At 36.5% G+C, this 141,547-nt stretch overlaps 4 protein-coding genes across 5 annotated transcripts; 2 read left to right on the top strand and 2 right to left on the bottom strand.

The window, feature by feature from the left end:
• Positions 1-27,910: 27,910 nt before the first annotated feature.
• LOC123544900 (beta-1,3-galactosyltransferase 5-like) lies at positions 27,911-36,713 on the bottom strand. Of its 2 annotated transcripts, none has more exons than XM_045331040.2 (2): positions 36,303-36,713; positions 27,911-34,581 (listed from the first exon to the last, which is right to left on the bottom strand). In XM_045331040.2, exon 2 carries the CDS (start codon positions 34,536-34,538, stop codon positions 33,495-33,497), a length of 1,044 nt encoding a protein of 347 aa, XP_045186975.1. In that variant the 5' UTR covers positions 34,539-34,581; positions 36,303-36,713; the 3' UTR covers positions 27,911-33,494. The 2 variants fall into 2 exon arrangements, with proteins under 2 accessions (XP_045186975.1, XP_045186972.1); XM_045331037.2 differs by having other exon boundaries at positions 27,911-34,616.
• A 6,838-nt stretch (positions 36,714-43,551) lies between these two features.
• Positions 43,552-44,739, top strand: LOC128557384 (uncharacterized). The gene has a single exon (XM_053544903.1). It carries the CDS (start codon positions 43,552-43,554, stop codon positions 44,737-44,739), a length of 1,188 nt encoding a protein of 395 aa, XP_053400878.1.
• A 3,190-nt stretch (positions 44,740-47,929) lies between these two features.
• Positions 47,930-49,174, bottom strand: LOC128557635 (uncharacterized). The gene has a single exon (XM_053545536.1). It carries the CDS (start codon positions 49,172-49,174, stop codon positions 47,930-47,932), a length of 1,245 nt encoding a protein of 414 aa, XP_053401511.1.
• A 24,570-nt stretch (positions 49,175-73,744) lies between these two features.
• On the top strand, positions 73,745-127,370 carry LOC123545775 (uncharacterized). The gene is made up of 10 exons (XM_045332083.2): positions 73,745-73,897; positions 74,020-74,129; positions 89,069-89,239; positions 89,529-89,683; positions 98,212-98,366; positions 104,065-104,189; positions 107,466-107,556; positions 115,111-115,264; positions 121,161-121,296; positions 126,980-127,370. Exons 2-10 carry the CDS (start codon positions 74,060-74,062, stop codon positions 127,042-127,044), a joined length of 1,122 nt encoding a protein of 373 aa, XP_045188018.2. The 5' UTR covers positions 73,745-73,897; positions 74,020-74,059; the 3' UTR covers positions 127,045-127,370.
• The last annotated feature ends 14,177 nt before the right edge of the window (positions 127,371-141,547 follow it).

Raw genomic sequence — 141,547 nt, forward strand, 5'->3', positions numbered from 1 at the left:
CTTTTTTCACTTGTTTATTGACATCGATTGGTAGGTATGTCAAACCCCGACACTCTCTTCGTCTTCAATAGAGTAGTAAGCAAAATAAGAGCTGTATGGCTTTTTGTATATTGTTTTATGCCGGGCGTAGACAGGTGTTAGCACCAGCAAACGTAGTCCATTCTCATCCATCAGTGGTACGTCAAAATCTTGAGACAAACGGTAGACCTCTACAAAACATTTTCAGTCTCAGCTGAGTTTGTTAATGAAACCTTATTTGTCATTTATATCTAAATAGAATGTTTAAAACTAAATTCTAAGTTAATAACTTTTTTCAAATGCCTATTCAGTATTGATGGTCAGTCTCAGTTGGAATTTAATCTTGGAGTATTAGTAAAATTTATATTAAAATTTCAAACTCATACTTAGCTGAGACCGAAAAATGTTTTGTGAACACGGGGCCTGGTAAGCGGGAATGAGGTAGTCCAGCTGGTGACGTAGAATCTAATTGTCCTTTAATTTCATCAGTTTGATATAACGTCCAACACAGTCACGTCTGAAAACTGTCGCGATCATTGGTGATTCACAGCCGACTCAAGAAAATAAGAAACTATCAAAAGTTTTTACCTTGCAGCCAGTAATACATTTACATATGAGTAAATAAGTGTTCTCACCTGATTCTGCATGTCAAATGAAAATTACGAGATATTAGAGTCAGCTCTCTCCGCAAAAATAATGATTTGTGTATGAAGATGTTGTCAGTAATACTAGTTCCTTATTAAGTACAAATTAAATTAATAAAATCGAATAGCGGTTGCTCTATCCGTAAGGAGCGGTAACTAGAAAGACGGATTAGCACTACCGTAGGCTCTGCTATTGTTATATAATGGTACAAATAATTTGAAAGTAATTATAAAAGTAAAGATTTATAACAATTATAACACCTTTTACAAGTTTGCTGAAAGTCAGAAGAATGATTATAGACTACCGTACAAATTGTAAAAGCAAAAAATGAAATAATTTGGATGTTAAAAGTAATGTAAATGAGCCGCGCCATGAGAAAACCAACATAGTGACTTTGCGACCAGCATGGATCCGTGTTGTATACTTTTACAACGTTGAATATCGGGGCCAGAGAAAAGTTAAACCTTCATGTGAATTTACAGCACCAGACTAGAAAAAAATGCCACTATACATGTTATATCCTACCCCTAGATTTACTATAAGAACCGCGAGTTTAAACGGGAAAATGTACTAACCCATTTCTCACCTAAAACGCAGTTTATGCATATTGAACAATATCGAAACGATGAATGACAGCAATCTAAGAAATTATTTTGAATTTGAAATAATACAGTTGTACACATTTTTATTGTACATGTACCAAAATATTTTTATCTAGACCAAAATTACATTAGGAAAGTCCACATTTTTGGGCAATATCAATAAGGGTCATCCGCTGGTCACAGTCAACCAGCCTACTATGTCTGGAGTTCTTGTGTTCTTTGAAGTGATCTATTGAAAACGTTCGATTACTATATGCCATCCCTTTCCGCGGGTGGGGGTTGGGGCATAAAATGTTTTAAGGGTAAATTTCTACGATGCAATTTAAGGCAATGGTTAGATTGTATATATACGTAACATAGTGGTAGGACGCCGCACTGAATGCATTAACTGGCTATTATTGTTTGATGAATACTAAGCTTATACTTTACAATGAACGCGTTTTTGTAAAAATCTGTTAGAATGCAAATTTTAAACTTTAGATATCTACTTGTTTAAAGTGAAGAGTTGAAAAACTTGCCATACTTCAATTACTTGAACAAACCAAAATATCGCAAAACTTCCAAATTCATTTATTTTCGGTCTAACTAAGATAGGCAAAGGTGGGGGGGGGGGGTCAAAATAACTTTGCAATATATATATTATTGCTAATGCATTTTTTTCACAAAAGATTTAATATAGTTGTTATATTCATATCATTCATTATATTGATTTTATTTTTATGCCAAAATAACCCTTTCTTGCTTGGGAAATCAGGATTTTAAAAATACTTTTGTTATGTGGAGAATTAACCATGTTTTACAAGTAGGAGTAAATCACCTGGCGAAGTTTCGAACAAATACATTGATTGACCAAAATCTGATTATGCGCATTTGAAAGAATTGACAGGACTGAAAAACTAAAGAAGTCCGTTTAGTTCCAACTTACATTATTTCTTTCTTAAAACTTCATTGTTTCCAACTTCCAGATTCTTTTCTGCTGAATTCTAATTTTATTTGAGCCGCGCCATGAGAAAACCAACATAGTGCATCCGCGCAGTCTGGTCAGGATCCATCCTGTTCGCTTTCAAAGCCTATTGGAATTAGAGAAACTGTTAGCGAACAGCATGGATCCTGACCAGACTGCGCGGTTGCGCAGGCTGGTCTGGATCCATGCTGGTCGCATACGCATTATGTTGATTTTCTCATGGCGCATTTCATTTGTAATTTCGACCTCGATAGCAAGCTAATAAGAACTTACTTAATATGGTATCTGACCAGTTGGAAAGGAAAATTTAAATATAGAAGGTGATCGTATGTTAATATTATGCAAAAATGTAAATGGATATCTGATGTACTGTTTGAGCCATTTTCTCTTTGATCGAATGGCAAACGTGATCCCGAACACGCATTAAATGAGACGTATAATAAGTATCAGTAGACATGAATGTACTTTCCTGAAATACAGACAAAACATAACACAATATATGATTTCCTAAACAAAAGTACGTACCACGTGTTGAAAATATGTGAACGGTTTTAAACAATACATTTGTATCAATTGAAGCTTAAATGCATACAAGTTTTCTTAATAACATTGATATACAACAGATGGACTGACAATTAATTTTCGTACCAGTTACATGACGCTTACATAAATGTATTTGAAGATAAAATCTTTTGTTACAGCAAACATATCTGTGCTCACTGAGGTGAGGGGAATGCTTTGAAGCTGACACAGCAATGCGTGTGGCGATTGTAACTGAAGTTCTGTGCATTCTTTATCTCGTCACCACGAGAAAGATGTGCACAATTGTAGTGTCGGAGCCTCCGTAGACAGACATTTCAAATAACAATCGTGTAGCCTTTTATATTGATAAAGCGGTCTCTGTTGTGTAAGGATCGTACAAACGTTGTTTTATATCTGTCTGGAAACACATTCCTTTGCATGGAGGTATAACTGTACTTCTGGCACTTATCCTGTGATGGATCACACTTGAAGGTATATTCTTATTGACTGAAGAGAAAGGGGCACGGGTAACGTACTTATTTATGAACCCGTAAGTACACATGTATTATCTGAAAGGTGGACCTTTTTTCTACAATAAAAAATGATACTAATGGTGTGCCCCTCTTTAATTTTTATAACTAAATATGCATTAGTAGTGTAAAGGACCAATCGAAAGTCAAAAGCTACTATATGTGGATTATTTCTCTTTAATCAGTAGCAACAAGAGCTACAGGTGATTTGCTTTTTTATTTATTAAATAGAAGCACACATAATGGTAATAGTTTCTCATACATATTTATTCTGTTTCCTGTCCTTTTGATTAATCTGTCGCATTCCTCATGATTTTTTCATTCACAGTGGAGGTAACTCCAGCAGGTTAATTCTGTATTGACATTACTAATTGCCATTTGCTTCGAAAAATAAGATCATCCATCACATGACATTGTATTATTAAAAAGGCTTGAATTTTCACATTATCTACACGGAATAAATAATCATATTTTGCTCAATATATATTCCAGACAGCTTTAATTAAATGAGGCCGGCAATGAGGATACTATTGCTTCTGTTTTAGATTTACATCTCCAGTACGATAGTTTTATATACACGAACATATGTGACAAGGGTGATGACTTAGATTTTGTTGAAACTTTAAAGAGGTGTACCCCATACCTCATATGGGTTTATATTTCACAGCTAATAAATATTAGAAGAGCCTTTAGTTAAGCTAAAAACTAACGTTAGTAATGGAATACTTCTCCAGCAGCGCTACCGCTAGCATCAATATTTTATCACCATGCTTCGGGATAAGTGATTAGATTCTTAACCAACAAGGTGTTCACAACCTGATGTTCAGACCCTAAGGGTTTGGAAAACCCTCCCACTCACATTCTATGCCTCTGCCAATTGTTAACCAATCGACGTGTCAGAAATTAATGGTGGTAAGTGAAACAGACAACTTTTGAGAAAATTAAAAAGAAATGTATATCTCTCACCAAAATTGTTTGTATTCATATTACAACATCGTAGCGAATGCTTTCAAAACCTGACGGAACTGATCGTCATGACAACCAGAGCTGTTATATTTCGACTTCTTCAGATCATTCAGAATGACATTCATGTTGTGTTAGTCTACTCTTTTAATTTTCAGCTTGAACATTTCGGCTACTCCCGCTTTAATATCTTTGGATTTTATCTAATCGCCCCTTGGATATGGTGCCTGCGTTTTAATTTTGTCACATGTGAATAAATTCAACAGAATACAATGTGGAAAGTCCACATGTCGCTCAACACGACAAAATGAAAATGTTGCAAGCTCGGTTTGAGCCTATTCATGGATGGTAGTGGAAATGCATGCTACCGTCCACGCCCTCTAGTTTAGTCTGTTTCCAGCACATTAAAAGAGGCTATACTAAAATTTCTTTTAGTAAATTCAAAATTTAAGACTACTCAAGAACCGAAAACTCAGTAAAAATCATGAGTGAAAGATTTCCAGGAACCAAAGAGCACCCAAAACACAGTCATAGAGCCATGCATCGCAAAGTAGACCAAAAACAAAAAGGCAGATGTAACAGAAAAATACTGCAGTTGTTTCAAAAATCCAACAAGTACATTTTAATTGTATGCAAACTACAGCAAACCACTAGCTCATTATCTCGCCACGCATACAATAACTTTGGCAACTGCTGCATCTAAATCGTCCTTACTGGGTTGTCTAGGCATTTCATCCGGAAGACGAAATATATGCAAGTTATAAAACGCCTGAAAGCCAGATGTACTGAAAACATGTTTTACACCTAAAGGCAGAAAAGGCAAAAGAAGTGAAATAAAATAAAACTTTAGAGCTTTTGAATCACTAGTGACCCAGACAATTCTTATTACTCGATGAAGTTCTCAGTTTTAATAAAATTTCAAGTTGAAGTCAGTTGAACATTTGCAGGTTGGGAGAACTTCAGTAACTATTGAAATCTTTTTTATTTTGGCAAAGTAATAGATATATATTTACATTTATGATGGAATAGTGATTTTTCAATTCAATTAGCACATTATTGTTGTTTGCATAGTCATTATTTGCATGAAATTTTAGATTTTTCAGCTGACAAACTGCCCTCCATTTGGTGTTGTTATGGTTTTCGTCTGAACTTACCAGAGAGAGGCTCCTGTGGGGAACGACCCCTGTTGTCAAATTATGAAAGAAAAAAACTCAGTTTCGTGAATTTTTGAATTTTCTGTTTTATTTTCAATAAAAACATAATTTTGCAGAATGTGTGAAACCGCGTACAGTACGGAACAGGGTACACTGGCTCTACAGTAACAACCAGCAACGCATTCATCTGTAAGCGAGGTACGCAACGTGGGAGATGGAATTTATTTTCGATTGCTCTTGAGATGATAAATAACTAAAGAATTTAAAGTTCTAATAAATCATTTGAGTTTTGGGTAACAAAACTACTAAATATGTGCTTCCTGTAAGGCTATGTAATAAATTATTTATCTTTTCAGCGCGCACCTGTTCCGTAAGAGAACAGAACAGAATGTATCGTTTTTATCTAAATTATTTAAGAGGACAAGAGTTTTTTGTAGACTTATCGTGAACGTGAACGTAATCATTTAATATCCACTATACTAATAATATGATAAGGCATATTATACACCAATATAAGTATTGTTTTATGATTTCCAGGGAATCGACATTTTAAAATATATCTACATTCATCAGTTAAATCTATTTTTTGTGTTAACATTCTTAGATATGTCTTATTTAAAAATTCATATTTTCCTCTCAAGAAGATATTCTGTTTTCTCATTAAGAAACATTTCGCGGAATATTAATTTAATTGCAAAAATAATGATATGGAAAGTTACAGTTGATAAGTATGTCATTATTAAAGCCGTAAGAATGCTTTCCTTAAAACAAATATTCTAACACGACCAGCGAATGACCTACATACATGTAGAGCAAAATCTATCTCAGGTTATTCTGCATTAAACCACTCGCGTGCAATGACGTCATCCGATCCAGCTGCGTAGAACGGTCATAAAAAGTCGTTACCATTTGATAGTAGTATGTCGTGTTAGAATCGAAATAACAAGTTCCCAAGTGTGATTTATCGTAGAATAACCCTAGTTTTTCGTTCTTATGCGAAACAATATATCACTCAGGCTTACGGCCTTCGTGATATATTCTTAGGCTTAAGAACTCAAATCACGGGTTATTCTACGAAAAACCACACTTGGGAACTTATTATTTCTTAAATAAAAAATGAAACATTATGCCTAGTAGCAATCTCAGATTTAGTTAAATAACAGTTCCATTGCTTTTCAAAACGATAAAACAGTTTAAATTATGGCAGAAGTCTTTTAAGCAGTCATTGTATGTATACTGGACTCTTTTTTTCTTCAAATTTCTGTTGAGTAATATATTTATTAATCTTATGTTTGTTACAATCATCTGTTTTGAATAAAACTTTGACACGCGTGATGTTGGAAATTAACTGAACAACAGATTGCATATGCAAAATCGATTATTGTGCACGAGGTCTCATAGAATATCACAATGCTGCTTCAAAGGCAAGAATGCTATACATAATTATCTATTGCGTAACATCCTATTACATCTTAGTTTGTTTTTTTAAATCCCAGACACTTTTTGTCAGGAAAAGTGAATTGAAACAGTTCCTGTTTTTGCACGAATGTCTGGCCACCACGTAACTACTAGTAGTATAGGGGTCTCTTTGGCATCAAGAGTGCGCATGCGTGAATGACGTCATGCGCAGCGGCCATTTTGAATTTTATTTTTAGAATGACATCATCTTCCTATTTTAAGAATGACCTCACTCTGTTATTTATATCTCCCAGAAGTATATAGAGCTGACTTATATACCTATCTAGGGCGTGTTCGCGCACATTGAGGGTCAGGTGCTCAGCCCTAGACGGGGAGATATTATGAAAACAAAAACTATATATTAATAATGTTTAATTAATAAACATATAGATTTATCTATAACGTAATATACATTGTATGGTAAACAAATAACTTATTAATGATAATTTAAAGCAAAATATTCATTATATTTTTAATTAAAAACATTAAGCTTTATTTAAGATAGCTACGTTAGTAATAACGTTAACTGAAAATAAAGTATTACATTTTTGCTTACGATGTTTCCTCCTTGGCGTCCACTGATAAATGACTCCAATCATAAGCGTAAAAGTACTAAATGCGCATGCTCGGACCTATTTTTCATAATGACTTTCATAAGCTATTTTAGATAAGGTCATGAGTGCATCAAACGTGATCATGGTCAGAATGTCTAGCGTGTGTTGATTTAAGGCCGGATAGACGGACAATAAAAAGTAAACATGTCAAAGTTAATCCCTTTAAAGTCGCCACAATGTCTGGCGTGTATTTATTTAAGAGCGGATGCGTTAACAATAGCCTATTCAACTGTCAAAGTTAATCCCTTTAAAGTCGCCACAATGTCTGGCTTATGTTGATTTATGGACGGATGCATTAACAAAGGCCTATTGATCTGTCCAAGTTAATCCGTGTATTGAGTACGGGAAGGGAGGTGACATCAGGTCTGGGTCGCATATGGACCGAAGTGCCTCTTTCATACCATCAATGATATGATGTTAAAGAACATTTTTCTTAAACAATTGCCAACATTTTTAATGACCATCCAGAGTTTTAGAACCGGTAAAGGGCTTTTTTAAGAAGGTTGCTAAAATCATCAAAATAAGACGTTTTAGGGTCCATTTTTACATTTTGGGTATCTGACATTTTTGAAAAGCCCAAAGGGTGTACTTTACTATAAACTAGGTGCCAACCGGAAATGAAGTCATTAAAATTTCAAAGTCATCGTACAGACTCGGGACCGGTACCGTTAGAAAGATCTTTTCGAGTAGGTTCAGAAAATATGTACAATTACGGGTCTATCTCTATCCGTTTTCTAGATATTGAGGTTTAAACCAGAATCATTCATCCGGAAACACCCGGCTTCATGCCTTTATTATTAAAGATAACCTAGGCATGTTGGGTATCTAACCGAAGGTCTCGACTAGTATTATAAGCTGGTACACTCAAACCGGAAGTGAAATCAATCACGCGTAAAATTCACATTTTCTGCGCGTCCCTAGACTCGAACCTGGTCAAGTAAGGTACCATTGGAAAGGTCTTTACAAAACGATTCGACACACAAGTACACACACACACACGCACGCACACGTACACGTACACGCACACACACACACACGCACGCACGCACGCACGCACGCACACACGCACACACGCACACACAAGCACACCGCCCACAAGTAAAACACACACACACAACACGCGCACAACACACACACACACACACACACAACACAACACCACACACACTCACATGCACGCACGCACACGTACGCGCCATTAAACAATATATGTAACATCATCAAAATATTCAAAATTATCAAAATCATTCGGGCCTATTCCCTAGTACACAGATTGTGTCTGCAACTTCATTAAAGGTGTCACAATAATATCTTCCTTTGTAACTTACATTTGTCATCTATAGTTATTACAACAACATCATAGTCTCCGAAATTGAACATGCCAAAGTTCACTACGTGTAGATACTCCAACACATCACACAATATTTCATATATATAATTTAGAACATCCAGAATTTTGAATTAACAGAGTATACACTTCAATGTAATCGTACAAGTTATGCATGAATTCAACCTTCAGCGGATTTTATGTATTAATATTTTTTGACTTGAGATCGCTTAAGATAATGTATGAAAGAGAACTGGCCAATGTTGACACTAATACTTTGAAAACTGTAAAAGCGGATTAAATTTCGGTCAATTTTATGACTTTTAGGAGAAACTTATAGAAACGAGTATTTTGTGTTATAAAACTTTTATAGTCCTTTAGGATACTGTCTTAAGTACAGATAGGTTCTAGAAAGCCTATTTCGACCATTCTAGGAAATCGTCAAGAGTTTCAATGAACAGAAATACATTGAACAATCAGTTTTCCCCATTTCGTGACACACTTTCTATTCATCAATTCTGAGATGTTAATTTCATGTGATAGAATTCATAAAAATCTTTCATTTACATCCCCCATTCTCGATTCGATTTTCAACCGTTATCGAGTTATGACGTAACAGCGATTTTTAAACCTTCTTTCTTAAACTTTGCAATAAACTCTTGAAACAGGTAGCATTGGAAAGATCTCGTCGCATAGGTTCAGAAAATGTATACATATTTACCTCTATCTTGATCCGTTCTCAAGATATTGGCGTTTAAAGATTGAAGTGACGTCACCTTTTGGCGGTAAATTCAAATTTCGCAACCAAAATTTTCAAAATGTAATTTCTCCTCTATTTGTGGACCGATTTTGATGATCTTGGTGTCAAACCAAAACGCTTGGCGAGACCTAAGTGTTGGTAGAATACAACCGGAAATGAAATCACTCGTGCGTAAAATATCGATTTTCGCCTTTATTACTCAACCGACTATACCCGTGTTTGGTATCCTACGAAAGGTTTTGACTAGTACTATTCCATTGTTTGCACTAAAAGAATATGGGGTCACTCACGCGTAAAATGCGTCAAAGTAAGCTTACCTGATCCTTACACTTTGAGATCAAAAATGACAATGAATGAATTCACAGGGTAAAGTAAACTAAATGGAGTCTGAGCAGCGTTCTGATTAGTCAGTAAAGGTTATAGCAATGCTCTGATTGGCTAGTGATATGACGCATTCTGATTGGTTTATTTCTCAAAGGAAGGCTAGCTTACATGTTTAAACTTTTCATATATGCGATAGCTTGGTTCAAAGCTGTTCCTAACTAGAATTTCTATTTTTAACCAGCCAATGAAATCACTCCCTTTTCTACATAAGCCTTGCTTTGAAAATGAGTCCCTTCGAAATGTGTATATTAGAGCACGCTTTTAGTTAGTCAAATCAGTCTGACTTTAGACGTCAACGCTTACAGTATGGAAAACTCTCGCCATTCAAATGTCATCATCAAACGACAAAAAAGCAATCATCTTATGCACGATTAAAACTTATTGTTATATTTACCTTGCCTTTCGCTTTAGCGTTTGCGACTAAGAATTCAACTACACACGTAGATTATAAAATTAAAGTAAATGAAAACCAGACTGCCTGCCACTATATGAAACAGTTCGATATACAGCAAAACGTATATATTACTGTCTGCAACAGAGATAGTGAAATCCTAGTGGATTTGAGACATTTCATAAATCACACCGCAAGTATCATTGGAATACAACTTTACCTAAGCAGTGGAAATCAATCATACAACTTTTCCTAAATCGACGCAGCCATCATTGAAGCACAAAGCATTCAGAATATTACATATCGACACAAAGGCTAGAAATACTATAACAACAATCATTGCACCACCACCACACCACCACCATTACCTCCTCCACCGCCACACCACCACTAACTCCTCTACATCCACACTACCACTAACTCCTCTACATCCACATACACCACCACCACCACCACCTCCACCACCACCACCTCCTCCACCATCACCACCACCACCACCACCTCCACCACCCCCCCCACCCTCCACCACCACCACCTCCACCACCACCACCTCCTCCACCCCCACCCCCACCACCACCACCACCTCCACCACCTCCACCACCACCACCACCACCACCACCACCACCTCCACCACCACCACCACAACCACCACCACCTCCACCACCACCACCACCACCTCCTCCACCACCACCACCACCACCACCTCCACCACCACCACCTCGTCCACCACCACCACAACCTCCACCACCACCTCCACCACCACCTCCACCACCACTTCCACCACCTCCACCACCTCCACCTCCACCTCCACCCCCCTCCACCACTACCACCACCACCCACCACCAACCACCACCACCATTACTGACAATAATTCTGACAGCAAAATATGTCTTAAAAGCGTAAGATGGCATTTATATTTGTAAGAACACAAAGCAGTGTCTTGTTGTATGAAAATAATTTTACATCTACTTCACAAATGAATAAGTGCCCTCTATGTCACCAGTCATTCTCTAGGCGCGGACGCCATGCTGAGACATCAACGAATAAGCATTGGAGTGACGACCACACTGGGAACTATTCACCATCATTACAAATATTGAACACTCAAGAGAGACGACGTTTCAACATCCATTTTCTATGGTCGTTTCTGGACCAAGTGGTAGTGGAAAAACTGAATGGACAAGGAAACTGCTGTCATCAAATCTTGTAAGACCTCAGCCTCAGCGTATCATATGGTGTTTTGGACAATGGCAACCATTGTATGATGAACTTCAGCGTGAAATTCCCGGTGGTCGAATTTGTACACGGTATTCCAGACTACTTGAATGATTCCCAGTATATAAATGTTAGTCAAAGGACCTGCTGGTCTTTGACGACTTGATGACTGAAGCTAAATGCGACCAAGAATTGCTGATCTCTTCACCAAGGGCAGTCACCACAGGAACATATCTGTCGTATATCTCACCCAAAATTTGTTTCCTCAAGGTAAAGCCTGCAGAGATATCGCTTTGAATACGCAGTATCTGGTGCTATTTAATAATCCTATTGATAGACAGCAAGTGGCTACATTGGCAAGAAGAATATATCCTTCGTCTAGTAACATCTTTATGAAACGGTTTGAACGAGCGACATCAAGACCTCACGGTTATTTGGTAAAAGACTTAAAATCAAGCACCCCAGAACAACACCGTTTACGTGAAAACATTTTCGAGGCAAACACTCCAGAAAAGAGAAAACGAACAGATGATGAATATAAACAAGAAGACTATTTCAATGGTGAAGGATCTGATAAAAATGATGACAAAGTTGAAGATGAGGAGGAAGATTCTGATGACCATGATGATGATGATAGTGATGATGATAGTGATGATGAAACAGTAAACAGAAATAGTGACACAAGCTTTGTAAAGAAACGATCTTTGATCAAGGGACCTCCAGGTAAACGTAGAAAAGTTGAGATTATAGAACAGCGATCAAGCCGTGAGATATGGATAAGCGTTTCAGGATCCTCTCAGACAATCTATTAAAGAACAAATTTAAAGCTAAAGTTAACAACTATACAGAACAAGGGCTCTCTTTTAAAGAAGCGTACCGTCGCACTGCTAATGATGAATTGCCTCAATTAAGAAAGAGACTGAGACAAAATTATGCCCGATTTCTAATTGACTTTTATGAGCTACAAAACGACCCTACTCAGCAGCAGATTCTACAGTCGGCTAAGAAACTAAGAAGTCAGCACGGCATGACTGTCAAAGAATCTGTTCGGCAAGCCATTGCCCTTAGAAAAGACCTATTTGATGAGTTGTGGGCCCGATCAAAAAGCAAAGAAGAATATTAAATGGATGATAATAAAGAAAGTGATGACGATGAAGAATCGGATGATGATGAATGAACGTTGTAAGAAGGTTGGCGTGCTTTAACTTTTCATCATGCAAAATGGGTACCATAGAGGTATACGATTATAAACAAGAAAAATGGGTACCGGATAAAACGGACCCGGAAAAATGGATACAACACTTCAAAGACTTGAGGGAACGGATATGTGTATCCTGATCAAAATGGGCCGTTACATCGTGGGTAGCGGTGCTCATCTTAGAAAAATGGCTGAACTAAAAGAGAAACAAGAAAGAGAAGCACAAGAAAAAAAAGGGGAAGATCTCCCCGTAGTAAAACTTGTGACACCCGTAGCCCAAGCGGTTGATATTGCTAGGTCGGAAATAAGACGGTCACGAAAGCATAGTGATCTAAAGCGACATAGGAATACACTGGACACACCTATGAGTCGTGATTTAGACAGCCCACGACGTAAGAAATATCGCCAAAATATGACCCAAGATACTATGGATTGGAACACCTATACATTTTTAAATGATTAACTATGAACTCGAGGAAATGTTAAAAGAGTACCTGTGACAATATGTGCGGCGGACCCAACTTCAGATACGTAGGGACAATACGTCATTTCAAATACAGACACGAGCCAGGATCAGGAAAAAATTGGTGGCCTTTTATTTTCCAAAAAGGGGACCCGACGAATTTTTCGATTCACTAGGTATAAGACCAGAGCACTACAAAGTTCATTTTGAGCAAGTGTTAAAGAAGCGTTACTGGATGAACTTCAGTCAAATACAGGATACAGATTCAAACATATGCGGGCTGTATTGCGTATATTACATTATGAACCGATGTTCTGGACGAAAATGAAGGACATTGTAAAACCGTTTGATGTGTATTGCAAGAAGTTGAATGATGACTTTATTTTGTCTTATTTTAGTTGATACATGTAACCTGTATTAGTGATACAAGCTTTGGTAATAAAGATTAAAGAACAAAAATGTCTTTGTTATTTATAACCCAAACGTTGAATTTGATTTGAAAGAAAAAAAGAAGCGTCAGTAGGTGTTGTGGTGTACACAAATAAAACAACATATTCGTTTATTGTATTTTATTTCTCCAACATCGCTTCACAAATTGATATTTATGCTTCGCAATAAGCGTTTCTTAGCAGTTCTAAATGACCTGTGAATTCGTTCATTGTCATTTTTGATCTCAAAGTGTAAGGATCAGGTAAGCTTACTTTGACGCATTTTACGCGTGAGTGACCCCATATTCTTTTGTGCAAACAATGGAAATAGTACTAGTCAAAACCTTTCGTAGGATACCAAACACGGGTATAGCCGGGTTGAGTAATAAAGGCGAAAATCGATATTTTAAAGCACGAGTGATTTCATTTCCGGTTGTATTCTACCAACACTTAGGTCTCGCCAAGCGTTTTGGTTTGACACCAGATCATCAAAATCGGTCCACAAATAGAGGAGAAATTACATTTTGAAAATTTTGGTTGCGAAATTTGAATTTACCGCAAAAGGTGACGTCACTTCAATCTTTAAACGCCAATATCTTGAGAACGGATCAAGATAGAGGTAAATATGTATACATTTTCTGAACCTATGCGACGAGATCTTTCCAATGCTACTGTTTCAAGAGTTTATTGCAAAGTTTAAGAAAGAAAGGGTTTTTAAAAAACGCTGTTACGTCATAACTCGATAACGGTTGAAAATCGAATCGAGAATGGGGATGTAAATGAAAGATTTTTATGAATTTATCACATGAAATTAACATCTCAGAATTGATGAATAGAAAGTGTGTCACGAAATGGGGAAAACTGATTGTTCAATGTATTTCTGTTCATTGAAACTCTTGACGATTTCCTAGAATGGTCGAAATAGGCTTTCTAGAACCTATCTGTACTTAAGACAGTATCCTAAAGGACTATAAAAGTTTTATAACACAAAATACTCGTTTCTATAATTTCTCCTAAAAGTCATAAAATTGACCGAAATTTAATCCGCTTTTACAGTTTTCAAAGTATTAGTGTCAACATTGGCCAGTTCTCTTTCATACATTATCTTAAGCCGATCTCAAGTCAAAAAATATTAATACTTAAAATCCGCTGAAGGTTGAATTTCATGCATAGACTTGTACGATTACATTGAAGTGTATACTCTGTTAATTCAAAATTCTGGATGTTCTAAATTATATATATGAAATATTGTGTGATGTGTTGGAGTATCTACACCGTAGTGGAACTGGCATGTTCAATTTCGGAGACTATGATGTTGTTGTAATAACTATAGATGACAAATGTAAAGTTACAAAGGAAGATATTATTGTGACACCTGTTAATGAAGTTGCAGACACAATCTGTGTACTAGGGTAATAGGCCCGAATGATTTTGATAATTTTGAATATTTTGATGATGTTACATATATTGTTTAATGGCGCGTACGTGTGCGTGCGTGCATGTATGTGTGTGTGTGTGTGTGTGTGTGTGTGTGTGTGTGTGTGTGTGTGTGTGTGTGTGTGTGTGTGTGTGTGTGTGTGTGTGTGTGTACTTGTGTGTGCGCGTGTGTTGTGTGTGTGTGTGTGCGTGCGTGCGTGCGTGCGTGCGTGTGTGTGTGTGTGCGTGTACGTGTACGTGTGCGTGCGTGTGTGTGTGTGTACTTGTGTGTCGAATCGTTTTGTAAAGACCTTTCCAATGGTACCTTACTTGACCAGGTTCGAGTCTAGGGACGCGCAGAAAATGTGAATTTTACGCGTGATTGATTTCACTTCCGGTTTGAGTGTACCAGCTTATAATACTAGTCGAGACCTTCGGTTAGATACCCAACATGCCTAGGTTATCTTTAATAATAAAGGCATGAAGCCGGGTGTTTCCGGATGAATGATTCTGGTTTAAACCTCAATATCTGGAAAACGGATAGAGATAGACCCGTAATTGTACATATTTTCTGAACCTACTCGAAAAGATTTTTCTAACGGTACCGGTCCCGAGTCTGTACGATGACTTTGAAATTTTAATGACTTCATTTCCGGTTGGCACCTAGTTTATAGTAAAGTACACCCTTTGGGCTTTTCAAAAATGTCAGATACCCAAAATGTAAAAATGGACCCTAAAACGTCTTATTTTGATGATTTTAGCAACCTTCTTAAAAAAGCCCTTTACCGGTTCTAAAACTCTGGATGGTCATTAAAAATGTTGGCAATTGTTTAAGAAAAATGTTCTTTAACATCATATCATTGATGGTATGAAAGAGGCACTTCGGTCCATATGCGACCCAGACCTGATGTCACCTCCCTTCCCGTACTCAATACACGGATTAACTTGGACAGATCAATAGGCCTTTGTTAATGCATCCGTCCATAAATCAACATAAGCCAGACATTGTGGCGACTTTAAAGGGATTAACTTTGACAGTTGAATAGGCTATTGTTAACGCATCCGCTCTTAAATAAATACACGCCAGACATTGTGGCGACTTTAAAGGGATTAACTTTGACATGTTTACTTTTTATTGTCCGTCTATCCGGCCTTAAATCAACACACGCTAGACATTCTGACCATGATCACGTTTGATGCACTCATGACCTTATCTAAATATAGCTTATGAAGTCATTATGAAAAATAGGTCCGAGCATGCGCATTTAGTACTATTACGCTTATGATTGGAGTCATTTTATCAGTGGACGCCAAGGAGGAAACATCGTAAGCAAAAATGTAATACTTTATTTTCAGTTAACGTTATTTCTAACGTAGCTATCTTAAATAAAGCTTAATGTTTTTAATTAAAAATATAATGAATATTTTGCTTTAAATTATCATTAATAAGTTATTTGTTTACCATACAATGTATATTACGTTATAGATAAATCTATATGTTTATTAATTAAACATTATTAATATATAGTTTTTGTTTTCATAATATCTCCCCGTCTAGGGCTGAGCACCTGACCCTCAATGTGCGCGAACACGCCCTAGATAGGTATATAAGTCAGCTCTATATACTTCTGGGAGATATAAATAACAGAGTGAGGTCATTCTTAAAATAGGAAGATGATGTCATTCTAAAAATAAAATTCAAAATGGCCGCTGCGCATGACGTCATTCACGCATGCGCACTCTTGATGCCAAAGAGACCCCTATACTACTACTACTATTTCTGTATAGGGCTGTAAGACTGTGTCCTTAGAATGAAACGAAATTTACATAACAGAGATTCACCAGGTGTTACATTAGATTTAATGGTACAAAGATTGATTCATGTGATTAAACGTAACTAGAAGTTATACACCACTAATCTATGTTTTTGATAAAACGAAGAATTTGTAAATAGTACTGTGCTCATTTTTCCTGCAGGGGTCTTTTATACGGACCTTCGATTATACCATTGTTTAATTTGTGAAGGTGAAATGTTTTTAACACAATGTGAGTAAACAGTTTTATCTAATCAGAATTCTGTGTGCCATATGGTTTGCTTCATTCAGAAAAAATGTCCACATGTGTATAGAGATAAAAAAGAAATCGACTTGTTCTGTAATTAAACAGTGTAAGATGTGTAGGCTGCTATTGTAAGTTAGAAAAAAACACTAAACAATGCACTTAGAGCAACAAGCAGATCTGCTACATATTTCACATACACGCAGATCTAGTAAAATAATATATTTTGTATAAAATATATACAAGAAGGAATAGATAATTTCAGTTACTTCTTTTGCTTCAAAAAAATACAAAATGCATGATTTGCCGTCATCACTTAAAAAAACTTCCGTGGGAGGATACCCCGTGTCCCCATGCGTACTTCGAAAAAGGCCTAGCTACGCGCACGGCCACCATATATCTTTAACATTTTTATTACAAAAACTGGGTCACATAAATAATTTTATGTTCAGATTATGTCCTTTCAATGCAGTTTCCGAAAATGTATTGGTCATAAAAGATCGTAAGTAACGGTTAACTGTTCTAAACTACACTTGTAACCATCATTGCTTTTGATGTAACAAGATGGGAAAAATTTTAATTGACACTGAGAACAAACACTTGCGCTGGATACCCGCTCGGGTACCACAATTAATACTGTGTGAACACATGTAAACGATGGAACATTATTAAGGCACAATATGCATCTCTCTTTGTTACATATTGATGTAACAAGACAATGTCATAATGTTGATAATCAATATACTACATTCAACTTCATATACATATAAACTTTGAGTAAACTTTTCATCCGGTACTACTAATTACAATCTGCTGCAATATTACAGGCTGCATTCGTTATATTTTAATATTGAATGTAACATGTCACAAGGTTGAACGTTTGGTGCTTCATTTGTTTGTATCTGAGTCACCTTGGCTTATCTGCTTTATCAGATTTGTCTGATTGTCTTTCTCAGTATTTCTGAGGATTGATCCCCCTTTAAGTGTTGTGATAGAGACACTATCATGTTCATTCATACTAAACCAAGTCTGTAAAATACACACACAATTTCTCATATCAAAGCAGTACGCAGTATGGCAGTATGTGTACATGTGTTACATTATCACATCAACTATTTTGGTCAGGTCTACGTCGTCAGCCTTTTGTTATTTTGTTCGGTAAGCGGATACCTCGCATAGGCTATCCTAGACTAGCCCTTTAGACTATGGTTTATATTTTGGTTTTACTTTTTGTTTTTAAAACTGTGAATGTAGCCGCTATATCCTATGGTCAATAATATTATAATAGTTCTCTGAGAAAATCTCTAAAACAGACTGGAATTTTCACTATTACATAGAAAAAAAGAAACATGCTTCGTTTTTAGATTTACATCTCTCTATTTATGACAATATATTACATACCAAAATTTATGACAAGAGGGATGATTTTAACTTTAGTATTGTAAATTTTCCCCACTTGGATGGGGATGTACCTCAGGCTTCATCTTATGGGGTATATATTTCTCAATTAATTCGATTTGCCAGAGCGTGTAGTCTTGTCAAGCATTTCAATGAACGTAATCTATATATTACAAGTAAACTTCTTTAGCAAGGCTACCGTTATTACAAATTGTGTAAATATTTTGCTAAATCTTACTATCGTAATTCTGATTTAGTTTTTACGAGAAGGTATTTCTAAACCCGTTTTTTATGGGGATGTGGTTTACAAACTTCGTAAGATCTTGGGTCATGGTAATTTTCCAAATGTATTTGGTAAAATTATAAAACGTTTTATTAAAAGAGGTTACGACCGAACTGTTTTGAGACATACCACATGTTTAGTGTTCAACCCGTTTACAGTTGGACACTACGCTTCCCTCTTTGATTGTGTCTGACGGAAGAGGGGGAGGACTCTATAAGCAGTTTTTAAATCCCACCAGGACTGAACTGTTTTGATATCTGTCTTCTGGCCTGTTTCGTCGGGCCCTTAAGGGTGTTTCTCTTGTTGCTCTGTCTTCTGAAAAGGCATTGAGTGCATGCGTTTTTGGTTCTAAAGGTTTGCTTTTTATATTTTTATACACGAGCATTTTTGTGTTTTACTTCACATGCCTTTTTGTTTCCATTACGTATGTTAGAGATTCACCTGGAGGGGATTACTTTTATTTACACTGTCCCGTGTCTTTGGAACATGGTGGGGGTAAGAGTGAGGTTGGGTGCGCACCATAAATCGGTTTAAGCTCCCCAGTGGTGTTTTTGCCACTGACCGTTCCAAGGCGGTGCCCCACTGTGTTCCTTTGTTTGTTCGTTTTGTCCTCTTGTGTAGGCTTTGTGTGTGCGCGCGTGTATGTGTGTGTGTGTTCCTTTGTTTGTTCGTTTTTTCCTCATGTGTTGGCTTTGTGTGTGTGCACGTGTATGTGTGTTTGTGGTGTGCACGTCTGCGTGCTGTAGGTTTCGTTTTGGGGAGGCTGCGATTTTGGTACGTGGCATTCCCTGTTTGATATTTGTCTTTGTTTTTACAAAAGTTCAGATTTTGTGACAAATTCTGTATTATCAGTCTAGTGGCTATTCTAAGCCTATCCTTATCTAAGCGTCCGGCAATCCGATTAACAAAGGCTGGTGTATTATTGATGTTTATATATGTTATTTTATTGTATAATGCTTGGCATTAACATACAAATGCACCATACATCAAAACATGTCATCTTTTGTATAATCGAATGTCATATTAGACATTCATAGGGCGAAATCGTGTCTGAATATGTAGTTAGGTATATAGGTACATTCATATTTCTTTGTTAAATTTCTACTCAGATTATTCCTAAAGGCCATGTCCCTGTATGAGATTGAGGCAGGACTATTAAATAGATAGCATCCATAGCGACGTGTTAGAATGTTAACCCCTTATGTTATGTCCTGAGTTCGAGTTCCCATATACTTGTAGTCTGTTATAGTCATTTGAAATATATAAAGCAACACTGATATTAGTTTTTAATGTCAACTCTATGATAGATATTACATGTAAACCGAAACTACCTGGATGCAAAGACAACAAGACAACACGTTTCATTTTCAGTGTATTCTGGCCTATAGATAAAAACTGCAAATAAAGACCATTTCAGATTTTTACTTTGACAGCATTGTTACAAGTATTTCTCTTCGAATAAATGTTCATACTTTATACAGAGAGAGAGAAAGAGACAGAGACAGAGACAGAGAGAGATGTAATGCTGCCTTATACCCGACAAATGCCTGCCATCATTGCATTTACCCGATGAAGGTCTCGGCGATATTATATTTATAGCTATATAGTCTACAAAATCAAACCCTCAAATTCCTATATAATAAACTTCTACAATTCATCGGCGACCATTAACATATAATCGATCAATATATAGTCCTGCAAAATAGCATATTACGGTTGACTGCCTTTACATCAAAACAATATTTTGCCAGTATACAAATACAAATACATGGCATTTATATAGCGCAAAAATTATAAAATATTCTATTGCGCTTTACAATTACATAACACACATTTAAAATATATATATACAAAATATGAACAGGATTCTAGAACTTAGATTTAGAGATTTGGATATGTATAAATACTATTTTACACTACTTCTGATATTTTGTATTTTAACAAGACTACACTCATTGTTCATGAAACTGCCTAAATAAATGTGTTTTCAGTTTTGATCTAAAGCTGGCGGGCTTCAGGCTGAATGTGTTTCAGACAGCCAGGCAGATCGTTCCACCATTTAGATCTGTCTGCTAATTCTGTCCGCCGTCTAGGGATGTTAAAGTTAGTGTCACTTTGTGAGCGAAGTCTGTATCGTTGTCGAGTCGGTACAAACATTTCCCTCAGATATACTGGAGCTGTACCATTGATGACATTGAAGACTATTACTAAAACTTTGAACATGACTCTAGCCTTAACTGGAAGCCAGTGTAATTCTTTCAGAAGTTCGGCACTTTGTTGTTCATAGGAAGCATTCTTGACTACTCTAGCGGCATGATTTTGGACTCGCTGTAGTTTATTGATTTGGTAGGCTGGAATTTCTGTAAATAAACTGTTGCAGAAGTCAATGTGAGAATGAACCAATCCATGCACTAATGATTCAGTTGACTTTTGTGTGAGATGTTTCCGTTTAGCCCTAAGGTTTCGTAACTTCACATGAGCTATCTGACACTTTTTCTGAATGTGATGGTCAAAGTGGAGTGTGTTGGTCATAGTTACACCCAGGTCTCTGACATGATCGACGCATTTTACGTCACACCCACCAACGTTTACACTTGTAATGCTCAATTTCGCTAACTGTTGTCTGGTTCCATACATAATTATTTCAGTTTTAGACTGATTCATTTTCAGTTTGAAGGTTGTCATCCATTTTATGATTTCATTGACTGTCGAGTTGTTGAAAAACAGTTGTCTCATTTTGAGTATTTCCCGCTTGAATTTTTAACGCAATCTTGTGGTCGTCCGCGTATCCATAGAGATCAGCTGGATAGTTCTGCACGACTCGGTTCAGAGCCGATATATACAGGGTAAAGATCACAAGTCGGGCACAAGAACCCTGCGGGACAACAAACCTCAGTGGCTCCGTGTCAGATGCTGACTGGTCGTCTAAAGTTTTCATTGTTCTGTTCGTGAGATAAGATTCTATCCATTTCAAGGGAGTGCTGTGTATACCAAATTCATCTTGAAGGATTTGAATCAGTATCGCTGCACTCAAGTCGATCATGGCCACGATTGTTATTTGATTTTCATCTATGGTTTCCAAAAGATCATTATACATTTTGACCATTGCTGTTTTAACCCCATGATATTTTCTATAGGCACTTTAGTAAGCTGGGAGAAGATTGTTAGCTTCAATATGCTTATTGATTTGGTTTAGTGCAGCTTTTTCAAGAATTTTGGAGAGGAATGTTAAATTTGACACTGGGCGATAGTTATGCAGTTCAATTGGGATACCTTTCTTCTTCAACAAAGGTTTTATCACAACACTTTTCCATTCCTCCGGGAACACACCAGATAGCAGAGATCGATTTACAATTTCTGTCACTACGGGAGCAAGTTATGAAAAATGCTCCTTTATTTTCTTAGTTGGTATCACATCAAGTTCACAAGTTGTAGATTTTAATGCATATACAAGTTTCAAAATATCGTTTTCGGAAAGTGGTTTGAACGCAGTAAATGTATTCATAATCGCAGGTGGATTTGAGTAGGAAGAATTAACATTGCTGGGTGTTTCAGTTGATATGTTGTCAATATCATTTCTCAACTTGATTATTTTATCAGGAAATTATCGTAGAAAGTCATTTACCAAAGATACTGCGCTTGTGTATAATGGGAGCGGATTGTCCGACCTTCCCAGTAAATTGGATGTTACAGCATATAGCTTTTTCATGTTTCCTTCTGCTTTTCCAATCTTGTTCTGGTAGTACTCATCCTTGGCCCTAGAAAGTTCAGCACTATATATATGTCTTACACCACTATATACTTTCCTTGACAGGTCAGATTTGTCATTCATAAAGATTTTCTCTATTGATCGTTTGTATTGTTTCAGCTGTTTTAGGTATCCTGAGTACCAAGGAACTGTCGGTCTACAGAGAATAGTTCTTTCCTTTAGAGGACCATGTTTCTGAACAATGTCTGACGTGATTCTAGTGAACTCAGACACAAGATCATTGACATTGGACGAGTTCACTACAATGTTATTTAATTGACCGAATTCTGCTTCTAATATGTCACTGGATATAGATTTCCAATTGCGAGATTTTATTTCTTTCCTGATCAAGGGAGGTCGACACTGTTCAATGTTACAACTAACAAAGCAGTGGTCAGAGATGTAATAGTCTGGTAAAGGTTTTTAGACATTCACACGTTTGTCTTCTACCTTTGTGATCATCAGGTCAAGAATATGACCACCAGAATGAGTAGGAGCATTGACATGTTGAACCAGTCCAAAAGTTCTCAAACATTGCTGAAATTGTTTTGTGTAGCAGTCTGACTTATTATCCATGTGGATGGTAAATTCACCTAACAGCACCAGAGACTCAGATCTTGTCGTTATTTGTTCAAGAAACTCAGTGAATTCTGTCATAAACATAGCCTGAGTTACTGGGTGTCTCTCCGAATATGACGGTCTGTATATACCAAAGATGTAGAGGATGAATGATTGACTACATACTTTCCATTCAGCACATTCAAAGGACTGAAAGGTTTTTGCTGGGCTTCTTGACACTTTGAGATTGTTTCTGTATAATAGGGCAAGTCCTCCATCTTTACGGTCGGGTCTCGGGACATCATCAAAGCAGTATCCATCCTGTGACATCCCCCCCCCCCCCCTGACAACGTCATCACCATCCGGCTGTAGCCAAGTTTCAGTGATCACACAGAGGTCTATACCCTCCTCTAATATTTGCTGGAGAAGGTCAGCAGACTTTCCTCGCACAGACCTTATGTTCACAGTTGAAAGTTTCAGTTGTTTCTTTCTTTGGGCATTCAATAAAAATTAATGATCTAGTTTAATTTGGATCAAATTTGAACGTTCCTTTGTTTCTTTCTGTGTGCATTTGATATAAATGTATGATCTAGTATAATTTGGGTCGAATTTGTCAAGTGAATATCAGCTTTAGATTTTATCCTCGGGCGACCAGCTCGTTTACCTCTGTATTTCAAAAGATTATACTTTATCAGCATAGCTAATGTTTCTTTATTCGGTATTGTATACCTCCTAGACACATCTCTATAATCCAGTAATTGGTCTCTACTGTATTGTCTACCTGTACACGGATTAGCCATAATTTTGAGTGATATGTTGTTCACCAAAACTGAATGAAATTATTGAAACGTTACTCCAATATTTGTCCAATTAAAATTGTTTTACATCAAAGTTATTCGTAAATCCAATGATAATTCTACAAAATAAATTCTGCAGTATGTTGGTCACCAGTTTATTAAAAACTGAGCCAAAAATCCAATCTCTTGAATCACTGGTTTTTGCAAAATAATCCAATTTTTGCAGAGCAGAAAAAATTGCAGCCTACACCTGGCGCAAGACTACAATGTCCGACAAAATGATCATGAAGAAACAAGTAAATTGCCACGCAATACAAAGTCCCCTACTGGAAGGCAACTAATTTTCTCTACTACAGTATAACATAATGATCAGATATCTGTCAATGAAGTTTGTAAACAACATTGTACTATAAACACAATATGTTATAACACAATGTTAGGATTTAAATTTGCATATATAAAAATCTCCAGTTGTTGATTGCTTATAACATCTATAAATATAAAAAAGTATTTAATTTCAATTTTGATTACATTTAGTTTTTTAGAAATTCATAGGGTAATATGATAAAAAATGTAAGAAACTATCATATTAAAGGGAAGTAATTCTGAAGAAAACACACCAACGATTTGTTTTTAATTGGGTCCATATATTAAATGACCTTATATCAAAATATTTTACAGACTGTACAGGACAAGATCGATTTTAATATTTGACTTTCAAATGTGACCTTGACCTTTGAGCTAGTGGTGTGGGTATCGTGCGTAACAAATCTCTCATTATGGGAAACATTAGTGTCATGTTTTTTTTCAAAATCCCTTAATAGATGAGTTATGAACCAAACAGAAAAAAACACGATAACCTTCGACTGTGATCTTGACCTTTGAGTTAGGGATATGGGTGTTGCACAAGACAGGTTGTTTCATTATGGGGAACATTAGTGTCATGTTATATCCCTTAATGGATGACAAGAGTTATGGACCGGACTGGAGAATTCACAATTGACCTTTGACCGCAAAGTGTGACACTTACGTTTGAGATAGGGGTCAGGGTGTTGCGCATGACACATTATGTTATAATGGGGAAAATTGTAGCCAAGTAGTATTAAAATCCCTTTATGAATTGTTGAGTTTTAGACCGGACGGAAAAAAACCTCTTGACCTTTGACGTACAAAAAAAAACAAGGATGGGTATCCAACAAGGAAAGCCATGCTCTAAAAACGCAGCCTCCCCCAAAGTAAACCCAGCACGCGGACGCACACACGACCAACACACACAATCACACAAAACAAACACAAGGACAAAACAAACATGTAAATGAACACAGTGGGGCACCGCCTTTGAACGGTCAGTGGCAAAACCACCACTGGGGAGCTTAAACCGGTTTATGGTGCACATAACCTCAGTCTTACCCCCACCATTTTCCAAAGTCACATGACAGTGTAAATAAAAGTTATCCCTGCCAGGAGAAACCCTAACATACGCAAAGGCAACAGAAGCCATGTAATGTAAAACAAAACAAAAGCTCTTGTATATAAATGCAATCCTTAAGAACCTAAAACGCATGTACTCAATGCCTTTGCAAAAGACAGAGCAACGATGGTAACACCCTTAAGGGCCCGACGAAACAGGCCAAAAGACAGAAATCAAAATAACTTAGTCCCGGTGGGATTTAAGAACTACCTGTCATAGAGTCCTCCACCTGTTCCTGTAAACGGGCTTAACACCAACATTCGGTGTGTCTCAAAACAGTTGGATCGTAATCTCTTTTAATAAAACGATTAATAACTTTATTAAATACAATTGAAAAATTGCCATGACCCAAAATCTTACGAAGTTTGTAAACTGCATCCCAATAAAAACGGGTTTTGATATACCTTCTTGCAGAAGTGTCTTTAAATTGCTATTGTATTTTAAAACCAAATCTGAATTACGATAGTAAAATTAAGTAAAGTATTTACGTAATCTATAATAACGGTAGCCCTGTTGAAGAGGCTTATTTTTGATATATTGATTACGTTCATTGAAATCCTCAACATGACTACACGCTCTTGCAAACAGAATAAACAGAGAAATATATATCCCATAAGATGTTGCCTGGGGTACGTCCCCATCCAAATGGGGAAAATTTACAATACTAAAATTAAATTCATCCCTTTTGTTATAAATGTTGGTATGTATAAAATAGTCATAAATGGAGAGATGTAAATCTAGAAATGAAGCAGTAGTGTCCGAGTTGTTAGTTTTATTTTACTGGAGCTCCCGGGGATAAATAGTATCCACCAACTGGGCAAAAAACGGATTATACTTTTTAATCATATCATCTAGATAGAGTATTGTGTTATTAAATGCAATAATAACGTCTGCCTGTGTATCTGGAGAAAGCTCTTTCATAACAATATGAAAACACATCTGCGAGAAGGGGTGCTCAGTTTGTTTTCATGGGAATACCAATTACTTGTCTGAAAACTGCATTCCCAAACCTGAATATTGATATTGTTCAATAAAAAGGAAAAGACTTTACAAACTTTGTCACAGGTCCACATAGTATAATATTTTTTTAGTATAATATTTTATAATACTAGTAAAAATGCCTTATCGAAATTGCAAGCGAGAAAAGTAGCATTTTCCCTGGCAAAAGTCTTTTGAATTTGGGCAGTTAGCTTTTCATTTATTAAGTTATGTGGTAAAGTGGTACACAAAGTAGAAAAATCTATGTACTGACTGAAGACACCTTGTAATTATTAATTCTAAATTTATCCAGTATGACCTTGACCTTTGAGCTAGGAATCAGGGTTTTACCCATGACATGTCGTCTCATCTAGGGGAATATTTGTTCCAACTAATATTTAAACTGAAACTGAATTAACGACTATTCTATACAATGACATATTCAATGGCGTTCACATTTAGTTTAACAAACCTTAAAATATTGACGATGAAATGTAAAAACTGCTGTTATCACATATAAAACAGTTATCAAAACCTTATTCATGCCATGTTAACATTTGACTGCCAAGTGTGACATTGACCTGTAAACTATGGGTCTGAAAGTTGTGCATGCTACATCATCTTATCAGTTGGTAGTATTAAAACCCCTTCACGGATTATTTAGTTACATACTGGACAGGAAAAACGCCCTGTTGGCATTTGATCTCTAAGTGTGACCTTGACCTTTGATCTAGGGGTCCGGATTTAGCGCATGACACGTCATCTGATTAAGGGGAATATTTTTCCTAAGTAATATTGTAATCCCTTTATGGATAACAGAGTTCTATACCGGACACGAAACAGATCCTATTCATGCCATATTAACATTTGACTGCCAAGCGTGACATTGACCTTTAAGCTAGGGGTCTGAAAAGTGTGCATCATCATCATATTATGCGGTACATTTGTGCTAAGTGATATTCAAATCCCTTCATGGACGATTGAGTTACAGACCGGACAGGAAAAAACCTATTGACCTTTAACCTCCAAATGTGTCCTTGACCTTTGAGCTAAGGGCTTTGGTTTTGCGCATTACATCGCATGCTATATGATATCTAAATTGAGACGCCGACACCGGGAAATGGGCGAGTGCAAATAGCTCTACCTATTCTTTGAAAGTTAAACATTGATCGATGTAGGAAAATTATCGATTTCTCGTCCAGACCCGAATGTCAGCTGTTAAGACAGAATGTTTCCATACAGGTGTTAATTCAAAAGTTGACTCCACTATTGTTCAAACTTTCCGATCTCGTAATATAAAGAGTATTAAAAGTAAACTGTGCATTTTTGCGACGCGCTGAAATTGTGATAAAACCCATTTTGTGATCGCCACCTATCCTCATTTCGTGTAAATTGCTTCATAATATTGGCGTCACTTAGAAGAGGCGATGGAGATGGGATCCTGACTCCAAGTGTCTGTGTCTGTGGATCACATCATACGACACTTCGTGCGTATCAAATGAGTCTTAAAGTGGTAGTGGCTAGAAATAAAATAGGTTTTGTCTGAATAATCATTTAATTTCGAAAGCGTTGACAGAAACATATGTTATAATTACCGGAATATGCTTTACAAGGTATTTACACACAAATCACAGATAATAAAATGAAACAATGTAAACTAATTAAAATAAAAGCAATTCAATATATCTGCAAAGTACCCTCAATAGGTTTAGAAATTTGAAAGAAAATTATGAACATAAGCTTATAAAATGTCACGTAACTGATAGTTTACAGTAACATTTCATGCCGATAGTTCACATTACTAGAATTCAGCAAAATATGTGAAATCTTGATAATATAGTCAGTTGATATAAATTCTCAGATTGAAAATTTCAGTGATATTCTCATCTGTTTTGAACCTTTATTTTTTGTTTTTGTACTTAAGCGGATGTAAACTAGAAAATGCTTTTGTAAAAAAGCGCATGTCTCCCCCAAATGCAAAGTCCTATAGGCAAGCAGTCAATAGGGGTCAGGAGCGAAAGTCAAAGAGACACTGATGGTTGGCTGCAATAGGGATCATCTACTTGGCATGTCCAGTCATCCCGCTAAATTTCAACACTCGTGGCCTAGTGGTTCTCAAGTCACTGTTCAGGCCCCTGTGACCCTGACCTTTGATCAAGTGACCTCAAAATAAATAGGGGTCATGTACATGTCCAATCATCCTATTAAGTTTCAACATTGTAGGTCAAGTGGTTCTCAACTTATTTCCAAAAAATGATTTAACATGAACAGGCCCCTGTGACCTTGACCTTTAATAGACTGACCCCAAAATCAATAGGGGTCATCTACTCTGCATGTTCAATCATCCTATGAAGTTTCAACATTCTAGGTCAAGTGGTTCTCAAGTTATTGATCAGAACTGGTTATCAATGTTCAGGCCCCTGTGACCTTGACCTTTAACGGAGTGGCCCCAAAAACAATAAGGGTCATTTACTCTGCATGAACAATCATCCTATGAAGTTTCAACATTCTGGGTCGAGAGGTTCTCAAGTTACTGATTGGAAATGGTTTTCCATGTTCAGGCTCCTGTGGCTTTGACCTTTAACAGAGTGACCCTAAAATCGTTAGGGTTCATCTACTCTGCATGACCAATCATCCTACGAAGTTTCATCATTCTGGGTCAAGTGGTTCTCAAGTTACTGACCGGAAATGGTTTTCAATGTGCGGGCCCCTGTGACCTTGACCTTTCACAGAGTGACCCCAAAATCGTTAGGGGTCATCTACTCTTTATGACCAATCATCCTATTAAGTTTCAACATTCTGGGTCAAGTGGTTCTCAAGTTACTGACCGGAAATGGTTTTCAATGTTCAGGCCCCTGTGACCTTGACCTTTAATGGAGTGACCCCAAAATTGATAGGGGTCATCTACTTTGCATGTATAATCATCCTATGAAGTTTCAACATTCTGGGTCAAGTGGTTCTCTAGTTATTGATCAGAAATGGTTTTCAATGTTCAGGCCCCTGTGACCTTGACCTTTGAAGAAGTGATCCCATAATCAATAAGGGAAAATCGTTAGGGGTCATCTACTCTTTATGACCAATCATCCTATTAAGTTTCAACATTCTGGGTCAAGTGGTTCTCAAGTTACTGACCGGAAATGGTTTTCAATGTTCAGGCCCCTGTGACCTTGACCTTTAATGGAGTGACCCCAAAATCGATTGGGGTCATCTACTTTGCATGTACAATCATCCTATGAAGTTTCAACATTCTGGGTCAAGTGGTTCTCTAGATATTGATCAGAAATGGTTTTCAATGTTCAGGCCCCTGTGACCTTGACCTTTGACGGAGTGATCCCATAATCAATAAGGGTCAACTACTCTTTATGACCAATCATCCTATCAAGTTTCAACATTCTGGGTCAAGTGGTTCTCTAGTTATTGATTGGAAATGGTTTTCAATGTTCAGGCCCCTGTGACCTTGACCTTTGACGGAGTGACCCCAAAATCAATAGGGGTCATCTACTCTTCATGACCAATCATCCTATGAAGTTTCAACATTCTGGGTCAAGTGGTTCTCTAGTTACTGATCGGAAATGGTTTTTAATGTTCAGGCCCCTGTGACCTTGACCTTTGACGGAGTGACCCCAAAATCAATAGGGTCAACTACTCTTCATGACCAACCATCCTATGCAGTTTCAATATTCTGGGTCAAGTGGTTCTCTAGTTATTGATTGGAAATGGTTTTCAATGTTCAGGCCCCTGTGACCTTGACCTTTGACGGAGTGACCTCAAAAACAATAGGGGTCGTCTACTCCAGCAGCCCTACAACCCTATGAAGTTTGAAGGTTCTAGGTCAAATGGTTCTCCAGTTATTGCTCGGAAATGAAGTGTGACGTACGGACGGACGGACGGAAGGACGGACGGACAGACGGACGGACGGACAGGGCAAAAACAATATGTCTCCTGGGGGAGACATAATTAACTATTGTTTAAATTAATTCAATTGGCTTAAAACAATACCAACAGGTAAAACGATGTATTTATTTAACAAACATGTTTACTATGAAAGAAATAGGAAGAACAAATGATAACTCTTTTTATAATGTATGTGTTGACTTACAGTCTTTTTAAGATAGTATTGTGTGTCTTTCATGCTATTTACCTGTATATTGGTCGACTTACAGTCATAAATAAGATAGAAATAATGTAAAATAAATCCACATATCACTCCCTTGGACGTAAAAACGCAACTAAGCAAAGTAACTTACTTGAACTGATGCAGTCTGTTCATTAGAGATTATGCAACACTATAAAGCACCTTCATAATGAGATTTATTATTCCTTTGTAACTTGAGAAAATGATGCTTGTAATTTTGAACAAGAGATGCTTCATAAAATGAACGTGTATGTATAACAATAACGTCAGCTTCATGATCAATAATCTTTAACGAAGAAACATAGAAGGGGAATCTACCTGTCCCCTGGCAGCCATACTTTTGGCCAAATTGAAATGACCTGAATAAACTTCAAGTCACTAGAGGAACATTTCTGAAATACTACATCTCTTTGAAGGATAACTGTGTTCGTCTGTTTTGTATTTATGTTTTCTTATAATCTTGAAACAAAATTGTAAAACATAACATACGTGAATTAATCTAAAATTGAACTGTCTCCAATCAGTAGTATAAACCTCGATAAAGACTCATTTAGATTTGAAGATTGAATACTGCTTAAGCCGGTGCTAGGGGGCGTGGGCAGTGTTGCATTTTCCATTACTGCTCATGAACAGACTCAATCAAACCGAGTCTGCAATTTTCACTGTTTGCATTGTTTTCGGTGCTTCCGAGGGACCTACTTTCCAGATTTTATTCTTACATGAACACTTTGTAAACAAAATGAGATATTATTGCGTACATAAATTGTAAATATTAGCTTGGATGCGTTCTGTTCTTCCAAAATATCTTCTTATACATTATATCAAGAATATAAAAGTGATAATGTTACTCGCGTATTAATAATTTATCATCGATAATAGGTAACTTAGATAAGGAAGGACCTCGGACATTTTCCTATTCAGATTGCCTATCCGATTAAGGAAAACTTGACATAGGGATAGACTTCTGAAATTGCATAGTTATGATAGTTGAAGACCATTTCTTGATAAATGCGACTTCATTTTACAAGTTTATGAACAAAAAAGAAGACTTTGTAGACATTTCTCATTCTCTTTTCTATTAAAATATGAACATAAATCATTTTTACGTTTTAAACATCTTTCCCACCAGTGACGCAACAAAATAGTTCACATGCCTTTGTAAATAATTATTATATACGTATGCTGCAAAAATGACACTTGGTCACGGGTGGGAAAGTGTTTAGAATTGAAAACAACTACGTACAGGGTGTCAGCAAATAAATTTTAACATAAATATTTGACACTTATTGCATGTTTTTCCTAAACCTTACATATATACACAGTTTATTCATTTTTGTAAATATTTCAAGCACAGAAAACACTAAACTAAATAAATAGGGGACATAGAAAGTGAAGCTAGAAAGCAGACAGATCTTTATAAGTATATCTTATGACTTTTGCAATCAGATCTGTTACCTCTTGACAGTCTAAGTCCATCGATTGAGTGTTATCAGGATTGAGACAACTGCATCTGTCATAAGTCAAGAACCAAGCAAGTGGCTTCGACATATTACATATGTGTCTTCAACGTAAAGTAGACAAAGATATACAGACGAACTTTTATGGGAATAGTGCCACTTAAGTGCAATTTTTTTACCTTTTGTAGGACACAGTTGAAGCGAACATAGAATGCATTTTAAGAGCAACATTTGTTTTTATTTGATCCAGCATCCTATACCCTAACAAAAACTACACCAGACACCATCACATTAACTAACCTAATTGCTTCCAGAACTTACACCGACACCCATAGAACTAATACGGACTCGCCCATAACTAACACGGACACCCCCAGAATTAACATCAATTCGCTCACACATCTGAAACTTATTTCGAAGCCAACCGAAATACTAGTAAGGACCTCAAAGAACTAACACAGACACCCCAAGAATATCTATATAAATAAGGTTGATACTAGCTAGTAAAGTTCCACTGATATAAAATGCTAAAAGTAAGGCATCCCTGAACCCGTAGTGGAATAGGCAGTCTCCTGCACCCCTCCGTTTCAACTGAAAAAGGCCAACTACGCCAATGTATGGCCAGCTACACCACTGCATGTATTCAATAATAATCCTCTACATAATGACCGGTCTGTTTTGAACATGTGTATAAATACAGTCTAGCAATTGATGTATAGAAAACAAACAATAGGATATGATCAATGCATCAGTGTTATCATGGGCACTCGGGTGGAAATAACTTGAAGTACAGTTAGGGACCAAATGTTTTGTTCCACTCTTATTTTTTCCGTTTCGTTTATTTTGAAAAATGTCAATAAAACTGATAATCTCTATGGTATCAGTTTATTTATTGTGTCAAAATATTTCATAGTAGACATACCTTAAATACCAATGCTTATTTTAACTAAAAATACACATTTAAAATTTTTCAAAAATATGACCCTTAGTTACAAACTGTTCGAATTTCAAGAAAACGAATATAAAATAAAACTATTTTTTGTGACAGTTTGATAAGAATATAACTTATTTATCAGTATTTGAAGCTGTTATATAAAACTATCAGCTACTGAAGTCAAGAAATAGCATTGAACTTAGGGCAAAATCCCTAGCATAATGTCCGATATCCTTTACTGTTACATGCAAAAGTAAGTGATATTTCATTTTGTGTAGTATGCAATAATCTTAATATTATTTTCTCATAAATATATTTCACAAAAGTTATGGTTAGCATAAACCAGTCGCAAAATAATTTATGTATTGCAGTCTCATATAGATCTATATAAAATATGAAGTCACAATAACACAATGCTGATTTAGCATCGGTACAAGAAACTCGTTTACGTACTTTCCCGAACGTTAATTTCTGGTAAATATAAGCTGAGCTGATACCATTTATTGATATCTTCAAAGGTTACTGTAATATTTTGCCGACTGGTTGCTATAAATCTTTATGCATACTGTATACCACAAATATAAGTATCATACACTAAATGCGCATAAATGACAAAAGGTGAGTTTCAATTGTAGTACAACAGTAAAATGTTTTCCCAAAGTGTCACGATCTGTAGCGCGCCTTTCGTCATGAATATAAAGGGTGAACAGTTTGTCTTTTGTTCCTTTAAGCAAATTATTGATGCGGTAGTGTTGTCTAAGTTGCGGTCTATTCCTCTAACTCTTTTGTATTTAAGACCAGGTATATTGTCTAGGACAATACCATATAATAAAACGTCTTCGATCCAAAAGAATGGTGTTCTAAATATCGATGCGTATATAAATGGAACCACTTCATTCAAAATCATTACAAAAGATCCTCCGCAGTAGGTTGAATATCTAGTCCACCCTTTAAAGTGGTCTTGTCCGACATACCATTTACTTGTATTTTCTCTAACGACAATATTTTGTTGGCGGTGGCAATAAACATGAAAATCACATTCGGACTCTCTAAGAATAGTGTTTTGAAACAACTTAAACATATTAATCACTATATCGTCATCTGTTTTAATAACATATTTTGCATTTCTGCATCGATCAGTTGCCCATTCAAATCCCATTGTTGACTTGAGTGTCAAATTATTGTAAGTGTCTATAAAACCTCCTTGAACAATATCTCCATAGAGCTGAGATTCTTTATTAATTTTGTTCTGGACATCGGCATCGTCGCCGATTCCTAGAAGGAACAAAGCTTTCAGTGTCCCATACGGTCTATAGAATGTTCCGTTTGTCCAGGTTTGTCTTAATGCTTGCCTTTTGTTTAAGTTTCCAGTTGATGATAACACAAGAACTAATATGGTCAGATTTGTAACTGAAGAACAAAACGTTTTATTTTCATGAATATAAAGTCCATTAAAATGATATGTTGGTATTGATGTATTTATAAGTTTCAGCAAACCTGGCTGTGTTATCACCTGATATGGTTTACTAAAGTTATATGAAGTTGCACCCGGATATTGCTTTCTAACTGTGTGGTAAAATATAATTTGGATACAGCAAAAAGCAATACATAGTGTTAAGAGAATCAACCGTATCCTTTCTCTATTATTTCCCACTCCATCATTTCCCATTAGTCAATAACAACTTCTGTTTAGATATACACGTTAACTAACACTAAAACATGTCTTAATATAGATCTGAATACACTGCTAACTTGAGGTAAATTCCGTTAAAACACTTTGACAATTTTTAATTCTACACCTATTTCTTTCATCCAATGATGTGTGCATCATTATATAAGTTGACATATTTTATCATTTAAACCGAGATTGTACAAATATTCCTTACATTACCCAACCAGACATTATAGCGATTGTAGTTTCATATTGCATTATTAAAAGGCCTCAGACACAGACTTCTAATCACTTGCCACTCACCGGTGCAGGTTAGAAACCTCCTTTTGAATGTAGAATTCATTCATATCAGGAAGCTATCTAGCTGGGAAAAAGACGAGCGGGGTTTCTTCCATATGGAGCCTATTCCTTGTCAAAAATCCAAGCATGTAATTCTATCGCCTTCAGTTTTTTGATTGGCAAAAATGTGCTTCATGTGATGAAATAACGCCTAGAATCATGCAAATTAACTAAACGTGTAAAGTGTCTGTTTTTTGTGTAGATTAAACTCAGTTTTATTATTACATCACTCTCCACTTGTGACGTTAAACTGTTGAAGATCTAAATATAACCTACGTTGGAATTTGAGCAGCAAACAATTTTTTGTCACATTATACGTTTAGAATTTATCGGGATTATTTAAAGACGAACTTTTGTATGAAGAATTCAACATTAGTTTTTCCGCGCCAGACAAGATACTAGTACAACGTGTTCATGAAATGAGTTATGTGATGTGAGTAAAACTTTTAGGGTTAACTTACGTTGTTTTTTTTTTTCGTTCAATAACACCTGCATAATTGATGTAAACTGAGTTGGGCTCCCCTAATTAAAGTAACGTTTTGCTACAAAATGATATTAATAACTGCAGATGAAAACATTTCGGCTTCGGCCAGAACTGATTTGGGCTCCATTATTTGTCCACGCTGGACCCGAAACAGCATATCAGAAACGTTCACCAACGAAAATCACGAGAATTTCCTTAGTGTTTTTTTCTGTTTGTTCAAGCCTAACATTGGCCAAAACTAAGGTAAATGGATACTATTGATAATTTATCTACCATCGTGCACCGGTACTTTGTGTCAATATTTCTTATCGCTTTTTCATATCAACATTACAGAAAGATCTTGTAGACGAATTATTGCATTTGAAAGGGTTACTTTGCAGGTTATTATATGCGGGAAATATACTTCAAAGTGTCTTCAGATGTCGAATTCATTTCATATAGCGATATTTATACCATCTACATATAGTACCCGGAAAACTAAAAAACAATTCATGATGGTCAGAATGCAGGAAACCGAACTAAATATATGCAAGTGCAACGTGTTTTTGACCAAAAAGAATACTACAGAATAACATGCTTGGATTTTAGGCATCGGATAGGCTCCATACTTCCCAGCTTGCGTCTGTAATACAGCTTCGAGGAGATCCTGGGGTCTTAATCCATCATTTTAAGCTTTAGAAATTACATGGGGCCTATATACATCACATTGTCGGCGTAACTTAAAACCCACCAAAAATTAAAACAACTTTGGTTAACATTCCAGTGAAAAATACACCATAAAACTTGTCGACCAATAAAAGAACCCGAATTAGATCGAATGATTATAAACGTTGTCCGTACTTTCTGTACACTGTCTGTGATATTTTGTATGTTTGATAAAAAGTCCAAAAAAAAACCCCGAGAAATAGGTATAGAATCAAAGTCATTTAACAAATTACCTCTATTCATCAAACTCTTGATAATATTTCTTAGTGTCACTGACTTGACTATTCACTAAGAGTCTGAAATGGATCATTTCATTTCAAAATGTTTGACACATTATGACACGCATTCCTGTCATATAATAAACTAAATTGGAGTGTTATCCGATCTTGAACAAAACTCAGATTACCCTATATAATCCTTCAATTCCACTGCCACATGCAGATATCAACACAATTGTGGTATAAGGATTAGCATTTGTTTTACTTTTGCTAAAACATTTTTGCAAGACATTAAAGGTTAGGCAACTATAATCAACAGCTCTACATCACTTTCATAAATTGATATCGACTGTTGCAATGTATAATACCATATGGCAATATCTAATTGAATTATTTTTTAATCATTTATATACAGTTTTCTGACAACTGTTAACGATTAGATATTTTTCAAAATGTTTGTTAGATACATATGATATACTAAAACGTGTTTCTTTGTCAATGTCAACGATAGTTTTGTCACATGATATACATTTTGTAAGTAAAATAAAGTCATGTCATATTTTGAAGTTACACAAGCTTTTATTAACTAGTCACATATGGATCGTAAGCAACACGTTGATAGAATCGATTTTTGTCTACGATAGATAAATGCAAAATTGTAATGTTTCAGCAGAAATAGCTAGAAAAGTGATAAAATAATGTGACATTTGTGCTTTTCCGTATTGTAGTTCTTTAAAAGTCTTCATACAACTACAAATAAATTCAATATGAAAAGATACTCATGTAAGATCCTTTATGTAATAGATCTCAAATATTCAAACATGTGAGAAAATCCTAAACATTATCAGCATTTTAATTATTTTCAATGAATTAAATAAATGAAATAATAAGTGAGGTATATTTATTTTTCATTGAAAATGTTTTGCATGACATGGATTTTAACAGAAGTACAAAAGCTTTTATTTTTTCTTCGCAAAAAATATTGTATTTGTGCATTATTTCATCTCTACGTATGAAGATAATATCTAATATGAAATGTAATTCATGTCCACATAAATTCCTTTGATTGAAAGTGATTGGTAAATCAACATTTTGTTTCGTGACAACAGGTTTGTCCTTAACATTTCTGTCCCACACTGCAGTGAGTTATAATGTTCATTCTATAATACGTGAAAAGTGATCGTTAAAAATATTTGCATCTTTTTCTATCTATATATTTTTTTTCAACAGTGTCTTACTCATCTGTACTTAGTGGTTTCCCCTTTCTATCTATTAATTTGTAAAGAATTAATTTTTTAGTTCTGCAAAAACACTTTTGTGTTTGTTTTTCTTCAAATAACTGTTTTAACACTAAATAACGTCGTCTTTGTGATGTTGTATTTGCTTTGTTTTATGTTTTTGTTTTCGTCAATCCATTTCTGTTTGTACATGTGTTTCATGCTACTGTTATTACAGTTTTGTTTCTTGATAATGTAACCTTTAACTTTCTACTAAACTTGTCACATTGTTGATATTTTGTTTATTTATTTCATAGGGTGTACAGTCACACAGACACAATAGATCATGTGGCGACATTTCCTGCTGATACTGATAGAGGAAAACCCCAAGTGCCACTTAAGGCATTGTTTCGGGCATGGGTGGGCAACTGGGTGAAACTACCAACCTTCTGTAACCAAGCTTGATGGCGTAATTACAAAGTCATGAAGAGTTTGACATCTCAGGGGAAGTTTTGAACACTCAGCTATGATAAACAAATTGTTCGTAGTCAGCGACCTTAGCTTAACCCCATGGCCACGGACTCCCTATGTTGATACATTAGAAAAAATGTATCAACAAACTAATTCGTATTAGCATGAACATATCGTGTAAACAGTATGTAGAAATACTAAAGGTATGTGAGAAAAGTAAAAGAAAACGTCGTATTACTTTTAGAAAGCGGAAAGAATTGTTACTATGTCAGCATGAAATCATTTTATATTTGTAAAGAAAGAGAAACATAGGTCACAGACATAGCAACAATTTATTGCAAACATAGCAATACGACATAAAGAGGATAATTGTGTAGACGTGTTAGGTAAGTAAAGAAGAAAACAATGTAATGACAGAATAAAGATAAAAATCATATAATATTACAAAGAAAACGGCATTAAGTACAAATTCGTAAAAGTCAACTGAAAAGGAAATATGAACATAATATGTAATGCAAAAACGTTTTCTGAAAAATGTTAATGACACATCAGACAGTTTCCTTTATGTATATAGGCAAACATTTTCCTACGCACAGAATTTCTTTAATCTTTGTGTACTGACTGAGAATCAAGTTTAAAACGGAAATATATATTAAAAGTCATAGGTACCTGTGCTTAATCTTGAATTATCTGCGTTGAAAATCAGAAAATACTAAAAAAATGCGATTTTCAAGGGCAGATAATTCAAGATTAAGGCAAGGGAACTGTGCATTTTAATTTATATTTCTGTTTTAGTCATCGTTTGCATTCAGTTTACAAAGTTTAAAGAAATTTGATCCATCGGAAAGACCAGGACTTTGAGGTATCATTTTGTCATGTTTATAGTAATGGACATTTGTCACAGTGTTTATATTGTCATGGGGCAAAATTTTCTTACGGACAGAATTTCTTCTTGAAACTGTGTTTACAGACAGAGAATCAAATAAAAAACAATATAGAATAAAGCAGATCATAGGTACCCAGCCTTGGTCATGAATTGTCTGCCCTTTAAAGTCGGAAAATACTGAAAAAATCTATTTTCAAGGGCAGATTATTCAAGATCAAAAACCGGTACACACAAGTAGTATAGGCGTCGGTTTGCAGGCAAACAAACGGGCGCCATCTTGGATGACTAGTTACTATAAATAGTAACTCATTTGCATATAGGAATTGAATTCACTGCACATGCGTGGCGGCCATTTTGAATTCTATTTTTTAGAATGACATCATCTTCCTATTTAGGAATGACTTCACTCTGCTATTTATATCTCCCAGAAGTATATAGAGCTGACTTATATACCTATCTAGGGCGTATTCGCGCACATTGAGGGTCAGGTGCTCAGCCCTAGACGGACAGATACCATGAAAAAATATATAGATATATCCATAACCTTAATGAATAAATTTGATTTTATTTGATAATAAAACGAACAGTATTAGTAAATAAAGAACGAATAAATAATAGTTTAACAATATTAGTGACAATGAAAAAATAATACTTTAAAACAAAATAATTGTAACATGTCTAATTAAATAACAGAGAAATTAAAAAGAACTATATATGAATTATATTTAAATATCATATAGATTTATCCATCAACTAATTGATTTTTTACATTTTATATAAAAAAGAACTATATTGATGCACAAATAACAAATAAATAATTATTTAAAACGAAATATTTATTCCATTTAAACTAAAACATAAAACATTCTTTAAAATAAATACATTATAATTGAAAATAAAATATTACATTTTATGTTGACGATGTTTCCTGCTTGGCGTCCACTGAGAAAATGACCCTAATCATAAGCGTAATTGTACTAAATGCGCATGCTCGGACCTATTTTAACAATGACTTTATAAGCTATATTTAGATAAGATCATGAGTTAATCAAACGTGATCATGGTCAGAACAGGATAGGCGGACAATAAAGAGTAAACATGTCAAAGTTAATCCCTTTAAAGTCGCCACAATGTCTGGCGTTTATTTATTTAAGAGTGGATGCGTGAACAAAGTCCTACTGTCAAAGTTAATCCCTTTAAAGTCGTCGTAGTGTCTGGCGTGTATTTATTTAAGAGCGGACGCAGTATAATGGATATTGATTTTATCAATAGAAGTATTGACATAGAGATTTAATCCTCTAACAAAGATATTCTTTTTAACTTGTCCATTATTCGGCGGTTCAAGTTTGACTTGTTTAAACCAGTATTACTATTTTTAATTGACCAATCGCAATTAAGATAAATGACGTTCTTACTAAAAATACAAGCCTCGTTTTGAAATGCTTTGTGGTGAGTATATAAGAACACGCTCGAGTCAGTTAAATCATTCTAACTTTAGAATTCATACCGGCAACATGGAAAACATCGATACTATCGTGAATACTTTCACCGACGCAGATGAGCTGATGAATTTTGCGGCGACGTGGGGGATACAGGATTCCCCGTGGGTGCGGTTCCGTTTGTTTCAATTGAGGAACTCACAATATGGGAATGACTTTGTCGAGGAAGAGTTGAATAACATACTTCAACATTTTGGAGAGCCGACTGACCAGAACACAAACGATTTTGAGTTGGCCCTGGAATACGTAAGAGAGCAGAGAGAAGTTGAAGAGTGTATTAAAGCGTTATTATTTGATGACGAGATGGAAGAAACGGCGGCTGCTTGTATTTAAGATGGGGAGTGGCACCCTTCATCACCAGGGTTACAGATAGGTGGCGGAGAAGACCCCCAGCCAGGTCCGTCTCATAGACCCGACCCTAAGGGCCTTGAATATACAATCAGAAAAAAACAAACGTATGCAAAAAATGCGGCAGTGGAAAGGACGTATCAAGTAAAAGTGGACGAACAATATAAAGGACAAAATTTAATAGATGTGAGACAAGGTCTTCACCAGATGTTTGATGACGTGTTGGAGGAAGCCCGGGGCGATTTGGCGGGGAACGATTTAGGCCGTTTTGTTATACATCATCAAGGACTGCATGACCCCATTGTTGTTCCTCTCCAGCCCTGGGACGAACTGAATGCCGATAAAGTGATGGGAACTATTGAGAAAGTACTCAACAGTAATAAAGACCTCTGTATTGATGAGAGTTTTGATATTTCAGTAGGATCCATTGATTTACCTAAAGGAAGCGGTGGACCGAGACGAAGAATTACTAAACTCAAAGGAAAAAACAATTCGCTACAGTTGAAAAAAAAACTATAGTCACCATAGAAAATGACGACCAGATGTGTATGGCAAGAGCGATTGGAGTCAGCTGGGCAAAACTCAACCGTTGTACTCCAGAAGAATGGAAAGAAATAACCAAAAACAGACAAAAGAAAAGTAATTTACAACTCATTCTAGAAAATCAGAAAGTACCTTTAACTTATTACAATGATCTCGTCAAAAGGAATCGAAAAGAACAATAACAATTAGCAATAGCCATTAGTCATATGGCCGGAGTATCCCTAGATCGTCCTGCCAGTTTAGAAGATATCACGGCGTCTGAAGAAGTCTTGGGAGTACGTGTGATTGTAGTTAGCGCCATGTTGGGTAACAAATTCATCACCAGTCACAGTTCCGACGAGCGTCCATGCATCTACATATACTTAGTGGACGACAATCACTTCCATGCCATTACTAGTGTAACGGGCTTTTTCAGCGCCATGTACTTTTGCGAAAAATGCCTCAAACATTACGACCATAAAGAAAGACACCAGTGCGAAACACATTGTATCATATGCAAACGTGACACATGCTCTAAAACAGAGACGCCAGTGAAATGTAAGGAATGCAACATGGACTGTAGGTCAGAAGAATGCTATCAAAAACATAAACAAATACCAGTACATAAAAAAGGAAAAAATAAAGGAAAACCCAGCGGAACCTCACAGTGCGACAAATGGTGGAAGTGCCCCTTATGCTATAAAGTGTTAAGATTAGATCAACGCAAGAAAAAAAGAACACCAGTGCGGAGAGTATATGTGCAGTTCATCTAACGAATATGTATTGGAAGGACATTTGTGTTATTTAAGAGCAACCCCAGCAAAAGAAGATCACATACCAAAGTTTATATTTTTTTATTTCGAGTGTAGTCAGGAAGAAACATCAGTGTGTGAAAATGGATATGTACCAAATAGGAAAATTGATTGTAAAGACTGCCAATCGCAACAGGTATGTAAATCTTGCTCCAAATGTCAAAATTGTAAAACGTCATGGTGCGGTAAGAACACGCATCGTCCCAATTTTGTAGTTGCCCATACGTTGTGTCCAGAATGCATTAATAAAGAATTAACTCCCGAGTCTATATGTAAAAAATTGTGGTACCCGTTGCGACGAATGTGACAACTCAGAGTTGCCTGCTAACGAAGATGAAGGGCCATGCCCCGGAACTTGTGGCTTTAGAGAAGTCACGTTTGAAGGAATGGATACCGCGGAAAAATTTGGCAAATGGTTATTTTCTGATCAACATAAATACTTTAAAGTTGCCCACAATATGAAAGGCTACGACAGTTATTTCCTTTTAGAATACCTTATAGACCAATCCCTTAGACCCGACAAAATCATTTATAGCGGATCCAAAATTATGTATATGACGTTGGAGCAAGATTTGCATATTAAAGTGATTGACAGTCTCAATTTTTTACCCATGAAATTATCTGCGTTACCGAAAGCTTTTGGATTAGATGAATTGAAAAAGGGGTGGTTCCCTCATTATTTTAATACAAAAGAAAACCAAAATTATAACGGACCCTACCCTGAGGTTACGGACATGATTTCATGAGTGAGAAAGAGAGATCTGATTTGTTAGCATGGTTGAGTGAGAAAAAGAATGATGTGTTTGATTTTAGAAAAGAAATGTTAGAATATTGTAGAAGTGATGTTGATATTTTGAGACAAGCGTGTTTAAAATTTAGAGAATTATTGATGAATGCTACGGGTGAAAAAGAGTTTAAAATAAATGAGAAAGGGCAGGAAGAAGTAAAGTTACTACGGGCCGTAGATCCATTCGATTCCGTGACTATAGCTTCCGTCTGCATGAATGTATTTAGAACCAAATTTTTAGAAGAAGAATGGAAAGTAAAATTAGAGGACGAAACTGATTGGGTACCCGCAAAATTAGTAGATGGAAAGCTGTATGTATTACACGAAAATGAACGGATCCACGAAACCGAACTGACCGGAAAGGAAGTGAGGGAGAAAAAATTTGTACGTACAATGATAGCAAAAATTCCTCCCGGTGGTTACAATGATCAATATAGTAAGGTCTCTATAGAATGGTTAGAATGTGTGGCACATACTAAAAATATCAAAATTCAACATGCGTTAAATATTGGCGAAAAATCTGTACCAGGTACACGATATGAATTAGATGGGTATTGTGAAGAAACAAACACAGCGTATGAGTTCAACGGATGCTACTGGCATGGATGCCGAGATTGTTTCACTGATAATCGCGAAAATATGTGTCATCCACTCACAAATCAATCTTTAGACGAACTATTAGCATTGACATAAAAAAGAAAGCTTACATAGAACAATTAGGAATGAAATATGTTTGTATTTGGGACCACGAATTCAGAAAACAAAAGAATCAAAATTCTGAGATGAAGCGTTTCATTGATAATTTAGATTCAACAGACATATTAGACCCTAGGGAAAGTTTCTTTGGGGGACGCACCAATGCCAGTAAACTCTACGACCAAGTTGATGAAAGCGAGCCAGTCAAATATGTGGATTTCACTAGTTTGTATCCTTGGGTCAACAAGTATTGCCAGTATCCTGTAGGTCACCCCGTCATAATAACGAAAGATTTTAATGACTTAAAGGAGTACTTTGGTATTTTCAAAGTAAAAATAGTACCACCAAGAGGTTTATACCATCCCGTCCTTCCTTATAGGTCAAATGGCAAGCTGAAATTCCCTTTATGTAGGACCTGCGCAGATAATGAAAACCAAACCCCCTGTGATTGCCCGGATGATGATAGAGCGTTAACTGGCACGTGGTGTACTCCAGAGATCCAGACCGCTTTAAGATTAAGTTATACCATTATGAAAATATATGAAGTATACCACTGGGAGGAAACCACTCAATATGACCCTAAAACCAGTGAAGGGGGACTGTTTGCCAATTACATAAACACATTTTTAAAGTTTAAGCAAGAGGCAAGCGGCTCCCCTGACTGGATACAAAATGAACAAGACATGAAGAATTACATAACTCAATATAAGGAGAAAGAGGGTGTTTCATTGGATCAGTCAATCATTAGGAAGAATCCGGGTTTGAGAGCGCTGGCTAAACTATGTCTCAATAGCTTTTGGGGTAAATTTGGTCAACGTCTCAATATGCGTCAGACAGAGTTCTTTCACGAAACGCAGGCAAACCTTTTCTTCCAACTGTTTTCTGATCCAACGAAACAACCACTAAATTTTCATATCCTTTCCAATGACATGTTACAAGTAGAATGGCAATTCAAACAAGACTGTCAACCCGAAGATAATAAAACGAATATCTACTTAGCTACTTTTACAACTTGTTGGGCCAGACTTAAACTTTACAGTGTACTGGAAAAGCTCAGTAGGAGGCTTCTGTATTATGATACAGACAGTGTCATATATGTGAGTCGCCCGGGACAGTATGATCCTCCATCATGTGATTACTTGGGGGAGCTTACGGATGAGCTTGACGGTGGGGAGTACATTGTAGAGTTTGTGTCCGAACATTACAGTGACTAATCCGCATAAAATTTGTAGAGATAAGAGGAAAAGAAAAATAGTCAATCGAGAAGAAAACAAAAAATATCGAGAGGTGTATACAAAACATAGAAAAATTGCAGATTTTGACACTGAACCGTACGGATATTAAGTTAGATACAATGTATTGATGTTAATATGTGTTAAAATTTAATTTTTGTCATCTGCTTTACACTTTTTTGTCATCTGTGTTACAGTATTTGTAATCCGCGTTACAGTTTTTGTCATCTGTGTTATAGTTTTTGTCATCTACATTTCAGTTTCTGTTACCTACGTTTCAGGTTTTGCACTTTAACATGTAATTTTCCATAGGGTCTATTTCAGTTTTTGTCATCTGTGTTACCGTTTCTGTCATCTTTGTTACAGTTTTTGTCTTCTGTGTTATTGTTTTTGTCATCTTTGTTACAGTTTTTGTCTTCTGTGTTAATGTTTTTGTCATCTAAATTTTAAGTTTTGTCTACACTGTTTCAATTTTTGTCTATGATGATTGAAAGAATTGTATAACTTTGTTATTGTCTTATATCATGAATAAAAATTTGTAAGAACAACCTATCTTCTCGATTTTATTATTCCAATTTGTACGTAAGAATATGAATGCTCCCGAGTCTCACGAGCCTGAAAGGGAAACCTTTATACGTTTCCCTGATTCTAATGAAGATGAAAACAGGTCCGATGGTGATCGTTGGCATTTATTAGGAACTCGTGTTCCACAAGCAGAAATCGTCTACTTTTGCCAAATGATCATTGTGTATGTAATAATCATCAACTCAATTGTCAACCTATCCCTCCAAAACGGCACTAGTGAATTGTGGATAAATTTACTAAGCAGTTGTATCGGGTACGCATTGCCAAGTCCTAAACTAAAGAAATAATGAAATCGTCTCTACCTTTTGAACCTTGTTCCAGTATATGTATTAGTGGTCAAACTGGAAGCGGTAAAACGCAATGGGTGTATAACTTTTTGAAACATTTAAAAACAAAGAAAAATATCAAACAGGGAGTGCCACGCACCAAAAGCGCAGCTTCCTCAAAACGAACCCCCCAGCACGCAAACGCGTGCACCACACACACACTCAAAGCTTACACATCAGGACAAAACGAACAACACACACACACACACACACACACACACTCAAAGCCAACACATAAGGACAAGACGAGCAATAAGCATATGCACATGCGCGCACACAAAGTCAACACACAAGGACAAAACGAACAAACAAAGGAACACCGTGGGGCACCGCCTTGGAACGGTCAGTGGCAAAAACACCACTGGAGAGCTTAAACCGGTTTAAAAGACATCTATACGAGAGATCCACCTTCACACGTATTATACTGTTACGGTATACATCAAGACTTGTTTGACGACATGGAAAGGTCTATTCCAAACTTTTATAGTAAACAAGGGCTGCCAACAGGTGAAGAAGTGGATGACTTGACCCGTGACAAAAGGCACAAGTTGATTATTATTGATGCTCTCATGCACGAAGTAATGCAAAACAAAGACATGGAGTTGCTTTTCACGCTAGGTTGTCACCATAGGAGAGTATCTGTCATACTGATTACCCAGAACCTATACCCCGGAGGCAATCACGCCAGAACGATTGCTTTGAATACATGGTATATGCTGCTTATGAAAAATTTGAGAGACATATCACAGGTGGGCATTCTAGGTCGTCAACTCTACCCTGGTAAAACAAAGGGATTCATGAAAGCCTATATTGTCTGTACGCATGGCACTCCCTGTTTGATATTTTTCTTTGTTTTTAAATGTTTCAAAAAGTTATACACCCATTGCGTTTTACCGCTTCCAGTTTGACCACTAATACATATACTGGAACAAGGTTCAAAAGGTAGAGACGATTTCATTATTTCTTTAGTTTAGGACTTGGCAATGCGTACCCGATACAACTGCTTAGTAAATTTATCCACAATTCACTAGTGCCGTTTTGGAGGGATAGGTTGACAATTGAGTTGATGATTATTAAATACACAATGATCATTTGGCAAAAGTAGACGATTTCTGCTTGTGGAACAAGAGTTCCTAATAAATGCCAACGATCACCATCGGACCTGTTTTCATCTTCATTAGAATCAGGGAAACGTATAAAGGTTTCCCTTTCAGGCTCGTGAGACTCGGGAGCATTCATATTCTTACGTACAAATTGGAATAATAAAATCGAGGAGATAGGTTGTTCTTACAAATTTTTATTCATGATATAAGACAATAACAAAGTTATACAATTCTTTCAATCATCATAGACAAAAATTGAAACAGTGTAGACAAAACTTAAAATTTAGATGACAAAAACATTAACACAGAAGACAAAAACTGTAACAAAGATGACAAAAACAATAACACAGAAGACAAAAACTAAAACAAGGATGACAGAAACGGTAACACAGATGACAAAAACTGAAACAGACCCTATGGAAAATTACATTTTAAAGTGCAAAACCTGAAACGTAGGTAACAGAAACTGAAATGTAGATGACAAAAAATATAACACAGATGACAAAAACTGTAACGCGGATTACAAATACTGTAACGCAGATGACAAAAACGTGTAAAGCAGATAACAAAAATTAAATTTTAACACATATTAACATCAATACATTGTATCTAACTTAATATCCGTACGGTTCAGTGTCAAAATCTGCTATTTTTCTACGTTTTGTATAGACCTCTTGATATTTTTTGTTTTCTTCTCGATTGACTATTTTTCTTTTTCTCTTATCTCTACAGATTTTATGCGGATTAGTCACTGTAATGTTCGGACAACCTTTCGGATCGGTAACAATGTGTTTTACACTTTCAAAATTGATCAACTGACTATTCTTATAATTCAAAGTAAAACCCCTAACCTTACACGTCTCTTTATTTTCACTGGTTTTGTAAGCGTAATTTTAGGACCACCAGACACAAACTCTACAATGTACTCCCCACCGTCAAGCTCATCCGTAAGCTCCCCCAAGTAATCACCTGATGGAGGATCATACTATCCTGGGCGACTTACATATATCACACTGTCTGTATCATAATACAGAACCATCCTATTGCGCTTTTCCAGTACACTGTAAAGTTTAAGTCTGGCCCAACAAGTTGTAAAAGTAGCTAAATAGATATTCGTTTTATTATCTTCGGGTTGACAGTCTTGTTTGAATTGCCATTCTACTTGTAACATGTCATTGGAAAGGATATGAAAATTGAGTGGTTGTTTTTAGGATCAGAAAACAGTTGGAAGAAAAGGTTTGCCTGCGTTTCGTGGAAGAACTCTGTCTGACGCATACTGAGACGTTGACCAAACTTACCCCAAAAGCTATTGAGACATAGTTTAGCCAGCGCTCTCAAACCCTGATTCTTCCTAATGTTTGACCGATCCAATGAAACACCCTCTTTCTCCATATATTGAGTTATGTAATTCTTCATGTCTTGTTCATTTTGCATCCAGTCAGGGGAGCCGCTTGCCTCTTGCTTAAACTTTAAAAATGTGTTTATGTAATTGGCAAACAGTCCCCCTTCACTGGTTTTAGGGTCATATTGAGTGGTTTCCTCCCAGTGGTATGCTTCATATATTTTCATAATGGTATAACCCAATCTTAAAGCGGTCTGGATCTCTGGAGTACACCACGTGCCAGTTAACGCTCTATCATCATCCGGGCAATCACAGGGGGTTTGGTTTTCATTATCTGCACAGGTCCTACATAAAGGGAATTTCAGCTTGCCATTTGACCTATAAGGAAGGACGGGATGGTATAGACCTCTTGGTGGTACTATTTTTACTTTGGAAATACCAAAGTACTCCTTTAAGTCATTAAAATCTTTCGTTATTATGACGGGGTGACCTACAGGATACTGGCAATACTTGTTGACCCAAGGATACAAACTAGTGAAATCCACATATTTGACTTGCTCGCTTTCATCAACTTGGTAGTAGAGTTTACTGGCATTGGTGCGTCCCCCAAAGAAACTTTCCCTAGGGTCTAATCTGTCTGTTAAATCTAAATTATCAATGAAACGCTTCATCTCAGAATTTTGATTCTTTTGTTTTCTGAATTCGTGGTCCCAAATACAAACATATTTCATTCCTAATTGTTTTATGTAAGCTTTCTTTTTTAATGTCAATGCTAATTGTTCGTCTAAAGATTGATTGGTGAGTGGATGACACATATTTTCGCGATTATCAGTGAAACAATCTCGGCATCCATGCCAGTAGCATCCGTTGAACTCATACGCTGTGTTTGTTTCTTCACAATACCCATCTAATTTATATCGTGTACCTGGTACAGATTTTTCGCCAATATTTAATGCATGTTGAATTTTGATATGTTTAGTATGTGCCACCCATTCTAACCATTCTATAGAGACCTTACTATATTGATCATTGTAACCACCGGGAGGAATTTTTGCTATCATTGTACGTACATTTTTTTTCTCTCTCACTTCCTTTCCGGTCAGTTCGGTTTCGTGGATCCATTTATTTTCGTGTAATACATACAGCTTTCCATCTACTAATTTTGCGGGTGCCCTTGTGGTAATACCCCAAACCCTACTTGTAGGAGGGGGTATCCTCCCACTCCCTTCCATCATATTGCCACTTTACAGTTTGATACATTTGCCCTTTTACCACCTGCCGCAATGCCCATTTCAAGATCTGACTGCAATTTAAAGCGGAAAGAAACTTCCCTCCCCACACCCACCCTGCTACCGATCGCGTAAAATTGGCTCAAACATTTTTTCTGCCCAATCTGGGCCTGTCTGTCTACATGAATCAAAATGGATAACTGAAAATGGATGGACTTCGGGATAACAGACATGATTTTTAAGGGGTTAACAAGTCTGAAATAGAATAAATGATAGTTTTAACTAAAAAAGAACTGCATTTATTAATATCGGTTACACTATATATTGACACTCAGCAACATTTACATACATGTATCTCTCAACGCAAAAGTAAGTATACTTTAAATTGACATCACTTATAATATGATTGAACAATACCTAACATATGACAAGGCTATCGCCAGGCCCATTATAATATCTGTAAAATATCAGTTCTTTCGTCCATCCGTTACAAATTGTATGTGGCAATCCGCGCTGTAAAATTTTAATATTATAAATTGTCATATTCAAATTTTATCTTGTGCGAATATATACCAGCCGATAATTGCCTCTTTTGGCAATGCCGGAGGCAAATGTTTACTGGTAAATATATAAAGTCATTGGCAGTATCTTAGTGTCAGCTGTCAAATTGTAGTTTGTACTCTCAACATTTTTATTTCTGCGAACCACTCTTCAATTTTAGAGAAATATATTGGGTTTAAAATATTAAATACTTGTATAATGTAAATCAAAGTTTTACTAGGCATCGACCGAATGTTCATTTCATTTATTGTAACAAAATCTCTCTTTAGTTGGGGGAAAAAAACTAAAAACAAACTGAAACTGGTAGACTATACTGTCAGTACATCAATCATTAGCCGACTCAGACCCTTCAGGCCTTTGATTTTTATTATTTCAACTGTAACGAATTGTTTTTCCTTTGAGTTTAGTAATTCTTCGTCTCGGTCCACCGCTTCCTTGAGGTTAATCAATGGATCCTACTGAAATATCAAAACTCTCATCTATACAGAGGTCTTTAGTACTGTTGAGTACTTTCTCAATAGTTTCCATTACTGTGTCTGCGTTTAAAGGCAAAGAAAATCTCCTATATAAGTGACCCCCCCCCCCCCCCCCAAATACCAGACTTTTTAATCCCCAATATACAAGATCCTGTCTGGTCCAGTCTGATAAGGGTCCATAAAACCCCTGTAGACTTGACATGTAGCCTAATTATTGTCAGAGAATCATAAATTTTATTGCCTACAGGTAAATTGGTTATTTCCTGTGTTTTGCATTTTATAAATTGAAATGCTGTTGTTTTTTTTTTAGTCTTTTTTCAGCATGTACACAAAATTATTTTAATTGATAAGATACTAATTTTGATTGCTCAGTCATGTTGAGTAATGTCCTGGCCAATTAAATTATAACTCTTATAGCAAAGCATTTCTCACTATAAAATAATTATTCAAAACTTAATAAGAGAAATTACAAGTTTGTTTATTCAATGATTATGATCTTTTTATCAAAAGTAACAAAATAAAAACGAAAAAAAAAAGATAATTGCTGGATTTTATTAGAAATTAAAGAAGCGTTCAGCTGCTTTTTTGATAGATAAAGAAGGTATATAGACAGAAGGATGTTATATATTAAAAATACTTAATTCCTCTTGTGTTGTCTAAATAATGTTAACTTTCTTTTATGTATAATAAAATCCAGCAATAAAGATATATCGTTGTTCAAAATACAAAATAATTTATTACTTCTAAAAGCTATGTGCCTGAATGTATTTTTTATATTTTTGATAATAAAAAACAGCAATAATGAGATGTAATTGTTAAAAAACTTACTTTATTAAAAATATGATAAAACACTGTTGTATCTTATCACTTTGTTTATTTAGCCCTAATTCAATCAAACTTTCTAAACTCGTTATAAAGGTGAGAACTGATTTGCTATAAAGATGAGAAATATCAACTGCAATTTATTTACTGCACAGTAGCTATACAGTAGCTTATTATGATAAACAGAAGCAAGTCTACCAATGGTCCTGACTTGTGTATTGGCCCTTATCGCCAATACGCAGACCTTATCATCTCCATAGGCCACATACCAGGCATACCAGAATCAGTGTCTTTAACTGGTCCCAGGGCTGGAGAGGAACAACAATGGGGTCATGCAGTCCTTGATGATGTATAACAACACGCCCTAAATCGTTCCCCGCCAAATCGCCCCGGGCTTCCTCCAACACGTGGTCAAACATCTGGTGAAGACCTTGTCTCACATCTATTAAATTTTGTCCTTTATATTGTTCGTCAACTTTAACTTGATACGTCCTGTCCACTGCCGCATTTTTTGCATACGTTTTTTGTGATTTTTTTCTGATTGTATATTCAAGGCCCTTAGGCTCGGGTCTATGAAATGGACCTGGCTGGGGCTCTTCTCCGCCACCTATCTGTAACCCTGGTGATGTAGGGTGCCACTCCCCATCTTGAATACAAGCAGCGGCCGTTTCTTCCATTTCGTCATCAAATAGTAACGCTTTAATACACTCTTCAACTTCTCCCTGCTCTCTTACGTATTCCAGGGCCAACTCCAAATCGTTTGTGTTCTGGTCAGTTGGCTCTCCAAAATGTTGAAATATGTTATTCAGCTCTTCCTCGACAAAGTCATTACCATATTGTGGGTTCCTTAATTGAAACAAACGGAACCGCACCCACGGGGAATCCTGTATCCCCCACGTCGCAAAATTCATCAGCTCATCTGCGTCGGTGAAAGTATTCACCATCATCTCAAACGTTGCTGCTATATTTTCCATGTTGCCGGTATGAATTCTAAAGTTAGAATGATTTAACTGACTCGAGCGTGTTCTTATATACTCACCACAAAGCATTTCAAAACGAGGCTTGTATTTTTAGTAAGAACGTCATTTATCTTAATTCCGATTGGTCAATTAAAAATAGTGATACTGGTTTAAACAAGTCAAACTTGAACCGTCAAAGAATGGACAAGTTGAAAAGAGTACATTTCCCTTTGTCAGAGGATTAAATCTCTATGTCAATACTTCATTTGATAAAATCAATATCCATTATACTGCCTCCGCTCTTAAATAAATACACGCCAGACACTACGACGACTTTAAAGGGATGAACTTTGACAGTTGAATAGGCTACTGTTCACGCATCCGCTCTTAAATAAATAAACGCCAGACATTGTGGCGACTTTAAAGGGATTAATTTTGACATGTTTACTTTTATTGTCCGCCTATCCGGTCTTAAATCAACACACGCTAGACATTCTGACCATGATCACGTTTGATTCACTCATGATCTTATCTAAATATAGTTTATGAAGTCATTGTAAAAATAGGTCCGAGCATGCGCATTTAGTACTATTACGCTTATGATTAGAGTCATTTTCTCAGTGGACGCCAAAGAGGAAACATCGTAAGCAAAATGTAGTCTTTAATTTTCAGTTAACGCTATTTCTAACGTAGCTATCTTAAATAAAGCTTAATGGTTTTAATTACAAATATGATAAATATTTTGCTTTAAATTATCATTAATAAGTTTTTTGATTACCATAAAATGTATTTATTCATTTAGATTATAGATAAATCTATATGTTCAATTATAATTAATGAAATATTTTGTTTTAAAGTTATCTCCCCGTCTAGGGCTGAGCACCTGACCCTCAATGTGCGCGAACTCGCCCTAGACAGGTATATAAGTCAGCTCTATATACTTCCGGGAGATATAAATAGCAAAGTGAAGTCATTCTTAAAATAAAAAGATGATGTCATTCTTAAAATGAAATTCAAAATGGCCGCCACGCATGTGCAGTGAATTCAATTCTTATATGCAAATGAGTTACTATTTATAGTAACTAGGTCATCCAAGATGGTGCCCGTTTGTTTGCCTGCAAACCGACGCCTATACTACTCACACATATAAAAGTAACTACGTAAATTCATGAGACAACGATTTAAACATGGATTATAAGCTATTCAGTTTTTTTTAAATAGTCCTTTATGTTGCATGCATTAACTACTCCGGACTTAAGCTTATGCTGATGTTCAACTGGCAACCTATTGCTACAGTAGACCGGTATATTACATGCAAATAAGTATCAGCAAGTAACTGTTTGTCTCAAAACATTTAATTAATTGTGTATTACTACCATCTGGCACTGGAAAATAATAAGTATATGAACGGCATATAATGGTAGAATCTATTATTTTTTCATAAGGTAAACAGTCAAACGTTCCCAGTTTGCTATATGTTTATATTAGAATCAGTTTCGACAAGAACACATAGTTATGGTGCATAATTCCTGTCCGTCTCGATCCGTATAGGATTTCTTTCTTTCTTCTAAAAGCAATGTAAAAAAAGACCAGTCTTAGACGTGGCTTTTTATGATGCTTTCTGGTCGAGCAATTGCAAATGCATTTGCAAGCTGAACACAAACTGCTGAAATACATTAACCCAAAGAGACTCTCTAAATGAGAGTTGTTTCCTTTTCGCGTAATTGGTCGATTGGATACTGGTATAAAGTTTTTGCTCAGACATTTCAGTTTCAGTTATGCTGAACAATGGCATAAAAAGGGGCAGCTGTCTAGTTTTTACACAAAAACAAGGAAGAATATCCAACAGGGAAAGCCAAGTTTTAAAAACGCAGCCGCCCCAAACGTAAACCCAGGACGCGGACGCGCACACAACCAACACACACAACCAACATACACAACGTAAAGACACAAGGACAAAACAAACAAATAAAGGAACACAGTGGGACACCGCCTTGAAAACTTACATGTTACACACTTTTGATAGAACAACCACTAAATACACAGTAGTTATGTAATTACCATAAAATGATGTAGTTATGGGCCTACATTCCTTGTTCAGCTGTTATTTAACTGAACTGCCCAAAGGTGCATGTTTATGTTCTATGATATCTGTGGGAGTCTAGTCAAGTTTAATTCAAGCTTTGCAGTGAGTATTTTGTTAGGGTTGTTTTCAAATATTCTGATGAATATCAAAGTTTGATACAGTTGATGCCGATAGGGCGCGAAATGTCATTACTTAACAGAACACTGAATGGAATCTCTCATACAGACACAATTATTTAAAGCGCCAGTGATAAAATAGACATTGACTGATGAATAGTAGGCAATTAGTTATACATATTAATATTTCCTTGAATAATACAGATTTCTGATTTTTTTAGATTGACCATACAAGTGTAAAATATTCAGCTGACATGCCTCTTCAGCTTTTAGATTCAACAATTTTTAAGATTCAACATTTAATTGTAACCAGCATTTGAAACCATTTGACCAAGTTTGCTCAACTCGGATCCATGAAAATGTCATTTACCCGGGTAACAAAGGGTAATGGCTCGATGCAGCATATAAAAACCTTAATCATGCCACGAGGAAAGGGCAACCCGTGTTTCCATTGATAAAAGCGCCTGGAGATTGAATATCATGTTTTAACTGTAATCCATTTTATTCTCTTGTCATAACTCAAAAAGGAAATGTAAAACAGATACAAAGATTAGATACTATATAGTTGTGCACGATGCTATGTCTACATCATTGCTTATATGAAATACTAGAAAATTTCAGTTGCTAAAATATAATCAAAGAACTAATGAGTTCATTAATTATTTAATCTGTTTAAGTGTTCCAATAAACGCACGGTATGATTTATAGCAGTTGCTTTTCCTAATCATGGCAATTAGGATAATGTAGAGCTACTCAAGCTACTTCACCAGTGCTTTATTGAAACATGGAATGAAAGTGTTAATTCTCAGAGGATTCCTGACAAGTGCTTTTTAAACCAATTTTGTATTTATGACTAAAATCGTTTAGTATCCTGACATGTAAATGGACATTATACTTGATCTCCGCCTGTGAAGTATCATTGAGAATATTTTCCTTTGTACTGTTTGCACACACAGAATTGTTAATAATTATAGTAAATGTTTAAATTGCAGAATGTATAAGCAAGAAAATATATATCAAACTTCTGCCAATCGATCTTGCTGTCACACTGTTAATTCAGGTGTACGAATCATAAACTACCTACAGAAAAAGGATTTTTTTTATAATATTGCTAGAAGACAAAGCATCTGTCATCAAACTTGGCAATAGCCGAGAGATTGCTCGTATTATTTGAGCGGCTCGGCATTCTTTGAGTGTAGAAGTTGCTTATTTGGAGGGTTTGTAGTTTGCCAATTGTGGCTGCGGCTCCACTACCGTAATACCATTTCTCATCCTCCTTGCATCTTGTTCAATATGCCATGTTGATATATGATATATTATATTTATGTCAGATGCCCATAAGGGCCTTGACTTCGAATAAACTTTTAAACTTTGAAGTTTGTTTGCTAAAGTAGGAAATCAATCATAAATAAAGATAATTAATATTTCATTTTTTTCTACAATATATAAATGACACCGTATATTGCATAATCGTCCTTTCAGCAGTTTGATCAAACTTTACAACATCAGTCACTAATCACCACATGTATGCCGCAAACGTATGCGTACACTTAATATTTCTACTTTTACTGACCCTTTAGAATCATGTATTCCATTCAGTTGTATTTATGAGAAAGGCAAAGGGTAAGCACATTATATACCCTTCTATAAATAGGCTCGATCAAGTGTTCAAGTGTCAGGTGGTGGCCCTAATATATACTTGGTCCCGGTCATTATTTCTGGTATTTCAAGAATATGACGTTTGCAGTGCGTATCAACGTCTGACATATCAGAATTAGCTTGAGTTATTCGAGATTTGATTTGATAGTTACATTCTTTTGATTTAAGAAATAACGGTAAAAGTTGATTTACGCATTTAACATGTTTAAGCGATCAGTTTCACTAAAATGTACGAGTTCAGTATTCTGAACTTTTCTTTAAGCTACTGTACAAAGAAGACGGTTTCATTCAGTTCGAATTTTGCATATCTAACCTAAAGTTGTTCAGAGACATCAGCAAAAATGACTTAAGGGATATTGTTTCACATTTACGACCAAACCATGCTTAAAAGCCAAATCAGGGGTAATACATCATATTTATAATCAAATCACGTATAATATTTCCTAAGCAAATCAGAGAACATATCTCATATTTACAACCAAATGAGGGAAAATATCGTATACTTATAACTAAAACAAGGATAATATCTCATGACACAAACTTTGTTCACTATTATATTTTCAAACTTTTAAAACATACTGCAAAATTATGGTCAAAATAAGTTTTATGAAGACCTAAATCATTTGGAATGAGATTCTGTTGTGAGTGTTGCGACTGTACTGTCAGTGTTACAGTTGGTCAGGCGTTGTTACTGAGACGCGACCTCGGATTACATGAAAAAGTGTAAAGAATGGGAGAACTACAAGCCAAACTCCACTTTCTGAAGTGTAGGGAAACACCATGTAAGAGTTAATAAAACATAAATGATTGAATAAAAAGGTAATATTTATAAATATAAAATATTTGTCAAAATTAAGCATTACAATGTTTTCTATGAACGTTAGCCTGGCTGAATGCATGGTATATAAATTCTCTCTTTAGAATACTAGGTTTCAGTTGGCATCTTGCCTCTTAATGTCATTCAGTTAAAACATTGTTCCATAAAAATGTAGACAAAACATTATTCCAAGAGAAACATAAAAAGCTATCGATAACATTGTACAAGTTAAAATATTGTTCCATAAAAATGTAGACAAAACTATATTCCAAGAGAAACATAAAAACCCATCGGTAACATTATATAAGTTAAAACATTGTTCCATAAAAATGTAGACAAAACAATATTTCCAAGAGAAACATAAAAAAAACTATCGATAATATTGTAATTGTAATCAGATAGGTTTGGCCTTTAGTTGTTTCTCGAATAATGTTGGGCATAATATCATTGACTGAAGTTATAGCGTGATGCATGATATATACACTAATTATAGCAAATCAAGCAAACAAAATGCTCTATAACAACAAACAAAAAGTTTGAACTTGTGCACTACTCTCTAGATTACCTTTAGACTAACTCTTTGGAAAGAATCTGTACTTCTTTACAATGTTCTGAAAGTTCACTGACAAGTGAAGATAAAACGAATAAAGATGTTAAAGATAACGACACAAAGACTCGGCAGGAAGTAGGAAAAGTCTAGTCAACCGAACGTAGCATCTGCATATGGTAATGCATGTATACGTGTATTTACATGTATAATTGTATATTTACATCATTTACATGTGAAAAAAAAGTCATAAACAAAGTTAAATACTATAAAATCAAATAGTGAAGGAAAGCAGTGCGCCAATTCACTTTGGAAAGGTCTGTGGCCAAAACACCACTAGCCATATCAGCACGTGACTTGCAGTAAATGAATGCACATAGAAACTTGTCTCTACTCAACCATCTTGTAAATTATCGAATGCATCGTTAAAGTTGCAATCGCTCGAAAAAGTGTAATGAATTTTATAAAGACTATCTTCGTGTTTGTTCAAAATTCTCTGATCAAGCTTTCCGATCGTTTACCAATCTTTTCAAAGGACAAAGTAAAGCTGATACAATCACAAATCATGGCTGCAGACTGATTTACTGTTCGAACGGCACTCTTTGATAAGAACATAACAGTATAATAAAGTTTAAGTACATGGAAGACATAGATTATGTCAAACCAGTGTTGGAACGTGAAAAACTCATAAAACTTTCGTGCAGTGTCGTCATTACTGTTAAATGTAACTTTAAGTCCCTTGATAGCAAACGAAAACTAGACTGTGTACTATAAACACACGGAACGGCTGGGACATAATTGCATCTATCGAGACTTGGTTATGGAAAGTCACGATTAAAATCATTTAAAACAATTACTCTCGGGGATGATTAGAAAATACTTTCTAATTACTACATCGAAACTTAATTGAGCTAAACTTCCTGAAATAATTAACAATGTCAGGAAAATTAATAAAACACTTTGTGATAGCTTTGGCTATTCTGTACGGTGTTCCGTTAGGGCCAGCGCCTGCTCCATAGGATCGCGAAGCGCGAAGATACGATAGTACGATGGCGAAGAGCGACAGTACGATGGCGAAGCGCGACAGTACGATAGCGATTACACGGCAGTACGATGATGGCGAAGCGCGACTGTACGATGGAGACAGTCCATTGTATTGTCGCTTTTCGCCGCGCTTCGCCATCGTACTGTCGCGCTTCGCCATCGTAATGTCGCGCTTCACCATTGCACTGTCGCGCTTGACCATCGTAATGTCGCGCTTCGCCATCGTACTGTCGTGCTTCGCCGTCGTACTAATTCACTTAGTCGGCATGACGTCAGTTGGATTTACGTACTAATAATATTGTTTACTGTAGCTATGAAATATTGTTGTTCTTTTTAATTAAACCTTTGGGGTTGGTGGTATTAAAATACGGTCGGTTGGGTTAGTGTAAACAAACAACTGTATTCTAGAACCTTTTTATACTTTTGTATTAAATTTACCCAAAAGTTTTGATATAAGCAACATTTAAACAAGAGTGTATAGTTTTATTATTTTAAGCTCACAATAAAGATTTTAACGTTTCGTGGATTGAAATAAAAGAGCTGATTAATCAATTTTTTCTCACAGAACAATTAACTACATGTAAATACATTTCTATTTATCTTGCCATATATATAGAGTGTTTATTTTTTGATACTATGATATTGTGTTTATAAATAATACCCTGTCGGTAAATATACATTTTGTAATACCTCAAGTAAACAATGTAAAATAGCAATAGACCTACGGAGATTATTTTTGAATACTAAATTTCAAACAATATTAAGATATAAAAATGTTTGGGATATCATCCTGCCAGATGATATTCATTTGAGTGACACTCTGTTGGGTGATTTTCGTTTTGAATAACACCCAAGTGATATTCGTTTAAATAACAGCCACTTCAATAATACACGTGCCGAAAGGATTTCCAATTATTTGATATTTGGACAGAGCAGACAATACTATACAATAAAACTTTAATTAAAGTCGGTTCATATATAAACAGAGAAAAGATGGTGAAGTGCAACAGTACGTGCCGTCGTGTTATCGCCATCGTACCGTCGCGCTTCGCCATCGTACCGTCGTACCTTCGGGCTTCGCGTTCATAGGCGCAAGCGCTGGCCCTAAAGCCCTCTACAGACGGTAGGTTTTTGTTGAACAACACCAATTATCTCAAAGATGTACAATTTTGAAATTGTACATTTTTCACATACAGACAGTATTCCATTCCCATATAAATCAAGAGATTTACTTAGTAAACATAGTGCATCAGGTACTGAAAAGAATGTAACCATTAATAATAAAAAATAATATTCACCTTTTTATGTCCCATGAATTTTATTACTCATGACACAAATGAGCCACGCCATGAGAAAAGCGACATAGTGGCTTTGCGACCAGCATGGATGCAGACCGGCCTGTGCATCCGCGCAGTCTGGTCAGGATCAATGATGTTTGCTTTCAAAGTCAATTGCAATTAGAGAAACCGTTAGCGAACAGCATGGACCAGACTGCGCGGATGCTGGTCGGAAACGCACTATGTTGGTTTTCTCATGGCGCAGCTCAAATCATTTAATTTTTCAGTGTCATCCTTTTTCCATTATGCATTAAAATTAAAATTGTTTCTGGAATTTCATTCACTTGCCTCTTATCAACTAATTATTTACCAATTTGTTGCTTGTCAACGTTGGTGGTACGTAACTTAACTTACGAAATAGAACATGTCCTAACCTGTAAGTCAAGACTTAATATTTACGAAATCAAGGAATAGCATCGTACACACGGTAATATTTGGCTGTACATCTTGAATTTAATTGGTGTTGTACAACAAAAACTTACCGTCTGTAGAGGGCTTAACGGAACACCGTAATTCTGCGCGAATAATTGATTTTCTGTATGCCCTACGATGTTATCATAAACATTGTGTTTGTTTATTCGCTAATTGCACTTCGATACATTGCTTCATACATTTTCTAACATTAAAATGGAGGCAAGCACTCTTACACAAAGTTTTTAAAGTAAGCATATGATTAATTGAATGCTAGTTAACGTACCTCGTGAAAAAATACTTTGTTGCAACTATTCTTAACCTTTAACTAAAAACATGTTAGCACTTTAAGAACTGAACGTGTATGTATGGCAAAACTCTTTGAGTGTACGTGCATTAGCCCACGCGCGTACGTGCGTGCGTGTGTGAAAGAGAGACAGTGAGGGTACAGCCATAATGATGTCACGAAAATATTAAAACACTATTTTCCTACTAATATAAGACTTGAAATAGTATTTATCAATTCTAAAAACAAACTAGTGAACAGAAAGTTTTTATTTATGCTATGTTGTGACAAAATCTCTTTAAAAACTGGCCTTATTAATTAAATGACATATACTATTTTATGTTGAATGTACCACTCTTACGTGCTTCTTTGGATGCACAAAGACAAACCAAAGACAGTTGAAATAGCCGGATGAATGGTTTCAGATAAGAAATAATATTTCATGCAAGTATTCTTCTATTCAAAGCAGTAAGATTCTTAATATTCTTACCCAATAGTTTCATCAATTAGTTTGTGTAACTTAATCAATGAAAACACCCTTACATGTTTTCCCCTACACTGTAGGGTGGAAGACAGTCGATCTGTATTAACACTGCATTTGACACAGTGGAATGTTTATGAGGTAGGAAGAACTGATTAGTTAATGTATGTTTGTAAGTATAAATGATAAATAGTTCATTTAGTAGAGAAAGCTTGACATAAGTGTTTTATTTACACACTTCTTTGAAGTGCTCGTTAGCCTCTGTTTATATTCCAACTGGAATTAGATCTATTTAAGTTCTTTATTCTCTTCGGCAATGATAGGAAATAGTTAAACGAACATTTTAGAGCAATCAGCCAGTCCTTCCTTCATTGTCCACAACAAAACAGACAACGGTGACAGCAGTGTATTTTTGTAGATAAGCATATAACAACGTCAGTTAATTAAACGTAACTTCTCCAAGTTGGCAAATTAAACAGCCGTTTTGTGAATGTTGATGTCGGTATGTATGATTAAATACTGTATGTAATTATATTATGTGTAGGTTATATTTGACGTACGCACAAACTGGTGCAAATGGCAATATTTATAGACATTTTATAACAATTTTACAAGAACTTGAACGTAAATGGGGAAACGTAAGGTACACAGGCATCAGTGCGATCAAATAATACACAGTCAGTGTATTAGGAAAAAAAATGCGGGTTTTAATAAATACATTAACTGACCGAGAACAAAAATAGACAGCGACCACTAAAAATATTAAAATACCACATAAACGAGTTTTGTTTGTTTTCTCAGATTTGATCCACATCTTACAGTCGCTAACCAATACACTCTGAGAATACCGAACACTTTCCGGACCATAGCTTAACATACCAGATCAAAAGTAATTATCACTATAGCGGACACAAACGTAGTTCAAAGATATAAATTACTTCAGTATTTGCATTTATTTTGCTTTGACGATATATTAAACGTTACAAAATTAAGAAAATAAATAATATACTTGTGTTATTGAAGAAGGACACGAAACAGACTCTGTTCACCTTTGACTTCTAAGTTTGACCTTGACTAGGGGTCTGCGTCTTGCGCAGAACACGTTGTATTATTATGGTAAACATTTATGCCAAGTTGTTTTAAAACCCCTTCATGGATGGTAAAGTTATGGACCGGACAAGAAACAGACCAGATTAACCTCTAACCTCTAAGTGTGACCTTGACCTTAGAGTTAGGTGTCTGGATCTTGCACATGATATGTCGTTCCATTTATGCCAAGTAATTTCAAAATCCCTTCATCAATGGCAGAGTTATGGACTGGACACGAAACAGACCCTGTTAAAATTTGACTTCCAAGTGTGACCTTAACATTGGAGCTAGGGGTCTGAATCTTGCGAATGACCCGTCGTCTCATTATGGTAAACATTTATACCAAGTTATTTTAAAATCCCTTCAAGTATGGCAGAGTTATGGACCGGACACGAAACAGACCCTGTTAACTTTTGACCTGTAAGTGTGACCTTGACTTTGGAGCTAGGGGTCTGGGTCTTACGCACCACACGTCGTCTGAATATGGTGAACATTTATGCCAAGTTATTTCAAAATCCCTTTATGGATGGCAGAGTTACAACCCGGACAAGAATTTATACGGACGCACGCAAGCACGCAGATACACGGACGGACACTGCGATTTTAACATGCCATTATTCAGGGACATAAAAAAAAGAAGTCGTTTTAAACAGACCTTTCGATATTTTCATGATTACCGACAAAGACGATGTTTCAATTATCTATCAAAACTATGAAATATAGTGGTTCGATAGTAAATAAAAGATATACCATGCGTGAAAACATCCGTATACTGGATTAGAACAGCAGAACTAAGAGGTATAGATCTATCATTAGCAGATACAAGTGAATTTGCCAAACTTAGACAAACATTTCTTGTATAGTGGGCTTATTATTGGTTTTATTCATTACTAGAATATAACTAAGAAGTCATTTTAGCTCATTCTAGCATAGAGCTACTGTTTCTGTCGTTTTCAGACAGTGTTTTAATATGTGTGCTAACAGAGAGATTCACACGGGTATATGAAGAATATACTATAGGCGAGTAAATTTCTACTGAGTATTGAGGTCAGTCTAGAGTCATCCCACATGTAGGCATCTGCTAAGTCGAACTGTTAAAACATGTCAAGAGCTGGTGTCTTTAAAGAAATCAAATAGACACATCTGAAAAATGCGATTACATGGGTTTAATATACGATACATATAGAAAATTAGCCGCATTAAAAGATGTGGTAGAGAGCCACCCGATGAAAGAGTATGTGGAACTATTCTGAAATGGTAAAAGCAAAGTATCTTTGCAGAAATAGCAGAAATTTATGTCATAAATGGCCCTCCGTGGGACTTTTTCCTAAAATCGTTCGCATTATTCGATTTGTGAAAACAGCATGCAGGTAGATTCCATATTCCACTTATAATAAACTCAGGCGATAGATCAAGGGCTGTGATACCCTCTTGTTTTTAGATTAAATTATTTAGAGCGGTTGCATTATTATCTTGAGCGTTCCACCTTATAACCATGTTTTGTCGAGCTACCAAGGTCTTGTCTTGACTTGTGCGCTCGAGACATTATGTAGTGCACCCGAGATGATTTAACCTTAAAATAAGTAAGAGGATGTCCTAAACTTACCACCGCACATTATCAGTATCACATAAGACAAGTAAAAACGAAATGAATATTTCGTGCCCAAATAGACACAACATGTTAAGTTTCATCTGCGTGCAAAATAGTTAACTGGATCCAGTCCAATACGGAGTTACATCCTACAGAACAAGTCACGTGTGTAAACCGCAATGGTTGTTTTTTGTATTGTAATATATTGAAAAACCTACATATTCTCAAAAAATACTATCTATAAGCAAGAGTTCATGGAAAAATCTCTTGCATTTTTAACATTTACGCAGGATCTGTCTTTTGTGACTGACTGATATAAACACAAATAAAATGACGTACATATTGTCCGTATTACCTTCTATATATCTCTGTGGGTTTATAAAAAAATTTCTAGTACTATTAAATTTATGACAGAATGATCCATTTTTTACTTCGTGGAAACAGGATCATCCATTGAGTCAGACAAATCCATTATTTTCTGATAAACTCTGAAACAATACTTATCTAAGGCGGTTGTAATGTAATTGTAGAGGTATGTCTGTAAGACAGCAGGATTTCAAAAATATTATGTGTGCAAGTACTGTCATGAATATAAGCCTTTTTAGATAAAGCAAATTCAATTACATAAAAAAACGCATATGAGTGCAAAAGGTGTTATTGATTTTAAATCTTTTTGTGTGTAATATACATGTAGTCCTATATAGTGATGAAAGTGGTCAATGCGTCTGATGTACTCCAATATGATCATTTCAATTGGTTTGTTTGTAAGTATATTTAAGGTCGTCACAAGTAGCCTATATCAGCCGCACCATGAGAAAACCAACATAGTGCGTTTGCGACCAGCATGGATCCAGACCAGCCTGCGCATCCAGGATCCATGCTGTTCGCTTTCAAAGCCGAATGCAATAATGTTATACTTTAACGTTTACCCAGGTCATTATGATATCTAGCATTCCATCTTTCATGTATATTCGTATATTTCAGTTTATACATGAAATACCTTAACCGGTCACACAGGTATACGCGTGACATATAGTTGACCCGATCAAATGGGCATTGGTCAAACATATATTTAGAAAGGAGTTAATAATAACTATGTCCTCATGTCTAGACAGTCAAAGGTCACATAATTGTTATAAAACCCATAGACCACGGTACTGTGGCGCGCACTGTTAGATAGATACTTGTAGAGTACACACATTATCTTCCAGCCACCAGTTCTGCGTCAGGGTGTGCTGTATTGAAAGACTTTTGGGACTATTTTACTATTAACTGTTTCATCTAGTTTGACTTGTATATACGTTAATACAGAGAGAGGCTCGCGTGTGATTATTTCTGAACATTTTAGTTAACAATACATTATATAAAACCGACAGTGTGTTTGTTTATTTTCCATCTCTTCTCGTTTCACATACATATGAGCTCTTGATTACCCACCAAAGACACAACGCGAAGGAACAATATTCTATACGATCACGTAACACCAGCCGTAGGGTAACAATTAGAGAAACCGTTAGCGAACAGCATTGGAACCTTCTGGACCCATGCTGGTCGCAAACGCACTATGTTGGTTTTCTCATGGTGTGGCTCAATTACTATGAACGATTCCTCTAGAAGACTGTTAATAGTTTTAGTTTGAGAACAGTGCAAGATACAGAAGACACCCTTAATTCAAAAGCTTTCCTGGTTCTTTTGCGTGTCATGTGTAAGGCACCAATACACGGGATTCTTATCCCGATATTAGTAATGTAAGTTGGAGGATCGGGGGCTCGAAGTTACGATCGCTGGTTTCAGAGCCAGGCAGTTTAACCACTGGGCCAATGCGTCCGTTCTTGATCACTTCGACCTTTAAGCTACGCGTATTATACTGAGGATACGGAAATACCCGATGTTTCGCGATTGCTTTAGTGTTCCTATGAATCCAGTACAATATTAAGGTCTGCATCATGTCTAATTATCGTGGTTTACTGTATTAGTCGGATTAGTTAGTTCACATTTACCAATTATAACACATGATGATTAATTATGCTACTGTTTGAAATGGTCATTGTGTCGCAGAGCGTCGTCACAATCTACGTATCTAGAGAGTAAGCACGTGCTGTTTCACGTCTGCGGATATGACACACTGATGTGTCCCACCTGGTTGTGTCCCATCTGGTAGTACCGTACTGAAAACAAGATCTCAGTTTCATCACTGCAGTGTCGGTGTGTACAGGTTATAGACAATCTGATCGACAAGGTCCAGAATATGTCCGTTTCCAGATAATCAAGTACCGAAGTCACTTAAGGACGAGATGCCACGAACCTTCAACAGCTCCTTTACATTTAACGCTAAAATATCTTTAGTATAACCACCATCATCAGATGCACAAGCTTATCTGAATATGACCATAAATGATGGACTTTGACCATTTTGTCTAGTGATATGGCCCTTTGTTTATTTCACTATATAAGGTATAGTACTCATACTCTTTGAAGGAATGGGTTCAAAGTTGCAAAGGTGAGGAACCTTGATATGAAATAGTGCATTTTGTGGTGGCATCCGTGTCCTATAGACACAATTCTAGTTTAAAAATGCTTATTTTTAAATTTGTTAATTTTGAAGTTTTTATTTGTCAAACTGAGCAGGAGGTTGGGGTTTTCCTGCATTCTTCTTTACATGTAAGGAACGGCAGTGACAACTTGTTCACTAGCCACTGCAAAATGTATAGAGTAAGTCTCTGTTTTTTTTCAGCGCTCATGTATATTTCGTTTCCAGTGACATTAGCATGTGTGAAGAGTAAAAACTGTAAAATTAAACACCTGATCAGTATTCAACTTCCTCATGACTTGTTTCCAAATTTACCACGTCTTCGGGGTTGATGAAAGCCAACTGCTACTGGCTTCTGGAAGCCGCTCTTGTGATGTACTTCCGGGTGTCTATCTTTTGTGTTTTAATTTCTGTCCTCCTTCGTAATTTGGCAGCATATTTAACACTTCCTGACCTGCTGACGGCTGCTTTCTTTTAGCAGTTCTGTTTGGAACTGTCTTTCGTAGTAACATTTGTCGTTTTCAAATGGTTCTTGACTCGTTTTGAACCGGAAATAGAACACAGTGTCATTATTAATTTAGATAACGATGCTTGTAGGAACACATCATCATTTGGCGACATCTTGAGCAGATTCGGCTGGTCATTGAAAGAGTAGAATAACGATTTGGACTGAACACTGTTTCCTAAATCCCTGCACTAATTGGTTTTCCTAAATGACAGACGTTTTAGTCACGTGAAAAAATCTTAGTCACGTGACACAACTTTTTTGGTCATGTATCAAAAACAAGCGCCAAAAACAATCGTTTCATGTTCATACGCTTTGTTGTTGTTTCGATAACTTTTCTTAACTACACTAGGCGTAGATCTACATCTTCAGATGCTGTCCATTTCAGATAAGAAAAACGGTATACATGTACAAAATGTACGGTATGTTAAATCTGCGGGCGTGTTTAAAGCCGCCCACAAAAATCCACAGAATATGTTATACCCTACCCCTAGATATAATATAAGAACCGTTCTTTTAGTATACCAAGGGGGTAGGGTATATCATTTGAGCCGTGTCATGAGAAAACCAACATAGTGGGTTTGCGACCAGCATGGATCCAGACCAGCCTGCGCATCCGCACTGTGTGAGAGCATATACACAGTATCTGGTTACTAAAAATAATGCTCTTTCTTCTATACATGTCAAACTAAAGTCTTCTTTCATCAAGGGACAATACCCTGTATTTACCGTTGATAAGACATATTAGATATGCGAGTTTCTCCCCTTATCTACCCGTAAGGTAACATAACGTATCTTATCACCAATCATTCTGATTCATCAGATGTTCGACATGGTACCCGACACGAACCGGAGAACCATGGTAGAGCTCTGGTATGCGAGAATGCTCACCAATAAACAGGGTTGTCATTATCATCCATAAAAGAATAGAAAGGACGGAATGGGAGTCCGTATATTTAATGCAAGAATTTATTGGATAAAATATTTTCACGATCACCTCAAATATGAACAGAATCAATAACCAACCTCATTAAAACATAGCTATGATGTAAATATAGTCATATAAATTAAAATCATAAAAGTCATTTTCAGCAGTGATATGCGAATGAAATTTTAATTGAAAACATTCAAATTGTGAATTATAGGTATCCAGATAAGATAATTTTGATTCATTAACAGCTTTTAAAACTCGATTTGTAACATTTAGTGTTACAATAACGTTTTGCTTCTAGGCTTTCTTTCGATGCGGAGATGCCTGGTTATTAAATGAAAGTTTATTTTTGAGTACAAGCTACGAAATGAACTAAGGCAGTCTGACATTGTGGAAAGTTTTACTTGCAGCAATTAAAAACACATGTATTTACAATATGTAACAGTACAGAAAGAAATGACAATTTAAGACACCAGTCTAATAATTAAGTACTAAATCTTTAGGTTAATCTGACCGCTATCTCATTTGCATTTGCTTAGTTAATTAAGTATAATATGTTGCGCAACAGAACATCTGGTTGTATATCAGTATGGATAGCTCACGCGGCATGCAGTTATGTAAATTCGCATTTCTGTGATCAAAAGTATTCATAAAAAATTCCGAAAAAGTCAACGTTATAGGATATATTTTTAGTATAGAAATATGATGATTTATTTAAAAATCTAGTTAATTTTTTTTCATTTCTTTTCATCATAAAATTTTTCTTTTTATAACTGACCTTATACATAACAGGCGCGGATACCTGCTGTGTTTACAGAAGTTTTATGGTACGATCATGCTGACAGCTACTATACTTAACACTTTGCTATTAATCAGAAACACATTACACGCTTAGTGAATACTAAGCAAAAAGCCAAACCTGCTATATGCTTTTTTATTTTAAAAGCAATATTACTGTAATACTAAAATCCATTTTAAATTAAAAGATATCAAGTTAAAAGATATATCATATCAGTCCATTGTTCTCATTTAGACTTAGAATAGTTTAGACAATTATTTGTTCAACTGTAAGCTTCGTAAACCTGATAATAAAATTAAGTACTCGAATCTATGTGTCAGTAGCATATTTTATATACTTCCAGGAGTGCTAAATTTATCTATCAGTCAATTATATCATATAGCAGTCTTGTCATACATATTCTAGTAATAACAATAAAAATAATACAGTCTTATGTTCATATAGCTGTGATTTATTCTATTATGCATTAATCTGATTCTGATGAATAACTATGGAAGCGAAAACTCTGTAAAGGCCGATAAGAATTCTGATTTTTTTTTATATTTTCTAAACTGAATCTCAAAAGTTATACTATTTTTATTTCGCAGGCACTAATATCTCATTTATTTCACTTTTACAAAAGTGCAACCGATAATTCTGTCAGTCACAGTGTAGCGCGGATGTAAAATTTACAAAACTATAAACTGTGATTATTGACATTTCACATGTAACAATCTGTTACATTCTAAGACCCCGAATATTTTAATGGCACGTGGTTGCGACAATTTACAATTTTGACCGCAACAATGACACGTGGCTTTGACATTGATCGCAATACACAGTAATATTTGACACCAGTTTTTTTTTACATAAGATAAACGATATGTAACGCAAAATGTGATAAAGGCAATATTTTATCTTTAATCAGTCAAAAAACTTAAGCTATGCAATTGTACCCCAGCTATGATAATTCTAACATCTTTGCCTCTTCTACGGAGTACATCAAGCAAGGCAGAGACTCTTATCAGCTAACAGAATAACTCGGACATTTTGGGCAGAGTGGCTAAAATGCAATTTTAGCCGTTTTTAAATGCAAATGGAAGCAAGATGCTATTGAATTACTTTAAATATTTTTATATCATCATTATCTTTGTTTGATATACTTTCACGTCATAACAGTGATAAAATTTGTTTCAGAGGAGAAAGAGTATTAAATGTCCTTTAAAGTTAGCGAAAGACGTGGTTTGCTTGCATTTTATATAGGTTACATAGGGAAATACTATGGTTGATTTCAAATGAAATTGGAAGCAAGAAGAAATAGTGTTACATTAATAAAAAATACACCAGTGGAAAGATAAGAAAATGAATTTTATGGCAGGAACAGTGATAAATTTAAATATCAAAGCAGGAAAGAAGAATGGTCAAAACAAAATTTAATCCTTCTATATTTCAATGTAAATCAGAGGTCTGTCTGATATCAGAAAGTCTCTGCCGCGGCTGTTCTCGCACCCCGCTGCGGATAGCTTGATAAGACGCCTAAGAAGAAAAAAGTTGGGTATGAGTAGTATAATACAATACCTTGTTGACGAAAAATAATCACGTTTTCGGAAAATATCTTACCACTTTATGGCAATATCCGATGTACGCATCCTCACCGTGATACTTATACTAAACAAAGAAAGAGCAAAAGCTCCTCATTAATTATTACAAATAAATCAACCTGTCATTTATACTCGGTCGGTCACATATCTTTCACTCGAATGTCCAAGCTCCACTATCTACATTTACCCCATGGGTGGATCAAGGATTTGGGTGTAGTGGGGCCTGGAGTTTATAAGGGTTCAGGGGTATGCCCCCAGGAAAACATTTCGCCAAGTATACACCAAGTAGTGTAGTCGGTGTTCAGACCCCGTGTTTTGACGTGCTCTGACCCACAGGAGATAACCCCTGAAGCTATTCAAATTTTGTATAATTATGTCCCTTTTCTTCTCAAAACACTATAATCAGAACAAAAAAAAAAGATCGGTCAGTATACATAAGAGAAATGATTAAGAAAAAATGAAAAGATTATCTAGTCCGTAGCCAGACTACCAATGGTGCAATCTGACGTACATTTGACATATTTGAGTATAAATAATTAACAGAATGTTTAAAGTTGATAGCTTTTTGATCTAACTATTATTTGCTCCAGCAACTTCAGTAATTACAAATTGTATTGAGCTAAAGTTTTGCGATCGAAACGGGCCGAAAATTTTGACTAAGATGACTATTGTCATCACAAATGAATGTTTCGCTGGATCTTTTATTAGAGGAAGCGCACCTTTCACGCCCCACCCCCCCCCCCCACCCCCGCTTCACACACACATACACACACACACACACACCCAAAAACGTAATGGCTTAGCTAGCGTTCCTGTTCATTTCCATCCTTTAAAGGGACTAACCCACACATTTTAGGTGATAAATCATTCCTTTCAAAATTACTTTGAAATTGACTTATGGTACAAACTTATTGAGATATGAGATGTTTGCAAGATATTCTTATAAATAACCGAAAATATTATGCAGAAGGTACATTGTAGTAAACCGTTGCAGCGCTTTTGAAATAATACATAAAATTTACATTCTTCTTGCATTTTTAGTTTTTCCCAATATCTAACTTATTTTCACCCACTTTATCATTTTAAGTGTCATATAAACATTTTATGCCAAAGTTGGTGGAAATGAGCATGTTGAAAAACTGTGAGTGAGTAGCCTTAAATAAAATAAATTAACAATAAAACATGCAACGTAATAAAAATATGTAGTCAATGGCTGATTTTCATGTATGTATCCGTTGCAACAGCTCGCTGAACCCGTGTCAGATTGAACCTCATTGTTGCTCGCACTTATGCTAAATATGTGGTGTTTCAATGGGAGGCTCAATAGAGGGAAAATATCTTTAAAAGATAATTAAAACTGCTGTTTTTTAAATCATTTAGACAAGAGTATCATCATGCTTGGGAGAATCTCAGAGAACATAATCTTGCAGCAAACTCGCCTCTCAGAGGCTCTTTTGCTCCCCAAATTACGTTCCCTGAGATACCCTCGCGCAGGTAACACACATGTATGTATTAGACCACGACTACGTACATGTACTATATACTTCGGACAAATGTGGGGACTGTCTCAAGACAACAACGATTAACGTATCACCGATAAATTTTAACACCAAGTCTCATAGTCATGGCACAGAGTTTGACCACCCTAAGAATGTGAAGGAAGTTGGCTGGACAATTGACAATCGACATTCGCCGTTTTTAAAGAAAAAACCAATGTCGAGTTAGAATGTTCAGCCAGCTAGACATTCAGCTCGACATTCGTTTTATATAGCGTAAAACCATTCGTTTTATATAGGAAAAAATAATGTCGAGCTGAATATCGAGCTAGCTAAACATTCCATTCTCTATATAAAACTTTCCAGTACACTAATTTATATTTACACAAATTTATATTTCCATTTTCTCGTGCAGCTCGTGCTTTTTTCAACAAAATTTACGTACACTCCTTGTCAATAATAGGTTGTGCCTCATCATGTATTATAATACAAAGGGCAACCATCAGGGTCAAGTTGCGTCCACTATAATTTTACTTCTCTAACTTATACTTATTTACAGCGTGTATTCGTCCTAATTCAAAATGCCTCGATCTCATTTTTCTAATTATTGAGAGTAGCATTGTATGTATAATGGAGACTTATAAATGTGATTTTAAGTTCATATATTATAGAGCTCCATTCAGTTTCCAATTCATGAAGATTGAAATATCTACCAAACCAATTGTATATTTATACATTTACAAAAAACCTTCATCTTCAGACGACATGATTACGTTCTACTGCGTGTAATAGTAAACAGACTTAGGCACATGGGAATCAGGACGGCGATAGTAAGATGTTCAAAACTCGAAATTACGATGGTAAAAATTCGAAAGTACGACGGTGAAAAATCGAAAAGTACGATGGTGTTAAGTCGAAAGAACGATGATGAAAAGTCGAAAGTGCGATGGTGAATTGTCAAATTTTGAAAAAGTCGAAACAACGACACCATGATTTTGAGAATCGGAACAGTGAAACCACGATGGTGAAAAGTCGAAAGTACGTTGATTGAAGTACGGAATAATTTCGACTTTTCACTATCGCGACTTTTTACCGTCGTATTACGTGTGTTCATCATCGTTATTTCAACTTTTCAATATCGTAGTATCGTTGTTTCGAGTCAACATTATGTAGCAATGTCCCTAATTGGACACCGTAGCTTTATGATGGAATTGGTCTTGTTACACCAGAAGTCATTGCCTTGCGGAAACACAAAAAATAAAATCTTGGTTCGGAAAACGGATACCTAAACCATGTGACGAATGACAATGTCTAACAACCTATGGCAATTATTAAATAAAAGGAATGTCGTTATCATATCAAATTAACTTTTTAATAAAACCGTGAGCTCAAAGGGCAGGGCGAGAAGTGGGCTTTACGGTAACGAGATTAGAACTTTTGCCGTAAGTTACAAAGGCGCACCTAGTAGACAGGAAGTCGTTTCTCCGCAGTGAAGAAAAAACGTCTTCAAAATTCTACAAGAGAGATTCCAAACAGCTGAAAAAAGTAGGATATTATTCTTTTTTAAAGACAATTTTGAAAGAAATTAGAAAAGTGTGTCACGCTCCTTAAGTACACATCAACTGCGGAGTTCGTTTTAAGAGGTATGATGGTACTTAATCTAAACGAAACAGCACTATAAAGTTGGGCATTGTGCTCACTGCTACAAGTAGACACCGTCGTTTATATGACTGAAAAATTGTTGAATAGTGAAAATCTTCGTTATAAGATTTTTGTTTAATTTAAAATCTGACCACATCGCGATGCCTTATTTCATTTTAAATTTGTCAGTAATAACTATTCATTAAAATGACACTGTTTTAGATTCTCGATAAATCATCGGTCAATACCACAGAACTACAAAAACAAAAAAACTAACAAATAAGCACTGATGGTTTTTACAAACGGGCATAAAACGTATTCTTAGATGCCTGTGAATATCGATTGTTCATCATCTGCAAAATATTGTTTAGCCCAGGACGAACTTCCCTCGTTGTAGAGTGCGTTTTATTTGACCTGGCGGGGCGGATTTAACCTCTGGCTTATGCAAATAACGGAAATCTCAAAAAACGAGCAAAATAGGTAGAGCTACAGTGGTTACAATGTAAGGTAGGCGGCCAGTGAATATGAAATCAGGTTGCCGAATATACTACATATCCTGCACAATAATGCAGTGGACTGTCGCGAAACCACGCCCCGCCAGGTCGATTAAAATGGACTATAAAATTTGTCAAGTTGAATCATGTAAATCACGAGACTTTCGTGCAGCAAGGAAGGCGGGGATTTCATTTACGTATAAATAGAAGGACATTAAATTTAGGAGTTCATATGCTTCCTAGTCTATTCGGAGATCGGTCACTGTCGGTTGATTAGAAGGGTTTTATACTCGGAAGGTAAGAAATTTGTTTTGATTTGTCGAAAAATTCTCCCACGATATATTTCAGTAACAGGCAAATTAACATGTTCTCTTTTCTATACATCCGACTTTATAATTGTGTGCATATTTTATTTTCAGCACGAGAAAAGCCATTCATTTGAATTTTGGAGTTTACGGGATGGCGGGGAAGACGCTTTTACGAGTTTGTTTCTGGATAATTCTTGCCAGGTTTTGCCATACCACTTCAGGTATGTACAACATTCTATATCTTAGACTAGTTAGCTTAAGTATATTCTGCAAATTGAAATAAGAAATTCATGTAAAAAATCAGAATCCTCGAAACAGCTTTGGAAATGCAAAGGCACAAAAAAATAAACTATAAAAGTTGACCTGATATACACATGTATCTGTAGGTCAATTTGCAAGCATGAAAGCTACGCTGAACCCTCCGCGTTACTTTTTCAAGAAAATTTCGTGAAACATTCTAATGCACAAAACACGTGTACCGCCTCGGTAGCCTAGTGGTAGAACGTCCGCTTCGAGAGCGGGAGGTCGTGGGTTCGATCCCTGGCCGCGTCATACCAAAGACGTAAAAAATGGTACTAGTAGCTTCCTCGCTTGGCGCTCAGCATTAAGAGGATAGTGCTAGGACTGGTAAGCCCGGTATCAGTATAATGTGACTGGGTGGGGTATCATGTCACGTGTCTACGGCGTGATATTCCAGTGAAACAGCACTATAAAGTTGGGCATTGTGCTCACTGCTACAAGTAGACACCGTCGTTTATATGACTGAAAAAATTGTTGAAAAAGACGTTAAACCCGAACACACCCTCAGATTTCCTTTAATTTACTGAAATTTATATGTCTCCTTGTTCATGGTTAGGGGTATCCATTTAGTATAGTTTTTCACTGTCCGATCTCCTTAATCTGTTACCGATCCTTTACATTTAAAGAATAAACGCTTTACACACCTCTCTTGGACAGGAAAGCCGTTTCACTAAAAAATTTGTAAGCATCCGCTGGCAAAATATTAATGAAAGATCGGAACTTTTTCTAAAACAAAGTTCAGTTTGAATCATTTTCAAAAACTGGAAATATTGCACATTGTGTTGAATATATAAATAAAACAAAATTCCCAAAAATAAACCATTTTAGAACTATTCCGGGAACTAAACGTTTCAGCCGAACAACGCATTTCAAGATGACACAAAACTGATTTCTCTTTGTAAACAATGTCAAAGTTCACCTGAGGGACATTGCTGGAAAAAAATTAGAAGTGCTTACTTGTTTTAGTTTTACGTCCTGTAGAAAACAATCAACTTGCAACTTTAAATGCATATATGTTCTATAGTTATTCCAATATCAAAAATTGTCCAATCTTTTCCGTGAGAAATAAAACGAAGCAATTTTAACTATTTGTTTACACTTCAACCATGTGAAATTAAAGGCATGTACTATCAAGAGAATATTTCAAAGTCTACTCTATATTATAAACGACGACATGAAAAAAAGGATGCACTCGGCAAATAGCAAGACTATTATTTTCAGGTGTATACTGGACACTGATCCCAATGTTCGTAATTTTCAGATGAAGAACTCGTGATCCTTGGTTTCGTAGACAGTCATAGTACTGGACCGCTGCTTCCGCTGTTAACATCGCAGTAAAGTCAAGTCAGTGTCCATTCCTATGCCGGAATTGCAATACACATTTATTATCAGTTTTTAATCTATAAAAGTGTGAAAAAAATATCATTCTTTAACAAAGAGCCAAGATACAAAAAAAAAGTTACTTTTGAGATATTTCTGATTTTCGTGCGAAAGGTTCAACTGATTGCATTTTGTTTGTTTCGTAGTTACCTGCAGTTGTATACAAATTGTATTACCTCCTAACATATTTAGCTGTACATTTTTTTCTGCGATTTATTCTCACTGTATAAAACATCGATAAATCAAAATTGGTTAGTTTACGACGCATGAAACATCTAATAAGAATCACTATACACATCCGGCACAATAAGGTCTAACTTGTCCCGTACCGGTCCAGTATGCGAAAATACAGTGGCCCGGTGTTTCAAGATTGTCTAAAAAATATTTGCATATATCGTGATAAAGCAAATATTTCAATTGTTCATATGATTTGTAAATATACAATTATGTATTTTTTAATCCCCCGCCGTGGCGGAGGGATTATAGGAATGGTCTGCGTCCGTCCGTCCTTCCGTCCTTCCGTCCGTAACAAAATCGTGTCCGGTCCATATCTCCTAAACCCCTTGAAGGATTTTCATGAAACTTGGGTCAAATGATCACCTCATCAAGACGATGTGCAGAACCTATGAGTCAGCCTTGTCGGTTCAAGGTCAAGGTCACAACTCAAGGTCAAAGGTTTGAGCCTGTCATTTTGTGTCCGCTCTATATCTCATAAACCCTTTGAAGGAATTTTATCAAACTTGGGTCAATTGATCACCTCATCAAGACGATGTGCGGAACCCATGAGTCAGCCATGTCGGCTCAAGGTCAAGGTCACAACTGAAGGTCAAAGGTTTGAGCCTTCCATTTCGTGTTCGCTCTATATCTCCTAAAACCCTTGAAGGAATTTTATAAAACTTGGGTAAAATGATTACCTCATCAAAACGATGTGCAGAAATTATGAGTCAACCATGCCAGCTCAAGGTCAAGGTCACAACTAAGGGTCGAAGGTTTGAGCCTTCCATTTTGTGTCCACTCTGTATCTCCTAAACCCCTTGAAGGATTTTCATCAAACTTGGGTCAAATGATCACCTCATCAAGAACTCATGAGTCAGCCATGTCAACTCAAGGTCAAGGTCACAACTGAAGGTCAAAGGTTTCAGCTCTGTATCTCCTAAACCCCTTGAAGGATTATCATGAAACTTGGGTCAAATGATCACCTCACTTCATGAGTCAGCCATGTCAGTTCAAGGTCAAGGTCACAGCTGAAATCAAAGGTTTACCCTTTCACTATCCATAGCAGTGGCGGGGGATTTAGCTGTCTTTCAGACTGCCTTGTTTAATTAGGTCACGAGTCATCATACACCTGTCAAAATTTGTCATTAGTTTTCACGAGCTGTTAAAATTATTTTTGTCTCTCCAGTCTACATATGCATTGTTTTGTAAGTATCTTAGTAGGACATTGTAGTGTGTAACTTACTTTACATTCCACATTAATATTTGTGCTTGAAATTGCTTTGTTGACAAACCTCAATATTAAGATACAAGAATTGTTTCTCTCTGGTGGACGAAGAAAACTATTTGGTTGAATCATAACATAATGATTTTTAGAAAGAAATTAATATTCTTTGTAAATTCAGAACGTGATTCACCTTAAAAAAGTCAAATGCACACTTTTTGCGCAAATAGCGTCGAAAAAAAATCACGTTTTAGCCTAGCCCTAAATAGTTGTGTGAAGTTGCCGTATATATGACGAGGGAGTACATTCAATTCAAAAAGTAATTATTTTTCATTTAATATAACAGGCCCGTTAAAACCTATACAGTTATGTATACTTCGACTGCTTACTTTATGCAAAAATCATACCAAAATACTACAATATTTTCGAGCGGAATGACAAAATAGTGCGTAAAAACTGTCTCATAGATTAAAAAAATAAAACACTAAAGTTATCATTCCCCTATCCCCCTTTTCAAGCGCAGCTTTTGTTCATCAAAATTTCAGAAAGATCTGTTTGTATTTTAAAGCAGCATGCCTCCAGATTTGGCTAAAAAAAAAAATTCTTTCAAATTGAAGTTTTGGTCATATTATGAACATTAAAATATGAAGTTTTGTTTCTAAAATTTTTTAAAAATTCCAAATCAAAAAAAAAAGATGACCACGTCGGGAATCGAACCCCGGACCGCCGCGGCAATAAAGACATTTTGCCGTCATCGTAACCAATACCGCTGTAGCTGAAGTAGTGAATAATGACATTGAAATATAGATATTTATAATCGAGACAGTAGCGTGACAACGCTTTTCGATTTTCATCGTAAAAAGTAGTAAAAACAGCAAATTCTCATGTGTTTCCGTAACATAAAGTTTGTCAGTAATTAAGTTATATCAAATGCATAAGTGCAAAACCTTACTTATTTCATATCCGTACATATTAATTTCATGTCGTTTTGACGTTACATATTTTGACCAACTTAAAAGACTATATTAGCCAGGAATGATTGTTTTGGGGTTTTACGCCCATTTTCGTCGACATTTTATATCTTACAAGCCCTAAACGTGTTCAACAGTAACTTACAACTGTTCCATTGAAAAATATTAGTCACCGGACACCAGACCTATAATCGATCGATTGACGGGCGAACGGTGCAACCAGTGTCTTTTTTTTTTTTTTTTTTGGCGGGGGGGGGGGGGGGGGGGGGGGGAGGGGGTAATGTTTGATTGAGTGAAATAGACGAGACTATTTTCACAGGATCACTTGTATTTGAAGTTTCAAAACTGTAATTATTTTAAAATCTGAATTGCACATATTTGTTAACCAATCAATGAAAAGGCCATTAATCTATTCTATATGATGTAAAATGGTGACAAATGGCTTGTATTTTTGGAATTTAGACCCAATTTTTGACAAGGTGACTCTATTTTGGTCGATTTTAGGACCTTGTAAATGTTTTTTCTCACATTTTATCACTACAATTGTCCAGATGTAATTAAAATTAGCACTTTTCCGATTGAAAATGACAACCATCTTAAATATTAAATGGATCTTGAATCTAAATTTCATGAATAATGTAGGAATATTTGAGATATTTCTTGCACAGGGCTAAATTTCACGGTTTTTTTTTTTTTTTTTTTTTTTTTTTTTTTTTTAATGGGGGCGACCTGTAATAAATGGTTATTTCTCTAGATTTTCGATTTCTTTACAACATTATCAAAGAGAGACAACTTTTCCTGAATATTTTAAGTACAAATGGCATTCATTTTCAAAGGGAGACAACTTTTTCCGAATATTTAAGTATCCGTCGAGAAAAAGTTGTCTCCATTTGAAAATGAATGCCATTTGTAAAGAAATAAATAAACAATTGCTGAAAACTGTGTTCCACCTTGTTATGTGAAATTTCACCACTCGCACGCTATTGCAAATGCATCAAAACGAACATTTGTAACAGTTCTTTGAAAATTGTGAGTTTTTAAAGGCGTTTGACTGTCCGGAAGTGGGGCAACTTTAGGAAGTCCTTTTCCGGAATTCAATGTTTATATAAGTATACTGACATTGTTTCGTAAAGTAATATACATAATATGCTGTTCAATTTTCATGTTAAACAACTCTTTCCTTCTATGATTTGGTGTTTGATTTTTGTTTCTCAAAGCGTAATTCTAACCCATAATCAAAATTACATACAACTTGTATTGGCATAATATCTCGGTTCCTTTCGAAAACTAAACTAGCCAGACCCGAGAATGGATTCAAGAATTATGGCCCCTTAAAGGAAAAAACTTGCTATTTTTTGGCTTGTGAACACGATAGAGACCACATTTTGCAGCCAACTTTAATCAAACTTGCAAAACTTGTATTTGTATAATATATTGGTTTCTTTCGAAAACTGGCTATATCGCTTCATGGATTCTAGAGTTATGGCCCCTTAATCGAACTCGTCCAAGATTTTATTTTCGGGTAATATTCTGGTTGGTCCAAATTGTGATCTCTAGACTGTTAACAACCTTTTCCTTTGATTTGACCTGGTGACCTAGTTTTTAAGCCCAGATGACCTAATATCAAATTCATCCAAGATTCTACTTAGGGTAACATTCTGACCAAGTTTCATTAAGACTGGACCAAAAGTGTGACCTCTACAGTTAACAGTCAAATTGTTGACGACGGACGACATAACTAAAATAGAGCTGTTTACTGTGCGACGTTGTCAAGAAAGCGATCTACAAACGGTTAGTGGATTTATTGTTCAAATTTTCAAAGCTTATTTATTCAATGGGTTGAAATTCTATAAACAGGTTGAAATTGTGCGACACATCGTCTCATGATGGTCTCATGATGGTGAACATTATTGCAAAGTTATTTCAGAATCCCGTAATGCATAAAAAGTTATGGCACGGACACAAAAATCACACCCTGTTTCACTTTTAAGTGTCACTTTAAAAAGAAAAGGAAATGAATAAGACGGACATTAATTACATATTGCCGATCTTTGTGTGTAAATTTTGAAAGAGGTAGGTGTAATAGTATTGAAGTAATGGCACGACCAAATTTATGAGGACACATATACAAACAGACCGAACAGACAGACCGCATGGTGACTCCTATATGCCACCCTCCTTCAAACTTTGTTTACGGGTTATAATTATGAAGAAATACTACAGGAGCTTAGGATACGCCGATATTTTATACATAAGTCAGTCGCAAACAGGCATACACTCTTTTTCCGAAAGTCGCAAGCACTTGTACAGTACTAAAGCAAGCATGCATACAGTCAGGTAATCACACCGAATCTTTTTTCATTGACGGTTATAAACAAATTGGAGATTTTAGCAATGATTTTATTTTATTTTACCAAACTAGTATTGTTTCTTTATCCATGAAACAGTGGAACTGACATTTAGGTCGTTCTTCAAGCAAGAAAATATGTACTTTTGACGCCGACAATGTACAATTTATGGACAAAATCAGTGATCAATCGAGTTTTTTTGCTATAATTCTACCTGTAATCAGACTAACACATTATATAAAGAAAAAATCATGTTCAGCTTCAAATAAAATATAAATATACATACCTTTAAAGCAAATCAGTCACTTTAAAATGCTGTTTTTCAACTTTTAGCTGTCAGTTTATTGTTTTGTTCACTCGGGAGTACAGTCGTTTATAGGGTATGTATCACTTTGCATTCTGTTGAAATCGGCATGTTCCTATCACATGCTAGGTAAAAATGGCGGCGTAAGAATTTAGTGGTGTTCAGCCTTTAAGTTGATCGCTTTGAAATTAATGTATTGTTATGGTCGCAACTGTGACTGTGGCTTTTATAGATAATCCCGTCATTGCATGTCGGCTCTCCACAAATTACAGCCTAGGCCTTCATGGCGAAGAATGAAATGATAATGAATGTCTCCCGAACACCGTTACCCAAGTGTTACACCGATAAAATTTTATACTCGATGCTATTCCGAAAAAAATGTATACACAGGGGATTGCCGTGTTTGAGTTTCATGTATACGTGCGCCAAATGAACGCATGCTGTCTCATAGGAAAGAAAGAGGCAGTCCATAAGATAAATTTAGTAGCGTTTTTATTATCATAACGCCACTGTTTGGAACGTTGCGATGCTCAGCGATTTCAAAGGGTAGTAGCGGTTGTGGTTGTGATGGTGGTAGTGGTAGTAGTGGTTGTGGTGGTGGAAGTAGATGTGGTGGTTTTGGTAGTGGCAGTACTGGTGGTGGTGGTAGTAGTGGTGATGGTAGTGGTAGAGGTATTAGTAATAGTGGTGGTGGTGGAGTTAGAGGTGGTGGTGGTGGTAGACGTGGAGATGATAGTGGTAGTAGTGGTAGTGGCAGTAGTGGTATTAGTAGTAGTAGTAGTAGTAGTAGTGATGGTGGTTGTATTGGTAGTTCAGGTGGTAGTTGTGGTGGTGTTAGAGATGATGGTGGTGGTAGTGGTATTAGTGGTGGCAGCGGTAATAGGATTGGTGGTAGTAGTGGTGGTGATAGTGGTAGTAGTAGTGGTAGTTGTGGTGTTGGTAGTAGTAGTAGTGGCGGTGGTAGTGGTGGTGCTATTAGTAGTAGTGGTGGTGGAAGTGGTAGTGATCTTGGTGGTGGTAGCGGTAGTAGAGATGGTCGTAATGGTAGTGGTGGTGGTAGTGGTAGCAGTGGTGGTGGTAGAGGTAATAGTGGCGGTAGTGGTAGTACTGGTGGTGGTAGTGATGGAGGTAGTAGTAGTGGTGGTGGTAGCAACAGTGGTGGTGTTAGAGGTGGTGGTGGTGATAGTGGTAAAAGTGGTGGTGGTAGAGGTCGTGGTGATAGTGGTAGTAGTGGTAGTGTGGTGATATTTGTGGTGGTAGTGGTGGTATTGGTAGTGGTGGTAGTAGTAGTAGCAGTAGTAGTATTGGTGTTGTTGTTAGAGGTGATGGTGGTAGTGGTGGTGATAGTGGTAGTAGTGGTGATAGTGGTAGAGGTGGTGGTGGTATTTGTAGTGGTAGTAGTAGTAGTGGTGGTGGTAGAAGTAGTAGTGGAGGTGGTAGTGGTAGTGGTCTTGGTGGTGGTAGTGGTAGTGGTAGTAAAGATGGTGGTAGTGATGGTGGTAGCAGTGGTGGTGGTATTGGTAGTGGTGGCGGTTGTAGTAGTAGTGGTTGTTGTGGTGGCAGTGGTAGTAGAGGTGGTGATAGTAGTAGTAATGGTCGTGGTAGTAGTATTGGTGGTAGTGGCAGAGATGGTGTTAGTGGTAGTGGTGGTGGTGGTGGTAGTAATATTAGTGTTAGTGGTGGTGGTATTGTTAGTGAGAGTAAAAGTAGTTGTGGTTGTGGTAGTGGTAGTTCCAACTAATCTGGACAGCAGATGACATAGATCGGGTGGCGATTTCGTACAGCAATCAAGTATCGTTTTTCGATCATTTTCCAATCAAGGCAATTTCTAAACAATCAAGAGTCGATTGCCACATTATCTTTTCACGATTTTTTCACGAACCCTTGCCAACCGACTGCTACTCGATTTTTTCACATATCAAAAATATCGGATAAAAAGTCCGAGCATTGCCAATCAAAATAGCGACCATTTCCCAATTTCTTGTCATTGTTAACTCGACCGCCAACTGACGGCCGGACGAACGCAGCCGATAACTTTCCGTACCCCTCGATCGGTAATTGATCAAATATTTATACAAATTAGACATAAGAATCACACCCGAGTGGGATAGTCCAGTTCCCGAACAATGGTTTCGGAACAATCGGATCGATTTGGTCGGCAGTGTGAATCTAGCATTAGCAGAATTTAGATGTGTCAATAAAATTTTATTGTTTTGATTTTTTTTTCAACAAATTGATGAAAATGTGATGTATTCGTTGAAAAAAAAACGTTTTTCTTTGTCCATTTCTTACGGAAGAGCATTAGTGCCAGGTGTATGTTATTTATTAAGTTGAAATTTCGAGTTACTAACTCGAAACTTCGAGTTACTGACTAGAATAGTTTACGTGGATGAATAGGTTCTGGCCAAGATTAGGTACCTGGTGTATCCATTGGGTAGCCCTACAGGGTTTGCTCATAGAAAATATCACTATTTAAACCATGTTTATTTATTGATTGATTTTGCTGGGTTTAACGTCGCACCGACAGAATTATAGGTCATATGGCGACTTCCCAGCTTTTATGTTGGAGGAAGACCTCAGATGCCTAAACCATTTTTAAGTTTGGAAGGTTTTCGACCTAGTTTGAGCCCATATGTCAATGAAATATAGACATACCCTAAATGAAAGTGTAGTTATGAGTCTGACCAATTATCCTGGATAGGCCTACAGTTTGAAATCTAGAGTATCTCTAGAGGCTATGGTAGGTCATACATTGATGTATGGTAGTATAGGTTCAAGTCCCAACGTGTTCGGTACAATGTGTGGATGTGTAGATAAATGATTCCACTTCGAAGAGTCAAAAGTCGTCCATTACATTTTTGGCCTTTGACAGACAGACTGGCGTTCAAATTTCGAGTTACGTAAGTCGAAAATTCGGGTTAATAAATAAACGCACCTGGCACTTATGCTCTTCTGTAATTTCTGCATGTGAGACATTAATTTTGGTGTCTATGAAACCTAAGTCCAACTTAAACATCACATAATTTTTATTATGTATCATATACGTTTCATGCGCGTGCTATTGTCAGTCGAATATATTCGATCGATTTTTTTACTCGTGTAATATATACGCTCTGTGAATATACGGTTCAGCAGACGCGACCAACAAAAAAAAAATAAAAAAAAATAGCATTACTTATTTAGTTAGGTTATTGTAGTCAGACTGTGAGAATTAAGATTGCATTTTTATGCTCCCAAATAGGAAGCATTAGGCATCGGTTCGTCCGTCCGTCCCGAATTTTTGTCCGGGATATTTCCCAGCAACTACTGCTTGGAATTAAGCGAAACTTCATAGGAAGCTTCACTTTTAAGAGGAGATGCGCATATTGTCTTCGTGTTCTGTTTTGATGATTTTTCGGTTATTATCCTTTGCTTCTTCAACAGTAGTATACTACAGTACAGTTCTTGTCCGGAGTATTTCTCAGGAACTAAATGTTGGAATTTAGCCATACTTCATAGGAAGCTCCAATGTCAAAAGGAGATGCGTATATCTTCTTCGTGTTCCGGTCGGATGATTTTTCATTGAGTTATTGCCCTTTGATTATTCAACAGTAGTATGCTACAGTACAATTCTTATCCGGAGTATTTCTCAGCAACCACTGGTTGGAATGTAATAAAACTTCATAGGAAGGTTCACTATCAAGAGGAGATGCACATATTATCTTCAAGTTCTGGTTGGATGATTTTTTTTCACAAAGTTATTGCACTTTGATTATTTAACAATAGTATATTATAGTACAATTCTTGTCTGTAGTATTTCTCAGGAACCACTTGTTTGAATTTACCCATACTTCATAGGAAGTTTTACTATCAAGAGACGTGCATATTATCTTCGTGTTTCGATCAGATGATTTTTCATCGAGTTATTGCCTTTTGATTGTTCAACAGTAGTATACTGTAGTACAATTCATGTCAGGAGTATTTCTCAGCAACCGCTGGCTGGAATTTAGCCGTACTTCATAGGAAGCTTTACTAACAAGAGATGCGCATATTATCTTCATGTTTCTGTTGAATGATTTTCACTGATTTATTGCCCTTTGATTTTTCAACATTAGTAAACTAATATTTCTCAGCAACCACTGCCTGGAATTCGGCGAAATTCAAAGGACGCTTCACTCTCAAGAGGAAGTGCGCATATTTTCTTCAGTTTTCAATGAAATATTGCCCTTTAAAGTATATGTATTTCTTGACTTCAATAGCTGATAGTTTTATATAATGGATTCAAATACTGATACATAAGTTATATTCCTATCAAACTTCACAAAAAATGGTTTTATTTCATATTTGTTTTCTTGAAATTCGAACAGTTTGTAACCAAGGGTCATATTTTTGAAAAATTTAAAATGTGTATTTTTAGTTAAAATAAGCATTGGCATTTAAGGTATGTCTACTATGAAATATTTTAATACAATAAATAAACTTGTACCATGTAGATTATCAGTTTTATTGACATTTTTAAGAATAAATGAAAAGGAAAAAATAAAAGTGGAACAAAACTTCTGGACCCATAACTGTACTTCAGTTATTTCCACCCGAGTGCCCATGATAACTGATGCATTGATCATAGCCTATTGTTTGTTTTTTATACATCTATTGCTATACTGTGTTTACACATGTACAATACTGACCGGGCATTATGTGGAGGATTATTATTGAGTACATGCAGCGGTGGAGCTGGCATACTTTGGCATAGTTGGCCTTTTTCACTTGAAGCGGAGGGGTGCAGGAGACTGCCTATTCCACTGTGGGTTCAGGGATGCCTTACTTTTACCATTTTATATCAGTAGAACAGAACTTCACTAGCTAGTATCAACATTTATGTAGATCTATATTCTTGGGGTGTCTGTGTTAGTTCTTTGAAGTCCTAACTAGTATTTCAGTTGGCCTCGAAATAAGTTTCAGACGTGTGAGAGAATTGATGTTAATTCTGGGGGTGCCAGTGTTAGTTCTGGGCGGGTCAGTATTAGTTCTATGGGTGTCAGTGCTGGATCGAATAAAAGCAAATGTTTTCTTAAGGAGATGGTGTCTGGTGTAGTTCTGTTAGGGTATAGGATGCTGGATCGAATAAAAGCAAATGTTGTTCTTAAAATGCATTCTAGGTTCGCTTCAATTGTGTCCTACAAAAGGTAAAAAATTTGCACCAAAGTGGCACTATTCCCACAGAAGTTCGTCTGTATCTCTTTGTCATGTTTATGTTGAAGACACATATATATATGTAATATGTCTAATATAAGCCACTTGCTTGGTTCCTGACTTACGACAGACGCAGTTGTATCAATCCTGATGACACTCAATCGACGGACTTACGACTCGCAAGAGGTAACAGATCTGATTGAAAAAATCATAAGATATACTAAAAAGGATAAGTCTGCTTTCTAGCTTGACTTTCTATGTCCGCTATTTATTTAGTTTAGTGTTTTCTACGCTTGAAATATTTACAAATATGAAAAAGCTGTAGATATGTAAGGTTTAGGAAACACATGCAATAAGTGTCAAATATTTATGTAAAATTCATTTGCCTACACCCTGTACTTATTTTTTTTTTCATATCTAAACATCCCCCCCACCGTGACTAAGTACCATTTTTGCAGCATACGTATATAATAATTATTTACAAAGGCATGTGAACTATTTTGTTGCGTCACTGGGGGGAAACGTAAAAATGATTTATGTTCATATTTTAATAGAAAAGAGAATGAGAAATGTCTACAGTCTTCTTTTTTGTTCATAAACTTGTAAAATGAAGTCGCATTTATCAAGAAATGGTCTTCAACTATCATTACTATGCAATTTTAGAAGTCTAGCCCTATGTCACTTTTTTCTTAATTGGATAGGCAATCTGAATAGTAAAATGTTCGAGGTCCTTACGCTTTTGTTCTTGTAATATGCAAATTTTGGGGAGCATCCATTGGTTTTACCGATATTTCATGTTTGTTAAGGATGTAGGATCGTTTTTTGTGCCCCCCCCCCCCCCCCCCCGCAACCCCATGAGTGGTGGGGGTATATAGATTTGCTCTTGTACGTCAGTCCGTCCGTCCGAGAATGTTATGTCGCGCCTAGCTCCAAAAGTGTTTGATGTAGAGTCACAAAACTTTACAGGAATGTTGGTCAGCATGTGCAGTAGTGCACCTGGGGTTTTGCGTCCGGATTCATTCAGTCGTGTAGGAGTTATGGCCCCTGACTTAGTAAAAAAATTGGTCATTTTAATGTTGTGTCGTGCGTAGCTCCAAAAGTATTTGACCTAGAGTCACCAAAGTTTACAGGAATGTTGGTCAGCATGTGCAGTAGTGCACCTGGGGTTTCGCGTCCGGATTCATTCAGTCGTGTAGGAGTTATGGCCCCTGACTTAGTAAAAAAATTGGTCATTTTAATGTTGTGTCGTGCGTAGCTCCAAAAGTATTTGACCTAGAGTCACCAAAGTTTACAGGAATGTTGGTCAGCATGTGCAGTTGTGCAACTAGGGTTTCGCATCCGGATTCATTCAATCGTGTAAGAGTTATGGCCCCTGACTCAGTTAAAAATTGGTCATTTTAATGTTGTGTCGCACGTAGCTCCAAAATCATTTGACCTAGAGTCACCAAAGTTTACAGGAATGTTGGTCAGCATGTGCAGTTGTGCACCTTGGGTTTCGCGTCCGGATTCATTCAATCGTGTAGGAGTTATGGCCCCTGACGTAGTTTAAAATCGGTCATTTTAATGTTTTGTCGCGCGTAGCTCCAAAAGTATTTGACCTAGAGTCACCAAAGTTTACAGGAATGTTGGTCAGCATGTGCAGTTGTGCACCTGGGGTTTCGCGTCCGGATTCATTCAGTATTGTAGGAGTTATTGCCCCTGACATAGGAAAAAATTGTCATTTTAATGTTTTGTCGCGCGTAGCTCCGAATATATTTTGCCTACAGTCATTATTTCACTACACGAGACCAGACTTCTTGTCCAGACTTACTCCGAAAAAAAAAGTTTGTGAAACATGTATGTTTAAATGTACTTGACCTAGAATCATAAAACATTAGAGGATTTCTTTATAGCCTATGAAGTGTTCTCTTTAGGATTTTACTCAGCTAGGCCAGAGTTATGGCCAACTAAGTGAAAAATACACATAAGGCTCTTAAAAGTTTGTGTTGCAAAACATCTTAAAAATTGTTTAACCTGAGTCATTAAACCATGTTACAGTGACAGGAGTGGGGGGCACCTGTGTTCTATGGACACACATCTAGTTTTTTCTACCGTAAAGATTTTTTTCATACTCTGTGAGCTTGAAGAACATTCATTTTTAAGACAAACAAGAGAACAAAAAGCACAGGTCACCGAACTCGTTTTAATTTCATAAGACATTTTCTTCACCCACTGTTTAAGCATTTCTGAAATTTTGTAAAATTAAAAACAATGGTGGTACTTTATAAAACTTATAATATTCTACTCAATGTTATAGGGATTTCAGGTCTTATAGATTACTATGCGAGGTGATATCAGTATTTTATAAGTGAAAATGTCACTAACAAATCTTTCATTTTTACATGTTGACATAATAACCCCCACTGGCTGGCCATGTTAAGCCTACAATTTTGACAGAAGATCATTTGATTTTATATTTGGTATCGTGGCAACTATCGAAATACAAATATTAAAATTTAGCTTTGTTACACCTACATAAAAAAATAACATTACTAGTATGAAAACAATTCCCTCCTTGCAACAACACTTGCTACTGACTCCAAAATATGCTTATTGTTCTTTATTTTACCACTCTACAACAACTCCCTCCGAACAACAACCATATTTCCCGTCTCCCAAAGAGTGTTGTTGTAGATAGGGGGCACTGTAATCAAAAAGCAGAGGTTGCGCATTTGTTAGCCAGTCATAAACCGCGACATTGTCATCGATGATCGAAAGTCTGTTTCATAACGTCATGTCGGGTTTTGAGTCCCAGAAAATATGAAGACCGAAAAGTCAAATTGCATTAAATTTGCATCTGAATTTCATACATTCTGATTAAAACATGATTCAAAATTGACATAACCGATCTTGCAAGGAATTGAGTTTCAAGCCAGCTTGACGTACATGTGTTTAAAATTTATCACTGCATTTGAAGCCAAAATGAATACCGATATTCAAATTTTCAAAAGGCTGAATATTTTGGTGGTATTAAAACAACTGAATTTCAAATTTGCACTTAATATCGACCCAGTTCGAAAATCAAATTTTGAAAAGCTGAATTTAGATGCAATTTTGAACTTCATACGTGCTCGAAGATCGAAAATAGAAACATCGAAATTTAAATTTTCAACAAATAAACTCTCGCATCGTATTAACTATCAATGCATCCGTTTCTTAAAAATAAAGGTCAAATCAGGATTATTCTCAGTCTATTACTTTCCTACAGGTACGTGCATAACACCAGAGGATATTGCTCACGGTAACATGTCTTATTCTGGAATCGATGAAGGAGATACGGTAACTTACACGTGCAACGTTGGTTACATCATCACAAGTACTTCCGCCACCCGTACATGTATCAACGGCCAGTGGTCTGGAAGCCAGCCTACTTGCGCAGGTAAACATCTCTCTATAGACAATTAGCACTTTAATTCTAACGAAATGATCTTTACATCACTTCAAAAATATGAATATCCGTCAAGTGCGAGTTGGGCGTATGAAAAGAGCTCTTTACCGCTAGACAAAGTCGACTTCGCCAATGCATGTCTCAAGCACAATATTTTCGCAGAAACTATTCACTGACTTTTTCTCTGTTCGCCTTTATTCTAAAACATTCCATTTAGAAACAGCACAAACATGTATCGTGATAGAAAATGTTCAGTTATGTATTTAACTATTCTTTGCAGGGATTGTTTGCAATCCAAACAGCATCAATGTATACAATCTTCCACTGGATCATTACTACAATGCAATACAGAATGTAACAAGAGGTGGACTTTTTGTAAAGTGTAATGTTTCAGACATCAATTCTACCACAGTGACAATCACTGGTTGCCTTAAAGTGAGTAAAATACATTTATTTCCTAAATCGCTACGCTCAAACGTAAATGAATTATTTCTCCTTTAATCAGAATAAATCAGGGAAGTCAGGAGAACAAATACAAATGTAGATAAACTCACATTTAGGATTTGTTATCTGCATTGTCATGTATCTACATTGTTAACACATTTTCTACCTTTAACACCAACACATCGTGCATGTACTTTAATTCTATGTTTTAAAACTAAACGAAAAACTGCACATATTTTACTATAAAATGTATAATATAAAGCAAATACTGCAAAACCATCTTTAAAATTATATCCTGTTCAACTCAACTTCAATCATATAAAATATCAATTTTCTTTTATTCCTACACGGAAAACATACATAATATATTATTATATATTTATACATTATATAAAAAATATTTCCCCAGTCAGAGTGCTGCGAGGCGTCAACTCAACCCTACTCAGTTGTGGGAGGGGAGAAGTAGAGATACCAAGTCTCAAGACCAGCTACCATCTTCTAGTGGCCTGACACCCCGCTCCACACAATTTATTGCCGAAAGTTATTATCCTCAGTGAAAATAATGTCCAGTTCAATTGCTAGCCAAAATCTGTACATCCATCATGTATGTCTTCCAAACATATTAAACTTATGGTCCGAGAGCTCACGGAATTTTATTGCAACAATTGAGGCCAAAAGAAGTTTATACTTTTTTGGAAATATATTTCATATCCTCCATGGAAACCCATTTCTTAAGTGTCAAAGGTATATAATAAATTTAAAAGCATTTTTTCCATTTAAAAGATCAGGTTAGGAATGAGATACTACGAGTGTGTACAGCGCAACATTTTTCGCAATGAACTTCGTTACAATTTATCAATTTGTATTTCTTCTTTCGAAAAAGTATACATTTAATAACTTGAAAAGGAATAAGGATATTTCTTTTTAATATCAAAAAGCTTTCCAACATGTTTGATTCTGCATTTTCAACCAGTGTAAACAGTACTTTTAATCGTATTGTACTGTCCAAACTGAAAGATGGACAAGGTCATTAACCAGGTTTTCGTAGAAAACTGGTTATTAGATTGATCGACGTGAAGTTGGCACTACAGCAGTAGCAGCAGTAGTAGCAGTTAACTGCTACTACTGCCAGCAGTTACAGCAGGGTCGAGGTGTGAGGCTGGGCTGAGTCGGGGGTGGCCTAAAATCGTTCTAGCAGTTAAAAGGAGGTCCCTAGGGGACCTTTATCTAGGATTGAGACCGTATGGCCGTTGTAGAGGGTGGCGGTCTATGGGGGGCCAGCATAGTGGCTATTCCGAGAAAACTCTTGTTTACTCGTGAACGGGTCTCAAAGTTGGTTTCAGGCCATTTTCGGAATTTTTCATTTTTTCCAGTTTGGGCGTACCCAGCTCCGCCTCAGACCTTTATTAGCGGATCGGACCGGGTGGCCGTTGTAGAGAGGGTTGTCCCCCACCAGGCACGGGTGGCCGCCATTCCGGGAAAACTCTAGTTTGGGAGGAACCTGGGGTCGAGGTGTGAGGCGGGGGTGGGTCGGGGCTGGCCTAAAATCGTTCTAGCAGTTAATAGGAGGTCCCTAGGGGACCTTTATCTAGGGTTGAGACCGGGTGGCCGTTGTAGAGGGTGGCGGTCTATGGAGGGCCAGAATAGTGGCTATTCCGAGAAAACTTTTGTTTACTCGTGAGCGGGTCTCAAAGTTGATTTCAGGCCATTTTCGGAATTTCTCATTTTTTCCAGTTTGGGCGTACCCAGCTCCGCAACAAACCTTTATTAGCGGATCGGACCGGGTGACCGTTGTAGAGAGGGTTGTCCCCCACCAGGCAGGGCGGCCACCATTCCGGGAAAACTCTTGTTTGGAAGGAACCCGGGTCAAGGTGTGAGGTGCGGGTGGTTCGGGGGTGCCCTAAAATCGTTCCAGCAGTTAATAGGAGGTCCCTAGGGGACCTTTATCTAGAGTTGAGACCGGGTGGCCGTGGTAGAGGGTGGCGGTCTAAAGGGGGCCAGCATAGTGGCTATTCCGGGAAAATTCTTGTTTACTCGTGAGCGGGTCTCAAAGTTGGTTTCAGGCCATTTTCGGAATTTGTCATTTTTTCCAGTTTGGGCGTCCCCAGCTCCGCCCCAGACCTTTATTAGCGGATCGGACCGGGTGGCCGTTGTAGAGAGGGTAGTCCCCCACAGGCACGGGTGGCCGCCATTCCGGGAAAACTCTTGTTTGGAAGGAACCCGGGTCGAGGTGTGAGGCGGGGGTGGGTCGGGGGTGGCCTAAAATCGTTCCAGCAGTTAATAGGAGGTCCCTATGGGACCTTTATCTAGGGTTGAGACCGGGTGGCCGTTGTAGAAGGTGGCGGTCTATGGGGGACCATCATAGTGGCTATTCCGAGAAAACTCTTGTTTACTCGTGAGCGGGTCTCAAATTTGGTTTCAGGCCATTTTCGGAATTTGTCATTTTTTCCAGTTTGGGCGTCCCCAGCTCCGCCTCAGACCTTTATTAGCGGATCGGACCGAGTGGCCATTGTAGAGAGGGTTGTCCCCGACCAGACACGGGTGGCCGCCATTCCGGGAAAACTCTTGTTTGGGAGGAACACGGGTCGAGGTGTGAGGCGGGGGTGGGTCGGGGGTGGCCTAAAATCGTTCCAGCAGTTAATAGGAGGTCCTTATGGGACTTTTATCTAGGGTTGAGACCGGGTGGTCGTTGTAGAGGGTGGCGGTCTATGTGGGGCCAGCATAATGGCTATTCCGAGAAAACTCTTGTTTTTTCGTGAGCGGGTCTCAAAGTTGGTTTCAGGCCATTTTCGGAATTTGTCATTTTTTCCAGTTTGGGCGTCCCCAGCTCCGCCCCAGACCTTTATTAGCGAATTGGACAGGGTGGCCGTTGTAGAGAGGGTAGTCCCCCACCAGGCACGGGTGGCCGCCATTCCGGGAAAACTCTTGTTTGGGAGGAACCCGGGTCGAGGAGTGAGGCGGGGGTGGGTTGGGGATGGCCTAAAATCGTTCCAGCAGTTAATAGGAGGTCCCTAGGGGACCTTTATCTAGGGTTGAGACCGGGTGGTCGTTGTAGAGGGTGGCGGTCTCTTGGGGGCCAGCATAGTGGCTATTCCGAGAAAACTCTTGTTTACTCGTGAACGGGTCTCAAAGTTGGTTTTCGGAATTTTTCATTTTTTCCAGTTTGGGCGTCCCCAGATCCGCCCCAGACCTTTATTAGCGGATCGGACCGGGTGGCCGTTGTAGAGAGGGTTGTCCCCCACCAGGCAGGGCGGCCACCATTCCGGGAAAACTCTTGTTTGGAAGGAACCCGGGTCAAGGTGTGAGGTGCGGATGGTTCGGGGGTGGCCTAAAATCGTTCCAGCAGTTAATAGGAGGTCCCTAGGGGACCTTTATCTAGGGTTGAGACCGGGTGGCCGTTGTAGAGGGTGGCGGTCTATGGGGGGCCAGCATAGTGGCTATTCCGAGAAAACTCTTGTTTACTCGTGAGCGGGTCTCAAATTTGGTTTCAGGCCATTTTCGGAATTTGTCATTTTTTCCAGTTTGGGCGTCCCCAGATCCGCCCCAGACCTTTATTAGCGGATCGGACCGAGTGGCCGTTGTAGAGAGGGTTGCCCCCCACCAGGCACGGGTGGCCGCCATTCTGGGAAAACACTTGTTTGGGAGGAACCCGGGTCGAAGTCGGGCGGTGTTTGCCTGGAAAACTCTTGTTTTCAGGAACACGGGGCTGAATGCGGTTGGAGTAGCTTTTTTTCAGCAGTATATACACCAGAAATATATACGAAACTGGTTTATTGCTCTTGTTGGCTGTACCAAGAACCTTGTGAGTTGCTGTCATAAACCATTTTACTGCTAGCAGTAACAGGAACCTGGTTAATCGCTTTCATAAAACATTTAACCGCTGGTAGTTACGCGTAGAAAACTGGTGTACTGCTCTTATAAACCATTTGACTGCTGACAGTAACACAAGAAAACTCGGAAACTGCTTTCATTGGTCATTTCACTGCTGGAAGTAACAGCAGTCACTGCTCTCATAGACCACTTAACTGCTGACACAAACATAATTGAGACGTGTAAACCATTTACCTGCTGGTCTTACATGATATATATGAGAATTTTAAACTGCTCGTATATACCAGTTAACTGCTAGCAATAACAGACATAAAAACCTGATCAACAGCTCAAATAAACCATACTGATAAACTGTTCTTAGTAATATTTAAATGCTGGCAGTTACGTATATATGAGACTGGTAAAACGTTCTTATAAGTTATTTAACTGCTGACAGTAAAATAGTAATAAAAATGACGAAACTGTTCTTAGTAATATCGTTTTATTGCTGGAGGTTGCATATCCTGCTCTTAAAAACATTAACTACCTGTAGTAACATATAGGAAACTGATGAAAGTAATCGTAGAAACATCTTTTAACTGTTGAAAGTAACATTGATATCTATCTGACACTGATACCAGATATCGTCATTTAACTGCTATCAGTATCATAATATAATGTTTATAGGAAATATAGAAAATATAGTATTTCAACAGCTGTCAATATCATATAGAAAACAACCGAAACTGTTTAAGTGACAATATGTAACTGCTGGCAGTGACATACACAAAGAAATGACAAAGCATGTCGTAGAAACATCATTTACCTGCTGGCGATAACATCTGTAACGGGCTGAGGAGTGTTCGAATCACGATTCGGCACTTTTCCCGCCTCATTATCGTGGAATAAGCACAGATGTAAAATCATTGCACATAACACTTGGCAACAGAACATAACAAGTCTTTGGCAATGTCCGTAAAAGAAATGACCATTGAGTAATTTTGTAACAAAAAAATGAATATCCTTGGACGTTGCACTTGCGCGATCCAATAACATTAAAGGTAATAAGAACAACTGAACGCGCACGAGACTTCGTTTAAAGTTTGAAGATAGAAATAGATTAAGAACGCTTCAGTATACGATACGGACAAATGTATAAGCGAGAAGGGTAGGTTTGACGGCCTATTACACATCTGTAGGAAACTGGAAAAACTGATTTAACTGCTGGAAGTACTACACGTATATGTAGGACACTGACAAAATAATTAGCTTATGCCATTCTCATCATCTAACTGGTAATACAGCGTTATTAACTGTTGTAACTGCTGGCAGTGGTAGCAGTTAACTGGTGTTAGTACACACGATTAATTGCTGTCACTGCTGATAGTTAACTGCGACACGCAATAAACTGCTGTAACTGCTGGCAGTAGGAACAGTTAACTGTTGTAACTGCTGGAAGTAGCAGCAGTTAACTGCTGTAACTGCTGGCGGTAAGAGCAGTTAACTGCTGTAACTGCTGGCAGTAGCAACAGTTAACTGCTCATACTGCTGCTACTGCTGTACTGCCAACTTCACGCCGATGACTGGGGTATGTCGTCGGGCGGACGGGCGTCAAACTTGGTTTCCGCACAATAACTTTAGTTTGGAACAAGCTATAGACACCAAACTTGGCCTGTAGATATGTGATAAGGAGATGAAGTTTGGATTGCATTTGGGGTCATTTGGGTCAAGGTCAAAGTCGCTGTTGCTAAAAATAGAAAAATTGGTTTCCGCACAATAACTTAAGTTTTCATTGATGTATTGAAATTAAACTTGGCCTATAGGTAGCTTATAGAAAAACCAAGGTCGGGATTATATATGGGGTCATTGGGGTCAAGTTCAAGGTCAGGATAACTTATCTTATCTTCACACTTAGAAAATTACACGGTGGCGCAGTGGTCAAGAGCGTTGGGCCAAAAGCTACTTTTTAGTCAATGGGACGGAAGAGCATGGTTCAAATCCAACTGAGATCCAATTTTTTTTATTGGTCAAGGTCAAGGTCACAGTTACTAAAAATAGATTTTTTCTCTAAAACTAGATTTTTTTCTCTAAAACTAGATTTTTTTCTCTAAAAATAGATTTTTTTTTCTCGGTGTGATCATCATAAAGGTGGTTTCTGCTTTATAATTTTAGTTTGGACTTACTTACTACCACCAAACTTTGTGTACATTAAACTTATCTGAACAACTAGTTTTGAATGATATTTGGGGTAACTGTATCTAAAAATAGAATAATGGTTTCCATTCAATATCTTTAGTATGGGTACACTTGAAACATTGTCCGAAGCATTTCTTCAACATGCATGGAGGGATTTTGATAGAACTTGGCAAAAATGTTCACCACCACGAGGCGGAGTGTCATGCGCAAGAACCAGGTCCCTAGGTCTAAGGTCAAGGTCACATTTAGAGGCCAAGTTCAGACACAAGAATGACTTTGTCCGGAGCATTTCTTCTTCATACATGGAGGGATTTTGATGTAACTTAACACAATTGTAAACCATCATGTGACGGAGTGTCATGCGCAGGTCCCTTCTTTAGAATTACTTCCCTTTGTTGTTACTATAAATAGCTGATATTGTAACTTTTTCATTACTAGTCGTAGGGAAAAGTCGGTATCACTTTTATGCAGTACAACATGCATGTTTCATCCAATTTTGAGGTATATGTTGACCTGTGTCTACCTGGTAAGGATTTTGTGTGGACTTACATTTTTTTTAATTTATTTTTATATATTAATTTTGAAGATTAACTTCCCTTAGTTGTTACTATAAATAACTTATATTGTAACTTTTTAGCTCACCAGAGCACAAAGTGCTCAAGGTGAGCTATTGTGACCGGTCATTGTCCGGCGTCCGTCGGCGTGCGTAGTCCGTCGTCCGTCAACATTTGCCTTGTGAACACTCTAGAGGCCACATTTGTGAGTCAATCTTTATGAAACTTGATCAGAATGTTAGTCTTGATGATCTCTAGGTCAAGTTTGAAACTGGGTTATGTTGGGTCAAAACCTAGGTCAGTAGGTCAGATCAAAAGAAAGCTTCTGAACACTCTAGAGACCATATTTGTGAAATAATATTTATGCAACTTGGTCAGAATGTTAGTCTTGATGATCTCTAGATCCAGTTTGAACTTGGGTCATGTTAAATCAAAAACTAGGTCAGTAGGTCAGATCAATGGAAAAGCTGGTGAACACTCTAGAGACCACATTTGTGACCCAATCTTTATGAAACTTGGTCAGAATGTTATTCATGATGATTTCTATGTCAGGTTCGAAACTGGGTCATGTTGAGTCAAAAACTGGGTCACCCGGTCAAATGAAAAGAAAAGGCCACACTCTAGAGGCCACAGTTGTAACCCAATATTTATGAAACTTAGTCAGAATGTTTGTCTTAATCATTTCTAGGTCAAGTTTGAATCTGGGTCATCTGGGATCAAAAACTAGGTCACCCGGTCAAATCAAAGGAAAAGCTTCTGAACACTCTAGAAGCCACAGATATAACCAAATCTTTATGAAATTTAGTCAGAATGTTTGTCTTGATGATCTTGATCACCATGAGATGGCGTGTCGCGGGCAACACCCGTGGCAATTTCTTAAAAGGTCAAGGTCACACTTGGAGTTGAAAGGTCAATTATGGCTATAACTGACCTTGTCCGGACAATAACTTCGTCATTGAATGTGGGATAATAAAATAACCTGGCACAATTGTTTACCACCATGAGATGGTGTGTCGCGTGCAATACCGGCGTCAGTATCTTAAAGGTCAAGGTCACACTTGGAGTATAAATGTCAAATATGGCTATAATTGACCTTGTCCGGACAATAACTTTGTCATTGATTGAGGGATTTTAAAATAACTTGGCACAATTGTTCACTACCATGTGTCGCGAGCAAACCCGTGTCAATTTCTTAAAGGTAAAGGTCACACTTGAAGTTTAAAAGTCAAATATGGTTATAATTGACCTTGTCCGGACAATAACTTCGTCATTGAATGTGGGATTATAAAATAACCTGGCACAATTGTTTTATTTGTCACAAACGTTTGTCTCAATGAGACAGAGTTTCTTGTGCAACTCCCAGTCCTTTTGAAAGCTGGCGGGCTCGACATGTTGCCCTTGGGCATCTAATTTGGTGGACTTAAAAAAAAGAAAAAGAATTACAATAATTACTAAACAACCACAAACCTGTTGGCATGATGCAATTGAAAACCGGGTTTTCGTGGAATTTCCACGTTTCTTGTTATAGAAATTTAGCAGGGTAAGAGTTAAGCAGAGGCAAAAAGACGAATAAGCTGAAACATTTTCCTCAGTAAGCGGTCACAGAGAAGTGCACGTCATCCTTGAGTCAACTACATGATTTCTTCGTATGCGCCGTGCCATGAGAAAACCAACATGGTGGCTTTGCGACCAGCATGGATCCAGACCAGCCTGCGCATCCGCGCAGTCTGGTCAGGATCCATGCTGTTCGCTAACAGTTTCTCTAATGGCAATAGGCTTTGAAAGCGAACAGCATGGATCCTTACCAGACTGAGCGGATGCGCAGGCTGGTCTGGATCGATGCTGGTCGCAAAGCCACTATGTTGGTTTTCTCATGGTGCGGCTCAATTATGAGTTCCTGTGATGTACATATATTACGTCAGCTTACAAAATTGTTATAATACCTTGTATTACCTATAGGATTTACCTATCATATTCACCATTGGGACCTACCATGGAATTGAATTGTATACACTACTTGGAGGAAAAGATCTGGTTATTGTAAAGATAGTATGCAACGAAATATCAGAGAACGGCACAGTGCTTTACATAGAGTATACAATTTACAATGCCGGGTCAGTAAACTTAATTTTTTTTCAACAACAGTTTGCGAATATAACATCTAACGTTAATTCTTGTTAAAATTGAAATTTTCAATCGATGCAAATTTCTCATCATAAAATGAAATAATAGAGAGTTTGAGATTTCAACCTTCGCATTCCCCTTCAACTTCTCTCGTATATATTTGGGGTAACACGTCACCGATATGCGTGTATTTTATTTATATCAGACGTTGTTACTAAAGTTTTCCATGTAATATCAAGTAAGCCAAAGACTTTATTACTATGTAAAATAAAAAGCTTTGTTTCAGGATTTCTGCTTATTAAGTCATTCGATTATCCATATGTATAATTAGACTAAATTTGATGCAAAACACTATCAATAAGTATTAGAATAATGAAGTTTTGTATGGCTAATAATTTAAGGATGAGAATCAGGCCTTGAGAAACAAAACTCAAACAACACCAAATCATAGAAAGAAAGAGTTGTTTGACATGAAATTTGAACAGCATGTAAAACATGTATATTACTTTACGAAACTAGTGTCAGTATACTGATAAAAACATTGAATTCCGGAAAAGGACTGCCTAAAGGGGCTCCACATCCGGACAGTTAAACGCCTTTAAAAACTCACCATTTTTAATGAATAGTTACACATGTTCGTTTTGATGCATTCGCAATAGCGTGCGAGTGGTGAAATTTCGCATAACAAGGTGGAACACAGTTTTCAGCAATTGTTTATCTTTATTTCTTTACAAATGGTATTCATTTTTAAAGGGAGACAACATTTTCTTTTTTCAATGTTAATATCAGTATACTGACACTTGTTTCGTAAAGTAATATACATCTTTTACATGCTGTTCAATTTTCATGTCAAACAAATCTTTCTTTCTATGATTTGGTGTTGTTTGATTTTTGTTTCTCAAGGCCTCCATCGTAACCTTAAACTAAATACATTGAACTGAACCTGGAAGTATGAAGTTATCAACTGATTTTGAGAAGCATTGAGATTTTGTTCAAACTTTAACTTCTACGGCATAATTGTGTCCCAAACCGGTATCGATTATACTAAATGGGCCATTTTGTCGTATGAAGTGAAGTTTTGAACGTCCGAAGATGTGATATCACGAAAGTCAAAACTTGTCTTTTTTCATCTACTTTGTCCACATACTCGGCATCAAAGAAAGTTGGTGTCCTCCTAACCGAAATTCCTGGATCTGCACATGCTTTACTTATAAAATAGTATATTCAAACAAATACATGTATATGCCAACATGCTATTTTGTGCGACAATTTCCGTCTTTTCAGTTCGCTTGTTAAATGTATTCATAACTTGTTTATATTGGCTCATGTTATCAACATAACTTTTAAAAGGTTAAATTTTCAACAGGATGAGTGTCCACAAGTAAAACGCTTCTTTTAAGGAATTCGATGTACAAAGTACGAGTTCAGAGTGATAAAAACCTTGAAGAAAAATTATTAAATACTAGTCAACAGCATGGCGGATGAATCTGTTCTTTATTTTTTATGGTCATGCCTTTTGTGTTTGCTTTATCGCATATATTTAACTTAATTTCAAAGTATTTCGACAAATGCATTTGTAATAGTTGGTGTTTCATGTTTTTGTTTGAAAAAAATATTAACTGCATCATCTTTCAAGAACACTATCAACAATAAAATACGTTGATATAATAATCATTTTTATTTCCTCTCATTTATGATTTCCAATCGTACATTGTATACTGGCATCATTTTATATAAAATCTAAATGTTTGAAGCAACACCAACGAGTTTTTACATTGTTCACAGCGTTTCGCTTTTTTATCGTAATCGCACTAATATCCATGCGATAATTATATTAATTGAAATGCTTTTATTCAAGCATTATAATACCGTTTTATACCGTTGATATCAATATGCACGAGAAAAACGATCATAATTACGGATAAATTGAAAAGGCGGATTAAATGAAGTAAGGTTCATTCCAAATTTGGAAATCTCAAGGAATTTTAATCGAACTTCAACTTCATACGTTAACTTTGCAAGAGCCGTTGAAGGGGAAGGCGAAGGTTGAAATCTCAAACTCTCTAATGTCTGAAATCAGTCGTCCCCCACCTCTGATTTATGTGGGGAAGTTGGCAGTTACTTACGGAGAACAGGTCAGTACGGCTATGAATCCATGAACTCTGGTTAGGTTAACTGCCGACCGTTACAAAACTGAAATACTGTTGAAAAACGTCGTTAAAACCAATACAAACAAACAATTTTTGTGCCTCCTATGAGTGGTGGGGGCATATAGATTTGGTCTTGTCTGTGTATCCATGCCTCCGTGCGTGCGTCCGTCCGTCCGTCCATCCGTCCGAAGTTCGTGACGCGCCTACCTCAAAAAGTGTTTGATATAAATTTATGAAACCTTGCATGAGTCTTTATCATGATATGAACTTGCGCACCTCCTATTTTTCGTCTGACTCCGCCACCTATTTCCAGAGTTATGGCCCCTGAAATAATCAAAAATGCACATTTTCACCTTGTTACAAGTCTAGCTCAAAAAGTATTACATATAAATTTATTAAACCTTGCGTGAGTCTTTATCATGATATGAACTTGCGCACCTCCTATTTTTCATCTGGGTCCACCCCCTATTTCCAGAGTTATGGTCCCTGAAATTGTCAAAAATGCACATTTTCACATTGTGACGCGCCTAACTCAAAAAGTGCTTAATATAGATTTATTAAACCTTGCATGAGTCTTTATCATGATATGAACTTGCGCATCTCCTATTTTTCATCTGGGTCCGCCCCCTATTTCCAGAGTTATGGTCCCTGAAATAGTCAAAAATGCACAGTTTCACCTTGTGACGCGCCTAACTCAAAAAGTATTACATATAAATTTATTAAACCTTGCATGAGTCTTTATCATGATATGAACTTGCGCACCTCTTATTTTAGCTCACCTGTGACATAGTGACAAGGTGAGCTTTTGTGATCACCCTTCGTAAGTCGTCCGTTGTCTGTGCGTCCGTGCGTGCGTCCGTCCGTCAACAATTTCTTGTCTGCACGATAGCAGCTTCATTTATGATTTTATTTTAACCAAACTTGCACACAACTTGTATCGCCATAAGATTTTGGTTCCTTTCTTGAACTGGCCAGATCCAATTATGGGTTACAGAGTTACGGCACCTGAAAGGGCCAAAATTAGCTATTTTGACCTTGTCTGCACAATAGCAGCTTTATTTATGATTTGATTTTTACCAAACTTGCACAAAACTTGTATCACCATGAGATCTTGGTTCCTTTCTTGAACTGGCCATATTCCATTATGGGTTCCAGAGTTATGGCCCCTGAAAGGGCCAGAATTAGCTATTTTGACTTTGTCTGTACAATAGCAGCTTCATTTATGATTTTATGTTAATCAAACTTGCACACAACTTGTGTCAGCATAAGATCTGGGTTCCTGTCTTGAACTGGCCAGATTCTGTTATGAGTTCCAAAGTGATGGCGCCTGAAAGGGCCAGAATTAGCTATTTTGACCTTGTCTGCACAATAGCAGCTTCATTTATGATTTGAATTTAATGAAACTGGCACAACACTTGTGTCACTATAAGATCTCTGTACCTTTCTTGAACTGGCCAGATCCCATTATGGGTTCCAGAGTTATGGCCCCTGAAAGGGCCAAAATTAGCTATTTTGACCTTGTCTGCACAATAGCAGCTTCATTTATGATTTGATTTTAACCAAACTTGCACACAACTTGTATCACCACAAGATCTCGGTCCCTTTCTTGAACTGGCCAGATTCCATCATGGGTTCCAGAGTCATGGCCCTTTAAAGGTCCAGAATTTGCTATTTTGGCTTTTGCAGCCATATAGAGACTTCATTTATGGTTTGAATTGATACAAACTTCCAAAATACCTTCAACAACAATAAATCTTGGATTCCATGACGAATCTATCAGATCCAATCGTAGGTTCCAGAGTTATTCTATATCTGATTACCTCCCCTGATTGTAATCAAAAATGGATTTATATCAGTAAGTACTTACAGGACTTATTTGAAATTTCATTATTATCATGAGTTGGACTGAGACAATCAGGGTAGATAACTATGGACTGATTTTATATCAAATTACCTCCCTTTATTTCAAATTAAAACAGGTATATCTCCTTAACTAATGAAAATACTGATCTGAAATTTCATTTATGTCAACAGATGGAGTTGGACAATGAATGAAGATACATATTGACTGAATTTATGACAAATTACCTCCCTTTAATTTTTATCTAAATGAATACACATTAGCAGCTTCTTATGAGATTGGTTTGAAACGTTATTTATGTCTTCCATGGTAAGAAATAGTCATATTAGATAACTCTTGATTGAACATTTATCGATATGAATACTTTACTAATATATTGTTATATAGGCTTGTACTTTGTATCTTCTACATACATATACAGATGCATGATTACCTCCCCTGATATTAATAAAGATGGATTTTTCTCGGTAAATATTTATAGAACTCCTTTGAAATTTCATTATTGTCTTTAGTTGGACTGAGGCAATCAGGGTAGATAGTTATGGACTGATTTTATGTCAAATTACCTCCCTTTGCTTCAAATTAAAACGGGTGTATCTCAGTAACCAATGAAGATACTGATTTGAAATGTCATTTGTGCCATCAGATGGACTCGGACAATCAGGGTAGATAACTTTTGACTGAATTTATGACAAATTACCTCCCTTTATTTTATGTAAACGAATATATATCAGCAGCATCTAATGAGATTGGTTTTAAATGTTTTTAAGTCTTCCAGGGTAAGGAATAGTCATGTTAGTACAAAAATGCAGTATTTGAGCCTAGGACCCTCAAACTTGGTATGGAAATTGGCTCTGACTAGGTCAAAAGGGACTGTTATAAGAAAATGTTTATCCTGATGATGTTTAATGTGTATGCCTATGTGCTCTATGTCAAAACTTGATCATATCATTTTGAGCAATGGTATTCAGGTGAGCGATATAGGGCCATCATGGCCCTCTTGTTTGTCTGCCTCCGCCCCCTATTTTCAGAGTTATGGCCTCTGAAATAGTCAAAAATGCACATTTTTACCTTGTGACGCACCTAGCTCAAAAAGTATATGATATAAATGGATGAAAACTTGCATGAGTCTTTATCATGATATAAACTTGCACACCTCTTATATTTTGGCTGGCTCCACCCCCTATTTTTTTAAGTTATGGCCCCTGAAATAGTAAAAATATACACATTTTCTTCTAATTATGTGCCTAGTTCAAAAAGTATTTGATGTAAATTCATGAAACCTTGCTCGAGTCTTTATCATGATGTGACCTTGCACACTTGGCATTCTTCTTGAGAATCTGAGCGCTTATTACAGAGTTATGACCCTTGAAATAGCCAAAATAGTGGATTTTGTGTTTGTGATGCTCATAGCTCAAAAAGTATATGGCCTAGAATACTTAATCCTTTTCATAAAATGTTTGATGAGGCTATACCCTATTAAGATGGAAACATTTGAATTATTTCCCCTTATTTGTGACAAATGTACAAGTGGGGGCACACCCTGTGTTCTACAGACACATTCTAGCTTTTATTAATTTGGTCAAAGTATGCTATCATAACAGAGTGAAAATTCTGATGTCTTTTGACTTTGGATGTTGATTATACAATTAAACATCTTTTGTGTTATGTTTTTAGATTGAGAGACGTTTTGGGAGACATTGAACAGGAAGGCATTAATCTAACATATGAAGTGACATCTTCTTTGAGTTCAACGTCTGTCATAGTTGGTAACCCAGTCGCTTGGACCATCAATTTTCCGAGTATGTATTTTATACTAGAATTATTGTTATTACATACTCATAAACTCCGTAAAGTTTCAATGGAACCTAAGACGTCAATATTTTTCCATATTGACTACCAAATTCCATGTCGGGTGTGTGACGTAATTTGTGACGTCAGTTTAATGTATCTATTTAATATAATATTTTACACTGTAAAGGAGGTTCATTGTTGAAAATAAAAGTCAATTACGCTTCATTTCATAACGTGTTTTCTATATGGGTGTAACAAATATTTCACAAATGATGTAAACAAATTAAACTTGTTTTGCATTAGCGATAAATGTCTGCTGAATTAGTTTAAACCAGATTACATAATTGCAATTGTTACAATATCATAGCAACAAAGATAATATAGTAGTAAGCTTTAGGCCATTTTAGCTCGACTATTCAAAGAATAGTAGAGCTATTGGACTCACTCGTGTCCCGATTTGGTTGTTTTTGTATGTAAGCTGGTATCCCAGTGACCACTTGTAGGAATGGATTGAAACTTCATACACTTATTCACTTTGATAAACTGACTTACATTGCACAGGTTCTATAACCCTATTTTGCTTTTTTTACAAAATTATGCCCCTTTTTCACCTTAGAAATTTTTGGTTAACTCATTCTTCCCGCGCGACGCATTAATGCGTCGACCAATTGTCATCTGAATACCGCGTGCCGCTTCTAGGCGGCGTTGTTACCTACATCTGGAAACCGCACGCCGCGTACATGCGCCTTTAGATTTCATTGGTCTTAAAAAAAACTTTTAGTTCTTTCTAACAAGTTGGACCAATCATTTTTTTATGTTGCGTAACATTTTTAAAACATAAATAAAACTGGATGTTGTGAAAAAATAAATGCTTTCGTTGAAAGAAGCTGTAAAAGTGAGCGTCGTTCGAGTTATAATTTGTGATTTCTCGAAGCCTGAAAATTACGGATGATTCTTTATATGATCGAAACATAAAAAAATGAATAAATAAATAAATAGATACCAACAAATATTCATTGAGCAATGACAGTTAAAATAATGCAACCCAAAAGTATATACTTTTTCGCTCGTCGCTATGCGGCAAATAATGCCATCTGCGGGAACAAACAATTTTACGGCTAATTGAGTTTATTCTCATTATTATTATTCTTTCGTTTTATTACAATAAAATTATCATTAAACATTGTGCCAGAATTTCATTTAAATCTGTCAAAATTTAACAGAGATAGATATAAAAACATAGCTACGGATCTATAAAGGGCGTTGAGTATATTCTTTATAAGTACGGTCCTAACATTTGAGTGCGGAAAAAAATTTGAATTATAAATGATCGGGTATTGTTATAAAAAAAACACTTCAGTAAAGACAGACATACATAATTACCGTACAAATATAATGTGTAAGTATCATACCGAAATGCAAAACAAAAATTTCATAGAATTATTTTACACTTTCATACCGCGTGAACATTGTCTCATCTTTGCGTCGTGACCGTAAACGCACACAACACTGCCTGAACAAAACTGGTGGAATTGTGGATTATATCATTTTACAAGTTAGATTAAACTTAATCTTCAACTCATGCATACCAGCTCTTTGATTCTTACCTATGCGATATAACAATGCTCATGTGTGTATAAAAAAGTAAAAACATCTTCATGGGTATTTATTTATTTATTTATTCATCTATTTATTTTGTTGTTAAACTTCGAGACTGTCTCCTGATCTATAGAATAAAGTGTTAATAATAACTCAATTATTTCGACAGCTTGTTTGTGATAATTTAGAAACTCCACAAAATTGTTTCAAAATTCAAATTTTCGTGAAGTACATGTACATGTTTTCTGAAAATAAGCCCAAAATAATCTTATTTTCAGCACAATAGTTTTAAATTTATATTATTGTCATTTTCTAACACTGGTTTTACTCATTTATACGCATCCTGGCAATCAAAACGCATCAAAATAAAGTTATTTCTCATAAAAAATAGCATATGTGTTTAGTATGAAGATGTAATAAAATGGATATTATTTTTAAGAATTGTTCATATTTCTTGTTTAAATATGTGCATGATAAAATTTAGCATTTTATAAATGTTGTTTAGCCAAAACAATATCTGATGAGAGAATACGGTCATTTGTTTTGTGTCTTTAATTCAACAGTCTGTTGAAATGACTGTGCTACAAAGCTGCATGAAATTAACTTTGTTGCGTAGCTACAAAGAGTGCAAATTCCATACCTATTAGCACATATTTGATGTCATATGTCACTAACTAACAACAATATCCGAAGCAAAATACTACGAAATCAATGTTATGTCTCAAAACATCTCTCGGTATTCAGGGTAGATTGGCTTAAGATCTATCTCAGTACACACTAATGGGAATGAATTGAAACTTCACACACTTGTTCACTGTCATGATATGACATGCTCTGTGCAGGTCCCTTAAATCTACTTTGCATTTCTTTTTAAACATTATGCCCCTTTTTCGTCTTAGCAGTTTTTAGTTAAGTTTTATATGTAAGCTGGTATCTTAGGATCCACTTATGGGTATGGATTGAAACTTCACACACTTGTTCACTGCCATGATATGACATGCAGTACATAGGTTCAATAACTGTACTTTGCAATTTTAAAAAATTAGGTCCCTTTTTCAACTTAGTTGTTTTTGGTTAATTTTTTATATGTAAGGTGGTATGTCAGTACCCACTTATGGGAATGGATTGAAACTTCACACACTTGTTCACTGTCATGATGTGACATGCACTGTGCAGGTCCCTTAAATCTACTTTGCATTTTTTTTAAACATTATGCCCCTTTTTCGACTTAGCAGTTTTTAGTTAAGTTTTATATGTAAGCTGGTATCTTAGGATTCACTTATGGGAATGGATTGAAGCTTCACACACTTGTTCACTGCCATGATATGACATGCAGTATATAGGTTCAATAACTCTACTTTGCAATTTTACAAAATTAGGTCCCTTTTTCAACTTAGTTGTTTTTGGTTAAATTTTTATATGTAAGGTGGTATGTCAGTACCCACTAATGGGAATGTATTGAAACTTCACACACTTGTCAACGGTTATGAGCTGATAAGCACTTTGGTTCCGTAGCCATGTTTGGCATTTGTGCAAAGTTATGCCCCTTTTTCGACTTTTGTATTCATTCAGTTGACAAGGCAGTTGAATAGTCGAGCGTTGCTGTCCTCCGACAGCTCTTGTTAGAAATTCTGCTTACTTAAAAATGTATATTCCGCCAAAAATATTTGATTAACTTTTTTCAGGCGAATATATCCTGGAAGTAACTAGCTGTAAAGGTTATCCTGGAACTGATGCTCAGTCTAATCATTCAGTCAATTTGATTAGCAGTGGAGGGTAAGTTGATGAGATTTGTATATTATCAAATCTAAGATACAGTTAAAAAAGCTCAAATAATGAACGATACAAACGTATTGCCATAGACCTTTAAATTTCGAATGTTCTTTAAAAAGTTGTGTCATATTTTACTTTTGTGGCGAGATACCACTGTCACACTGCAGAACGAATACATACAATAAACGTATATCTTATAGCATTCGTTCTCGTGGTGGGGAAGGGGTTGGGGGCGTATGTGCGCGGTCTAAACTATGCATAGCTTTGTCTATACTGTGACCAAAATATTTGATGGATAGTCATTATAAGAATACATTACGAACGAACGAAGAGCTCCTCTGAATCTGCCTGTCCATCGAGTAGTTTGCATTGTGGAAAATCTAGAATATAGAAATATTCCATTATATTCTTCTGACATTCTTAGCACTTACTCCAAACAATGAGTTTTGCTTATGGCTTCAGGTGTCTGCCCGTTACAATTTCTCCTTTGCTGTATAGTAAAACAAGCACTTTTGGACATGGATTGTGAACTTCACAACAAAATTGCAGCATTGTCAGCTCTGTATTTCTGAAGAGTAGCACTATCCCAGTCAATATATCATACAAACACACTATCAGCAACAATGAACTTTTTTGCTACATATCAAAGTATTCAGTCAGTGTTCAAATTTCCCCACACCCATCTGTAATGGCTGCCAGTCTGGTGTAGTTTTTTTCATCCTTCCGCACAGAAAAGTAGTTCTGAAAAACACAGACAAAACAACTGTTAAAAACATCAGAAATGACGCAAAATGTACAGAGTGTCAATAAATGCATTTGGAATTTAACAAGTCAAAGTAGGGATGGCTTTATATTGGGGAGTTCAAAATTTCAAAGAACTACTTCCTAGGCTATAACGAACCGGAAGTACTTCTATACCGGGGTGACACCTTCAAGCATGACGACAGAAACTCGTTCGATGCTGTTTCCTATGTATGGTGTTTGTTAAATTCCGACAACTTTTACTTCCCATTATCGCTCACGGACTAGGATATCTCAAATTATTAATCCTACCTTTTTCATTTAGATAGACGATTACACTAAAATCGGAATCAACTTCCTTACAGGAATCTACTTCCTTACCGGAGTCTATAGATGCAGGAATCTTAGTCTTATGCTAGATTATTAGTCTAGGAGCTGGCTCCGGGTGTGTTATTTCTTTTTCACCCATAAAATGTAAAATTTATGTTGATAGCAGGGGACAGTATTACCACATACATGAAAATTAAGGGTGGATTCAAAAGTCAGAAGTGGTTGGGGTTTTATATATATATATATGGCAATTTTACCTACCCCACCCACTAAAATTCAGTTGTAAATGACAAAGGTCTTGTTTTCCTGTAAAATTAACATAACGATAACTTCGACAGTAAATCTTTTCATTTTAGAATCATTTGAGTTATTTTCAAGAATTTCATATTCATATTTGAGTGATACAATGTAGCCTAAAGCAAAAAACGTTGGAATCAAATGCCCTCAAGCTGAAACAGATATCTGATAAACGAAGATTATGTATGGACAAAAACAAGTGTTTCATATGTGTGACAGGATGGACGTACCGGGGACAATAACCATCAGAACAAATCAACACCCATTACAATATTTACAAATTTATTTACAGAAAATGATTATTTTCAATGAATAAATGATAAATGTAAAAAAATCTGATTTTAAGAAAGACAGAAAGAAAATCTGAGCTCAGTATCTCTAGATATAAAGTTCTAACACTGACAGTTCCGCTTTAACGTGACGTGGCACAGTTGTTTCCGTTAATTTCGAACTTTAAGTAGCACAATAATACAACATATCTTCAAGTAAAGTCCCTTTAAACCGTGAATACGTTGACTCCGATTTGGCTCCCTATGATGGTAGATGATTGGATCCCTGAGCTGACTTCAGTGGATCACAAAAGTCATCGTCTTTGCGGTTTACGGCAAAACCAGGGGACGAAAGCTCTGCGCTGGGAAAATCACATCCAGGCGAGTGAAGACAAATTAACCTCGGGCATTGTACTTCCGGGTTTTGACATCATCACCAGGTAAAAGTCGTCTGGCGGAAGAAGCTAAAATATATAACATATGGTAAGCACCATAGCAAAACAAATAAGTCAGGGCATAAAACTGCTCCTTTGGGTACACCATACCTCCATAGGCTCCCATAAATAATACGTGCAACTTATACAAAATATATATGCTACTAAGTTCATACGTCACGTGATTAAAATACGTCACTTATTGCTTCCATTATTACTAAAATTAATTACTTCAAAGTCTAAAGTTGAAGTATGAAAAAGATATGAAAAGTTTATGATGAAAAATTATAGATACGGAAATGATAAACTGCAGCTATTATTTACAACTACAAATAAGCACAATGCAATGCGAAATAAACGTTATTCAAAAGCTAGCATGAATCTAATATCAAATGCCATACAACAAAACGGACACTGTTTAGATGTGCTAGAGACGGACACACAATAATTTCAAATTACAATAACATATTACATACATGGTACTAGACTTGCCACATAAATTTAACATTACAATGCAATGCAGTATCGGCGTTCTATAATTAATAACGAAATGTTTGACATATGTTTTTTGAAACACAGTACTTTACAATAATCATGTTACACAAATATCAGTACAAATCTTACAGCTTATAAAAACGAAACATTTTAGATTCCTCTTTCGAAATAATTTACAAAAGTCTGAAAAATTTGATAAATCATCCTGACATACCGAAACTAGCCAAAATCACATGCCGAAAAGTAAATATGTTACTCAATTCTGTAGAATGAACAAAATTTTACCAAATAAAAACCGTAATTCAAACATTATACAAAAATCTAACAAATAAACTTCTTACCTCGATCGAGCATAAATTTCTAGCAAGAAAAATCAGTTTGACGTAGATTCGTCTAATGTCAAAATGTGGTGTGCGCTAGGCATATCTAGACCAGTCTATTTGCAGGGTAATGTCCCGCTAAATTTCATGGGACTCACGGCTTATGCGTGAACTCTGACTATTTTCACTTTCACGGGAATCACGATATAGCCGGGAAATCTGACTACTTTGGCGCGGATTTGAATAGAACAATTTAAGGCCCGTTATAGTGGTTTTGGGGATAAAAACATGAATTACTGGAGTTTATAGAATATCAACTTTCTTATCACTGAACCGAATTTAATAAAATTTACATGAAAATTTAAGTTATGAAATACACAAAATCATTAGAGGTATTTTATGCGTGAAATCTGACATTTACCTCAATAATTCAAAAATTTACAAAAAGATTATGCAATACCTGCATTTAAACTACAGATACAATGAGGCCCGTATGTCAGTTTGTGACAATATGCGAAACTGAAACGGGTGAAACTGCTTCAAAGGCATCAGATAAGGATATTTCTACTTTTCTGAGTGCTTTTAAAAGACGCATAAGTGCTGGGGATAATAACACTGATAAGTATATTGACTCTGTAGTTGGATATAACGCTGATCAAGAACTGAAATTACGGATCATCAAGTTTTCAGGAGCAGGACCATCAAGTTCCAAAATCTCAAGACGGCCATTTAACTTGAAGGACTTGTTTCTTTTGTGAACAGAAGTCGTAAAAGAAAGATGTAAAACTAATTGATGTATCTATATTTGAGTTCTTGACTAATCTTGAAAATAGAGCTTGTGAAAAAGGTGACATAGAAACGAATTGCAACTTAGGTGATTACAACAAATTGATAGCCCGGCCGCGTCATACCAAAGACGTAAAAATGGTACTAGTAGCTTCCTTGCTTGGCGCTCAGCATTAAGAGGATAGTGCTAGGACTGGTCAGCCCGGTGTCAGTATAATGTGACTGGGTGGGGTATCATGCCACGTGATACTCCAGTGAGGCAGCACTATAAAGTTGGGCATTGTGCTCACTGCTACAAGTAGACACCGTCGTTTATATGACTGAAAAATTGTTGAAAAAGACGTTAAACCCAAACACACACACACACACAAATTGATAGCAAATAACGAAAAGTATCATAAATGGTGCTACTGTAAATACATTAAGCAAGATGTAAGAGAATGTGTTATGCCAAAGGGAGAGAACCTATAATATACAACTCTTGAAAATCTTATCAATAAATTCCTGCCTCAAATAAAATGCGGACACGCCTACTTAATGACAGACTTACTTCAGCAATACCAAGCAATATTCACGGAATCAATGACTGAGGACAGAGCAAAATCTTACTCTTCTCAACAGCTTAAACTGAAACTAAATGCTCAATACACAGACACGTTTCGTATAATTTTGTCCAACCATAAAGGTAACCCTGACTTGTTGATTGATAAATCACTGAAGCTGAAAGAAGTAATACATTCAGCAGCAAGATTTAATGAAGCACTGAAGTCTGCACAGATAGAGGCTGATTTAAGCGTTAGTAAAGATACAGATCAGACAGTAGATTTAATTCACGCAGCTTTTATACTCAGATCACTGAAAAGAATGCACCGGAATACTAATCCAGCCTCGAGATCCAATAGATATTTGTAAGGAACAGAAAGAAAAGAGTGTCCCTCCTTTGTGTCATGGGTAGTATCAGGTGAGCGTTCTTTATCACTTGAAAGGATTTTCCAGTGAAAAAACTTCTGATGCATTGCATGACCATTTGGGAAGGGTTAACTACTTGTCATATATCTTGAAATCAGCAGCTGAACTATTCTTAAACCTACGGTCATCACTAAATGCTGGTTGGACCCATGACGAAGAAGGGCATATGGTTCCCATTAAAATGATGCAGCAGCCTGTACCTGAAGTGCTACTTATCTTTACCAGATGTTCTTGTAAAACAGACTGTCTAACGAGGCGATGCAAATGTAAAAATATGACTTTCTGTGTACTGATGCTTGTGTATATGACACACAGTATAGCATGTGTTGTTCGGAAAGTCAAGAAGATGACTAATCTGAAAGTGTTTGTTAACAGTGTCTGGTATATTTATGTAAAAATAGAGACATTCGGATGATGATGATGATGATGATGCCTGATATCATTCCAATATAAAATAATTCAGCAACAGGATTTCATTATTGCTGAAAGTGTAACATAATTGTTCCTTGTAATATTCTTCAATAAATGTTGTAAAATTTGAAGCATGAGTTATTGCCCCTGTAAAAAAATCTTAACCACTTCCATATCTGGCATCCGCCTTAAATCAAAGCGCAATGATCTATATCATTCTAATATACCATTGGATTTTTTATACCTAATGGGTTGAACGAGAACCGATTATAAGGTTAGCCCTTAGACCATATATTACATTTTACGATCAAGTGTACTATCGTCACGTGATTTGCCTTGTGACAGGAATGGTTGTTATTCCTGCGCGAGGCTGACAACGAATTGGTGGCGATTCATAATACATCAGTCATAAAGGTCATTGGGTCTAAACCTGAATGGTTCCATAGCTCAAAAGACATGATTAGCTGAGCGGTCAGCCTCCCTGCATGTTGTCCCTAAAGAGAGCGATAAATCGAATAGGCTGAATAAACAACCGTTACAGCTAGCCTGCTAGAAGAATATAGTTTCCTTCAACCTACACAGGTCTTTGTACCAAAAGAACAAAAAACACAATATGCTTCATATATTGTATAATATGTAATGAGCACTTGGGTACGATCAGCTTACATTGTTTCTTCTTCCAATAATATCATATCCATTACATTTACATATAAGAAAATACTGACATGAATAATATAACAACATCAAATACCATTCATTTCATAAATATCAATTCAATGATTGAACATGCATAACGTTCACTTCTGATCTATATAAATATAAACATGTTTTAACAAAGTAACAAATAATTTCCCGTGATTTAGATTTAAAAAATAATCCGTTTGTAAGCATAGGTGCCCAAATCTGAATGACCATACAAATCAAAACAATCGGCACGATAACTTGCCTTACCAGGGTTACTAAGGCTACCAACAAAACAACCATCAAAACAAAATTTTGATTGGCCTGATACAACAAAAGATCTATACCTATTCAAGGAAAATATTTTCCACCTAATTCGCTTCGCTTAACTGACGGAAAATATATTTAGTATTTTATGAAGATTACCATTGTCATTGGATATAATACTATATGAAGAGTTTTGCAAGTCAATGCAGGATGTCAAAATTGTTTGTACTTTAACCAGTATGTATCACAGTGTAAAAACTATACAACTGTTGGAAAATGTATATGAGCCGTGCCATGAGAAAACCAACATAATGGGTTTGCGACCAGCATGGATCCAGACCGTCTGCGCATCCGCGCAGTCTGGTCAGGATCCTTGCTGTTCGCTTTTAAAGCCTATTGGAATTGGAGAAACTGTTAGCGAACAGCATGGATCCTGACCAGACTGCGCGGATGTGCAGGCTGGTCTGGATCCATGCTGGTCGCAAACCCACTATGTTGGTTTTCTCATGGCACGGCTCATATTATTTTCACAAAGAAGTATCTGTAAGTATTCAGGATTATATTTTATTTCTTAAGGATGTATAATCAAATCGTTTCTACAGTTAAAAATTTATTTATACTCTGAGAGCTTAAAGAACATTAGACAAAAAAGAGCAGAAAAAGCATAGATCACCGCACTCATTTTTATACGCCCGTCTCTGAAAGAACGGGGCGTATTACTAGTATCTGAACACATGTGGCGGGCGGCTGGCGGGCGGCGGGCGTCCAAAGCATGTCCGCTCTCTAAGTCGAACAGTTTTCATCCGATCTTCACCAAACTTGCTGACAATGTTTGTGTGCATAATATATCGTTCAAGTTCGATAACCACCCAAATCGCCCAAGGCACGCTTGGATTATGGCCTTTGAATTACTCGAAAAACTGCTAATTTAGCCTGAATTACTCGAAAAATTGCGAATTTAGCCTTGTCCGTTCTTTGTCGAACAGTTTTCATCCGATCTTCACCAAACTTGCTGACAATGTTTGTGGGCATAATATCTGGGCCAAGTTCGATAACCACCCAAATCACCGAAGTCACTCTTGGATTATGGCCCTTGAATTAGGCCAAGTTCGATGACGGGCGTATTTTGTGACAGTCTGGCGCTCTCGTTATTTTATAGGGCAATTACCCCACCCACTGTTTAAGCATGAAACTAATTAGTTCATATTTAAGTTTCTGTGTAGCCATTTATTTTCCAACCATTAGTCTTCCAGTCAGTTTGCAAAAAAAACGTTGGAAAAAGTAATGTAATCATTGTAAATTTTATCTGTACCGTACACTTTTGATTGTCTCTTATTCTGTATGGTTTAAGAGTTTTTGAGTTATGGTCTTTGTGCAAATTAGTTTTCTGTATTATGTGTGATATGTTACGTTTGATACAGAGCCTGTTAATTATTCGAACCGTTTATATAAGTACGTTCACAGTTTTCTCACCCTGTGTCAACTGTTATTTTACTTCGTTTGACACCAAGCCTGTTCAACAACTTTTCACAGCAGTTGGATATTTTATATTTGCAGGTGCAGTGCTACCAGTGAACTGATCACTCATTTTTCAGACGCCTTGGACGGTACAGTCACTGCGACACTTTCAACATTCAAGTTTTACAACTATGACAACGTTTTCTTGACATGTGTCTTGAAAGTTTGCCCATCTTCGTCAGTTAATTGTGATGTAAGTCTGTGCATAAACATCTTCTCCTCTGACACTACTGGTCAGATTAACACCAAATTTGGTCTGTAGCATTCTGGTTAGGTCCTCTATCGAATTTGTTCAAATGGGGACATTTGGCCCCTTTTAGGTTCCGCTAGAGTTAAAAATAGAAAAATCTTTAAACGACTTCTTCTCATGAACCGCTTGATGAATCTTCATCAAATTTGGTTTGTAGCATCATTATAAGGTCCTCTTTCACATTTGTTCAAATGGGGGCACTTGTCCCCTTTTAGGTGTCGCTAAAGCTAAAAATAGAAAAACCTTTAAACGACCTCTTCTCATGAACTGCTTGATGGATCTTCATCAAACTTTGTCTGTAGCATTATTATAAGGCCCTCTTTTAAATTTGTTCAAATGGGAGCATCTGGCCCCTTTTAGGGGCCGCTAGAGCTAATAGTAGAAAATCCTTTAAACGAATTCTTCTCATGAACCGCTTGATGGATCTTCATCAAATTTGGTCTATAGTATCATTATAAGGTCCTCTCCCAATTTTGTCAAATTTGGGCACTTGGTCCCTTTTAGGGGCCGCTAGAGCTAAAAATAGAAATACATTTAAACAACTTTTTAACATGAACCGCTGGATCGATCTTCATCAAACCTAGTCTTTAGCATCATTAGTTTAAACATATTTTATTGCCAATATATACATATATAAACAGATAACTACGATAACTGTGCATATAATAGGCAAAAGGGTCGACCCACAAGTTCTCGCAACATACATATTTAATTTACAACAATGACAGCTAATTAAGTACATGTGTCGTAAATGATAAGTTTACAATATTACAGCTACCAAAAAGGGAAGAAGAAAAAAGAGTTGAACTATGTATAAGGTACAAGTACATGTGTACTTATATTAACAAACACATTTGTGACTAGTGGCAATATTTAGATAGATGTAGGAGTAAAAATGATAGCAGTTAATTTGCAATAACATGTACTACATTTGGGAAAAAAGAACTTTAAAAAAAAGAGAAGCGAGTACATGTGTACTCATATAGACAAACATATTTCTTACTAGTCAGTTTACAGACAGATGTAAGTGTAAAAAAAGAAAGAAAAGATGCAATTAGATTGCATTAACATGTACTACATTTGGGAAAAAAGAACATAAAAAAGAAACAACTGGGGTCTTGTCAATAATAAACTTATATATATAAATAAATTTAATAATACTGCCTGCTAAATATGGTGAGTCTCAAAAGCGTTTGGTTGATTTTATATAATGTTGGACTGAACAGAATATTTTGCAGTTGTCTTCATATGACAATTCGGAATTACCAACTAAAAGAAGTTGGGTGTTTAAAGGATGAAATTGCCTTAGATCGTGGAAGAGTTTAATCCTTTCATTTGTATATTTCGTACAACTTAAAAGAAAATGTTTAACGTCTTCAATATCTTCTCCACAAGAACAGCTTGAGTCCTGAGACAGATGGTTGCAAAATAAATGAAAATTCAAATTACTGCACGCGTTTCTAAGCCTTGCATGAATTATAGAAAATTTTAGCATCATTATATGGTCTTCTAAGAAATTTGTTCAAATGGGGTCACTTGTCACCTTTTAGGGGCCGCTAGAACTAAAAATAGAAATGCGTTTAAACAGCTTGTTCTCATGAACTGCTTTAAGGATCTTCATCAAACTTGGTCCGTAAGCATTGTTTTATGGTGCTCTTCCAAGTTTGTTCAAATGGGTGCACTTGGCCCCTTTTTTGGGCCGCTAGAGCTAAAAATAGAAATAATTTTAAAAGTTTTTTTTTTAATTTATAATTTTTTATTTTTTTTTTAATTATTTTTTAAACTTAATACCTCCTCACAAGCAAGATCTAATTAGATCAAATTTGGCCTCAGGTGAGCGACTTAGGCCCACTTGGGCATCTAGTTGTTATCTAAATGTGTTGATAAAAATCGGTTTGCCGGTCAAATTAGGAATAAAAATGTATTCATGTATATATATTTGAAAAACGTTTGTAACTGTTTCAATATCTAGCGTTAATTAATACGATGGAAATCCAGATATAAGTATTACCATGACTATTCAAACTATGCCAATATCAGGAAAAGATTAATGGAACCCCATGAGCGTGTGACGTCATTAGGCCTATAGACCGCATTTTTAGCTCGACTTTTTGAGGAAAAAGTAGAGCTATTGCACTCGCCCAAGCATGGGCGTCGCCGTTGGTTGAAGTTTTTGATAAAGTTTACTATCAAAGTTATTGAACTGAGACTTGAAATATTTATTTACTATCAAAGTCTACACCTGGAGAAACATCCCCATAACTCTAATTTGAATTTTGACAGACTTATGTCCCTTTTTAACTTAGAATTTTTTGGTTAAAGTTTTTGATAAAGTCAAATCTCTTTTAATACGAAACTTGAAATAATTATTTACTATCAAAGTCTACACCAAGAAAAACAATCCCCATAACTCTGATTTGAATTTTGACAAGGGTTATGCCCCTTTTTAAATTAGATTTTTTTTTTGTTAAAGTTTTATATGACAGTAAATGTATTGTAAAGCTTTTACTGGCAAAGCTCTAATTCAGAGTCAAGCATTCAGAAAAGTCGAGCGTGCCGTCTTACGAACAGCTCTTGTACTCCCTGTAGGAATAGAAAAATTCGATAAAAATCATTGTGATGACATGATGAACCTTACACAATGATGTTATTAAGTACTATTGTTCGAAAAGAAATAGAGGCAGACAGAGTTAAGGAATTATAGACTGTCTAAAAAGTCATACAACATGGCCAATTATTATTATCAGGTCATTGACGTGATAACAAAAAGGAAAAAATATCAGGCAAATGTTTTTGGGCATTTTCTATAGTTGCACGATATTTAGTTCGTAAGCGTTGATATTTTATATGATTGAATTGTATTATTTGAATTATTGAGTACTCGTTAACCAGGTTTTCAACGAAAACCTGAGTTATTAGATTGGGGTAGATGTCGGTCGGGCGGGCGGGCGGCGGCGGCGGCGGCGGCGGCGGCGTCAAACTGGTGTTTCCGGTCAATAACTTTTGTTTCGGTAAAGATATTTCAATAAAACTTGGTATGTATGTAGCTTATATCAAGACAAAGGCTGGGATTGATTTTGGGGTTTCTGGGATCAAGGTCAAGGTCACTGTTACTTAAAATAGAAAAAGGGTTTCCGGTCAATAACTTTTGTTTCGGTAAAGATATTTGAATAAAACTTGGTATGTATGTAGCTTATATGAAGACAAAGGCTGGGATTGATTTTGGGGTTTCTGGGGTCAAGGTCACTGTTACTTAAAATAGAAAAAGGGTTTCCGGTCAATAACTTAACTTAGGAATGAGCTATCATGATGAAACTTGGTGTATAGAAAACTTATATAAAGTTGTAGCTTGGGATTGATTTTGGGGCTTCTGGGATCAAGGTCAAGGTCATTGTTACTAAAAATAGGGTTAGGGTTAGGTTAGGGTTAGGGTTAGCATATCTTCTACATGCATGGAGGGATTTTGATGAATGTTGGCACAATTGTTCACCATCATGAGACGGAGTGCCATGCGCAAGAACCAGGTCCCTAGGTCTAAGGTCAAGGTCACACTTAGAGGTCAAAGGATACAAGAATGAAAACTTTGTCCGGAGCATATCTTCTTCATGCATAGAGGGATTTTGATGTAACTTGGCACAATTATACACCATTATGAGACGAAGTGTCTTGCGCAGTTCCCTTCTTTAGAATTACTTCCCTTTGTTGTTACTATAAATAGCTTATATTGTAACTTTTTCATTACTAGACGTAGGGAAAAATCGAGACCACCTTTCTGTAGTACAACATGCATGTTACATCCAATTTTGAGGTGTATTTTGACCAATCTCTACCTGGTAAGGATTTCTGTGTGGACTAACAATTTTTTTTTTTTTTTAAGATTAACTTCCCTTAATTGTTACTATAAATAACTTATATTGTAACTTTTTTATAATTGACCGTAGGGAAAAACCAAGACCACTTTTCTGTGGTACAACATAGTTGTTACTTTCTAATTTTAGGTGTATCTTAAGGTATCTCTACCTGGTAAGGAGTTTTTTTGTGGACTTAGAAAAACAAAAGAATTACAATGATTACTAAACAACCACAAAATTAAATTACATCTGCAAATACAGGTGCTAGAGTAAAGAAATTTGCTTTGACGGGCGTATATTGTGACATTCTGGCACTCTTTTTATTCTTATGAAAAGTGTTGAAAACCTGGTTTCGTGGCATTGCCGCGTTTCTTGTTAATATTGCGTTTGGGTATATAATAAACACCTCTTTAAACACAATGACGTTCTTTACGTGGTTGCTAGCACTCCTACACCTTTACAGACACTTGGGCTACGTCCTCGTAAAGCGTATTAATATCCACTTTGTCATTGCCGTTTAATAATACTGCGGGATAATGAAAACGAATCCAAAACTAGTGTAAATATATAGAAAAAAAACCAAAAAAACTTTATATTACAATAGTGCAATTTCTTAAAACTGTTGCTTTACATATCAGTAAACCCTCGACACCTTTGATGTAATATATGCCTCGGGAACGGGTGGTCAACGGTTCGAGCCACACTGGGATGGGTTCGAATGCGGTCAGCGGCTATTTATAAATTGGTTATTGAGAGTCTACCTTTTTTTCGCCTGACATAAAAGAAAGGGATCTGGAAGGTAGATTTGCACAAGGGGTCAAAAAGGGCAGCAGTATAATCTAAATCATATACAAACACCTTTTGTTATTTGATAGAATTATTATTGAGAAGGAACACTTAGGGCCGGTAAGTCACACTTGACTGAGCGACTGACCTCGAAAGCTGTTGTAATTACAAGCTGGCCAATCACACTCCGTGACCTTAGAAATACCCTCTGGCGTTAAACTTATCATTTTCTAATTGAGGCGACTCTCTGACTGAACGCGCTCCGCGGATAACATAGGATGATTGATTAATTCTTTTATTTCCTCCATTTTTGAAGCGCATAACATATGTACAACAGATAGACATATATCAGCAAATTTACATGAAAACAACAAAATAAATATCATCGTTACCTTCGATTGCATGGTCAATATGTGAAAACAAACCCCATTGCGACCCTCTAATTATGCGCAACAAATTCACGCAACATGTGGAAATGGATTGACCGGGTCAAATGTGTATAGCCAGTGTATTCTTATTGCCGCATTTACTCCACTGAAAGTGGTAACGTATTTACTTTGTTGTTGGATTTAACAATTTATGTTAGCGTAAATACTTACTTGACATTTTAGGTAGTATTAAACAACATACATAGTTCTTTTTCAAAATTTTAGTTTTTTTGTATTTTGGTACAGAAATGAAAGCACTCTTGTTGCAAAATGTAACGCCTCCAGGGGCGTTTAAAAAATAAGTAAAATTTCTTGTCGACGAAAGTCCCCACCTGAAATGGATGGAACAACTTATTTCCAGCCGAGCTCACGGCAAGTGTCATTTAACTTCCAAGCATCCAGTCTAGACCGAAACTGTTGGAAACAGTACCAAATTAAAGTAAATCACACAGCACTGAACACTACTCGAGATATCAGCTGCAACCGGGAATCGATCCGGGTCCAGTAATCGAACACGGATCGCTGGCGTTGTAGTCCAAACTGCTAACCACTGCGCCACTGACTCCCTGATTAAACGGGAGGATACGGAATGTCAATAAGGTAGAATGGTCTTGTCCTTGTGTCCGATCCTGGGGTTCCGCACACTGATGACCAATATTTTAAACAGACATTGCAACCAAAATTTTACAAGGTGATCATAATATATTTACATAGATGTGCCCTAGAGGGAACTTTTGCTATGCTTTAACTTGTACCATTCTTACATTGTTGCAGACGACATGCAGCAGAGCAAAAAGGGGCGCTAGACATGTTGGAACAACCCATGAAAATGACGCAGAAGAGACACGTATGACCACTGTGCACAATGTGCTAAAGGTTATTGACCTATACTCAAAAGCACGTATTCCAGGTATGTTACTTTTGTCTGTTCAATATTGTTACTCTAATGGTATAGGCTTTGACATTTTCATTCATATATCTGTGCTGTCACCTTCTCATTGTTCCTTCTCTTCAGAAGGCTTTCATTCTGTAAGTCACACTTGACTGAGCAACTGACCTCGAAAGCTGTTGTCATTACAAGCTGGCCAATCAAATTCCGTGACCTTAGAAATGACGTTAAAATTATTCTTTCCTAATTGAGGCGACTCTCTGACTGAACGCGCTCCGCGGTTTACATATTACTAAACCCGAGGATGGTTGATTGATTCTTTTATTTCCTACATTCTTGAAGAACATAACATATGTATAGACAGATAGACATATATCAGCAAAATACATGTAAACAACTAGATATTATCGTTACCTTCGAATGCATGGTTAATATGTGTAAACAAACCCTTTTGCGACCCTTATGCGCAACAACTTTACGCATCGAATCGTTCACTGCATGTGGAAAAGGATTGACCGGGTCAATGTCTTATTGCCGTATTTACTCACCTGAAAGTGGTAACGGGTTTACTTTGTTATTGGATTTAACAGTTTGTTAAACAACTAGCTTGACCTTTTTTGGCAGTATAAAACATCATAGTTCAAAATTTTAGTGGGGTTTTTTGGTACAAAATGTAACGCCCCCAGGGGCGCTATTTAACATAGGTAGTCGACGAAAGTCTCCACCTGAAATGGATGGAACCACAGGTGGCAGTAACGTACCTAGGATACAGTATGGGTCCATGAGCCCTGTACACTTACATTTATTACAGTTATAATGTTTTATGAGAAAAAAATGACAAAAAGCCATTTTGAAAAAAAATTGCACCTGTGACAATGAGCCATTAGAAAGGTAAGTAAGAACAGTTTGACATGTGCATTGCTTCCAGGTCAGTTTTTTTTTTCAAAACAATATTTCCTTATCATTGATCGACCGTCTTTTGGGCAAAAGAATAATCTTTCAGAAAAACCTTACTTCAAAGCCCAGTTCCAAACCGTTTACGAATCAAGAGCGAGCAACGGCATACGAAACGGTAGTGTTTTCTCTATTTGAATAAATTCCACACATTTTTCGCACCGAAGTCTCCCCCCTAAACACATCAAGATCTCCGTGTCAGTTAAAAATAGCGTTACACGTGGTCAGAATATGCTAAATTTAAACTAACAAGACTAAAAATAAGGTTCACTCCTACTTAGTTACTTACCAGTTGTTATTAATCCCCCGCCACAAGTGGTGGGGGGTTATAGGAATGGTCTCCGTCCGTCCTTCCGTCCGTCTGTCCGTAACACTTTCGTGTCCGCTCTATATCTCCTAAACCCCTTGAAGGATTTTCATGAAACTTGGGTCAAATGATCACCTCATCAAGACGATGTGCAGAACCCATGAGTCAGCCTTGTCGGTTCAAGGTCAAGGTCACAACTCAAGGTCAAAGGTTTGAGCCTGCCATTTTGTGTCCGCTTTATATCTCCTGAACCCCTTGATGGAATTTTATAAAACTTAGGTCAAATGATTACCTCATCAAGACGATGTGCAGAACCCATGAGTCAGCCATGCCGGCTCAAGGTCAAGGTCACAACTTAGGGTTAAAGGTTTTGAGCCTTCCATTTTGTGTCCGCTCTATATCTCCTAAACCCCTTGAAGGATTTTCATGAAACTTGGGTCAAATGATCACCTCATCAAGACGATGTGCAGAACCTATGAGTCAGCCTTGTCGGCTCAATGTCAAGGTCACAACTCAAGGTCAAAGGTTTGAGCCTTCCATTTTGTGTCCGCTCTGTATCTCCTAAACCCCTTGAAGAAATTTTATAAAACTTGATGATCACCTCATCAAGACGATGTGCTGAACCCATGAGTCAGTCATGCCGGTGTAATGAAGTATTTCGACCCCCATAGAATAACGACCCCCCGGTCATTATTCTATAGAAAATGTGACTCTTTTCCTGTAAAATATTGACTCCCCTTATAGAAAACTGACTCCCTTTGAAAACTCTATAGAATAACGACCCCCCGGTCATTATTCTATAGAAAAACTGACCCCTCCAAGTAAAATACTGACTCCCTAAAGATGACTCCCTTCGAATCTCATAGAATAACGACCCCGGTTATTATTCTATAGAAAAAGTGACTCCTTCCATGTAAAATACTCACTGCCGAAATTACTACATTCGAACTCTCATACAATATCGATTCCCGGACATTATTCTATTTAAAAAAGTTACTCTTTCCGGGTAAAACACCGGGTCCTAAAAAGACTTTCGACGATAATATCTATTAAAAAGTGATCCCCACCAAACCTAACGGACAATTTTACTAGATCTACAACTCTAATACCCTCCATTGCCAATAGTTAACATTTTGATTGTACTACTACTACTGGTGCCGCTACTTCTATTGCTATTACTACAAGTACTTCTTCTTCTTCTACTACTACTACTACTACTACAACTGCTACTACTAATACTACTATACCTGCTTCCACTAATATGTCTTGTACATCTACCTCTTCTTCTCCTGCTGCTGTTGTTGCTGTCACTTATTCTTCTGCTGCTGCTGCTGCTGCTGCTTGCCACTACTACTACTTTCTATTGTTGCCGCTACCGTACTTTACTGCCACTGCTAAGTATTGCAACTTCTATTAATACTAAGTTCTATGCTAGCAGTTTCTTGTGCAGTTTTCTTCTGAAGAATTACTTCATACCGAAGTTTGCAGGGATTATTGACACTGGTGTGTTTTGTGAACGTATTGTGAATTGTTATTTTCCTGAAAAAAATGTATACACCAAGATACAGCGTCTAGAAATAGAATCCTTTTTCCCGTTGCGGAATGCTCTGATTTCTGTGTCAAGTGATGGTATCTGGGGCTAATGGTCAAACGGAAGGACGGACGGACGGACGGACGGACAAGGGCAAATCTATATGCCCCCCTCCCCGAGTGGGGGCATAAAATGCACCAATTAGGCCTTAGATACACGAGTTATCACTAAATTTGACCAAATGGCCGGGGGTCGTTTTTTGTATGGGAGTCAATATTCTTCGTGAGATTCAGTTTACTTCACTTGTGGGAGTCATAGTACTATGATCTGGAGGTCATAATACTATGACCGGGGGGTCACTTTTTCTATAGAATAATGACCGGGGGGTCATTATTCTACGGGGGTCGAAATACTTCATTACACCGGCTCAAGGCCAAGGTCACAACTTAGGGTCAAAGGTTTGAGCCTTCCATTTTGTGTCCGCTTTATATCTCCTAAACCCCTTGAAGGATTTTCATCAAACTTTGGTCAAACGATCACCTCATCAAGGCGATGTGCAGAACCTATGAGTCGGCTCAAGGTCAAGGTCACAACTGAAGGTCAAATGTTTGAGCCTTCCATTTCATGTCCGCTCTATATCTCCTAAACCCCTTGATGGAATTTTATAAAACGTGGGTCAAATGATTACCTCATCAAAACGATGTGCAGAAATTATGAGTCAACCATGCCAGCTCAAGGTCAAGGTCACAACTAAGGGTCGAAGGTTTGAGCCTTCCATTTTGTGTCCACTCTGTATCTCCTAAACTCCTTGAAGGATTTTCATCAAACTTGGGTCAAATGATCACCTCATCAAGAACTCATGAGTCAGCCATGTAACCTCAAGGTCAAGATCACAACTGAAGGTCAAAAGTTTCAGCTCTGTATCTCCTAAACCCCATGAAGGATTTTCATGAAACTTGGGTCAAATGATCACCTCATCAAGACGTTGTGCAGAATTCATGAGTCAGCCATGTCAGTTCAAGGTCAAGGTCACAGTTAAAATCAAAGGTTTACCCTTTCACTATCCATAGCAGTTGCAGGAGATTTAGCTGTCTTTCAGACTGCCTTGTTTAATTTGAATTTGGTAAATAATCATCGTGAGCCATCGCTGCTTGTTTATATTCGGGTACTTCTACGTTTGAAATACGTAAACTGTCCCCGCCAATGAAAACGTTCTTTACAAGTACCGTCTTGTCATCGGTAATCATGGCAGGCGAAGGCAATTTGTGAAAGCGAAAAAGTTAAATAGCGAATCTGTAAGTAACAAAGTAGGATTGAACCTGATTTTTGGTCTTGTTAGTCTGCATTTAGTCAGTTCTGAACGGTTTAACGTTATTTTAAACTGGCACGGTGTGTTTGGTGTGTTTTAGGGGGAAGACTTTGGTACTAAAAATGTGTGGGGTTTATTCGGATAGAGAAAACACTGTCGTTTTTACGCCATTGCTCGCTCGCTGTGCGTAAACGGTTTGCAACTAGACTTTGAAGTAAGATTTTTCTGAAAGAGTATTCACTTGCCCAAAAGACGACCATTTGTAAAGAAGTATTTTTTGAAAAAATAAAATACGGACCTGAAAGCAATGCACATGTCAAACTGTTCTTACTTCCCTTTCTAATGGCTCATTGTCACAGGTGCAATTTTTTTTCAAAATGACTTTTTGGTATTTCTTCCCTTAGAAAAAATAATAATTGTAATATATTTAAGTGTATATGGCTTATGGACCCATACTGTATCCTAGGTACGCTACTGCCACCTGTGGATGGAACAACTTATTTCCAGCCGAGCCCACATCAGGTGTCATATTTACCTCCCCAGCAACAGTCTGTAAAGTAAATCACCCAGCACTGAACACTAGTCGGAATAACAGCCGCAACCGGGAATCGATCCGGGTCCGGGAATCAAAGCCGGATCGCTGTCGTTGTAGTCCAAACTGCTAACGACTGCGCATCTGACTCCCTGATTAAAAACAGGGAGATACGGAATGTCAGTAATGTAGAATGGTCTTGTCCTTGTGTCCGATCCTGGGGTTCCCCACACTGATGACCAATATTTAAAACAGACATTGCAACCAAAATTTTACAAGATGATCATCATATATTTATATAGATGTGCTCTAGAAGGAACTTCTGCTATGCTTTAACTTTTTGCATGTATATCTTATTTCAATGAACGATTGCATCCTAGCACAAAACCATTACCGACAAACGCCCAAAAGAGTCAGATTTTATTATGTATTCTTATTTACCTTACTGAAAATAGTCATTACAGCAGCCGTTGACGGATGCTAATGGCGCAATGTGCCTAACGCACCATAATTATAATGGCCCTGGGTAACCGGAACATTGGCCCGTTCTGACGTTAACGTCATTTAGCAACGTAATTATGGTAGTTTTCAGATCGATTCGCAAGTAATGATGTCATCGACAAATGATACTTATAAGTTTGTGAAAGTATGTAAAATAAAAATACCAATATAAATATGAAAAGAAAGTAAAAACTATATAATAAAAATGTCAATAAGTAGGCTGGTCATTTTAACTTTTACTGTTGAACTGGTTCCAACATGTACTTTTTTGGTGTAGAATAAGTAGTATGTCTGGAAATGAAACACAAAAACGTCCAAATCATGGCACATTTCTGAGATATTGCATCATGAAATCAGAAGTAACGTCTAATATGTATTGTGATCATTACTGTGGATCATATGCTGTACTGTTCTACTGCATAAATGTTTGCTTTGCTTTGAATATCAGAAATATCTGCACACCGCCTCGTCGCCATCTCTAGTAATTGATCTACTTATAGATAAGTCTAGTCGTTTGTTTGAGCATTGCACCAGATGAAATTAATTACATACTGTTTTATGTATTTTCAGTTTCTCGAGTCAGTACGAGCCTGGTATTGGCCTTGACATTCATACACATTGACTGTTATTTTTAATGACGCAGTGAGGGTTTGTCTTATGTTGATGACGCAGGGAAGGTTTTTTCCGATGAATCGCAGGAACGACAGTCTAACACATGAACAAAATAATGTTAATTTTATTTTTTGTTTTTATTTGTTTTTGTTTTATTTGTTTTTATTTTCATTTTAAAATGCATAGTTGGGTTTTAAATAAAGGAAGAATAAGTACAGAAAGACTAAGTCTAACACACGGACAAAAAAAAATTTGTTTGTTTGTTTTGTTTTTGTTTTGTTTTTTGTTTTTATTGGGTTTTTTTTCATGCTAAATGCGTTGTTTGGTTCTGAATAAAGGAAGAAAGGTACATGCTTAGTTTCTGTTCATTGCTTAGAACTATGTTTTCTATGTTTTATTCAAAAAATAGTACTTCCCAAGCAGTGATTTGTTGTTGAATAAAAGGTATTGTTTGGACTACAGATGCATAGCCAGAGTAATATATTAATACGCATCATGATTTTATTCAAGAGCTTGGATAATCGTGACTTTTTATTGAATCCTAAACGGCGATGTACGAAGGTGTGATGACGAAAACGCGATGATGAAACAACGATGATACGATGATGAAAACGTGATGGCACGATGATGAAATCGCGATGATGTGATGGTACGATGGTAAAATGTCGATGTAATATCGCGTTTTCATCATCGTACCATCGCGTTTTCACCATCGTATCATTTTACACATTGTGGCCCCGTTAATTGTCGCACCACCGTTAAATGTCGCAACCACCGTTAAATGTCGCAAGGTTGACGTGAAATGTCGCAACCACCGCAAAATGTCGCAAAATCATCTGCCGCTATATGTCGCACCTTTAACGCTAAATGTCGCAAGAATTTGCCCACCGTTATATTTCGCAACACCAACGCTTAATGTCGCACAGCAAAAAAACAAAAAACAAATAACTAAGGTAAGTTCAGGAGTCATTACAACTTAAATATTACTTTCAGTAATTTTGAACTTGATATAAGATTAGGTGTGTGCGTGCATGCCAGAGTATGCATTGTGTGGACTATGGGAAGGGCTTAGGAATTACATACTGTTCTGAACTGCATGTTTGTTTTTCAGTGTTGCCGCGCCATACCTACGTAATTAATTTGATATTTAAAAGTTTGAGCCTCGGCGCGGTACTTGCCGCGGTACTTTAATTATTTTATATCTTAACTACAAAACCTAACGGAGATTTGCTTATGGCCCTGGCTTGCTTATACTTTTGTTATATGTCTGAGCTGTGAAACTCTAGTGATCGATCTAGAATCATCATGACTTTTTGTTTTAAGAAAACATATCTGTCACATTATCTTGAGCGCACGACATCTTATCTCGATCAGACGATATCTATTATCGAGCACTCGACATCTTATCGCGAATGCACGATATCTTATTTCTATTTTGAAAAGCAAAAAAAAAAAAAACAATTCGAAAGCAAGTGCAAAATTATTCAGATTTCATTGTCACGGTTAATATGTGGAAAATGTAACACAAGCAATTGTAAAGTATACACATATGATCTCAAACTGTTTTATATTCTAGATATACATTTAGCAATGAATAGAATAAAAAGTAACATGAACAGTGACTGAATACCCTCACTCAGTAAACCATATATTCCCATTCAAATATCGGTATTTGGTAAAAAGAATTCTAGATATGCTACAAAATTCTATTGTCATCCGCCATATCGTGTGTCGAGCGTCGTGTCGCATTGTTGTGCTTCGTGTTGTGTGTTGACCGACGCACGACATGCGATACATAACGAAACGAGGCCCGATACGACGCTCGACAAAGATACGACGGGCGACACGACGCGCGACTTTACTATCGCATAAGCTAAACAGGACTTCGTTGGATTCTGTAGTTTAGACCTGAAATAATTTAAGTACCGTGGCGAGAATCGCATCGAGGCTCAAAACCTTTAAATATCAAACCAATTACATATGTATGGCGCGGCAACATTGAAAAACAAACATGCAGTTCAATGAACAAGAATTTTTTCTATTGTAAAGAATTACTTTTTTTTGGAGTGGATGACCGCAGAAGTGGGGGTCACCCGAATCAGTCGTCTGCCATGAACTGGAAATCGATCGGATGCCTGTTTTAACATCAGAGAAGCAAGAAAACACAAGCTATCATGGCGACATAGTATAGGACTATTCCTGCAGCTTATGGAATGTATTTGATCGAACTTTGTGCAAACCGTTAATAAGAATGTCAGATGGCTCATGAAAATAACAGAAAAGGGAAAAATATTAAATGTGTTAAAAAGTGAAAGGAGTTGCTCCACACAAAAGACAACTCCAGGATTCGAACCGATAGCGATTAGGCCATGTAATTTAAACTCAGCCACATTAACCACATGGCCAGGTGGCTCGCTTTGTTTTTTTTTTAAATATAATAATGATAGATTATAATTGATAAACCCACTGTATCCAATGTTGAGAAATGTTTTTATTTGTACTTGCCTACTCGTAACGCTGAAGAACATGCATTATGAATATTCGTTTATTTTTCGAAAGTACACGTATGTTTAGGTAAAGATAAAAATATACAAAATGTACATAGATTTCTGCATACGTAAAACCATTTTACAATGTTAAAGAAACACATATAAATCTCATATTCTCATATACCTGTTTGACGCCACTCGTAATGATATTGCAGACCCACTTTTACCGGATCAGGTGGTCCCAACGTGTTTCGTGAGTGGAAAATTTTACGAAGAACGAAAGGATAAATGTGGATGAAAACAAACATTTCAGACTCTGTAAGTATGATTGAAATGGATTTATATATTTTCACCCGTTTGCTCTCATCTTTTCAAAGCACACTTCTTCAGGAGAGGCTCGTACGTAGGGACACATTAAAACATGCTCACGTACATTTTATTAACCAGTGTGGACGAAGCGGTCCTGTGGTAACACTGACTACGAAACCAGGGGTCGTGAGTTCAAGGTCCCGCCCCTCCAAACTAGAATTATTAGCATTTGGATAAGAATCTTTACAACTACCTGTCTAAAAAAACAAGGGAAGCTTCTGGAATTGGAGAGTCCTCTGTATCTTGCACTATTCTCCCACTAAAAGTAAGTACTGTCTTCAGAAGATGTTGCCAATATTGGATACCGTGGGCGACAATAAAAAAGCTTAGACATACGTTTTATTGATTGTCTCTGCTCTTATCAGATTTTTTTTTAAGTAACTGCTGGTATTCGATTGTATGTGGGCAATGGAGGTCATGAATATGTACTTCTATAAAATTGTTCGTTTCATTGATCAACCAGCAAGCATCTGTTAATGTCTGAAAACTGGCTCCATATGATTATGATTACAGAGAACCATGTACATTGAAGAGGTCGATGTTATAATGTCGTATTACAAATGTAGTAACAAAGACAAGCTTATATATCAAATATGACATATTATAATGTCGTACTGCAAATGCAGTAGCAAAGATATAAGTATATGTGTAAGATATGGTATAATGTCGTAGTAAAATGTAGTAACAAACACAAGCTTATATATAAAAGATGGTATCATGCCGTATTACTAATGAAGTAACAAAGACAAACTTGTATATCAAATATGACATAATGTCGTACTGCAAATGCAGTAGCAAAGATAAGTATATGTGTAAGATATGGTATAATGTCGTATTACAAATGTAGTAACAAACACAAGCTTATATATAAAAGATGGTATCATGCCGTATTACTAATGAAGTAACAAAGACAAACTTGTATATCAAATATGACATAATGTCGTACTGCAAATGCAGTAGCAAAGATAAGTATATGTGTAAGATATGGTATAGTGTCGTATTACAACAGAAGTAACAAAGACAAGCTTATATATGAGATATGGTATAATGTTGTATTCCAAATATAGTAATAAAAGACAAGCTTATATAAAGATATAGTATAATGTCGTAAAAAAGACAAGATTATACAAAATATGGCACAATGTCTAATAATAATTGTATTGAGAAAACAAAACAAGCTTATAGATCTATATTAAATATGATATGATGTCATTAAATGTAGGCCTACATGTAGTAACAAAGACAAGTTTATATATGAAATGTAATATAATGTCATATTACAATTGAAGCTTGCATTCTTTTAGAAGAAGCGCATTTTGTTAACCTGGCTTCATAATGCGATGTATCAGAGATATGTATTTTACCATGAAGCTCATTATAAAACTTATAAAAATATATCTTTTATGAACATATTCCCGTATTATATTGCTCCGTACATGAAATTGTATAAACAGATGTGTAGTACATCTTTATCCAGTATTCTAAATTACAGTTAATTTCAAAATCATATTACGTGAAAAACATCAAAACAAATCATTTAAACGAGAAGATATTTTGTAAAACTTATAATTGTATGAAAATGCAAAAATCGATTTCAGTTACAAGCTTCAAGTAGAACTACAGCTAGATAATGGGAGAATACTCTTACTTTCGGACGCACCATTTGATGTTTGACTGCCTACCTTTACATACATTTTCACGAAATGACCAAATCTGTTCTTCAGCCTGAGAGAAAGTTATTAAATTCTCCAGAGCGACGACACGCATTAAAATGATGTCACGCACATAATATGAGATTTGTTATATATACTAATTTATTTTAGGCGTTTGTGAAGCAAGTTTTACATCTTATATTATTCACTCTCGGCACCTCATTCCTGATGAAATCCATCGCCACGAGGTAATGAGAGAAGAGTCCAGTTTCCCTTTTAATGCTGAAAGCCAATCAAGGGAGTTACTGTTACCATTTTTCATGTATTTGTTATGACGCGGCGGGGAATCGAGCCGACGTCCTCACGCACTCGAAGCGGACACTCTACCAGTAGGCTATCGACTTGGTTCTCAGAATATGAGATTTGCAGTTCATTCTAACACAACCAGCAAATAACCTACATACATGTAGAGCAAAATCTATCTCGGGTTATTCTGCAATAATCCACTCGCGTGCAATGACGTCATCCGATCCAGGCGCGTAGCACGGTCGTAAAAAGTAGTTACCATTTTTTCTAACACTTTTGATACTAGTTTGTCCTGTTAGAATCGAAATAATAAGTTCCCAAGTGTGATTTATTGTAGAATAACCAGAGTTTTTCGTTCTTATGCGAAACAATATATCACTCAGGCCTACGGCCTTCGTGATATATTCTTACGCACAAGAACTCAAAACTCGAGTTATTCTACGATAAACCACGTTTGGGAATTTATTATTTCTTAAATATAAAGATATTAGCAACCTTTCAAGTCCTGTCTAATGATGATATTATATTCATTGAAACATACATACATACGTATGCCTTTGATATTTGCTGACGTTCAAGTAAGTTTTATTATTACATACATATTTTTAAAATGTTTACCTGTTGACAGTGAACCCTATACCTGGCGCCTGTTTTATGTTTCGTTGCCAGCAAAGTTGTATTGTATTGTCGCGTTACAATGTTTATTAAAGGCGATATTTTCAAGTTTGCTCACGCTTAAGAACGATTTTGTGTTATTTAAAGGTGTACATTATATACATATTGTTGTAACGTTTAAAAACACTATAATGTGGCTCGCTCGGTTCTTTATGTCAGATGACAGCGACATCCGATAAGGGGTAACGTTCAAATCCAGTCAGAGCCTTGCTTTCAAGGTTTTGAAAGTGACAATAGAAGTATATTTCTTTATTTGGCTGGGATCTAGAGATTTCATATAAAGTTCTACATTCAAAATACCTAATCACGTATTTCATCACTCCACATGAAAATGTTTACACATAACTTTTGGGCATATGCACAAACAAAATATGAATGGAATCATAAAAACACAGATACAACAAACAAACAGAAAAAATATACATAGAAAGCAAGTTTTCTGAACTATTGAAATGATTAACATATTTTTAATGATTAATTGTTAGGAGATTTTACTGAGAATCTATTAACTATACAACATCAATCTTGAAGTGACATGTGGCGGCCGTAAAGTCTCCCAGTACTTGGATTCAGCGTTAGTATATTTTCTTCCGTCCAAGCATGCTATTATTGTGCAGATGTTATTGACTGTTGAAACAAGTTCTCTGACTGGTTGACATTAAAATAGCGATATTAGAAACCCGTCTTTTAAAGAATGAGAGTCGTCAGATATCGCAAACTTCAGTAAGATCAACAGAAATGGAACCCACTTTGTTTCTTTCTGAGACACTGAATATTTTTATTCATTTGCTGCCTTCAGCATCATTGAATACTTTTGGTATTCCGGTTCCCATTGTGGAAAAATAATTATATTTGCTCTGAAAGACTCCTTTCTCTCTGTTATTTTTCAATAAGCCAATCGCCTTTTATCTTTCATATTGTCACATGATTGCGATTAGTCGCCGGCTTCGTATTTGTAATGACAGGAGAAGCTGACAGTCATACACATGGTCGAAGTTCTGGCTGGTTTTCATAGTAAAATCATACTATACCGTTTCGGCGTGTTTATTGTGCTTTCTCGAAATATAATTGCGGTATTTACGAGAGCGTTTTTCTTCTGGTCCAAACCCGTACATATTTCTCGAATCAAATCCAACAAGATTTGAATATCTCTTTTTTTACTACTTGATTACCAAACTGGGCAAATGATAACATAATAATTTTGATTTCTTTTATTAAAATGCTGTGACTGGAAAGTCATTTAACATTTTGAAATAACGTATATTCTTAAACTAAGTTATAAGCTGGTCGTACATAAAAAAAAAAAAAAAAAAAAAAAAAAAAAAACAATGTTCTGACTTGTCACTTTTATATAAAATTTAATTTCGGATAGTGCTAACTACTATGAAAGAAAGGGGGATAACTTCGTTGGGAATAAACTGTAATAAATTGCTTATCGCCCCTAGACCGATCACAGTCTGCATGAATATTTTGAACATGCAATATCCTACCACATGTATCAAAAGTTTGTACGCCATGTTGAGCAGGCCAGAATACAAATGAGAAATATAAAATGGATGTATTTGCAAATGTTTAAATATAACAATTTGAACAAAATGTGAATACTATCAGACCTTTTCGGCGTATGTTCGACTACGTGCATATATTGTGTACTTCAAAACAAAAGTGATGGGGGGGGGGGGCAAGACAACAACGAAAAACTTACCATTGGTTAATATTAACACCAAGTATCATAATCATGGCACAGCTGAGTTTGACCACCCTAAGAAATGGTCTTGCATATCGTCAGTTTGAATGTTGAAATATTCTAAACAAATATAATAGTTCCACAATGATGAATGAATATATTTACCTCCTATAATTTTCGGTCCATAGTTCTGTCGCCGAGTGTAAAATGTTTACATATATTTGGAATTACAACCATATTTCATAAGAAACTCGGGGCCATCAAACTATTCATATCTATATTAAAGCGATGAAAACTAGAAAATCGGGGGCGATGCTGTCAAAAAAAAAGTAAATAAATGATTATGTATTCCGGTTGCAACATTTCACTTAATGTTAAATTAGAAGTCTTTTCTCAGTTGTAAAGAAAATACTTTTCAAGAAATATTCTAAAATGTCATAAGACATTTTACTCACCATTCTCTCAATGAACGGTATTTAAGATACAATACTGCCTCCTAGCCAAGGTCAGTTTGCAATAAAATGGTATAATCTGGCTGGGAGTAATTAAAGAATATCCTAGAATACTAAACAAAACATTCGTTCGCTTCGCTCGTAATAACTACAAGTATTCTGTTCTGTTCCATATCCTACACATTAAGTATGAAAGACAGTATTGTTATGATTTTGCTTTTATTCCAGCAAGAATATCCACATATATAATCGCTTCTCGTGTAGTAATTAAGTTGCCCTTTTAAACTAAATTTAAAAATGGCATGTCAAAATTTACCTTTGTGCTAACCCGCTACACCGTAATAAGGTCTTATTGGGCATTCCTGTTGTTTCACATATGCCTTTATCCATTTATAAATGTTCATTCGTGTTTATTTGTATATGATACTGCTTAGAGAAGAACTAAAATTATGGTTGGCAAATTGCACAAACTTGCTTTTCGCAATATTATTGTAAAATTTATGTAAATGGATGTTTCGCACCAGGTTATCTATGTACGCAAATAAAGGGTAAACGAGTCTAAGCAAAATCTGCCAGCCCAAGCTCCTCTTAATTTCTAATGGTCGTCCCCTAATTATTGAATCTGAACAGAAGTACCATCAGCAGTGTTTTTATTCCCCGGGTGTCGAAGACCAGTGAGGTGTACGGTATCCGTCGTCCGTCGGGCCTTCACCGTAAATAACTGTCGTTTTCAGTACCTTTTAATGTTCTCATTAAAATCAAATGAAACTTAATATTAATCATCAAAATCAAGTGGACATGCCTCTTTTCTGTAGACAACAACGGATAACATACCATTATTTAATATTGATACCAAGTCTATATAGGCATGGTACAGCAGAGTTTTACCACCCGAGTAAGACCTGATCTTGCTTATCGCACGGTTGGTTTGTGCAATACTTTTCATTACGTACGTTCTTGTATTGACTTTGAATGAAATCTGGCTGAATTATTCGTAAAAAGTATTGCTATTCAAAATGGGTCCAGTGTTTTGAGAAAACCCCTAGAAATTAATCAAAATACGTATACATGTTCGAAGTCGGGTACATTTCCATTTACGCCGAAAAGGTCTAGTTAAATGTACATGTCTGAGTTGAATAATTACGATTTTTTACATTTCATCTAAAGTTATATATTCATAGGTTTGTATCGGAAATTCTAACACGATCCGCAGCAGTTGCTATATAAACATATAGCGAAATCGCCTATACATGAATCTACGATAAAATATAGCTCTTCCATTCCGCCCTACGATTGTAACACGACTGAGATTCTACTCTGCTTCCGTTATATACCGACTAAATACTCGACTTTTTCAGTGTTATGTAGTAGTAATAAAAAGTACATCAAATTTTCTGAAACAAACAATATCTAACTGATGAATTTATTTGTTTATATTTTACCGTAAGAATATGTTTCAGCCCGGTAAGTTTCAACTTCAACACCAGTGCATCTATGTCTGGTCGTGTGTGTAGTTTACAATTTCTGCGTTGTAGGCACCACAAATGTCAACTAGATTCTATTTTGACAGTAAATAAATTATAATTAATTTTCCAATCTTCCAGACTCAAGTTTTTACGTGTTTATATGCCGCCGCAATGTTCTGGCGTGTATGTTTCAGTGCCATTGTAGCGTGCACGGTCTAGCTCAGTATATTAAATATAATATAATTTTCCTATGGGCTTCCTTGCCGAATGATTGGAAAACAAATGATTCTTAAAATGATTGGTGAAATATAAAATAATTAATGCTAATCAATCTATCTCAATTTAACTGATGACGAGCACTCAAAATTAGTGGATGGGATCTCTTGTAGTATGGCGATTCACAACAAACTATGCCTGAGGTGAATACCATACATTAAGATTTTACCGAAATACCACCAGATGTCGAGTTCCTATCGTCGTGGAACTTAAACGGAACGCAATGTTCTGAGTAAGAACCCAGACTATGATAGGAGGTCAAGAACCCGATAGTATTTGGCAATTTATTATATTATTTATTTTTCTGCGATGTTATTCGGTCGGTAGCTTGGCAGATTCTCATCACTTCGTGATGCTGCCCTGGTATTTATAACCTTTTTCCCAACTGTAATTAATGAGCGCTCAATGATAATGACAAAATCAAGCTCCTTAGTACAATGATCATCTAAGTGCGTAATTTGACTAATCTTTGTATATTTTCCATTATTAACGCCTTAATATATTGGTTTTATCGTAGTAGTAGATAGAACTTTCTCTCTTCTATGTATTCATGAAAGATTAATGTTTACTTAATTAAGTCTACTGAATTATGACGGCTCATCGGTGGGTCGAAAACGTGGTACGAATATTTTAGGTACGAATCTTAAGGTATGTGACTACTAAATCAAATCAACATAGGTATCTCGCCACATTACTCCCTCCTCCGAATTCATGCGTCCCGCATGATATATACAAATATAACAATCGTCAAACTAAACTTGATTAACATTTATAGAACAAAGTACACCACTATAAATATGAGACCATTATTTTAATGTTTCAACCTGGAACACAAACATAAACTGAAGCATTTATAGTAACTGTATTCAGAAAAGTTCATTTTTGTATTATCATTGTAACATTTCTTATAAGTCAAACCTGGCTAACAAAGCCATTTCATATATCTATTTTTAAGACTTTCTTCAAATACTTTTTTTTTTACTACAAATTACTTCTCTACCAGCATTTTTATGGTCATCTCACCATTCTGATTGATAACAATATTTATATCTGAAGGCCTTACATGGCCCTCGTCAACATAATCTCCTAGATTAAGATCCACACCAGCTAATGATCGCTTTGCTGGGCATAGAAGGTTTGATTCGTAATTAACTTCTCCTTCTTCAATTATAACAATCTTCTGTCTCTTCTTACTTCCTTCATCACTTCGACAGATACTAACTTCAACCTCCCTTTGTCCTGAATTTTCATCTTCATTATCTGTATTATCATCCACTGATTTCCCATTATCTGCTTTCTCCGTATCATCGGGAGCACTCACCGTATAACATTTGCTTCCGTTCTCGGTATTATAATTTGCATCACATTTTTCTTCATTCTCACTTTCACTGTCCTTAAAATTCAATTCTATATCTGGGTTCTTATCCCAGTCCTCTTTGTCACTATGCATCTTCTCTATATATCCGGATCCATCTACTTTGTGTACAAACTTCATATGTTTCTTAAGATACGCATACTTCATCATAACTTTGTCACAGACTTTACATGTCCTTTCTAGTTCGTCCCTTCTATTACATTTTTCAACATGAGCTTCAATCTTCTCATTTTTCTGTATGCTTGTCTTACATACAGGACATATGGGCAAGAGTGGATTTATACAAACTGTAGTCTTTATCTTTGGCATCTTGGACTTTAAATGAGAAAAGACATAGTCTTTAGCCCAAACCGGTTTCCTACGAGTTCTAGTGTTACTCTGGATGTCTGTCAAATCGTCATCTTTATCAATATTATCTGTACCAGGTAAATCTACATCTGAGTTTCTGCCAGTACTACTTTCATCATCACTATCTTTATCAAAATTTATCTCTGTTTCATCAAGTAAGATTTGGTTCTTACATTTTCTAACTCTATCACAATGAATGACTTGTGGAGCCCGATTTCGTCCGCAGTCAATATTATACAGAACTTGGGATAACTTCCCAAGCACTGTATAAGGACCTCGCCAGAAGGATGTGAACTTTGATGAAGTTCCAACCTTCTTTACTGGGAAATATACATATACCTTATCCCCTATCTGAAACTGTTCGAAAGAATTTCGTTTGTCATGCAATTGCTTCTGCCTATTTATTGCTTTTTCGGTGTTCTGCCTTACAATGTTATGAGCAATTTCTAACCTTTCGCGCAACTCCCAGACCCATTCATGATCTGGTATTGGTTTGATACCTGATGGCATTTCAAATATCAAATCTAGTGGTGTAGATACTTCACGACCAAGCATAAGCATATTTGGACTCATCCCAGTTGTTTCGTGTTCAGCACTTCTATACGCCATCATGACATATGGTATTTGCTCATCCCAATTTCGATGATTTTCATTTACAAATGCACTTAACATCGTCGTTAGTGTTCTATTAAACCTCTCTACCATGCCATCTGACTGAGGATGATATGGCGTTGTTCTTGTCTTTACTATACCTAATACCTCACACATCTCCTTAAATAACTTTCCCTCAAACTGTCTGCCTTGATCTGAGTGTATCTGTGAAGGTATTCCGAACCTAGCTATAACTTCTTCTACTAAAATTCTGGCAACCGTAGCAGCTTCCATGTTTCGCATTGGAAAGCATTCTGTCCATTTAGTGAAGTAGTCAGCTATCACTAAAATATAACGATTTCCTTGTTCTGTCTCGGGCAACTCTCCAAGAATATCAATAGCTATCCTCTCCATAGGATAGCCACTCCTTACAACCTGCATTGGGGCTTGCTTGGTTTTATTAGGTCCCTTGCGTTTCATGCATATCTCACATCCTGCAACATACAACCGAACATCATTTTGCATGCCAGGCCAATAAAAGTTCTGTCTGATCTTTGAAAGAGTTTTTCTGATCCCTAAATGTCCGGCCGACCTTATGTCATGTGCACAGGTGAGCACTTTTCTTCTGTGACATCTTGGCACTAATGACTGGTATCTTGATTGTTTAGTTTCTGTATCTTCCATATGTCTCACCAAAAGACCATCTTTCATTTCCAGTCTGTCAAACTGATTCCACAAGGATTTTACAGTGTATCCCTCTGCTCCGATTTCCTTGAAAAGAGGCTTTTTCTTTGAAGAGACCCATTCAATAACTGTACTTAAGTCTTTATCCTGTTTCTGTAATGTTTCTAGTGTATCTTCGTTTTGGTTTATCTTGCCAATGAAAGCCACCTGATTTACAGTGATAGGAACTGTATTTGAAATTTGCATTTTCTCTGGATCAGTTAAACCACACTGCCGACATGGTATCCTACTAACGCCATCTGCGTTTCCATGCAGTCTTCCAGGTCTATGTTCTACCTTCATTTGATATGATGACAAAATCTCCATCCAGCGAGCTACCTGACCCTCGGGATTCTTGAAATTCATCAGCCATCGTAACGATCCGTGATCTGTTCTGACCAGAAATTCACGACCATAAAGGTAGTGGCGGAAATATTTGATAAAATATACTACAGCTAACATCTCTTTCCTGGTCACACAATATTTTCGTTCCGACTTGTTAAGTGTTCTACTAGCATAGGCTATGACTCTTTCCTGTCCATCAATTTTCTGTGAAAGCACTGCTCCGATAGAATAATCACAAGCATCCGTGTCTAAGATGAATGGCAAAGAGAAGTCTGGATGCGCCAATATCGGAGCTGTGATCAACTTATTTTTTAGAGTTTTGAAACTTTCTTCGCAATCTGTATCCCAAGAAAAACGAGTATTTTTTCTCTGTCAATCTTACAAGAGGTCTAGCTATCTGTGAGTATCCAAGATGAATTTCCGATAGTATCCACAAAGTCCAAGAAACGAGCGTACTTCTGTAACATTGTGAGGTGTTGGCCACTGTTTGACGCATTCGATTTTCTTTGGGTCTGTTCCTACCCCATTTTCATTAATTATGTGTCCTAAAAACTCGACTTCCTTTTTAAACAGATGACATTTCTTGGGTTTCATTTTAAGTCCAGCTTCTTCAAACCTTTCAAAAACTTGCTGTAAATTTTTGATCATATCTTGAAAGGTTTTACCAACTACAATAATGTCATCCAGGTAAACGAGGCATATTTTCCAATGAAGACCAGCCAACACATATTCCATCAAACGCTCAAAGGTGGCAGGCGAGTTGCAGAGACCAAAAGGCATCTTGTTAAACTCGAAAAGACCCTGTCTTGATGCAAACGCCGTCTTGTGTTTATCTTCATCCGCCATCTCCACTTGCCAGTATCCAGAAGCTAGATCTAGGCACGAAAACCACGAGGATCCAGCAAGCTGATCAAGGGACTCATCAATTCTAGGGAGTGGATACGCATCCTTGATCGTGGCTTCATTTAAACGACGATAATCAATACAAAACCTTCTAGATCCGTCCTTCTTCTTTACAAGAACTATCCCACTGGCCCATGGACTAGTTGAAGGTTGTATCACATCATCTTTTAGCATTTGGTCAATTTGTTTTTCAACCTCATCCTGCAAATGTACTGGTATCCTCCGAATTGGTTGTTTGATGGGCTGGGCATTGGCTGTTGGGATGTGATGTTTTATAATTCCTGTCCTACCTAAATCACTGTCAGATTTCGAAAAGATATGTGAATACCTTGTTAAAAGTTCCTTGACCTTTTGTTTATTTTCGGTGGCCATCCCAGAAGTTGAACGTTCATATAGATTTTGAAGGTGCTCAGGAAGAATGTTGTTTTTATTTTTGTGTGTCCCTTCTCCTTCTACCCTATCAATTTTGCATATAGTTGCGACATTAGTCCCAGGATAGAAGGTTTGTGGCTGCTTCGAAAAATTAGCAATTCTTACAGGAACAATTTTATCTGCTCGAACTAGAGTTCTTGCGACCATCCCCTGTCCTAGCTCCATGAATGTATCACTGGCTTCAATAAGACCCCATCCTATCCTTTTAATACCTAATTCAGTCACCATCCCTTTGGTTATCATCTCAGTTTCAGCAGGTATCACAACTTGTTCTGATAAGACTATCCTAAAACATCCTATCTTGCCAGAACAGAATATGTTAAATGTTTGATCATGAAGTTTCATGGTATTGCTAACAACGTCTATGCTTACATCGTGATTCTGCATGAAATCGAGGCCAAGTACTATATCTATGTCGATTTCTGCAATGATAACAT

This window comes from Mercenaria mercenaria, chromosome 1, assembly GCF_021730395.1.
Source record: "Mercenaria mercenaria strain notata chromosome 1, MADL_Memer_1, whole genome shotgun sequence".
NCBI classification, from domain to species: domain Eukaryota; kingdom Metazoa; phylum Mollusca; class Bivalvia; order Venerida; family Veneridae; genus Mercenaria; species Mercenaria mercenaria.

Excerpts from the sequence above, each read along its gene's own strand:
- LOC123545775 (XM_045332083.2), top strand. The coding sequence starts at position 74,060 with ATGGCGGGGAAGACGCTTTTACGAGTTTGTTTCTGGATAATTCTTGCC. Across the intron at positions 89,684-98,211 it reads CAATCACTGGTTGCCTTAAA|GATTTACCTATCATATTCAC; the intron begins GTGAGTAAAATA and ends TATTACCTATAG. Across the intron at positions 107,557-115,110 it reads AATTTGATTAGCAGTGGAGG|GTGCAGTGCTACCAGTGAAC; the intron begins GTAAGTTGATGA and ends TTATATTTGCAG.
- LOC123544900 (XM_045331040.2), bottom strand. The coding sequence starts at position 34,538 with ATGGGAAATGATGGAGTGGGAAATAATAGAGAAAGGATACGGTTGATT.
- LOC128557384 (XM_053544903.1), top strand. The coding sequence starts at position 43,552 with ATGAAATATGTTTGTATTTGGGACCACGAATTCAGAAAACAAAAGAAT.
- LOC128557635 (XM_053545536.1), bottom strand. The coding sequence starts at position 49,174 with ATGATAGCAAAAATTCCTCCCGGTGGTTACAATGATCAATATAGTAAG.